This window comes from Dasypus novemcinctus, chromosome 12 (assembly GCF_030445035.2).
Source record: "Dasypus novemcinctus isolate mDasNov1 chromosome 12, mDasNov1.1.hap2, whole genome shotgun sequence".
NCBI lineage: Eukaryota > Metazoa > Chordata > Mammalia > Cingulata > Dasypodidae > Dasypus > Dasypus novemcinctus.
In genome coordinates, this window is record NC_080684.1 from 77,316,774 (window position 1) to 77,448,463 (window position 131,690).

The 131,690-nt window shown below is 39.6% G+C and overlaps 2 protein-coding genes and 1 long non-coding RNA gene across 6 annotated transcripts; 1 reads left to right on the forward strand and 2 right to left on the reverse strand.

The window, feature by feature from the left end:
* Positions 1-25,599: 25,599 nt before the first annotated feature.
* Positions 25,600-38,299, reverse strand: LOC131280631 (uncharacterized). Its single transcript, XR_009188300.1, has 3 exons — positions 35,753-38,299; positions 32,605-32,737; positions 25,600-27,675 (listed from the first exon to the last, which is right to left on the reverse strand). It is a non-coding gene; the product is annotated as an uncharacterized lncRNA (long non-coding RNA).
* Positions 38,300-38,320: 21 nt separating this feature from the next.
* Positions 38,321-57,506, forward strand: NUDT4 (nudix hydrolase 4). Of its 4 annotated transcripts, none has more exons than XM_004446746.5 (5): positions 38,321-38,857; positions 49,881-49,991; positions 51,190-51,234; positions 53,728-53,812; positions 54,692-57,506. In XM_004446746.5, the coding sequence occupies exons 1-5, from the start codon at positions 38,759-38,761 to the stop codon at positions 54,892-54,894; spliced, it is 543 nt and encodes a 180-aa protein (XP_004446803.1). In that variant the 5' UTR covers positions 38,321-38,758; the 3' UTR covers positions 54,895-57,506. The 4 variants fall into 4 exon arrangements, with proteins under 4 accessions (XP_004446803.1, XP_004446802.1, XP_058164518.1 ...); XM_004446745.4 differs by having other exon boundaries at positions 38,328-38,857; positions 53,725-53,812; XM_058308535.2 differs by having other exon boundaries at positions 38,389-38,493.
* Positions 57,507-60,556: 3,050 nt separating this feature from the next.
* Positions 60,557-107,171, reverse strand: UBE2N (ubiquitin conjugating enzyme E2 N). Its single transcript, XM_004446744.3, has 4 exons — positions 106,650-107,171; positions 65,533-65,779; positions 65,210-65,350; positions 60,557-64,116 (listed from the first exon to the last, which is right to left on the reverse strand). Exons 1-4 carry the CDS (start codon positions 106,677-106,679, stop codon positions 64,076-64,078), a joined length of 459 nt encoding a protein of 152 aa, XP_004446801.1. The 5' UTR covers positions 106,680-107,171; the 3' UTR covers positions 60,557-64,075.
* Between the last annotated feature and the right edge of the window lie 24,519 nt (positions 107,172-131,690).

Here is a 131,690-nt window from a genome sequence, read left to right on the forward strand (position 1 = left end):
TTGCTAACATTTATTGTATATACTTACTATAGGCTGGGTATTCTTCAAAGTGATTTATATATGTTAACTCAGTTAGCTGTCCTAATAACTCTATGAGAAGGCACTGTTATTATTTTTTCCATTTTATGGATGAAAAGTAAAAGAGGCATTGAGTGACTTGCTCAAGTAGCTGGCTAGTAAGAGGTGGAACCCACATTTGAACCCAGGGCTGGTTCCAGATTCTGGGCTATGTATACTATTTTTGGGTTGCTTTGATTTATACCTTTGCCCAGTATTTATCGAATACCTGTTAAGATGTACCAGGCACTTTCCTAGTAGGTCTGCTCTTTTGATCTTTTTATTTTATTTTATTTTATTTTATTTTAGGAGGTACCGAGGAAGGAACCTGAGACATTATACGTGGGAAGCAGGCACTAAACCCCTAAGCTTTACCTGCTCCCCTGCTATTTTGATCTTAAAGACACTGGGACTCTGTCTGAGCGCTTCTCAAACAATCTGAGGTGAAGGACCAATTTTGCTTTTTTTAATTTCCAATTTTTTTGTGAACAGTTACTTTTATTAAATATAATTTTTAAAATTACCAGAAAAAATGAAATAAAAAGTCAAAGATGTACAAAATGCAAACCTCATTTTTTTAATGATTAAATTCAGCAGGCATAAAACTACTCTATCACTTTTTAATAAAAACATCTAAGGTTTACTCTCAGTTCTGTACTTACCTCATTACAGACCATTATAGATGGTTGCAGACTGGCACCATCTAAGACCCATATTCAAAAAATCACACAGCTCTGTTTTGACCTTGTCATTAGCTCATATCTTTGTCAACTATATGGACAGTCAGTGTTCAGCACACCATGTGATTTGAAAGGTAAAGAGAAGTTGGATTGGCAATACAATAGATCGGGGATTGGCAAACTTCTGTAAACAGCCAGATGGTAAATATTTTAAGCTTTGTGGACCAGATGGTCTCTGTCACAACTACTCAACTCTGCTGTTTTAGTGTAAAAGCAGTCATAGAGGATATGTAAATGAATGAGTGTGGCTATGTGCCAATAAAACTTTATTTGTAGTCAATGAAATTTGAATTTTATATAATTTCCATGTGTCATGAAATAGAATTCTTCTTTTGATTTTTGCAACCATTTACAAATGCAAAAACATTCTTGGCAAGTAGGTCATACAAAAACAGGGCAGTGGACTGGATTTGGCCCATGGGTCACAATTTGTTGACCCCTGCAATTGACCAACTCTGGACAATGGAGATGTCCTAGAATATCCAATTTTCTTGAATTTGCTAAGAAACAAATACAAGCCATCATGTTTTTATATAATACATAGTGAATATAAGTGGAAGTATCAAAAAAATGGAAAACAAAACTGAAAATGACAAAACTACACATGGCAAATAATATTGCCTAAAAATCAACAGAAGATTAGAACTCTCAAACCTTGCTAGAGAGAAGGCAAAATGGTGCAGCTCCTTCGAAAAGTAGTTTGGCAGTTTCTCAAAAAGTTAAGCATGGACCACAGAAGTTTTGAACAACTAGCAAGAACTGGCAGGAATATCTTTCTCAGGGCTCCAGAAAATAGTGAAAGGATACAGTGACAAGGTGAAGGCAAAATCAAGAAAAAGGCTACTTGATAGCAGTAGGATCTCGTGGCACCCTGGCTCCTATCCCTCACTAACTAGGCGCAGTCAGACTGTGCTCTCAGTGCAGATCTCTGGTCCTGGTTCCAGAGGGAGCAGGATGGCCCTTGTAGACATGCTGGGAGCATGTCTGGGATGTCTGTCCCAACCTGTCTGTTGATGGCCTGAGGCACTCACCACCCCAGAACTTCCCCTGCCTGTAGAAGGCAGCTCGAAGAGCTGTCCTACAGAATGCTGGGGCACAACGGACAAGTTGTGCTTCCTGGGGCCAGAGACAGCTGGCTGTGGGACAGTGCCCGGGGCAGTGAGTAAATTGTTTCCTAGGGAAGAAGCCACATTTGTAACTGAGTGAATGGAGCAGGGAGGGGTCCTAGGGCCACAAGCATGTGCCCCAGACAACACACAAGCCCAGAAAGAATCAGGGAGGCTCCTACACTTTGGCTGGAGTTATTCTCAAACACATTGTGTGGATAAGTCCCGAAGGGGAACATTCCTACAGGTCAATCTGCAAGGACTAGGAAAAGCATTTTCTTTTTTTTTATCTTTTTGCATTCAAGAAAAACTGTCATCATACTCACTGGATACAAGTTTAAGGAACAGACACTGTAAAGTCTAAATTTCAGCAACAACACATTAAAATATCAAAATGTCCAGGTATCAACAAAACATACAAAGAAACAGGAGGCGATGGCCCAGGCAAAGGAGAAGATTAAAGCATTAGAAACCACCAATGAGGAGGACCAGACCTGGGACATATGAAACAGACTTTAAAAAAAAAAAAAAAAAGTCCTAATTTTGCTCAAAGAACTAAAGGGAATCATGGACAATGAATTAAAGGAAGTCAGGGACATGAAAGACAAGCACAAACAAAATATCTATAGAGAGATGGAAAGGATGAAAAGGAGCCAAACTGAGCTGAAGACCACAGTAACAGAAATTAATTCCCTAGTGGGGTTCACAACAGATTGGAGATGGCAGAAAAATCAGTGAATTTGAAATCATTCAGTCTGAGAAACAGAAAGAAGAAAGAATGGAGAAAGTGAGCGAAACCTGAGGAACCTGTGGGACATCATCAAGCATACCAACACATGAGTTATGGAAGTTGCAGAAGGTGAAGAAAGAGAGAAAGGGACAGAGAGAATATTCAAGGAAACAAAGGCTGAAAACTTGTGCAAGTTAAAGAAAGACAGGAGTATGCATATCAACTGTGCTCAACAAACTCCAAACAGGATAAATCCAAATGACCCCTGCCACAGCATATTACAATCAGATTGTGAAATGCCAAAGAGAGAGAATTCTAGAGCTACAAGAAACAAAGGAGCACCAATAAGATTAAGTGCTGATTTCTCATTGGAAGCCATGGAAGAAAGAGGGCAGTAGGATGACATAAAGTACTGAAAGCAAAAAATTGCCAACTGAGAATTCCATATCCAGCAAAACTGTCTTTCAAAAAATAAGGATGAGATTAAAGCATTCCCAGATAAACAAAAATGGTAGGAGTCCTTCACAATTAGACAAGAGATATTTAAGGGAGGTCTACAGGTTGAAATGTAAGGGCAATAGACAATAGACTGAAGATGCATGAAGAAATAAAGATCTCCAGTAAGAGTAATGACAAGGGTGGATATAAATGCCAGAACTATTGTATTTTTTGTTTGTAACCCCATTTTTTACTTCCTACAGGATCTAAAAGGCAAACGCACAAAATGTGAGATGAATCAGTGGTTTTGGACTCATAATATATAGACATATAGTTTGTGACAAGAACTACATAAAGGTGGAGGGATGAAGGGGTATAGGAAAATAGTTTGTGTATACAATTGAAGTTAAACTGCCATCAAAGCAAATGAGAATTTTATAGCTTTAGATATTAACTTTAAGTCCCATGGTTACCACAAAGAAAATATTGGAGAATATGCAAGCTCATAGAGACAGAAATTAGAGTACAGGTTGCCAGGGGTGGTGGCAAAGAGAATGGGGAGTTAATGCATAATGAGTGTCCGGTTTCTGTTTGAGGAGATGGGAAAGTTTTAGTAATGCAAGGCTGTGAGGCTGCCACAATATTGTGTTGTGATTAAACCCATTGAATGGCATATTTGGTAGTGATTGAAACAGGAAAGTTCATATTGTAAATATATTTCCACAATTTAAAAAAAAAAGAACATTTAAACAGACAATAACAACAAAATGCAATACACGATCCTGGATGGGATCTGGCAAGGGAAAAGAAAAGGCTTGCAGGGGACCTTGGGGGTCTGTGGAAAGATTTCAGGGGGTCCATGAGCTTGAATTGAAAAGAAATCAACTTAATATCTTTTTCTCTGACCTCTGATGTTGAATGTCATAAAACTATCTGCTGCTACATTCTGAGAAGGGGTCTGTGGTTTTCACCTGACTGGCAAAAGAGTCTGTGGAACAAAAAAGAACCACTGGCTTAGAGAAGAGGATGTTGTTCAAGCTGCTGGGTGCCTCCTTCCCACATTGGAGGTCCTGGGTATGGTTCCTGGTGCCTCCTAAAAAGAAGACAAGACGACACAGAGATCACAAAATGAACATACACAGAGAGTAGACAGCGAGTGCAAATAACAGGGGTGGGGGTAGGGGTGGGGTATATAAATCTTTAAAAAGAAAAGAACCCCTGGCTTAAAGGAACATTATTAGGACATATAAAGAATTGAATATAGACTGTAAGCTTATCTAAGTTAAGTTGTTTGAACATGATTAGTGTACTTACCATGGCTATATAAGTGAATACCCTTGTTCTTAAGAAACATACATTGGGAAGTGGACTTGGCCCAGTGGTTAGGGCATCCATCTACCACATGGGAGGTCTGCAGTTCAAACCCCGGGCCTCCTTGACTCGTGTGGAACTGGCCCACGCCCAGTGCTGATGCGCGCAAGGAGTGCCGTGCCACTCAGGGGTGTCCCCCGCATAGGGGAGCCCCACGCACAAGGAGTGCACCCCATAAGGAGAGCTGCCCAGTACAAAAGAAAGTGCAGCCTGCCCAGGAATGGCACTGCACACATGGAGAGTTGATGCAGCAAGATGATGCAACAAAAAGAAACACAGATTTCCATGCTGCTGACAAAAACAGAAGCAGACAAAAAGAACACACAGCAAATAGACACAGAGAACAGACAACTGGGGTTGGGGAGGGGAGAGAAATAAATAAAATAAATCTTTAAAAAAATAAAGAAACATACAGGGCAGTATTACATGTTCAAGGAGCAAGATGTATAAACCTACACTCAAATGTAGAGATAGACAGACAGGCAGAAGAACATGATATATGTAGCGAAAAGTTAAAAATGGTAGGTCAGGGTATTTGGAGGGAGCCAGAGGTATGTTGAAGTTCTCTATATGGGGTTTATATTATTTTTGTCACTCTCCAGTAAGTTTGAACACATTTCAAAACAAAAAGTTAAAAAAAATTTAAGCAGGGAAACGGATGTGACTCAACCACTTGTGCTCCCGTCTACCATATAGGAGGTCCAGGGTTTGATGCCCAGGAACTCCTGCTGAGGGCAAGCTGGCCCACATAATGAGCTGGCCCACATGGAGTGCCAGCCCACACGGAAATGCCACCCCACACTGGAGAGTCGCCCTGCATGGGAATTCTATTCCGTGCAGGAAAAGCCACACCGTGCAGGAGTACCGGCTGATGTGGAGAGCTGGCACAGTGAGATGATGCAACAAGAGACACAGAGAAGAGAAAGTAAGAAGACATAGCAGAACAGGGAGCTGAGGTGGTGCAAGAGAGTAATCGCCTCTTTCCCACTCCGGAAGGTCCTGGGATTGGCTTCCAGAGCCACCTAATGAGAATACAAACAGACACAGAAGAACACACAGCAAATGGACACAGAGAGCAGACAACGGGGCGGGGGGGGGGTGGGGGGGAGAGAAATAAAATAAATCTTAAAAAAAAAAGCTTAGCATAGAGTTACCATATGTCTTTTTTTTTCGAGATTTTTTTTTTTAATTTCTCTCCCCTTCCCCCCCACAGTTGTCTGTTCTCCGTGTCCATTTGCTGCGTGTTCTTCTTTTTGTCCACCTCTGTTGTTGTCAGCGGCACGGGAATCTGTGTCTCTTTGCTGTTGTGTCATTTTGCTGTATCAGGTCTCCGTGTGTGCGGTGCCATTCCTGGACAGGCTGCACTTTCTTTTGCGCTGGGCGGCTCTCCTTATGGGGCACACTCCTTGCGTGTGGGGCTCCCCTACACGGGGACACCCCTGTGTGGCACGGCACTCCTTGTGTGCATCAGCACTGCTCATGGGCCAGCTCCACATGGGTCAAGGAGGCCTGGGGTTTGAACCGCAGACCTCCCATGCAGTAGACAGACGCCCTATCCACTGGGCCAAGTCTGCTTCCCACTATATGTCTTAATATATCCACTCCTATGTATATATATCCAAGAATAGAATATACCCATTCCTATGTATATATCCCCAAGATGTATGAAAACATATGTCTCCACACAAAAACTTGTATATGAATGTTCAGAGCATTATTCCCAAATGCCCATCAACTGACATAAAAAACAATGAAGAACTGATACATGCTACAACATGGATGAACCATGAAAATATTATCCTGAGAGAAAGAAACCAGACACATAGGGCCACATATTGCATGATTCCATTTATACAAAATATCCAACATAGGAAAATCCATAGAGAGAGAAAGTAGATCAGTATTTGCACAGGCTAAGGAGAGAGTGGGCAGTGACTGCTATTGGGTTTCTCTGGGGTCTTGAAAATGTTCTGGAATATGATAGTGGTAATGGATGCATAACCCTGTGAATATACTAAAAAACCAGTGAATTGTATACTTTGAAAGGGTGAAATTTATGACATGTGTATTGTACCTCAACTTTAGACTGCTTTTTAAAAAATTGAAAGAATGTCACAATTGACCTGTGAAATATGACCTAGGAAATTTGACCTTGGTAAAATAATAGCTCCTGCTGAAACTTCATAAAAGCTGTAATTGATACAATCTTGTTTAAACAAACCATTGACTGATGAATCATATCCTAGTTGTTAATTAAATGTGGATAAAATTAATGCATTGACGGGAAACGGACTTTGGCCCAGTGGTTAGGGCGTCCGTCTACCACATGGGAGGTCCGCGGTTCAAACCCCGGGCCTCCTTGACCCATGTGGAGCTGGCCATGCGCAGTGCTGATGCGCGCAAGGGGTGCGGTGCCACGCAGGCGTGTCCCCCGCGTAGGGGAGCCCCACGCGCAAGGAGTGCGCCCGTGAGGAAACCCGCCCAGCGAAAAGAAAGAGCAGCCTGCCCAGAAATGGCGCCGCCCACACTTCTCGTGCCACTGACAACAACAGAAGCAGACAAAGAAACAAGATGCAGCAAATAGACACCAAGAACAGACAACCAGGGGAGGGGGGGAAATTAAATAAATAAATAAATCTTTAAAAAAAAAAAAATTAATGCATTGAAAACTATTGCAGTTAACAAAAATTAAAATAGTAGAAAACTAGAAATGTTTTAGCTGCTTTCTATAGAAAATGGGCTATGAAATTAAATAGGCTTAATGGCAACCAATTAAAAATTATTTCTTCACCAAAATTAATAAATATTGGTACTATTTTAATTAAAATGTTTGTATTAAAAATACAGAATAAAAGCACCCTTAGTCAAAATAGTATATATAACACATCATACATTATGATTCTAATATTGCTCTAATACTTGTAATCATTTGTTTATTAATAGTGTATGCATATAGTTTCTTCATGACTTCACAGGCTCACATTATACTAATAATTGGAAACCTCAGATGTCTCTTTGTAGAACTCCTACCTTCTCTCTTTCATAAAGAGGAACGAACGTGCCAAGAGGAAAAAGCATGTTTCTCCAACTCTCGAAGGCAAAATGCATTCTAGGATAGACTGTGTTCAAGGTGACAATTATCTCCTTTAATATTTGTTATCATGAGTACAGTCTGCTGTGACTAAGGAACTGCTCATTAAGAATCACAAAAAGCTGGTTTGCATAGTTTTGCAATGATGGAGGTTTACTTATGAAAATAAAATGAGAAATAGATAACATGTTTATAATCCCAAAGCTGGACCACACCCAGACTTTGCTTTAAAAAGTATGTCAGGATCAGGTTCACTTTATTTATTTTAACAGTTAATTTTATTTATTTTTGTCTTTTGTTGTTGTTGTCTTTTTATTTAAAGATAAATAGATCACACAAAATGTTACGTTAAAAAAAACATAAGAGGTTTCCATATTCCCCACTCCCCAACGCCCCGTCAAGTTCACTTTAGATCAACTAAGAGTCTTGCTTTAGAAGATTTAACTGTCTTCCAAAGCATCTCAGGTACTGTCTGATAACATGTATTTGGGGTCAGAGCTTGGAATTGTAGGGAGGAAAGCTTCAGAGGTCATCCCTGCTTGGTCCTTGGAGTCTCTTCTCTTAAATAGAGAAGGTTAGGGACCTGTTTAAGGTTCTGGAGGAGAATATATAAGAAAGCATCCATTTTTAATGAAATCTCAAAGACCCTGAGGCTTTCTTTAAAAATGGGCTGTCTAGGAGCAAGTATAAACAGCATTTATTCATTCATTCTTTAAAATGTCTCCTTCCATCAAATAGTTAATTGTCTATTAAGTGTCATTCATTGTGCTCGGTGATGGGTATCTAATTATGATTGCATGAAGGCTACAGTTGAGAGATAGGTCATTAAAATAAGCAGTTACCATGAAGTGTGATACGGGCTGTGATGGCAAAAACTACAGGGGGCTATAGGAACAGGGGCAAGGCGCCTGACCCAGGCAGAGCGGTGAGGTGAGCGTTCCCCAGAGATAGTGAGGGCAAAGCTGAGACCTGGAAGATGAACAGAAGTCAGCCAAGTGAAGAAGACGGGGAGGGAGAGAGCTCCAGGTGGAAGAAACACCACGTACAAGACCCGCAGGCAAGGGATGTGGATGGAACCGGGCATGCTCAATTTCGCTGGTGTAGAGAGTGTAGGGATGAGGAGAGAGATGAGGCTGGAAAACGTAAATGGGGTGAGAGTGGCAAGGCAGGTGTGTGGATGCAAGTCATAAATGGCCTTAAGAGATGGTGAAAGAAGAAAATTGTTCAAGAAGGAAAGTTACCAAACTCATTCTATGATGCCAATATCACTCTAATACCAAAGCTAATCAAATCCAGCAACACATTAAAGGAATTGCTATTTGGGAAAGAAAAAAAAAAAAAAGAAATGGTGAAAGAGATGATTCTTCTGAGAGCTCCACAATTTACCCCTGATCTGCCCATGATTCTGCGGTGTGCTGAGGGGGCTGTATTGTGTCCTAGTTAACATCATGGCCTTCAGGGCCAGAGGGGCTGGCTTTGAAGGTTCACTGAGCTGCTCCTAGCCTTGTTGTCTAAATGTGGCTAAAATAGTACCTGTCTCAAAGGGATGCTGTGAGAATGAAATAAGGTAATAAACACAGACTTCTCGAGAAGAATGTCTGCAACAAGTAAAAGTGTAGCTATTAATGAAGTCTTTAGTGCAAAACCCATCTCACCAAATACTAGTGTCCCCTTTGTTCCGGAATGAAATTACATTGTTTGGGATGTTAAAGATTTCCTGCCATTCACACCTTCAGTCCAGAGTTTCAAAATGATAGGCATTTGTTCTAATTGCATTATGACACATGCTTGGAATTTTGATCTCTTGACTGTTACGTGACAGCACTTTAAGTCAATTGCCCAGGATATTTATGAGCAGGTGAGTCACGGATACAAGTCACTGTTGGCCAGTGACTGCAGGAACTGGGACGGTCAGCCGTAGGGATGGGCACCCTCTGGACCAGAGTCCATGCAGATGCATGGCCATCCATACACTGCCAAAGTAGGTTTGAGGAAGTCAAGGTGTTCTTTGTGCCCTGGAAACCAAGGGGCAAAAGTTCCAAATGAACCTCTGGATTTGCAGCCTCTCAGTAGGAAGTTGAATTAATAACTTCTTTGTATTTTATTTTCATTTATTTTCCTGGGAAACACACAATAATTTCAAGAATTGGTGGTTATATATTGCCCTCTAGCCAATGAATTCATCTAGTCATTAACTTGGCAAGTATTGGCTGATGTACTAAGAACAGAATATAAGTATGACTAGTACGTTGTGCCGACTCATGTCTCCATGTCTTCTAATAATTACAGCAATTCCTAAATGAAAATATAGGCTATTTGAAAGGCCTAATGGATCACAGAGAAACAAACCCTAATCTTGCTTATGGAAATCAGGGGAAACTTCGCAGGATATTTGAGCTGGGTCTTAAAGGATAAGATGACTCTTGCATAAGAAGAGTCAATACAGAGTCGGGTGAAGGCATTCTAGGCAGAGGGAACTGTGACCACCAAGACATGGAGGCTTGTAGCAGCATGGGACTTTGGGGAAACTGTAAATCACTCCGTTTTCTAGAGCTCAGGATGTTTGGGAGGCATGGAGGGGCATGAGGATGGAAACGTAGGCAAATCATGAATGGCCTGTAAAGCAGATTGACTTTTATGGTGAATGTTGGTTATGGGGAATGGAGAGGCATGTTTACAAGAACTGGAGGTATAGTGGAAATTCAAGTGTGGAACTCAGGTAAGAAATGACAAGGGGTTGAATAAGGCAGTGATGGTATGGAAGAAGCAGAAAGGGCAGATCTGAGAGTTACTTAGGAGATAAAATTGATAGGACGTGATTGATTAGATCAGAGGTGGGGATAATGAGAGAAAGGATGGAGTAAAGGATGACACCTGTCTTCTGGCTTAGATTCATATATTACATGAGATGGTGCTATGACACATATATTACAGACCTAATAATATCAGATCAGATTATCTTGGACAACTTCCAAACAAGTTTAATTAACCAAGTACTCTAGAGGAACAAAACCACTACAAGAATAGCATCCTAGTGAGCGTCAAGAAAATGAGAGCTAGAACGTACCTGACAGATCCACAACTCTCATCAATTTCACTGTTAGATAAACTGAAGGTACATAATTTTCCCACTCAAGCTGGAGCCTTTGAATTTCAAGAGGCAACCTGAGCCTAAGGTAAAGAAGTTGGGATGCTAACTTATGGACTCATAACTTAGGTGATTGAGCATTCTCCCCTTACCTTTGTGATGACCATAGTATGGACTTACAAAATGTCCTAGAAATAAATGCAGTAGTTCCACCAGGGTACCATGATGAGCTTGATTTTCCTGGAGTCCCCTTCCTTCCTAATAAATTCCTGTGCATGATTCAAGGTTCATTTCACATCCTGCCTCAGGAACCTGCCCTGTATGATGTCAGCCTACATTTAGCTTCTTTGCCCCAACATTCCCTTGTAGCAATTTAGGCCTACAGACTACCTCAAATATCTTACTTGCATATTATTTGAGTCCCAAGACCTCATCATATTTACATGCTGTGGCTCTTTTGCAACTTCTGGTCTTTACTTTTGTATGTTGGTTACCTGCACTCTTGCAGGAGGCAACAAGGATTTACACATCACTTTTCCTTATAGCTGACTTGTGCCCATTCATTCATTCAATAAATGCTTATTCCCCATCCCTGCCCGCCCCCTCCCCCCCCGCCCCATTGTCTGTTCTCTGTGACCATTCGCTGTGTGTTCTTCTGTGTCCACTTGCATTCTTGTCAGGCGGTACCGGGAATCTGTGTCTCTTTTTGTTGCATCATCTTGCTGCGTCAGCTCTCCGTATGTGCCGTGCCACTCATTGGCAGGCTGTGCTTTTCCACACAGGGCGGCTCTCCTTATGGGGTGCACTCCTTGAGCATGGGGCACCCCTACGTAAGGGGCACCCCTCCATGGCACAGCACTCCTTGCACGCAGCAGCACTCTGTGTGGGCCAGCTCACCACATGGGCCAGGAGGTCCTGGGTATCGAATCCTGGACCTTCCATATGGTAGGCGAATGCTCTATCAGTTGAACTACATCCAGTTCCCACATTTTTTGAATCAATGTGCTAGGCAAATAGGCATCTAGCTGGAGTTTACTATCTTCTTACAGAAGACAGATAGTGAGTATGCATGTGTAATGAATATTACAATAAAACAGTGCATATAGAAGTATTATGTACTAGTCAGTGTTCTCTCTCGCTCGCTCACTCTTTCTCCCTCCCCACCCCTAATGGAAATTTATCTTTTTTTTTAAAGATTTATTTATTTATTTATTTATTTATTTATTTTCCCCCTACCCCTCCTCCTGCCCTGCTGTTTTTGCTGTTTATGTTATCTTCTCTTCTCATTTTCTCTCCTCTAGGATTCACTGGGATTCCATCCTGGAGACCGCTAATGGAGAGAGGGGTGCCCTGTCAATTGCACCACCTCAGTTCCTGGTCTCTGCTGCACTTCACCTTGACTCTCCCCTTGTCTCTCTTTTGATGTGTCATCATCTTGCTGCATGACTCACTTATGTGGGGCACTGGTTCACCACGTGAGCACTTGTGTGGGCACCCATGTGGGCACTGGTTCACCACACGGGCACTTGTGTGGGCACTGACTTGCCACACGAGCACTGGCTTGCCACGCTGCCATGCTGGCATGCTTTCTCTTCCTCTTTTTTACCAGGAGGCCCCAGGGATCAAACCCAGGTCCTCCCATATGGTGGGTGGAAGCTCTATCACTTGAGCCATATTTGCTTCCCAGAGATTTATCTTGAGATGAGATTTATTATAGGGCATAGGGATTGGCTTACATGATCATGAGGACTGGCAAGTCTTGATTCCACAGGGCAGACCACAAGCTGGGAACTTAGAAAATGGTGATTCTGATATCTGGTACGTCTGAATCCTGTAGGGCAGGACTCAAACTGAAAACTACAATGAAAGTAAAGTTAATTCCCCAGGAGAAACAGGCTGGTTGAAGAAGAGATAGAAATTCTTCTTTTTGACTTCTGAAACCCTCCATTCTGGTTTTAAGCTCTCCAATTGAATGGATGAAGGGAGTCCCCTTATAGCTGAGGGCAATCTTGTTTGTTGATTGTAAATGCAATCAGCTCTCAATGCAATCAACTGACTGATGATATAAATCTTTCTATGAAATATTCTCAAGGTAACAATCAGGTCAGTTCTTGCTTGATCAAACTACTGGACACCATAACCTAGCCAGGTAGATATACAAAGTTAACCATTCCATACAGTAACTGTTGAGGATTGGATTGATTGGATCATGTACACTGTGAAATACATGTTCAAGTCTTACTTCACATTCCTGTGGATGTGAACCCATTTGTAAATAGGACCTTTGAAGATGTTATCATTGGTTAAGGTATGGACTTGATCCATATGACTGAAGTCATTATAGGAAAAGAAACAGAGACAGAGACCGAGGACTGAGCAGGAGAAGAACTCAGAAGGAGAAGTCATGTGATGGAGGCAGAGTTGCAAGCCAAGGAACCCCAAGGACTGTGGCAAATCAGCACCAGAAAGCTATAGACTCAGGGAGAAAGTATGGCCTATTGAGATCTTGACTTTGAACTTGTAGTCTCCCAAACTGTGAGACAATAAATTCCTGTTGTTTAAGCCAACCCATTGTGTGGTATTTGTCTTAACAGCCCAGGCCAATTAAGACAGCAACTTACAACAAGGGAGCACAATTTAGACTGTGGGTTCAGGAGAACCAAGTGAAGTTTAGTGGAGACCTGAAGGATTTCACAGTCCTTTTTACCCACTGCCAAGCATGTCCCAGTTTTCTTGTGCTAAGGTATATCAACCCCCTTGACATTTTCACAGCTTGGCCACAATTCAGCATCTAGAAAAATGCCTGGTACATAGTCGACATTAAACAGTTGTTGAATGAACAAATGATTGAACATACAAATGAATGAACATACTTCTGTCATTAACATCTTGCTTATTCCATTCTTTCCCAAGGAATACTTTTTTCCTCCATATTGTTCTTGCTCATTTAACTGTGCTAGTAACAATTCCTTCTTCCCAATGTTTCACATGATTCTGGATAATGAGATTCAGAGACTGATGTTCTGAAACTGCCTTTTAAGTATTGCTTTTGTCCCCTGTGATTTCAGGTAGTAATCCCCAAGGTATGCAAATTAAAACAACCAATGAAGCTTAAAGACAAGCTGTACTGTTATCCACAACCATAGGTTTATGACTGAGCTCCATGCAAAACATTTTTCTTGTCTTTCCCTCAGATCCTTAAACTGCTATTTTATCTAATTTTTATATTTCCCCACTTACCCCCACACCCCAATTCCATGTACCATTCATCAAATGAAGAAATGATAAATGTTTGCTGCTTCAAAAAGGTGAATATTAACTTTTTCCCAAATTCATTTCTCCAAGGTTTGAACACTCAAACACTGAGAAAAAAAGACGGGAAGGGAAGTAGGTGTGACTCAAGCAGTTGGGCACCCACCTACCACATGGGAGGTCCCAGTTCGGTTCCTGGTGCCTCCTAAAGAAGACAAGCAAGACAGTAAGCTGGCATGAAGAGCTGACACAACAGGATAATGCATCAAAGAGACACAAAAAGGTAACACAATGAGAGAGGCACAACAAGCAGGAGCAGAGGTGTCTCAAGTGTTTGGGCACCCACCTTCCACATGGGAGCTACTGGGTTTGGTTCCCAGTGCCTCCTTAAAAGACGACGAGCTCACTGCGAATGGACACTGTGAACAGACACAGAGAGCAGACAGCAAGAGCAAACAGTGAGGTGGGGGGAGAGAAATAAAAAAATAAATTTTTAAAAAAGTGGGGGGGAACGGATGTGACTCAAGAGATTAGGTTCCCATCACTACTACACAGGAGGTCCCAGGTTTGGTTCCCAGGGCCTCCTGGTGAAGGCAAGCTGGCCCCGCATGGTGAGCTGACACAAAAAGGTGACACAACAAAAAAGAGACACAGAGGAAGACAATGAGAAACATAACAAACTAGGGAGCTGAGGTGGCTCAAGCGATTGAGTGCCTCTCTCCCACGTCAGAAGATCTTGGGATTGGCTCCCAGTGCCTCCTAACGAGAAGCCAAGAAGAAAAGACAAGCAGACAAAGGAATACACAGTGAATGGACACAGAGCAGACAGTGAGTGCAAGCAGTAAGTTGGGGAATAAATAAATAAAACAAATGTTTTAAAAAGGGGGAGAATGTAACATAATTGAAAATTGCATCTAATATTGTATTTATAATGTCTGGATGGCAGAGAGCTATATATCTGTTTCTGTGGTTTTGGAAACACAGCCTTAGGTAATGTGAAATACAATTATGCCTCCTGATTTCAATAAGGCTTGCTTGGCACCTGGCTAGAAATAAATTCAAGATGTGATTGAAAGCCAATTTTTGTTGTTTTTAAAAATATAACAGTTAATCAAATAGGAGTTCGGCTTCAAAAGAAATATCATTTGCCTTTTTTGAACCTCATAAAAACCACTAAAATAGACCACCTGGAGAATACTTAACAAGGACTAGGCTCTAAAGAAATTAAGGAATCTGTAGAAAATACAATGATGCACCTGAAAATAGTTTTCAGTCTCTCCTTTGTGAGAAATTCAATTACAGAGAAAGCAAACAAATGGAGCAAACAATGAAAATGGCACATGGGACTTTTTTTTCAATTACTATAAACTGCAGCCTCTAAAACAAAAAGACCATTTATGTAGCAATTTCATCTAATGATGTGCATTGTTCTCCTGTCAGGCTATTTCTGATTTAAAAGATGCTTTCTCATGGCACCTCATACCACTAAACCCAGCTATTAACTCCTTTATAATAAGAAATTATCTCTCCCCATAAATGTAAACTAAATAATTTTCTTAATCTTTCTGACAAGAACTTGAGAACTTTGACAATACAAAGACTCAATAAGGTATTTACACCTTCCTAGAAATTTTTCATTGAGCCTACTGCAGATATTCTAAAGCAGGAAATTTAAAAAGTATAAAATCTCATTGCTTTCCTTAACTACTACTAATACATTGATTTAGAATGTATACCCGAATTTAAATCTACCTGATTAATCTTCTAAAATATTGAAATACTAAAAATTCCTCTTTAGAACCCTTTAAATAGCATCTCTTCTTTTTTAAAAAAAAAAAATGTGATTCAAAAACCACTAAATTTTTGCTCCAAAAGACAAAAAAAAAAAAAAAAATTAGCACATCCCTGTGAATAACGTATATCCAGGAGAATAATACCATGAGTGATTTTATTAATTTTACAAGGGAAATATAAATTAGCAAAATTTGAGATAATTTCTACATCAAATGGCAATAGGATGTTATAACCTCACCCTTTTTTTTTTTAATAGCATATATTTGATATTTTGCTTTAAAGTGATGGCCAATGTATAAGGAAGGCATTCAGGAATTCTGCTGAGCTTATCTTTTTTGTTTACACCAGGTGGAGTTTGAGTTGCTATCAGAGTAGAAGGTTCAGTATCACAAATATGCATATTACTGCTGAAATGGATGCTTAGTGTGTAATGGAATTCTTATTAGAAAGAAAGGTTTAAGATTAAACTTGAGAGGGTAAAAGGGTAACTGAGAAAATTACGGTGCTCTAGGTCTCCATCTAAGAAGAGTGCTTTCAGGTTACCTGGTAGAGTTTCTCTTAACTCTTCTGCAAACTCTTTGTGCTCAAGGCTCAAACAAAATTCATGAAAACATTGAATTAACCCATAAAATGGTACCTTGGGGAGAACTCCTTTCTCTTTTTTCACTCTATGACCAGGGCATAATTCTTTGTATTAGGTCCACTCATCTTCCTTTTAACTGAACCTCATCCTTCCCAGCTTCCTGCGGATTTTTTTCCTTAACCTCGCTATCCAAACCTAGAGCTTTTGAATTTGTACTGATAAGATAAATAAGGTAACAAATCACTGCTGCAGATGGCCCACCCCTCACAATCCCTTAAGTCAAAAGAAACTTAAATACCAAGGACACTCTGTTGGTGATATTTGAGCTATTCTACCAAATTCAAAACAGGCTCCACTATCCACCTTCTCCTCCTAACCTTGTGACCTATTGATGAAAGCTCTGGAGTACCTGAGGGGTGGTACAACTTTCCAGAGACAATGGACAATGGTGGAAAGAGTGCTGGGCTCTGGAGTCAGACAGACCTGAAATCCACATCATTGACTGGCTTAACGATGAGAAAGTATTGTCTCACAGTTTTGGAGGCTACGAGTCCAAAATCAAGGTCTCGACAGGTCACATTTTCTTCCAGTCTGCGGCATTCTGGTGCTGGCTCTTCACAATCCCTGGCATTCCTTGTCTGGAGACCTGAAACAAAGGCCCTCCTTAGTCATCGTGTGCAGAGAATCAGAAGGGGAGTGATTTGAGAGGTGGCTGCATCTAGGCCACAAGGAGTTCTAGGTCTTCCTCCAGACCTACTGGGTCATCACAATGTCAAGGGCTTTAAAGACCATGAACTCAGGGAGCCAGTGTAGCTCAGTGGTTAGGTGCCGGCTTCCCACATATGAGATCCCAGGTTCAATCCCCAGCCCCAGTCCTTCGCCCCCGCCCCCCCCCCCCCCCAAAAAAAAAGGCTATCAGTTCCAGGAAAGAGAGAAGTTAGAAGAGATAATCTATAAGGGAGCAGGGAAAGTTTTCTATTGCTATATCCTCGCAGATGGGATGAGAAAAACCAAATTCATTGTATACTTGATAGAATAACTAGTCTAAAAATATCAAATGTAGATTAATGGATAATATTGATAGCTTCTTATGTCTGATTCTAAACATTCCTGATTGCGGTGATGATAATGATAACAGCTACCATCTACTGGATATTTCCTATATGTCAGGCCATTATCTAAGTGCCTTACATTTATTTTTTACAACAACCCTATGAGATAGACAGTGTTATTATAACCACTTTACAAATGAGGAAACTGAGAAACTGAAAGATTAGGTAGCAAGCTGAAGACTTCATAACTAGAAAGTAGGAAACGGACTTTGGCCCAGTGGTTAGGGCGTCCGTCTACCATATGGGAGGTCCGCGGTTCAAGCCCCGGGCCTCCTTGACCCGTGTGGAGCTGGCCATGCGCAGCGCTGATGCGCGCAAGGAGTGCCGTGCCACGCAAGGGTGTCCCCCGCGTGGGGGAGCCCCACGCGCAAGGAGTGCGCCCCTGAGGAAAGCCGCCCAGCGTGAAAAGAAAGAGCAGCCTGCCCAGGAATGGCGCTGCCCACACTTCCCGTGCCGCTGACGACAACAGAAGCGGACAAAGAAACAAGACGCAGCAAATAGACACCAAGAACAGACAACCAGGGGAGGGGGGGGGAATTAAATAAATAAATAAATCTTTAAAAAAATAAATAAATAAATAACTAGAAAGTAGTGGCATTGGGATTCAGCCTAGAACTGTCTATAACATCTGAATTCTTGCATTCTATACTACTTCCTAATGTGTGTTCAAACCTCTCAATGGCACTGTGGGCATTCCAAAAACAGGAACTTATCAAAGTACTATTTTCGCTAACATCTATTATAATAATTTTTAAAAATCACTAACATCTACTATAACAATTATACCTTTTTCTATTCCAAGTCTTAGGTCTCAAAGGGACCTTTGAGGTAAATTTAACCAACCCCCTCAATTCTACAAATAAGGCACTGAAGTATCTCAAGTTCAACTGCGCTATAACTAAAATGCCAGAAATTCTCTTTAAGCAAAATATACCTTATTATATGTATTTGTTTATGATAATAATAATTAGAGTTTGCAAAAAAGTGACAATTTACTAACAAGAGGGTAACAACCAAGATGGTTCAAACCTCACTTAATAACAACTTTGTTGATGGACAGCACGACAATAAGCAAGTGGCTACCTGGAAACTAAATTTCTAGTTCTCCTATAATTATTCTTAAACTGTCAACGGTAGGTCCTATTCAAAAGTATCCTTAGTGTATTAACTTTCATTTTTTTAAAAAACTGGTCATTGGGAAGCAGACGTGACTCAAGCAATTGGGCTCCTGCCTATCACATGGTAGGTCCATGGTTCAGTTCCAAGTGCCTCCTAAAGAAGGCAGCAAACTGGCACAACAGGCAGGCGTAGCAAGTCGATACAAGAAGATGACACAACAAGAGACTCAAGAGGAAGAATATAATGAGGGACACAACAAAGCAGGGAGAAGAGGTTCCCAGGGCCTCCTAAACAGGACAAGCAGGATGGCAAGCTGGTGTGACAGGCAAGCACAGCAAGCTCACGCAACAGGATGACACAATAAGAGAAGCAAGAGGAAAAACATAATGAGAGACACAACAAAGCAGGGAGCAGAGGTGGCTTAAGCAATTAGGTGCCTCTGCCCACATTGGAGGTCCCAGGTTTGGTTCCCATGTGCCTCCCAAAGAAACAAAGAAGATGAACAGACACAACAAGTACAAACAATGAGGGGGAAGGGAGAGATATATAAAAATAAATAAATCTTTTTTAAAAACCTGGTCATCCAAAACCATATTAATTTTTCTCCTCAAGCAGAAGCAAAACTTTTCTAAAAGTAATTGACAATAGCAATGCCTGAAAAGCAAAAATTAGTCAAAAATCAAGATTATATGCAGCTAGAAAGAGACCTTGAATAAAAGGGTCAACTAAGACCAGCAGAATATCTCAGCCTACATTTATGATCATGTGTTAAAACTGGCCTTTTGACCTTGAATAAAAGGGGGAAATGGCAAAGAGAAATAAGTTTATATGGCTAAGAGTCTTCAAAAAAGAGTCAGGAGGTCATCAGAGGGGTCGCACTTACCCGTGCCTCAGCAGGACCCCAGAATCAGCTTAAATAGATACAACCCCAGGTACGAGTTCTCCTGAAGGATATGGAGACCCTGTATGGTCATGGCAGATGGATTTTGAGTTCTGTGCCATGTTGATGGACCCTACTTTGGAATTTGTGCTCCTGAAAGTGATGGAGCTGGACTAAGATGTGACCTTTCTACACATGCTTCTTCTGTCACCTTTACTGAACCTGTGGTTGGTGCTACGGTTGGTGTATACTCAGGGGACTTAAGTCTCTGGACTGCCCATGGGCCAGCTGGGCCCTGAGCCTCAGCAGTGTTGAAACCCCTACTCTCTGGTTCGTTGAACTTACCCAGGTCAGCTAACAGGGAGGTAAAGATGGTCAACCACCACACCAGGGAGCCGAGTGTGCCTACAACTGTAAGCAAAGGAATTGCATCCATCATCCATGTGGAATCTAAGCCCTCTCTTGATCTAGAGGTGGAGAGGACATCACCATCCCAGGGTCCACAGAATGGAGGAATAAAGTATGGACTAGAGTGCACTTACTGATATTCTACTATAAAACTATTGTGATGAGTAATAGAAGAAATTGTACCACTGATGTGGAGAAAGTGGCCACAGTAGTTGCTGAGGGCAGGGAGAGGGAAGAAGAGATGTGATGAGGGGGCATTTTTGGGACTTTGGAATTGTCCTAAATGATATTGCAGGGCCAGATGCTGGACGTTTTATACCCTGCCATAACCCACTGAATGTACTGGGGGAGAGTGTGAACTACAGGGTAAACTATTATCCATGTAGTGCAGCAGTGCTCCAAAATGTGTTCACTGAGTGTGACGAGTGTGCCACAATGATGGGGGAGGTTGTTGGTGTGGGAGGAGTGGGGTGGGAGGATGGGGTGTATACAGGAACCTCTTATGTTTTTTATAAGTAACCTTTTTTGTGATGTATGTGTCTTCAAAAAATACAATTTACAAAAATGATGGGGGTGGGGGGTTGGGGGGTGGCTTATATAGGAACCTCTTATTTTTTTTTAAATATTTATTTATTTTATTTCTCTCACTTCCCCCTCCCTAGTTGTCTGCTCTCTGTGTCCATTCACTGTGTGTTCTTCTGTGCCTGCTTATATTCTTGTCAGTGGCACCAGGAATTTGTGTTTCTTTGTTGCATCATCTTGCATCAGCTCTCTGTGTGTACGGCACCACTCCTGGGCAGGCTGCATGTTTTTTGTGAGGGGTGGCTTTCCTTTCAGGGTGCACTCCTTGAGTGTGGGGCTCCCCTATGCAGGGGACACCCCTGCGTGGCACGACACTCCTTGTGCGCATCAGTACTGTGCGTGGGCCAGCTCACCACACAGGCCAGGAGACCCTGGATTTGAACTGTGGACCTCCCATGTGGTAGGCAGACGCTTTATCCATTGAGCTAAATCCACTTTCCTCTTAGGTTTTTAAATGTAACGTTCTATGTGGTCTATTAACTTTAATTTTAAAATGTGTTAATTAAAAATAAATTAATTAATTAAAAAATAATAAAGTGGGGAAGCGGACTTAGCCCAGTGGTTAGGGCATCCATCTACCACATGGGAGGTCCACGGTTCAAACCCCGGGCCTCCTTGACCCGTGTGGAGCTGGTCCATGCGCAGTGCTGATGCGCGCAAGGAGTGCCCTGCCACGCAGGGGTGTCCCCCGCATAGGGGAGCCCCATGCACAAGGAGTGTGCCCCGTAAGGAGAGCCGCCCAACATGAAAGAAAGTGCAGACTGCCCAGGACTGGCGCCGCACACGGAGAGCTGACACAACAAATGACACAACAGAAAGAGACACAGATTCCTGTGCCGCTGACAACAGAAGCGGACAAAGACGCAGCAAATAGACACAGAGAACAGACAACTGGGGCGGGGGGGGGGGGGGGAGGGGGGAGGGGAGATAAATAAATAAATAAATAAATCTTAAAAAAAACAACTGTGTTTGTACAGCATTTAAAAAATAATAATAAAGCATACAATTAAAAAAAAAAGAAGTAATTGACAATAGGAATGCGTGAAAAGCAAAAATTAGTCAAAAATCAAGATTATAGAATAAGGCCATTGGCTAAAAATAACAAAGTTCAACTTATGGTGTTTATTTTAATTGTTTTATCTTTTTATTTCAATTTTTAAATGAACAATCATGCACACCATACAGGATTCCCATATACCACCCCACCACCGAAATCTTTCATTGTTGTACACATTTACTATAAGTGATAAAAGAACATCATCACAATATTACTGCTATCTATAATCCATAGCTTAAATTGCTTTATTTTTTATCTTCCCATCCTTAAGAGGATCATTTTTTCCCTGTCCAGCTTATTGAACATTTATTTTTTAAAAGAAAATACCATTTATTTCTACTGTAAAGTGACAAAATGAAATTTTCCTCAGAAGAAAAAGTGTTCAATCTCTTTAATAAAATAAATACAGATTAAAATGAGATGCCACATTTAAACAACAAAAAAATAAAATCAAAGTCTTTCTTCCCAATTCTCAGTATTGATGAGATTGTGAGAAAACAAGCTTGCATGGTATTTCTTTAAATGTGCTCTTAAAATGTGCTTTTTTAAAAAACATTTCTTATTTGATATCACAATTCCATTTCTAGGAATGTATCCTAAAGAAACAATTATTCTCATATACAAAGACTTACCTATAATGATGTCAATTACAGGGATTTTTATAAGAACAAGAAAAGAAGGGAGGAAGGAAAGGACAGAGCGAGGATGGAAGGTATGGAAGGTAGGAAGCAAGGGAGAGAGAGAGGGAGGGAGAGAAAAGGGAGAGAAAAATTATAAGGTCCATCCATTGGGATTGGTTAAATAAACAAAATGGTGCAGTATATTCATAAAAAAGTGACATTATTCTTCCACTGAGAGTGATGTTGTGGGTGACTATTATGAAATGGAAACTGTTCACATGTTACTAGTTTGCATTGTTGTTTTAAGCAGATTGCAAACATCTATGTTACTGTATGCTTCCATTTATTTGAAGTTCAAGAACAGGCAAAACCAAACTTGTGATAACTGTGGGTTGAGCATGGGTGACGGGGAGAGGAGAGATTGCCTTGGACAGAGGCAAAGGAATTTTCTGTGGTGATGGAAATGTTCTATGTCTTGTGGTATGGCTTACGTGGTAGGGGGCAGTTAGGATGGGTTTGTGAAAACTTATCAAAATGCACACATTCCACTTTATGTAAATTATACCTCAATTTTAAAAAGAAACAAACCCTAAATGTGTAACAAGATCTCAATGTTTTAATTAAAAAAACGTTTGTGTATGTCCACATAGAAAAGGATTTGGAGGGGATTATTACGTTATGAACTTTTTTTCCTAACTTGTCTCAAGGTACAATACACAAAAGTTTCCAAATATGCTTTGTGAGCTTCTCTTTTCCTTAGTTCAGTTATTCCCTGGCACCACTTCAAAGGGTTGTGTGAGGTTTACCCAAACCCTCAGGAGCCTCCTCTGGGTTTCTCGTGCCCCACATTTCCCTGGAAGGAAACGGGGGTTCCACCCCTTGCAGAGGGCCATCGTGGTCAGCACTCGCTGGTCATTTGTTTCACTCAGATGGCTCCAAATGCCAAAGTTAAACCAAGAATTTGATCACTTTCAGATAAACTTCAAGTAGATTTTATTTATAGAGCTAAAACCCCTTTCAGATCCAGAAGGCAAGCTTCAAATTTCTGAAGGCAATACCCGGTTTTATGGCCCCAGAAGGAGCTGTTCCTTTGCCGGTGCCTTCCCAAGCTTTCCAAGAATGGTTTTGCCCAGAGTTCCAAGCTTGTGGGCAGCCCCTGAGAGGTCCCCTTCCGGCAGGCCTGTTCAGGATAAGTCAGGCGGTCTTCATGTGCTGGGGAAGCCTTTTGTGTCAGGTGTGCTCACAGCCACAATCAGGTATCTGCTGCTTGGTGCTGGGGGGTAGCTCATGCTCACATGAGGCCCACGAATTCCAGCAGGGGCTGCTGGGTGGTAAACCATGCAGGACGCAATTACCTAATAATGGTAACAGCATAAGCAACCAAGGGGTGTTTAGTTGAAGGGTGGGAGGGGAAGCAAATAGTCACAAGAAGATAAAACATAATTACATTCCTCCTCCTTAAAACCCCTGCAGAATGGATACAAATTGAGAACTGAGGTGGGTGGAAACATGTGAGAACAACCATCCAGCTCTTCCTTGAGATGCAGCCAAAGAAGCCCATGAACAAACAGTGCTAAGAGGAACTCGCCCTCAAACACCCTGCTTGGTTCTAGACCAAGGGGGAAGCCAAATGGCCACGGGATCCATACTGCTAGCCTACAGGACAACTTGCTGCAAATGTCCACAGAGTTGTCAGACTCTTATGGTCTCACACTGAATCCCACATCTCTTCCCTGCCCGCCCCCACTTCTTTTGCAAAGACCCGGTCCCAGTGAATTACACTGCAATCTACCCCTTCGCCAGAGCAAGAACCTAGGAATTATTTTAGACCTCCTCCTTCATCTTCCTCACCCCAACAATTACCAAATCCTGTGGATCTTTCTTGTAAATATACATATCTGATCAGCCCCTCCCTCTTGTTTGTGGTGCCAATTGTCATGAAACCTATTTTCCACCTTACTGCCAGGATGACCTTTCTAAAATGCAAAGCCGATCATCCACCAGCCCATTTCCAGTCTTTCCCATGGCTCTCCATTTTCTACCCAGAGGTTTCCTGAGATAAACTCAAATACCTTCACTACCAGGCAGTTAAACGGGTGAAGCCATGGGGTTTAAAAACATAGCAAAGGTGGCAGCTATATGAAACGAGAGAAGACCTGTTCCACCTAAAGGCATTCAAGTCTAAAACAATATAAAAACGGCTGCATTGACCCAGTAAAACTGTTTTAGAGGTCCGTTTGATATGCTTGGTCCAGAAAATTAAAGTCCAAACTCCTTAGCCTGCATCTAAGTTTCTGACCTCATCTTTGGCTCTTCTCTAAAAGCAGCTTTCATTTAACTGAGTCATAGTTGTGCCTTTGAACATGACCTTCCCTTAGTCAGGGACCTTCTCTTCCTTTCTCTACCTTGCCTGGTCTTTTAAGATTTCCTCCGCCTGCCTTCTCAAAAGCCCCAGGGAGAGCTATACTCTGGAAATACACCTGTTATTGCCCTTTTCCAGCTTGCAAATATTTATTTTCCTTCCTTATACTAGCACTTAGGGATCTTGTCTTATAGTTGTACAAATGGTATGTTGCAAAATAAACAGTAAAAGCAAAGTTTCCTAGAGACACTTTTCCTCCCCAAACACTCTAAATAAGGTTGAGAAAATATTGATTGTCCTATATATATACATATATATATATATATATTTTTTTAATGTGGTTGCCCTTGGGGAACTGATGAAGATTTGTGGGGGGAGGAGTTCGAATATCCACTGCCTTGGATCCTTAATCAGCCTTTGCCCACTAAATTTTTATTGAATATGATATTACAACCATCTAATGCCTAAAGAGCTGCTTTAAGCCTTTTCAAACAGTAGAAAGAAACTATTACATGCTCCAGTGCCTTTTTTTTAAGTCACATTAAATAAAACAGGAGCTCAAGTCCACTCTCACCACTGGGTCACAGGCTTCACTCATTAAAGTAGTCGAGTACTCAGTCACATGAAAAAGTTCTTTTTCTCAGAACTTGTCCTCAGGGATCTCTCTTGCCTTCAGAGACAGAACTGAAAAAAAAGAAAGCTTTTGCATGCCTGCAAATCTGATCCCACATCACTTTTTTTCTTCCTCCATTCTTCTCCATTGATTTAACCTTAGAGAGATACAGAAATAGAATGAGAAATTGGGAAGGGAAGAGACAAGGAAGGGGAGTGCATAAGGAATATTTTCAAGATATCTGTAACTGTAGTAGCCAAGGTTAAATGAAGTTGACCACAAAACTAGAATCACCCTCCCCGCTTTCGATGTTACACAATGGCAGACTGAGTTACAGGTTTAATTTAAGGTTGAATGATCTGGGGTGAACTCATCCTATATACAACAGTTTCTTCCAGGATATAATTTTTTATCATTCTTATTGGGACTATCAATGGTTTTATTCTTATTAGCCAATGTGAAAGAAATTTACTTAATATGTGGGTGAAGAAAAAAACACAAAGTCTCTATTCTATTAGAAAAATGATCATGTGCGTAATAGAAAATTTGAAAAATATAGGAAAGTATAAAAGAAAAAATCTAAAATCTTTCTACTCAAAGCTAAATATTGAGTATTTTATTCACTTCTTGGATAGGTTCTTTACATAGTTATTACTCTATTGTATTTACAACTTTTTACACTTAAACTTTGTAACAAGTTTTTACCTTGTTTTTAGAAATTACTTAAGCATTTTTAAATTTTATTTTATTTATTTTTAATATACTTAAAAATTTTTTAAATATTCTTAGATTACATAAATGTTACATAAAAAATGTAGGGGATTCCCATATGCCCCACTCCCTATACCTCCCACACTTTTCCACATTAACAGCATCCTTCATTAGTGTGGTACATTTGTTACAATTGATGAACACATATTGGAACATTGCCACTAAGCGGGATTATAGTTTACATTATAGTTTAATCTCTCTCCCGCATAATTTTGTAAATTATGACAAGATATGTAATGACCTGCATCTGTCATTGCAACGTCATTCAGGACAATTCCAGTGTCCTGAAAATGCCCCCATATTACACCTATTTTTCCCTCTCCCTCCCTCAGAACTTCTGGTGGCCACTGCCTCCACATTAATGATAAAAGTTCTTCCATTACTACAATAACAATAAGTCTATAGTAGAATATCAGCAAGTCTACTCTAGTCCTTCATTCTTTCTCCAATCCTGAGCATTCTGGGATGGTGATGCCCACTGTGCCTCTAATTGAGACAGGACTTAGATCCCATGAGGCACAGGGACAGGACTCTCTTGCTTGCAGTTGTAGACTCTCTCTGTTCCTTGGGATGGTCGTTAAGCATTGCTTTTGAAACGGATATATTGTAATTTATATAACTATTTCTCTACTACTAGGCATTTAGTTTTTATCAAGTTTGACGATATCCTATTTTGTAAATATATATCTGATCAGCCCTTCCCTCTTGTTTGTGCTATGATTGGAATGATAATATGGATTTCCGCCTTTTAAAAGCTCTCAAAACCAACAATGAGTAAGTGTGAGCTCATCAAAGAAAGCAAAGGCAGCAGTAGGAGAAAAGTCTAGGAAGCATTTTAATCCTGGTTTCCTTATGGAAAAAGGCAGGAAATACCCTGAAATTTCCTCAAGAATAAGCCTGTTTTGACTTGAAGGTTAAACCTGTTCTAGGAAGGCTTTGGGGAAGAGAAGAATCTGGAATAAGGAGAACCAATATGCAAGAATAAGAGACGAACAGTGAACTAAACACATGAAGTTGGAAAAAAAGAAAAAACACAGACTTTCATCATGTAACAACTAGTGGAGCTGCCCTCACACCACTGGTTTTGATGGTGTTTGGAGCATGCAACTGATCCTTAAACTTTTGATAGAACACTTTCTTAAACAAAGAACTTTAACAACCATCTGCCAATAGTAACATCCAACTTACCCTAACAGTCTTTTTACCAAAGCAATTCTTCATCTTTTTCTATGCTCTTTATTTTTTTTAACTGTATTTTGCATATTTAGTAATTGAAAATATAAACAATTCAAAACTAAAAAAAAAACAGTTGAATAAAAACATACATTTCTCATTTAAATGTACTGGATACATATAAATGTTTTTTTGAATCATACAATATGTTACACAATATATTTAGGTCATAGTAACTCAGTCACATAGTATTTTTCCTTTTGTGTCTGGCTTGCTTCACTCAACACAATGTCCTCCAGGTTCATCCATGTTGTCATGTTTTATGACTTCATTTATTCTTACAGCCACATACTATTCCATCATGTGAATAGACCACAGTTTGTTTATCCATTCATCTGTTATTTCCAACTTTTGACAATCATAAATAATGTTGCTATGAACATTAGTGTGCAGATGTCTATTTGTGTCACTGCTCTCAGCTCTTCTGGGTATATACACAGTAGTGGTATTGCAGGGTCACAGGGCAAGTCTATATTCAACTTCTTTAGGAGTTGCCAAACAGTCCTTGCAGTGGTCCATGCTCTTCAGTCTTCACCAGCAACAAAGTAGCAGCCAGATAACATTTCATGGAATCAAAGTGACTGGAACCAACACCTGTGGGGATCCTTGAAAAGTGATATAGAATCTAGAGTCTTCCTGACCCAGCTTCCCTGGGCCTTTGTGGCAATCTGGGGGAAACAAAAAGCTCTATTATTATGTTTCCATTTGAATTTCACTTAAATCAGCATTTTTTTCTTAGAAACTTGTCTTGAAATTTTGAATTTGTTCTTGAAATTCTGAATTTGTGCACAAAGCGTTTACAATATTTATTATCACAGTTTGCCTTCACAAAACTCTCAGAGTTGGGTAGGGCAGGTGTTATTCCCTTCATTTCAGAGATAAGAAAACAGATGAAGAGAGTAAAGATGCTGTCACCAAAACCCAGATGTACTATCTTTTGACCTTCCCCTAACCAGACTAGACTATCACAATGGCTTTGGCAGATGGCTTGCACTTCTGTGATCAGTTATCTCAAAACAGTTTTGTATTTCGGCTTCATATTTGGCATATAAACCCTGAATATTTCCTCAAGCATATTTTGAAGTTTTCTGTATTAAAGCATCTCCAAGTTGGTTCAAATGTAGATTTTACCATTTTCTTAATCTAAGTAACCCCACATCAATATAGGAACCATATTTAAAAGGAATAAATATTAATCTTTAAGTAACATATTTGTAAAACTGTGGTTGAGATTTGAAAGGCAAATGAAATTAGGAAATGTAAATGTGTCTTTCTCCTAAATGCAGTAAAAGTGACACTTTGTGCAGTTTAAATTAAATAAGTCAATATTTATCTATCTCTATCAAATAAGGTGAATAATCCATTTTTGAAAGAAAAAAAATAATTAGGTATGCAAAGGCTTGGTCTGTAAAAATCATGGATAAAAAATGCTTCTATGTATGGATATTTCCCTTTTTAAATAATGTGACTTTTCAATAAAGAATGAAGGTAGAAGGGGAAGTGGATGTGGCTCAAGTGATAGAGCTTCCGCCTACCATATGGGAGGACCTGGGTTCAATCCCCGGGGCCTCCTGGTGAAAAAGAAGGAGAGAAAGTGTGCCCACATGGCAAGCCAGTGCCCATGCCACTGCCTGTGTGGTGAGCCAGTGCCCCACGCAAGTGAGTCACACAACAAGATGATGATGCATCAAGAGAGACAAGGGGAGACTATGCATTAATCCATATTGGGAACTATTTTCCTTTGGGGTGTGGGAGAGGGGGCTGAGTGTGTGTGCATGTGTACTGTTGTTGAAGAACAATTTTCAAAACCTCAACTAACCCAGAGTGTGATTACAATTTGGTACTTGCCATATTTGGTTTAAAACTTTATTCTATACTGCTATATTGCCATGTGTTGTTTCATTTTTTTCCCAAAATGACTGCAAGTGTCTCGAGGTTAAAAACAGTCTTGTATTTCTTTTGTATTTTCCATAGCACTTGCCATGATATTTGCATTGAATTTAAATAAATTCATCCAATGTTCCATGAGAACCAGTCCCATTTACCAGCCAATAAATAAACTGAAATAAATTGTTATTATTCTCTGGACTGTAAAACTGAATGTTAATATTATTACTTTGTGGAACATCTTGACCTTACAATAACCTGCCTGCAATAATATGATTGCAAGTCTTATTATGATATGAAAATAATGGATTTTTGTGATTATTTCCTGAATATTTTAAAGACTAGGACATGATTTTAGAAATGTAGTCAACAGAAGGAATAGGGAAGTGGACTTGGCCCGGTGGTTAGGGCGTCCATCTAACACATGGGAGGTCAGCGGTTCAAGCCCCAGGCCTCCTTGACCCGTGTGGAGCTGGCCCATGCGCAGTGCTGATGCACACAAGGAGTGCCCTGCCACTCAGGGGTGTCCCCGGTGTAGGGGAGCCCCACACACAAGGAGTGTGCCCCATAAGGAGAGCCGCCTAGCGCGAAAGAAAGTGCAGCCTGCCCAGGAATGGCGCCGCCCACACAGAGAGCTGACAGAACAAGATGACGCAACAAAAAGAAACACAGATCCCCATGCCGCTGACAACAGCAGAAGCAGACAAAGAAGAACACACAACAAAGAGACACAGAGAGCAGACAACTGGGGTGGGAGGAGGGGAGAGAAATAAATAAATAAATCTTAAAAAAAAAAAACAGAAGGAATAAGTGAGTAAATAGAAAGTAGAGATTCTATCATTCCAAATCTCTTATAGCTTGTGTGTAAAGGTGTTGGAAACCTTTCAGGGAGAAAAGTTGGAGTTATCCTGTCCTTACGGTTCTCTGGAAGATCAGACATATTCACTCATATTGGAAAACATTATTTTTGGAAAACTTCTTGTCTTACTTAAGTCTAAACTCAATTCCTTTTCAAGCAACAGGTATTTACTGGAATTACCTTTGTTGTGTTCTTTCTGTTCCTCCTCTGCGTCTGGACATTGTTTCTGTTCTTACATGGATTCTGACTTACAAGCTATGTCCCACTCATGATTATCATACTTTAATGTTAGACTCTGCACCTGTACCATCTGAGTGTCACAGTGTCACTTGATTGCAACTTTGATTCTTTCTAACAACAGATGCAGATGGCTATTGTCCTTGTTTGGGATTTATAGGTGAGTCCATTTAAGGTAGTGGTTCTTAATCCTTTTGAGGTGTTTCTTGACAATGTTCAAGTTATAAATCCATCCCCTCCAAAAATTGCATATATTTAATAGGTACATGTAGTAGATTGGATTATGTAACCCAGCAAAAGGCATATCCATAATCTTAATCCATGTTCCTGTGGGTTTACACCAATTTGTAAATAGGACCTTTTGAAGATGTTATTATTGGTTAAGGTGTGGTCAACTAAATCAGGGTGGGTCTTAAACTGGAGCTTTAAAAAGAGGAACCAGGAGCCCAGAAGTCATTGGAAATTGGAAGAGAGAGATTACTATGTGACAGGAGGCAGAAATACAAGCCAAGAAAATCTAAAGATTGTGGCAAGTCAGCACCAGAACACTACAGACTTTGGGGTAAAAACCCTGCCAATACCTTGATGTTGGACTTCCAATCACGAGCCAAAAAATTTCTGTTGCCCGTCCAACCATTGTATGGTATTTGTCAGAGCAGCCTAGCAAACTAAGACAGTGCACAAATATACGAAATTTTGCATACAATTTCAAGAGGTTCGTAATTCCTTAGAGGCCCTTTTTAAGGAATTCTGCTGGTAGTAACCTATAGTATAAAAAAATAAATTTTTTTTAAAAAGACAATGCAGATCTATATAACATAGGATCAGTTTCCATACCTGCCAGTAAATGAGACCAAGAATCTGTGTCTCTTTCTGTTGTATCATCTTGTTGCATCAGGTCTCCGTGTGTGTGGCACCACTCCTGGGCGGGCTGTGTTTTTGGCGCAGAGCAGCTCTCCTTGAGTGGGGTGGCTCTCCTTGTGTGGGGGCCACTCTTTGCACAGGGGGTACCCCTACACAGGCGTGGGATGGCACTCCTTGTGCACTGCAGCACTGTGCATGGGCCAACTCACCACAAGGGCCAGGAGCCCTGGGTACTGAACCCTGAACCTCCTATATGGTAGGCAGATGCTCTATCAGTTGAGCCACATGCGCTTTCCAAGTCAAATTTTTTTTGACAATGACTATGTGCCAGGCACTACACTTGGCCCTGGATACAGCAGAGGCCTCTGCCTTTTAAATATCTGGAGTCCCTTGGGAGGAACAAACACACATGCACGAAGAGTTTTTACAATACCAAGTAATAAGTGCTACGAGGAAGGAAGTGCAGGGTACCTAAAAGATGGTGTGGTGGGTTGAAGCTGTATGTACCCCAGAAAAACATGTTCTTAAATCTAATCAATTCCTGTGAGTATGAACCTATTGTTAAGTAGGACCTTTTGAAGGAGTTACTTCAGTTAAGGTTTGGCCCACCTTGTTCAGGATGAGTCTTGATCCTATTACTGGAGTCCTTTATAAATGTAATGAATACAGAGAGAGAGAGAAAGCATGCAAGCCATGGAAACCAGAAGCTGAAAGAATGAAACCAGCAGATGCTGCCATGTGCCTTGCCATGTGGTAAAGGAGCCAAGGATCACTAGCAATAGGACTTCAGGAAGAAAGCATCACCTTGATGATACCTTGATTTGCATTTTCCCATCCTCAAAGCTGTAAGCTAATAAATCCCCATTGTTTAAACCAACCCATTTCATAGTACTTGCTAGAACAGCCTAGGAAACTAAAACAGGGGGGTCTGTGGATCAGACCTTGGAGTGGGAGGAAGGTAATGCCTCCTAGAGGAAAAAACTCCAAATTGAGTTCTAAAGCAGGAATTAGCCAAAAATGGATCAGAGTCAGAAAGAGAAAAATTATATTCACAAAATAAGGTATTTAACCATGATCTCTATGGTCTCTTAAAGTCTTAAACTTCAAAAGTTGAAGGACTTTGCTTTCTACATAACTTGTGAAATCCATCTGATCCTTCCAGTCATGACCATCCTTGGTGAAGGAAGACCCTGCCAAATGCCATTAAGGAGGAGGCAGCACAAAGGGTAGCTGTGGGGGAAGCATCAGCCCTACTAGTGCTCGTTAAAGCAGCCACAGCTCTTTCTTTTATATGTATAATTGATATTTGCTCAGTGTTGTGTCAAATGCTATACAAACTGAGTTTCGAAGAAGTCTCCTCTTTGAACCAGATTACCAGCTCAAAGTCCCATCTAAAGAGAATTCTGGCATCCTTTCTGTAGTTATCCCTCCCCACTAACCCTAAACCCTGACCAACATGTCATTGTGACAGTCCTTTCACCCAATAAGTAAAATGAGTTTAGTTATTCCCTGTAGATTCTGTTTTCTTGCTAATTAAATTGGCTTTCTCTCTCCTTGGTGAAGGATTCCCAAATAGAATGGGGGGTGGGGGAGAGGAAGAAATTCATATCCAAATAAAAAGGGAGAATAATTCAACCATTCCTAAATATTGAAGTTCCTGTTATAAGAAGAATCCAACCTTTCTTGCAACAGCAGTAAACATTACTCAATGCATCACTTATTCAGCGTTAGAATAAGGATTCACACCAACCTTTTGCTTTCCAGATGTGGCCTAGGAGGATTTTTTTGCTTCTACTTTCAAAAATGAAATAGGCCCTTATGCAGGAGTAGAGTAGGTAAATGCTCCCTGCTGGAGACGAAGTTATCAGTTAGAAGCAACCAGTCTGATGGACACAAAGAAACATGGATGAATTGTATAAGTAGAATCCTTTTGAGAAACATAAAAGAATAAGATATATATAATGTAATTATCATTCACAGAAATTAAAAATGCATCTACATAAACAGCAATATATATTTTTCAAGAATATATTAGAACCAAAAATATATACACATTTCCCCATGAGAAGAGCTGTCATTGGGGTGAGGAGGTTGGAAGTGGGGCATGAGGATAAAGGGACATACATAAATGGAGCCTTGGAAGACCAATCATGATAACGTCTGACCTAGGAAAATGATCAACACATCCCGGGCACCTGAGCTTCCAAAACCAAAAAACCAAATACCCAAAAATCAAGGAGAGAGAGAAAAAGTGAGCATAAATAGTAACAAAACTAAACAAAACACACACACAAATGGGAAAAGCTTCTCTGTGAAACAGAAATTGTGCTAGCATTTGAGGAAAATGGTACATGATATAGTTACTATGTCATGGGAGGAAATCCAGCAACACCTATCTATGGACAGCCCTGACAACCTAGAACTGGGTGGGAACACAAAAATATTACCCTTCTCTCTGGTCTTCTAGGGTTTTTATTCTAGCTATAAGAATGAAATTTGTTTTACTAAGCAGGAATGCACCCTGATATTAAATCTATTATCATTAATTTTTCATATAAAAATGGCTGCTAAGAGATGTTCAATACAGGGAATACCATCAGCAAAAACTGTATTTTAACCACACATAAGTAAGTAATTTTTATATGTCATAATTATAAAAGCATTGTATAATTCATAAACTGCATTTTTGGTTATTCTAACCATTCTAGATGCTTATATCTAATCATTTATATTCTAATAGTGTGAAAATTCATTTCCATGCTTACATGAAAAAGAACCTTTATTGAACATTCCTTTCCTCTTCTTTTCTCCTCCGTCTCTCTCCAATTTTTCTAATAGTTTATAGCTTAATTTTTAAGCACTTTTTTAATAGCAAATTTCAAAAATGTGCAAAATATGATGAATCCCTATGCATCCAACAATCCAGATTATTTTGAAGCAAATCCCAGACATCATATCACTTCAGTTGTCAATAGTTTCATACATATCTCTAAAAGATGACTCTTTCTTAAAACATAGTTGTAATACCATCATTGCACCCTCAAAAGCAATAACAATTGCTTAATGTCATCAAATAGCCAGTCTCATTCCCTGATTGTCCTACAAATGTCCTTTGTTTTCAGTGTGTTTGTTTGAATCAATTGATTATCATGTCTGTTATGAAGCACTCTTTTTTTTTTTTTTTTTAGCTTTTATTCTCAAACAAAAATGCTGTTTTATTATGTAGCAAAACAAACATTTCTGAAAGAAGCAGGAGTTCAAAATACTGGCCTGAAGATGACAAGTCATTGCCTTGCTGAGGAGATAACCACCTGGCTTATACCTTTCCCTGAACTGATAAAGACAGAAAGGAGGAACTGTATTTCCCAGTAAACATTTTCACTAGTCACACAGAACTGCATATAAACATGATGCTCCTGAAACAAAATGCTCTGAAAAAAATAGGAATTAAGGAAATAGAAAATGATTTGTAAACCTAAAAATCATTTCTTCATCTCAGTGAAAGAGAAGTTTATAAGCAGTCAAACCCAGACATCTCCTGTTCAAGTTCTGCAAATGCTGGTTGGATTGAGTAATCAAGTCTTTCTAATTTTTAAACATTGTTTTTCTCCATTCTAGTCTGAGGTCTTTATAAAATGAAAAAAATTTTTTCACTTTAAATTAAATGAAAATGTAATCAAGACTGCTATTCCCACCTTAAGAGCTTCTCTCCCAGATTCCACCTTAAACAAAGTTCCTTATTCATTTTAAATGTTAGACTATAACGCGTACAAAACAACTCCTATGTAATAGAAGCAGTGGGACAAGCTCACAGTAATGTAGTGCAGGAGATAATAACATGTGCTGCAAAGACAGATGGTTGCCCTGGGGTTTTTTTTGTGTTTTTTTTGTTGTTGTTGCTGCTGTTGTTTTTTAGGAGGTACTGGGGATTGAACCCAGGACCTCATACATGGGAAGTAGGCGCTCCACGTACATCCATTCCTACCCTGTTTCTTCACCTGTAAAATGGGGCAGTAAATAGTAGCTGCCTAGTTAATCAGGCTGAGATCATTCTAATGAGATCATGTAAAGCACCCAACCCTGGCTAACACTTCAAAAAAGACTGGCAAGTGTTATCATTAGAAAGACACACAAGAAGGCATCATTTGTCACAACCATAGTTTTCCAGCAAGAGAAAAAAATTCACTTTGTGAGTCACAAGAGAAGTCAGCAAGTGCCCTGCACTACACCCAGATCACGTTCCCTCCAAAATATTCTGCTCCATTGTTGAAAGGACCTAGGGGAAGGAAAGTACCTCTACAGGCAAGGTTCAACTGCTTCTGTCCCTGAAAGTTCGAAATACTTGAAAATAGTGCAAGAAATGGCTCTGTGTATAATCAATTCTAGGTAAGACAATACTGTAGTAAGTGGACTAAACGGAGATTAATCTGAAATTGGACTCTGATCCCCAAGTGAGCCAGCTGGTGTAGCCCAGTCCTTACTGGCCTCATGGAGGAAAAACAAGCCTGCATCTATCTCAACTGTGATCTGTTTGGATATGATCTAAGCTCTGTGCCTCGGTGCATTTCAAACGCATAACCCACATCAAACAGTGCTAAACAGTTTTCGACTGGGGCGTACACCCTGATCCCCAGGAAACAGCCTAGGAAAATGAAGACCTAATCTTGTAATCTGCCTTTCTCTTACTGTCTTTTCGTCACAGGCAAGTTCCCTTTTATGTTACGGCTTTCTCAAATAATTGAGAAAACCTGATAAATAAGCAAACTTAAGAAGTAGGGGAGAGCTGATTATTCATGTTATCAAAGATTATTCATGTTATCAATTCATTACAGCATTCCTTTTTTCTTTTAAAGATTTATTTTATTTATTCCCCCCCCCTCCCCATTTTTTGTACTCACTGTCCACTCTGTATGCATTCACTGTGGGTTCTCTGTGTCTGCTCATCTTTTCTTTAGGAGGCATCAGGAACTGAACCTGGAACTTGCATGTAGGAGGAAGGGGCTCAGTCACTTGAGACACCTCTGCTCCTGGCCTTGTTGTATCTCTCATTGTGTTTCCTCTTTGTGTCTCTGTGTTGCATTATCTTGTTGCACCAGCCTATTGGGTCAGCTTGCTGTCTTGCTTGTCTTCTCTAGGAGGATCAAACCCTGGGCCTCCCGTATGGTAGGAAGGAACCCAAATGCTTGAGCCACATCTCCTTCCCTACAGCATTCCTTTTGAATTAAATTAAGATCGTTCCCTCCACAGTGTCAAAATCCTTAGCCCTCTCCAAGCATGTGGCTCTCTCCATTACTCCTAGACTCCTTGAGAAATAGGGAGAGAACAGAGATTTTTCCATTTAAAATGTCCTTTCTAATATCTGAGGTTTCTCCAAATGCTTTACAGTTTCAAAGCAATCTCAGACTCTCTGATATCTTATTCAAATCTTATTTATACTGTGGTGTCTTATTTGACCCATGTGCAAGATGGTGTGAGTTATATTATACCCATTTTAGAGATGAAAAAAGCTGAGGCTTAGAGACAAAGCAAACACATACGGTAAGTAGCATATAGGAGCCTTAACCCAAGATTTTTCAGCCAAAACCAGTGGCCTGGAACCTGAGGCCAGTTTCTGTACTGCTGTTTACTCCCTCCTGGGAATTATTTCCAGGAACTTCCCCTCCCTCCTCAGTTAATTCTGATTAATTTAAGGTAAAGACTAAAAGAAACAACATTCAATCAACTACTATTTATTAAGCACCTACTAGGAGCCACATCTTTGAGCGGTTTTAAGCAGTTGGAAACTTAATCTTTGTCATTAAAACTACAATAAAATTCATCACTTTATATCAATTTTAACCAATTATCTAAAAATTTTAGATTATTTTGAATTTAATTGAGACTCCATTCTGGAGTTCCTAGCTAGATGTGTTCTGTACATGTTTGTAATTCTGGAAATAAACTTCAAGAGGCTTCAGTAAGAAGACTAAGGTTTAGAAAACACTTCTGCACAGACTTGATAAGATCTCCAGTTGTGCCAGGGTAAAGTCAGAGTAAAGTTCCTTAAACCCCTTAACTCATGCTACAAATTTGCATCACCAGCCCCTGAGGGTGAAAGGATGTTAGGTGCAGTAGTTGCAAATCTAAGGGAAGTCATAATTTAGAAATGGGAGAACAGTGCTCTCCTCTGAACACTCTCAAGAGCTCCCAGGCTTTGAAAGGTCAGGCCTCAGGCCCCTCCCGGCTGGAGGTGAAGCCCAACTCCCCTCCCCTTCTGCAGCCACAGTCACCTTTTTCTTCTTTTCTTCTATTCTCCTAGGCCCCTCCCTCACTGGGCTTTGCATAAATCCCAGTTCCCTCAGCCTTAGTCCTTGAGGCTCTGGCCAGTGTAACTCCTCTTTGTTCAGCCCTCATATTTTAGGAAGCCTTTTCTTGCTTGTAGAACTGGTCGAATCTCCCTATTAAAACCCTTTACCACCTTAAGCCTTACGACATTTACGATTTTACTTAAACTGGTGTGATTAATAGGTGACTGTCTGCTCTCAGGTGTAAGATCCCGGAGGACAGGGACTGGCCGGATTTGTTAGATGCCAGAGCCTGGCGCGCAACAGGCGCTCCCGGAATGAAAAACACGATCTACCCAGACGCCGAGCCGCCCTGGGGCCTTGTGAAGGGGCCAGGATGGACTGGGTTAGGGGTCCCCTGAGCTTGCTTCACGAAACCCAGTCCTCCTGACCCTTGTCTTAGCCCTTACATGACACTCTGAAATATAAAGGTTGTTTGTCCTCAGTCCCAGAGATAGTTCCCGGAGGGAAGACGTTCCACTATATTCACTGTGGTAGCCAAAGCAGTTAATTGTGCACGTTACTAGCATGGGATGGGATGAAAAACATTTTGTCGATATCAGCAATTGCCAGTATCCTGAGCAAACTCTGGAAGGGGAGACCAAGTGGGGAATGCTATGGAAGGTTTCAACGAAAGGTTTAAGCTTGGGCTGACTTTTGAAAGAATACAAGTGACACTCTCTCCATGCCCGCCACAACCAAAGATCTTTTTTCTTTCATGTAAATTCGCCCTCTCCCCTCCCCCCCGGGGTGGGCAATCTTCTACCAAAGCCCTAACCTCTCTAGGCCTCCACCCTCCTCTCTCCCCCGCGGTCCACGCGCCAGTTCTGGACGGGTCTACTCGGCGGACGCGGAGTCTCCCACCGCTGCCACGCCTTCTGGCAGTTCCTGACCGGGTGTAACTCTGATAAGGATATATGTCGCCTCTCGTGGCGAACGTATTTAGAGTCCTTGTAGGAAAGTCGCGGAATTTATAAACAAGGAGAAAGGGACGTTTGCTTCTTTGCCTTTCGCGGGCATTTTCCCGGGTTACGGCACCCACACCCGACTCGGGCCGAGCCCCCCCACCCCGCGGAACCCGAGCGGCGAGCGCACGGCCCCGCCCGCGCCCCCTCCGCAACTGTCCCGGCGCGCAGGCGCGGTGGTGCGCGCAGCGCCGCGCGCGCAGGGGGCGGGGCGAGCGCGGGCTCCACTTAAACCGGGCTGAAGGGGCGGTGCGCAGCCGGTGCGGCGTTGCTGTCAGTCGGGGCGAGTTCCCGCAACTGTCCCCGCCTGGCGCGAGCTTCGCGCCTGGCTCTTCCCAGGCGGCGGCCGAGGTAGAGTAGCTGCGAGCGGGCGGCGGGCTCCATGGAGAGAGGCGGCAGCCCAGGCAGAGGCGGCGCTCCCACCCCGGCCCCCGGGCTCCAGTGACCCGCGCTCGCGTCCTGCACCGCGTCGGGGCGGCCGCCGCCTCCCGGACTGCCCGGCCTCGCCGCCCTCCCCGCGCCGCCGCCGCCGCCGCCTCGCCTCCGGCGCCCCTGCGTCCCGACTCGCCCTCGCCCCTACTCCCCGGCGGGGCGGCTGCGGCCAGAGCCCGCCTCTATGATGAAGTTCAAGCCCAACCAGACGCGGACCTACGACCGCGAGGGCTTCAAGAAGCGGGCGGCGTGCCTATGCTTCCGCAGCGAGCGGGAGGACGAGGTGAGGCGGCGGGCGCCCGCGCTGGCAGGGCGGGCGGGAGGGGTTCGCGCCCCCCCTTCCCCGGGTCGACTGAAGGGAGACAAAGGGGCTCGCCCAGCCCCACGTCCTCCGTCGGGCCCCGGGGAGCGTGCGCTCGCGCCCAGCGGGAGTCACCATCTTACTTGCGAGTCGAGCGGAAAGCCGGGTGAACCTCGAGTGCGGAGCGAGGAGGTGGAAATGGCGAGAACGTGGTCGCCCGAGCCCCGCTGCCTCTTGCTCTTTCCTTCCATGTTTCAGCGACTTACGGTCGCGGATTAAACTCTCGGCGTGCCTAAGGGATAGCCAAACAGTCCCCGTGCTTTACGATACACACTCATTCGGTCTGGTTTTGGCAGTTCACTGGGCACAGTTATCCCTGTTAAGAAGACGGCTCCCTCTTCTAAAGTTTTCCGATTGTAGGAAGATGGCTAGTTAAAAATGGGAAATAACACCAAGAGGCTGGAGATGGGCAAAGTTGCCATTTTCAGACGGTAATCTCTAGCTCACGACATATTTATCAAGGCTCCTTTACTTTGCTGTTTGGCTTGACAACGGGGGAGAGGAGCAGTTTTTCTCGTTCGGAGAGCAAGCAGTGCAGCTTCTATAATTTACCCAGCTGGGTTGGGTTGATAGTGAGGCCCTTGAGGTTTCCCTGGAGAGCAGTTTCCCCCTTCTTTGTTAACCTTTATTTAATATAAAAGGCTCACTATTGTAAATTTGTTGAGGGCGATAAGGGTCAGTCCGTAGCCGATCAAAATCATTTAGCATGGCCACTCCTAAAATGATTAGACAAGGAAAAAAATTAACGTTCTAGGTTGTTTCCATACCTATCCAATAAAATGTCAGGTTCACGCTAGAAAGGGGAATTTTTGTCTTCCCTACTACTGGTGCCTGTGGTTAAGAGATGGGTATGACATAGTGTACACTCATTCAGTGGCTTAGTTGCTCTTGCTATGTTGACAAAAATCTCGTGCTTTAAACTGTACTCTTGAAACCCTTGTTTTTGTCTTTATTTTTTTTTAGAAGAAAGCAACCCCCCTAGTGCTGATCTGATGCTCAGTTTTAGCCTTTCAGTGGAACCTAAATTCTGAAGGAGTTTCCAGAGATTTTGATTTGAGATGTCTCTGCTTCAGGGAGGTAGAAACTAGAAGGGGAAAAAGTTTTTAACAATTGCAAATAACAAAGTCAACAAGCTTTAAGTGCCCTCCAGAAATGAAGATTAGAAGGGGCGTTGAGGGAAGGAGCACGTTCAGGCAAAGCAAATTTTTAATAAAAAGGAACATAATAGCCAGGAGTGACACAGGTCAAGATTTTGCCTGACTTGCTTACCATTGTGTTGTTACATCCTTGGGTACTTACAATGCAGTAGGCCAGAGGTTCTTAACAAAGGCCCATGAGCTTGAATTGAAATTTAAAAAAAAAAAACATTCTTGTGGGGTCGTGTTGGTGCGTGTGTGGATATATTTATTAAATAATACACAATATAGTGTGGACTTAGTAAGGGGTCCATTGTTTTCACGTGACTGGCAAAGGGGTCCTTGGAAGAAAAAAGTTTAGTCCTTGGAACTAGCCACTGTGGGAAGACCTTTTTGTTGGTTACATTTAATCTGCATGACACTGGTTACTTATATTTTATAGGTGAGGAGCCACAATGAATAAGTAAGAGTAAAGTAAGGATTTAGCCAAATCCCGACTTCTGACACTGCATTCTTGGCACAGGGACGGGGCCCATGGCAATTTGGTGTTCACTATTTGTTGAATGAGTGAGGTTTTATGAGGCTGGGCTTGAAAGTCTTTCTGAAAATAGTGAGTTTGAAGTATTGCCATAACTTGAACTTGGAATTCAAGCTTTGTAAAAAGGAAGGAAACATATGGGAGGTGGGAGGAAATTCAAATGATCTATATTGTGCAGATGGTAAAGCAAAGTCTTCAAGCTTCAGAGATTACTTTAGCAGATAAGTGCATTCTTTTTGTGCTTGGAAATTATATGTACTGTAATAAATACTAGATTCCTTGCTCCCAGTATGGTCAACGTACTACTGCTTTTAGATGGAATGAAAGAGCAAGATTTGGCAAATTTGGAGAAATCCGTTGTATAAAAAATGTGCAAATAGGATAACCTACAGGCCAGAAACTAAGTGAATCAGCTTGTTACAAAATATACTCTGGGGGAAGGCCCTGGAATTCTCTAAAATGCACAGCTGATTTTAACCCCTGGTTTCGCTCTGAAGAATCTGTATTTGTGTTTATGTATAGTTCAGGGTATGGGTAAATAGACCGTCTCCCTGTTTATGGGATAACTAAAGAATAAATCCTATTAAACTTTCTTTGACATCTTAGCGTTTTGATATAAATTTGTTTCTACTCTTTTAAAATTGTGTTGCAAGTCTGCCAAGCATAGGCTTCAAAACCAGCCTGAGCCCAACACTCTTCAGCTAATAGGTGAGAAATGTTTCTCCCTACTGGGTTAAAAACACCTTGATCTGGTTGGGAAATTCAGTTGTATATTTTATTTTTAGGATGAAATGTTGATAGTGTAAAGTGAAATAAAAGAGTAATTGCTCTTTGACCTCAAAAAGCTACGCAATGGTCAGATCTTGCTCTCCCTCTACTGGAGTTCACAGTAACCTTTAACCTTCTAGAAAAGATTATTCTAGCAGTGTATATACTCTTTGGGGCATAATTTTTTATATTTTCCAATTTTATCTTTTCCTGCCCTGTGAGATAATTAATAAGTATTACCATTTACTTTATATAGAAACAAATTGGGTGGCAGAAGTAACTTGTCCTAACAAGATACTTCTTACCTGGGTCTTTTTGAGCCCAGGTCCTTTGTTTCTAAATCAAACATTCATTTGATCACATTGCCTCTTCAACTAGTTATTACTGTGAGAATCCATCTCTGTTTTGACAGTTAGACTTCCAGACAAGCCTATAAATAATTGTCCCATAGAATAGCTAGGCTATTGTGCTTGTTCTTTGAAAAGATGATGATACCTTTGCAAATAAGTAGCCAAAAACAGATTTTGCTGAACACATTTGAGTGTATGATAGTTTAAACAGGGGTGCAAGGACAAAAGCTGTCTGCTACTAAGAAACATATTCTGTAGTGAGAGGTTAGACAAATGACTGATACAAAGAGGAGAAAATGTAAGGTTAAGATCCAGTGTGAGTCCTTTGGAGTACGGCTTCACTGAGAGGGAAAGGGGGCACTAAGCATTCCAAACAGAGCAAGATTTAGGAGTTGCTTGGGATTTTGGTGCTAAGTTGTCTCTAGTTGGGCTGCAGCTCGGAATAGCATAGAACAAATAATTGAGAAACCTAGCGCACCTTAAATGTGAGGCTGAGGAGTTTGATAGGGAGGAAAGGAACTCTTAGTTTTGAACAAGGAACTTTTGGATTTGGGATGTGTTAAAGCTTGGGAGTGATCTTAGCAAAACGGGATAATCTATGGAGAAAGAGGTAAAGGACTAATCCAGGGTGGTATCAGGCACTGCTGCAAGCAAAGAGGTCTTGATAAATCGGTCTTAAAAACTGACAACTATGCTCTGGACTTCTTGCTCTGGTTTTTTGTTTTTGGGTTGTTGTTTTTTTGAGACCCCCCTACCCTACTACAAGGTCTTATAGATGTTTCCCTACATTATCTTCTAGGACTTTATGGTTCTGGCTTTCATGTTTAGGTCTTTGATACATTTTAAGTGGATTTTAAGTGACATAGGGGTCTTCTTTCATTCTTCAGCATGGGGAAATGTCCCCGGCCTCTTCATCTGCACCTGCAGCTCTCCCAGATACTTTAACCTAGTAGAAAATTAAGGGCTAAATCAGCTACTTTTTTCAAGGGAAGGCACTTCTGTAGAATTTTTTTTAAAGGGACTTGGTATATCTTCAAGGCTTTCTTTCATTGTGAAAAAGCATACTCCATCACTTAAAGATACTAACATACTGGGGGAAAAGTCATAAAATCATGGGGAAAAGAAATAAAATCATCCTGACTCAACATTCTTGCCATACTTCTTTCTACTACTCCCATATAAATAAAATTTTAGCAAAATATGGGTTATTTCTGATCCTCCTAATAGCACTGTATTTCTGTAGTCCAAACAATTCTACTTATTTGCTTAATAATAGCAGTAGGTAGCTGACTAGTGTATGTAATAACTATTGTTATAACCTTTGATCTTTTAAACTGTGCTTAGTGGGTGTTCTTAATATGCTGCTGGCCTAATTTTGGCTAAGTTCCTATGAAACAAATATAGTAGAGGTGGGTTGACTAGTGGTTTTAACTGTTCTTGATAATACTGATTCATGATAATGTGGGGAAGAAGGAACACACAAAATTTCTAAATAGCTAAGATTCACTAGATAAAACTGTTCATTCTTAGATTCAGGGATCACTTGAGGGATAGCTTTGATTTTTCTGCGACAGAAGTGGAAATCAGTAGTGGCTAGTTACTCCCATAGGCAGGCCATAACCAATAGCAACTGTGAGGGAGAAAGCCAAACAAATGGCAGTCTGGGGCCCCTTGGTTTTAGGTAGGTATCTAGGAAAAAACATGTGTGAGAAATCACTTTTCAACAGGTGAGTAGTGTTCTCATATTCTGATAATCATCCAACAGAGGGAAAGGGGAGGGGATTGCTTAAGGTCTAATAGTCCAAGAGGAGGAGTGCTTATGTGAAGGTAGGTCAGATTGAATCAGGTAGGAAGTGTTTTCACTTTTCACCACTGTAATAAATGTAACTTTAGGGGTTGAAGGTAATTCAAGTCTGTTTCTGCAACCTGGTATGATGATTAGCTTCCTTTTTAAAATCCTTTGGTTTTAATCTTGGCTTACCTGAAAAGTTGAATGTCTACTATCATCTGTCATCTTGTCACTAATGCAACAGATTGCCTTCCTGATGAATACACAGAATCTATTTTAAGTAATAACATTTTTAAAGTATTAATAATGCTAGCTATATTATAGATCTAATAGATCTGGGAATGTTCTAAAAATATATAGGTGGCTGTAGTATGCCTTTGGGAAGATGTTGAAAAATAATGCTTTGCAATATGTTTCTGTGTGTTTAGATTCTTAAAGTTTTTGTAGGAGGGGTTTAGGAGCGGCTACCTGTTCATTACCTAAAATAGATTTAACTTTAAGAAGAGCATTATTTTTGCTGTTACTGGGATTCAGTAAATGGCTTTAACAAAACAAAAACCAGAAATAACTTACACAGTAAATTATGCTGAGGCTTGAATTTTAGATTTTTGCATGTTTACAAGGTATTAACTGTTCATTTTGCCTACAGACTTTAGTAGAAAAGGTATAATGAAGCTGTAGTCCAGAAAAATCTAGATTAATGTTTTTGGTTTTCAGTTAACTAACAAGCACCTTCAACAGAAAACAGTCTTAATTCATTTTGTCCTAGGCTTTTTGACTTGGTGAATCTCTGGAAAGAGAAATGGTCATATAGCTATAACATAACTGACTACTCTAAAAATGCTGATATAAAATAGGCTTTCATATATGTATATAACAAGCCTCTGAAAATAGAACAGACATTGGATATATGTAGTAGATGCTTGTAAAATAGCTGAGAGATTCATGCTCTGGGTCTATCTTAACCTTCAAACCCCTGCCTAAAATTAGTCATTTTGTTCTCCATTGTCTGCCTAACTAAAATATAAACATCCTCCAAAATGATACCATCTTTTCATTCTTTGTATTATTCTAGTTCTGGGATGGTTTGTGTGCTGCTGCTTTTTCATGCCCTTGACATAGACCATAGTTAACCACTGGATTTCCTTGCTGTTGCTCTAACTAGGTAGGGAAATCCATTTTAATTGACTTTATCTCTATTCATGCTATTTGGATTCATTTCTTCTACCTTTGCAGCTCTTTCTTAATCACCTACTTCCCGTATTCCCCCAAACCCCACACCCAGTGGCTTTAAGCTTATTCTAACTCCTGAGTAAGCAACTTGAGATGAGTAGGCAAAGTACTTCATGAAACATGGTTTTCAAATCTGTATCATCACCAAACGATGGATATTATCAAATCTTTTATAAGCTAGTAGTTAGATGCCAATCATTTCTATACCACAGATATTCATTATTCATTTTTAAATTGATCATTCTTTGTAAAGATACCATTAGAGTTAATGGTTTGAGCAGTTACTCTGTTTGGAATGTCAAGGGACTCTTGCATGATAAATTCTTGGATTAGGCTGTTTCACTTGCCCCAAATCTACATTGACCTATTGTCTTTAAGCTTTCTAAAAAGTAATTATGAAAGGGAGATACTGAGCCATATACCTGAATTTAGAAAGAAATGTTTACTCATGTGTTAATGTTGTCCTGAGATAAAGATTTGGATTTAAATCCAAAACTTCAAAAAAGCAGATACAGACTATCTATATTAATGGGTTTTTCAACATTACTTTTTTTAATCTTTATTTTTAATGTTACATTCAAAAAATATGAGGTCCCCTTCCCCCCCACACCCCACTCCTCCCACAACAGCAACCTCCTCCAACATTATTAACCTTATGTAATTTAGCTCTTAAAGAATATTTTAGACAGTTGGAAGCAGTAATCAATGAGTAGACATCTGGCATTTTAAATTTAATTTTTTTAATGCACCAAATGTAAGATATAGGCTATAGTTAGTAGCAATATTTTGATGATGTTCTTTCTTAATTTGTTACGAATATTTCACAACAATGCAAGGTATTTGTGGTGGGATGATATATGGGAGCCCTGTAAGATATTATGCATGTTTGTTTTGTAAGTTCACAATTTTTACTATGCACTTATTGTTTATGTATGTTCATGTATGAATGATATACTTCAATAAAAATTTTTAATGAAAAAATTCATTTTTTCAGGACTCAAACATTTTGAAGATTGAAGGTTTTAAAATTGTCCCCTAGTTACTAAATAAGGATATACTTTTCTAGTAGCTAGCCATCTGGACCTGACCTGTCTCATTATCTAGATAATCAAGGGAGTTGCTTAGAGAGCATAGAATTATGTAGTAAGAATTTCAACTAGGCACTACAAAACAGATTATCCATATCTACACCTAGTAACCAGAAAAAGGCCTCCATCTCTGCTATGAGGACCAATAGTTACAGTTTACCCATTTTCCCTTGACACAAGATATAATGCTTTGTACCTTAAGCATTTTTATTTTAACTAAAACCTTATATTCAGGGAGCATATGCGGCTCAAGCAGTTGAATGTCCACCTCCTACATGGGAGGTCCCAGGTTCAGTTCCTGGTGCCTCCTAAGGAAAAACAGACAGACAATGAGCAAAAATAACAAGCAGACAATAAGCAAAAAATACTAAGAAAAACATTGAATTGTACACTTTAAAATGTGTGAATTATAAGGTTTGTGAACTTTATGTCAATAAAATTATTTTTTTTTAAACTTATATTCATTTGCCAGTCTTGATGTAGGGCCAAATCCTTTGAATACCCCAGATCCTTTAATATGCCACATTTTTTAATAACATACAAAGACAAACTCTGATTTTCACTTTGTATTTAAAGAAGAATTTGAACTTAGAGACACTTGCAGAATCCTCCTGGATTTTCTTTATTTCCCTTTCCAGTCTTTTTCAGTAGTTTCATCCACACTGAATTTAATAGCAATTTTTAAATAACCCTTTAATGAATAGCTTTTTAAATAACCTTTAATGAATCTTTGCAAACCTTTCCTTTTTTTTTAGAAGGTACAGGTGATTGAACCTAGGACCTTGTACATGGAAGCAGGCACTCAACCACTTGAGCTACATCTGTTCCCCTCACTTTGTTTTTTTGAAACACTCCTTTCTGCCCTCATTTCATCCATTAAATCTCATTAATTGTAAAACAAGTACAACTGGCATAATTTGGGGACAAGCCTAATTTTGGGTAAGCTGATTCAGCTCAATTGTTGGAAGAGCAGAAGAACTAGTAGTGGCTGGGTACTTGTGCCAGGACTTTAAGGTGTTTACATTATTTATTTATTTGTTTTTAAGGAGGCACTGGGAACCAAACCTGGGACCTCCCACGTCAGAAGCAGGTACTCAACCACTTGAGCCACATCTGCTCCTGGTGTTTACATTTAATACCCATTAACACAACATTCCTTAGGAGGATTGTTACCTTTTTTTTTTTTTCTGGTGGTACCAGGGCCAGGGATTAAACCTGAGACTTGTATGTGGGAAGGGAAGCAGGTGTTCAAGCACTGAGTCACCTTGGCTTCCCTAAGTTGTTTTCTTGTTGTTTTGTTTGTTTTTATCTGTTAATTTTATTTTGACATATTTTCAAACTTACAGGACAATTACAAAAATAATACAAACCCTATATAGAGACTCTAACATATCCTTATCCTAACCCCTAGATACCCAGATCCACCAACCGCAACATGGGCTGTATCATTCTATAAATCCACTTTCCGAACACTTGAGTGTAGGTTGTGTGCGTCATGTACCTTGAATTAAACTGCCATGGACACGTCCTAAAAGCAAGGGTATTCACTTATGTAACCACCTTATGTGCAGGTATCAAGTTCAAGAAACCTAACATGGATATAAAAGCTTACAGTCTATATTCCAGTCTTTTCGTGTGTCCCAGTAATATCCCATTGAGCCTTTTCTACTACTCCCTTGCTAAAGCCCACTCATGATCATGTGTTGCTTTTAATTTTCATTGTCTCTTTAGTTGCACCTGTCTTATTTCCTCCCTCCCTTCCTCCCTTCCTTGTGGAAACATATATAACATAAATTTTCCCATCTCGATCATTCCAAAGCGTTTCATTCAGTGGGTTTAAATCATATTCATAATGTGGTACACTCACTACCTTCTGTTACTAAAATTTTCTCTTCTCCACAAACAAACCCTAAACCCTTTATGCATTAAGGAGTCCCATCCCTGGCAAATTGTACTCTAATTTTGTCTGGATGAGCTTGAATATTTTCTGCTATTTTCTTTGTGTAGTAAACAGGAGGCTTAAATCTTTAGCAGTCTTAGTTTGCTTTGATACCAGCTCAATTTCCATCATATGTACACACTGTGTTCCTAGACCCCTCAACCTGAGGTGATTTTTTTCATTTGATTGTTGCTTGCTTTTTTGTTTTTAGGAGGCACTGGGAACCAAACCTGGTACCTCCCATGTGGGAAGCATGTGTTCCCCACCTTCTTTTTTATAGACCAGGAAACTAGGTCAATGAAAGGTAGCTAATTAGCCCACCATTGTGTACATCAAGGAATGGAACATACCTTCATTCTGATCTTCTGTATAGTTTCAAGTATTTTCAGTTAAAGTCTTACTCTAAATACTTGCTAGATTTGCTAACTCTGTAGTTTTAAGTTTTGATATTTAAGCCCTTTTTGATCAGCTTAAGAAAGCTTAAATCTAGGACTTTAATTTTACCAAAGTTGCTGTATTTCAACTTGGTGATATCCTCAAAGTCAGCCATCAGTATTTAGCTAAGGCTTTGTCACCTGTTGTGCTTTATAGTGCTTTCTGTGGAATGATGTTGGTGGAAGCAATAGAGTACTGTTGAGATAAAAAAATGAAAAAAACAATGCTCAGACCCCTGAACATTGATTGATTACTGCTCTGAGGTGATTTTGGTTTGTCTGTAGGCAAAGGAGTGCTGTTTTTCTCGCAGATTGAGGGAATTTCATGCCTGGGTCAGTATTCCTTTACCTTCCAACTCAAAGTTTTAGGGAAATTTGGGGAAAGGTAGGAGCTGCTGAATTTGTGTCAGCCTGGAACTTTCTAGTTGAGTCTTGGCAGCTGACTCAAGTAGGGGAATCTACTTGAATACATGTCAAAGAAAACCAGTACCCATTCTGAGGATTAAGACTTTGCTCTAACCATGATGCATTCTCTGGCAAAAATTGTTTAAAGCTACTTGAAGGTAATCGTGTGATTTTTCAAGTGGTTGAGATACCTGCATAAACATCATTTAGTTATTTATCCTAGCCTTTTTTTTTTTTTTTAACTTGGTAAATTCCAACCCAACTTAGCCCACAAATTTTCATTTGTAAGATGGATGTATAATACCTACTTCAGGTACTGTTAGAATTAGTTAACTTTTAGGCTGTTTGTTGAACACATAGTTTTACCTTTAAAAGCATTTGCACACTTCAGGCTTAATGTTCTAGACCAGGGGCCATAATGTTTGCGTTTGGGGCCATAATGTCTCTGTTGCAGCCTACTCAACTCTGTCATTGTAGCACAGAAGACAAATTGGGAAAGGAATGAGCATGTCTGTATTTTTAAAAATTTTGTTTATGGATACTGAAATTTGGATTTCATGAGTGAAAGCTGTTCTTAGCTTACAGGCTCTACAAAACAGGGGGGCTGTAGTTCGCCAACCCTTGTTCTAGATCACAAATTCTAGCTCTTGTTTGGAGTGACTTTTGTTCATTTATATAGATTTGGAATATGACAGTCCTTTTTTCATAGCACCCTGTGTGCCAAGCATTGGCCTTACATGCATTTCCCTCCTTTCTCACAGCATCTGTTATCTTTGAAGTATTCTTACCATTTCATAGGGGAGGGTGACATGCTTATTTATGGTCATACATCCTTAAATTTAGAAGAATCGTTAATGAAGGATTCTGTAGCAAGAAGAGTAACTTACGTGACCACAAACTTTAGCGCCTACAAGTCTGGAGCCAATAAACCCAGTCTCTGCTTTTATCTTTTGTTACTAACCAAGAAAAATTAATTTGGTATGACTTTACCATGTACAGAATGATTTAATGATGTGATTTTGGTATTGTCAAATTCTAATTTCAGAAAAACATTGTTTACAAAGGCCAGCAATCGCATTTTTGTGGTATAACGTGTGCCCCTAATTTTAATGAAAGGGGGGGGAAAGATTAATGTACAATAGATTTACAACCTTGAGAATTATGGGATTGAATTTATGAGAAAGTTGTTTATAGCCCAGAGCACTTCTCAGTTCAGGCTGGAAGCATACAGTTAGCCCAGGAATATGTACCGCTTGGTCTTGCAGGTGCTGTTGGTGAGCAGCAGTCGGTATCCAGACCAGTGGATTGTCCCAGGTGGAGGGATGGAGCCGGAGGAGGAACCCGGTGGTGCTGCCGTAAGGGAGGTTTATGAAGAGGTGAGGGGGATAGCAGTTTGTTCTCCCTTCTCACAAACTGCTTGGAGGATTTTACAGGAGAGTCTTCTGTTTGAAGTTTACAAATAAGGTATTTTGCTACCCACCACTGAGGAGAAGGCAAAAAAGATGGACAGGTCATACCAGTCCTTTTGTGTTGTCTTGGGCAACATTTTTTAAGCATGTGATTATAGCTGCCATTTTCCTAAACATGTATATTTTTTCTGCTTGATAAATGGGCCAGAACTAATGTGGAAGTTCCCCAGAATTGTAGAACATAATGGCTTTGCCCCAGAGCAAAGTTAGTACTACCCTGAGCAAGAATGCACAGACACAGTGATCATGTACTATAATTGATTCTTACTCAGATGAGTGAGAAACAAATTGCTTCTTAAAGTTCCATAAAATGTAACACACACACACACACACACAAATCCACATGTGGCCTGTATCCTTATAATTGATAAGTAATGCTAGAACCTGCTTTTACTCATAGGCAAAACAGAACATTAAACGAATAGTGGTTATGGTGTAAATGGAAATGGAATGCTTAAATTCTCTCATTGGCTTTGATGTGCAATAAGAAAGGTTTCATAGATATGGGTCTTGAAGGAGGAAGAGCTTCCTGAAGGAAGAACCTGTTCCAAACAGTGAGGAAAAGCATGCACCATTTTATTAGTTTGCAGTAATGGATTTGTACAGGAAACATACTGTAGTTCCAGTCTAATACAGTACTACGTGTGAGTAATGAAGACTTTGCAATAGAAGGATAGCATATACAAAAAAGAATTGCACCTCCTGAGCCACAGGAAAAGAAGGAAAGAGAAAGGCCTTTAAGAAGAGGAAAGAGACTGTTTTCATACAGAAAGGTCTGTTTCATTCAGGAAGTTTGTCCCAAATTGGTAGTGTCTAATTTTGATAGTCCTTTTTGCCCTTGTAAAACTAAATGACAATAAATCTGATCAAAGGGAACAGGAAGCTGCATGTGAAACTAATTATGCCATGTTTCTAGCAAACCACAGGTTGTGAAGCTGGACAAAGCAAAAAAACTTCACAGAAGCAGGAAGATAGTGGCCTTGGTGTGGGAAGGCTATTGCATTTAGATTCAATTACCTAATTAACCAGGATATAATTTTTATATAAACTTTGGTTATTATGAAGAGCTAAAAATTTATTTTACATTTCATTGCTTTTTTAATAGGCTGGAGTCAAAGGAAAATTAGGCAGACTCCTGGGCATATTTGAGGTGAGTTACAAAAGTAATCCTGCACCAGACATTCTTCTAAAACTATCAGTAGACAATTCAGTTGTAAGGATTAGGAGGGAGGTAAGTAAAAGCTCCGGAGGCTTTTTAGGAGGTGTACAATACCTTTAGTATCACTAAGAGCTTAGGTCTTTGGTGGATGATGTCTGGAAATATGTACATTCCCTTCAGGACTTAACATGATTTATGTAATGACTTTATCCTTAAAAGGACTGTGTGAGGATACAAAACTCAGATTCATGGAATAGAGGCTAACAAATAGAACTATTACTGAGGGCACAATGGAATTCATGAGAGTGAATTGGAAGTAATAGATAGTCTGTGGAAGTTAGGAGAAATGGAAGTCAGGCCATAAGACCCAGCTATTCGCAAATGTTTTTTTCCCAAGATTCAGACCTAGATGCATGGTGCACTGGAAACATGATTTTTAAAGGTTTCTTTTTCTTCTTTTCAAGATGTTGTTTAAAGGTTAGTTTAGTTCTTCTAGTAGAACCACGTAAATACTATTTTTAAGCCTTTTTGCAAGGAATTCAGAAAAAAATCCTGAAATACAGCATTTGGTAGAATGGATGAGTACCATTGGAATAGAGTAATTGGGAGTAAAGTCCTTAAGGTACTTTACAACCTTTTCCAGAGCCTGGTTACTCAGTTAAATAGCACCATCTTCTGGTTAAACGGAAAACATTGAGGGTTTTCTGTGATAGAGTAACTATAGTACAAAAGTATGTTTTATCAATATGCTGACAAAGTTGTTTCTTTCATTATTATTTATGTATGTATTTTTAGTGAAATTGTTGGTTTGCAGAAAATAGAGTTCCCATATAACAGCCCCCACATGCACACAAACACACACACATACATACTGTGCCTAATTAACACCTTGCATTAGTATGATAGTTTTGTACAGGTGATGAAATAATAGTTATTAATAACAATGCTATTAACTGTAGTCCATACTTTACATTAGGGTTCACTTTCTGTGTTGTGCTGTTGTATAGTTTTTTAAGATTTTTATTCTGGTAACATACACAACCTAAAATTTCCCATATTAACCACTTTCACATATTCAGTGGTGTTAATTGCATTCACAGTCTTACGCTACCATCCCCATCCATCACCAAAACTCTTCCATCACCCCAAACAGAAACTCTGTGCCAATTAAGCATGAACTCTCTTATCTCTGTCCTACCCTGGCCCCTGGTAACTGGTATCCTAGTTTCTGAATATGAATTTGCATATCGTAGTTACTTTGTATAAGTGAAATCATACAATATTTGTCCCTGACAAGGTTTTTGAAGAAAACTTCTCATACTGTAAAGCTTATATAACATAGGGAAGGTGATAATATTAACTATTTTATAAATGCAACCTAAATGCCATAGAATTTGAACAGGAAAGGCGTACCTTTCCCTTTACAAAATATTAGGGGAAATTAGAAATGCCATGCCCACTCACTTGGTAAATTCAATGAATTTGTGAAAATAGCATAATAAATGTATTGATTTTTCAAGAATAGCAATAAGATTAACTGGTTCTTCAAAATGGGAGATGAGATCCCTATAATTTATTATTATTCCTTCTCAAAGACATAATAATCCTGTTTGAGTGGATTAACTCAGGTTATTTATGGTAGAAAAAATTAGGATAGTTATCTGAAGTCTTAGACTACTACAGCAAACACGTTTGCTAAATCTAATAAACACAAGTCCTTTCACCTCATCTTAAATCCAACTTCATTTTGAACTTACAGACAAGACTCGATTACAATTTTAATATGGGCAAAAATTTGGTTTGTAGCTCAAAAAAATTAAAAGTAATATTCCAGAATTGGACTGACCCAAGTATTCTTAACCCTGGTAGTACATTGTGTTCAGCAGAGGAGCCTTTTAAAAACCAATACTTAGGTCTCATCTCAGACCAGTTGAACCGGTGTTTTTAAAAAATCATTCACCCCTGGGTCATCTATTACACAGCCCCAGTCTACATTAGGAGGGCTGTACTTTGTGTGCATCTTGATAAACTTCCTAAAGGAATGAATTTTTTAAAGGAACTGGGGCTATTTGCTCTACAGATGTCCAGAAGGGAATGTTCCATATTGTTGAATGGCTGTCTGATTAGCCCTCGGGGATGGGATCGAAGATAAGAATGGCTAGGAATGCAGTTCTTCCTTAATAAAGATTCTCTTCAAATCCTAAGATTTTCCTTATAAAATAACTTGCTGAATGGACAGAGATCAAATTACTGAAAGCTCAGTATTGAGGGCTAGTATCACCATTGGTGGTGGTGAAGCCCCAATTCCTTCCAGTCTGTTTTTTTTTTAACTTTTAAATGTTTTGTTTTACATAAGCTTGCTGCTTTGCTGGTACCTAACACTGTGCTAATTTAGCAGTAAGCCACACCAATTTTTTTCCTTTGAATGTGTGTACAGGGCTAGCTCCTGTAGATTAAAATGCTTTTCTTTTTATATTCAAGCAGAACCAAGACCGAAAGCACAGAACATATGTTTATGTTCTTACAGTCACTGAAATATTAGAAGATTGGGAAGATTCTGTTAATATAGGTAAGTCGTCTATCTTTTAGCTATCTAAATTCGAATTCAAAATACAATATAACCCCATCACAATTTGCATCTTAAATTATTTTGGTTTACCTTTCTTTTGGAGATGGAAAGATCAGTATATCTCGACATAAAGTAATCTTAAAAATTCTTCCCCAATGTATTATTTACATGTCCTATACTTAGAGCTATGAGGTTACCTAATATTACTGCTGAAAAGACTGGTATTTAAGTCGCTTGGACTACTACTACTTTGGTTGATTCAGAGAATTACAGGTATTTCATTATTAGAAACTTAAGTGTATTTCAGTCGATGTGCTTTTTTTTTTAAACAATCAAATTGAAGGATCCTATACAACTTCTACCTTAGAACACCTTAAGGCATGCTGTCTATCTTTTCCCCTACCTACCCCTAAACTACGCATTTGCTCTTCCCTCTACACCAAGTTTACACTCACTGACTGCCCCTGATATATTGAGGTAGTGATATTGAAGCAAACTCTTCAAAATCTTGTCTTTTACTTTGATCAGATCTTGCTTTAACTGTTAACCATTATCCCAAACCCAGGCACAGCCTCTCTATCCAGTAATGCCTTAAGGCAAAGGCAAGAATGTGTCTTGTCAATTTTCATTGAAATGTTACTTCCTCCTGATGCTCCCCTTGTTAGATGTAATTGTGGCACAACACCTAACAGTGTTCTTGCACAATTACATTTTCAACTTACTTATTTAAAATATTATTTCTTTCCTTCCAGTGAACAGGGGAAAGGTAATTAAGTACTGGGAATACGAAGTTATTATGAGGGGCACTGTTAATGGAGTTACAGCTTACTTTTAAAAATTGACTATATTATATAGTTACTAATGTCATATATTTTCTAGGAAGGAAGAGAGAGTGGTTCAAAGTAGAAGATGCAATCAAAGTTCTCCAGTGTCATAAACCTGTACATGCAGAGTATCTGGAAAAACTGAAGCTGGGTTGTTCCCCAACCAATGGAAATTCTACAGTCCCTTCCCTTCCAGATAATAATGCCTTGTTTGTAACCACTGCACAGACCTCCGGGTTGCCATCTAGTATAAGATAGAGAATCAGGAGGACCTCTGCCACCAAATGCTATCTCATGGAGAGAAAGGCTTCTCTGTTTTCCTTGGCAAACATACATCTGAATGACGCTTGCAAACTGTCTGAATTTGCCATACAGGGTTTTCAAACAATTTGCATGTTTTTCAGATGCTTTCCTTTTTTTTTTTAAGTGTAAAATATTTTCATAAGCCAAAGCCATGAGGAGTTTTTTTAAGATGCCTTAACTGTGGCCCCCACCCGCCACCTCTGTGTTATTTTTGGTTGTCAATTTTTTTTCACAGCCCTTAAGTTTTTTGTCCATTTGACTCAGTCTGATTTTTTTGTCAAGTTTTCTTACTTGTGGGTATATTTTCCCCCTAAATTGTTTTTCTCATTCCACAGCATTAATGTACTCAACAAATCCTTCTGTGGTGAGAACTGGTTAAAGTATTTCTTGGTATTGAAGAAAATTGTACATCCATTCCAAAATTTGTTTCGTAGGATCACAATCTTAATTGATAAAATTCCACATTGAGCTATTTCTGTGTTGTGCAATAACAATTTTGACAAAGGATTTACTTTGCTCATTTTAGAAATCCATCTACTCATTTGTCTTAATTTTCATAACTGGTATTATATAAGCTACCTGATAGAGCTATTTCCCCCCTTAACTCAAGAGTAGTTTACATGAAGCGTAACTAAAGTTGTTGGTTTTCAGGGAGGTGTATTGTTATCAAAATGCAGGGAATAAATACATCTTATCATGAAAACTAGATTCATGGAATTTTAGTATGCTCTGTGGCCAGCTCCCTTTATCCACCTCTCTACACATACCTTAGGAACCATATTTCTTTCAAGATAAATTGCTTTTAAAACATTTTGTCAATATAGTGACACCTCTTTGTTTAAACTTCCATGTCTGCTAATGACCACAGGATTGGAGTCTAACCTTAAATGCTCAGGCAGCAATGACTGCGTCTTAGTTGAGTAAAACGGCTTTTTTGTTCTGCTGTTACAGACTTATATTGTTAGGGCACCTTAGAATGTCTCATCTTTTATAGATTGTCAGTAGGTACTATTTATAACTAAACTGGGGCACTGTAACATACCCTGAATTAAGAATTGTTTTGTCTTATACTTGCCTTATACTCAACTCAAAATCAAGAATTCCATCTGAAACACAGGTACCTTTTCTGAAACTCCTGCAGTCCCTCCAAGTAGTCGGAAATGAAATGGGAAGAAAAGCCTTTAAGACATCATCTGGGGGAGTATAAAAGATCATTCTATATGTAGACTTAATTTAAGCCTTTTGTAAATATTGTAACTGGTGAGCATAAATTAGAAAATAGAGCATTTTCTTCCACAAATTGTTAACCTTTAAAAAATACAATTGCTGCTAAAAAATAGAGTGCTGTTACACTTAAGGAAAGTTGATGTGCTTTAAAAACGAGATCTTGTGCCATAAAGGCAGCTGAATGAAACATAAACTTTAGTTCACAAATTAATGCTGTAAGGGAATGAGTACAGTAGAAAATAACCAATGACATAATTTCATTCTAAATTATGTAGTGTGATCAAACACGATCATCCAGAATTTTATATTTTTCTTTGTACAGAGGTTATGTATTCTGGGTGTTTTCTAAAAAGGAAACATTTAAAATTCCACAGTTGACACCTTCTATCGGTCTTCAATGGGCTAGACTTTTTTCCAGTAATCTCTTAAATTTCTTTATACACTTAACACAGCAGAGAAACTGGATTGTTTTTGTATATAAGACTTCTTCCACTTGAAATGCTATCACAAGTTACTTGAGGGGATTTCTCTTGTATATGATATTCTTAGAGGTAATAATGCATGATCTTATTTTGTAAACTCTTGAACTATGTATTTGACATGTAAAATATGTACAGTGTTGATATCAACCATCTTTTTAAAAAAAGTTAGCATATAAATATTGTTGTATCATTTTCTTTGGTCAGGAACATTTGGAATAAGTAGTACACTGGGGTCAGGATTTTCTTCAGTGCCATTTAGTGAACAATTGTCTTTAGCAAATTTCCCAGATCTTCTGTTTGTATAACGGAACAGAATACTTTGGTTTTCACACTTTAAATTCATGGAGGGTTCTTCTGGAACCCAGTCAGGCAAAATTAGGGAAACACCCTAAGGAAATTTATTTCTCTTGAGAAAAAGCCAACATCTTCGAGCTAAACAGCTAAATCTACTACAGATAATGTCTACTATCTCAACTCTCCAAAGTTTGCAGTGTTGGGACTGTCATTTGTGCTTTGTGTGGTAGATAAAATTGTGTAGCTAAATTTTTCAGCCCCATGTGCCTCCCAAATAAACAGAAAAGCACTGGTTATTGTAAAGACTTGCAGACATGAGGTAAAAACTGTCCTGCGTGTTTTGTTAAGCAGGTGACACTTTCCAACCAATCACATGCCATTCAGTTTTCTATTGATCACACTGTTGTATAAAACAGCAACACTGAAGGGGGGAAATGATTGTTGTACACACTTTGAATTGCTCTGCATGGTCTCATTTGAGATAATTGGTGTAAGAATCTTGACTTTTTATATTTGGAAACATCGAATAAAAATGGAAATAAATTGTTTTGTTTTGTTTTCTAACGGACTGGCACGTAATTGGCTTTCTAATACAAGCTTCTGACTTATGTGTTCTTCAAGGGTGTAAATACCTAGGGGAAACTACCTTTCAGTTCAGAATTTTTGTATTGAATGCACTGCTTCCTCAACCATGGGCTTATACAGTATTCAAATATTCACCCTAACCTTACTACTGTGGTCCCCTTGCTTGTTGGCTAGTTCACCTTTTAATGATTGTGTAAATTACTTTAATGGTTTTTAAAAACTCCACTTATTCTAGAAGTCCTTTGCTGTAATATGTTGCAAATACTTTCTGCACTCCCATCTTTTTAATTATTGCAGCATTATTAACATTTATAAAATATAAAAATGCTTGAAAGGGTAACCAAGCTAAATGTGCCCCCTTCCCAATTACATACCCAAAACATTGTTTACTCAAGACCAACTTTAAAATCCTATAAAAGTCTTATTCGTCTTTTTTTTTTGTAGTAGTAGTAGCAGCACTGTTAAATTTTGTAGAAGAGAAATTTTGACATTGTCCAATTTTTTCATGTTGCAGTATAGGAACTCTAGCTGGTGAGGTTAAGAATTTTGTGCGCAATCACACAGGACTAGTTAACACTCGTTCAATTTATTTCAAAGCATTAATGGTTTCTAGTGATTTGGTTACTGCTACAAGTTTTGTAGTTGATCTCAAATGAAAGGAGTTTCCAACCAGCATGATGATCAGTCCCTACATTATCAGCACTTGTTTTATGCCTGGCACTGGTGAAAGAGCACAGAAGCTTCCACCTACCCTTAGGGAACTTTGATCTAGTGGTGGGTGGGAGCAACTTATCCATTTATTTTTACATCAAAAGTTAAAAGGTCTTGAAAGGTCTTTACAGATGTACATATACTGTCTTCAAAAGCAATAAAATTTTATCTAAAAATATTTCCAAATATTTTACAACTTTAAAGTTGTAGAGTAAAAGTCAAAATCTTTTAGGGTTGAAGTAACCTTACTGCCAGTGTTCTCTCTGATTTTAATACTTTCCTGACCAGTGCAAATGGATGAATTCTAGCAGTTAGGATAAGCATATATTCTTAAGGCTTATCTCAGCAAGACAGCAAAGACCCAAATTTATGCAGACTATCTTTTTAAGAAACTAGTCTTAAATTCCTCTATGTTGATGTGATTTCAACAAACTGATCCATAAAATTACCCATTACTGCCAATGTCATTACTTCTCTAGACCTGATTCTTACTAAACATGTTAATAGAAGTATTCCAAGTTCTTCTGCATTTTTCAACTTTTACCCAAATTTATTCCTGACTCAAACTAGTGAAATAAGGATTTGGACATCACTGTGTATCAAGAACCTTACATCCTGATCAAGTAATTATACTAGGTCATTCGATCTACAGGAATGAGCGCAAAGATACACATACCAAGGCACATGGGTTGGTCAGAAATGGAAATAAAGTGCCCAGCAATAAAGAGGTAACTATCTGTAATGGAATATTATACACTTAAAATGACATTCAGATTAATGCTCTGTGTAAACTGATAGGGCCTTTTGGAGGGCAACTGGGTAGTGCTTAATTTAAAATCCATGTACCCTTTTACCGAACAATTCCTTTTCTGGGAATCAAGTCAACAGGAATTCTTGGACAAGTTGCACAATAAAATGTGGTCAGATGCATGCTGCAGAAATGTATGTAATTGGCATCAACCTAAATATTCAAATGGGGTTAAATTGTGGCATATCTATTCAATACATATTACATGTCTACTGAAGAGATGTGCTGCCAGATGGAGGAATTTTGAATAATGCCGAATGAGAAAAGTCATACACTAAACATTTAAGTCTCGGCCACATATTTGCATACACTGAAAGTTTTAGCAAAGTCAAAGGAAATTTTTAAAAGCCAATAGTTTTTTAAATGTTTTTAAATTCAGTGTGAAAATGTCCATTAATTGCTTATGTGGAAAAACTAGTGCTTGATACATGCTCAACCGGTACGTAACAAAGTATGTTTATGTTAACAGTGAAGGGGGAGCAGATGTGGTTCACGCGATTGAAAGCCAGCTTTCAACATGAGGTCCTGGGTTCAATCCCTGGCCCCCAGTACCTCAAAAATAATAATAAAGGGGAAAAGAAAATTAAAGGCCTCATAACACAAACTGTGTGGCCCAGAGCCTAAAATATTTAGTTTGAGAAGGGTTTAAAAAAAAAAAGGATTGATAACTTCATACTACTCCCTTGGTTACTCATCAGTCCTAAGGTTTCCTTCCAAAACTTCAGCAGCAGCAAGTTCAAATCTTGTCAGCCAACATCTAAGCTGCTTTTGCCAGGTATGAAGAAGTCTTTTGAGTAGTCTACTCTTGAACCTAAGCCAGAAAACTTTGTAAACATGCTAGGTTATGATGAAACTTAAGACTTACTAGCACTTCCTAAACTAGACATGGAACTACTTCAAAAGGAGTCACATGGTGGGTGAAAATGGGTCAGGAGTATTTAAAAAGGATGAAGGAAATAGGTGGTAGGAACATAAGGCTATTAATTTTTTCTGAGTTCACAGATACAAGAGGTTGGCAGAGGAGAAATATTCAAGTTACTTAATGAGTACCACAAAATGTATTTTTACAAGATACTAGGATTTCTGTTGGTGCTGTGCAAGGTCTGAAAACTCAAGCAGATACATGCTTTTAGCAGAATATATCAGAAACTGAAAAAAAAAGTCAATAGAGACCCCGTATTCATGTATTTAAAATGCAAATGCCATTATCAACAGGCACATATAGATGAAATAAGACCAGCTGAAGGGTGGCCAAGTGAAACGGGAAAAGGGAAGAAGCCAAACTCTTGTTCAGTTCCACACTAAGAGAAAAAACTTTAGTCCAGCTCCCAGTTTTGCAGCCAATAGGAACTTAGCCCAGTATGTAGCATAAAACTATAGTAAAGCCAGCTGCTAGAACAAACTCTCCCAATTTCCAACCTCAATGTAAGAAAATGGAAATTAATCTAGGGTGGGATAGGGGTGAGAGGAACATGAGAAAGTGAAGGAAAAACACAAAGTATCACCAGTCTTTGGGTGGTAGATGACAGATTTTTATTCTTTGTATTTCTTTAAAATAATTACATTCACCATGTTTTGCTTTTGTGATCATTAAGTCATTTAAATAAATCCCTAGCATAAGTCCTTAAGTTAGGCAGCATGCTAAATAGTAATGGTCACAAAATGTTGCCCCCAGCCCAAAGTACATTTTAATGAAATATGCATTTTCATTATGTAGATTGACAAATTAGGTATTATCAAGGCATTATCCTTTTTTTGCCATCTTTTCTAGAGGTTATATTTTTAAACCTTTGCTATTCCTGCTAACAAAAGTGACATGTGGTTAAAGTAGCCAAAAGGGATTCCTGAACCATCAAATAGAAAAATAAAAACAAGTTTCTTTAAGTGTCTATGTCTTATTGGATACCAGATATCCTTTCTCAAACGTTCCTTAAACACTGCTAAGCCATAGCACCTGTGGCTTTTATACATTGATTTGTATTTCATATTTCAAAAGGCTCCTGAAATTGTTCTACAAGTACATCATCAGTCTAAGGCAAAGTTTAAGTTCTATACATTTCAGATCTAAGAGACGACTTTGGAGACAAACAAGAATAACTAGTGTGGAAGCAAATCATAGCAAGTGCACAATAACAAAAAAATTTTTTTTAAAAACCCAAACTTCATATAAAAACATCTCAGGATTCCAGAAAAGCCCATGAACGGGCAGAATTGACTTAGAAGAAGTCACTTATTAATATATTCAGGTTTTCTTCCCCCAAGCCTTTGCACATGCTGTTCCCTCTGGGCTGGAGATGTTCATCTTGCTTGAACAGCAGCCTCTCCTTACCAATGGGTGCTTTCCTACCCATGCAAGAGCTGCAACTGCTGTGTGTCCATGTCCCCTCCCCCATTAGATTAAGGTCCACGAGTAAAGGCCCATGTCAATCTTACCCACCCAATCCTCCCGTTAGGCACATATTATGTCAAATAAATTGTTTCCTTTTAGCTCAGAAATTACAAAATCAAAGGCTTACAAGTAGACAGGATGACATAAAGGAGCAGGTGGGCTGGGAGGGGACTCTAGCCGACTGAGGAATAACTGGAGAAGAAAATGATAAGCTCTTCTTGGAGTTGCTCCTCTGCTCCTCCCAGTTGGTATCATGCAAAAAGGTGGCTCTACTGTTGACAGATCTTCAGATCATTCAAAAGATGCTAGAATTCTGAATTTTCATGTGAATCTCCTGGTTTTTAAAAATGTTGGCATCTAATTAAAATCTTTTAAACCACACTGCATGAGCCAAAGAAAACAGGTCCACAACTACTCATTTTCAACCTCTGCTTCCCAGAGCCAATCCTAAAGAAGATCAGTAAACACAGTCAGGCTTGTTTCATCCCCAAGCTCTGCTTATCAAAACAATAGGTACTCTTATCAAAATCACAATTTAAAAAAAAAAGTGGTGCCATAAAGTTAGAAATTAATGTATTTTAAACAAAAACAGTGATTTAATCCATTTCTGTACTTCTATAATTTCTCAAACTCAGCAGGTAATATCATTCCTGTTTTAGAAAGACATTTCTGTAGCGCAACACAATCAATCCAAGTAATTATGTGATACTAGCTATTATCAACTTGAGCTTATCTCTATTTAAATGAAGTCCTATAAAGTGCTCATTTGTTTGGGCCCTAGGATGAGATTCAGTTTCCTTAGGTAGAAAGATGCCCTCTAAACACCCCAAGAATTTTCTTAAGGGACTACTGTTGTTAATAGGTTTTGGATTTATAACATTAAGGGTATGAACAATTTTATTCTAAGTTAAACTAACATTTGCTACCAAGCAATGTATTCATTTGGAAGGATACCAGTTACCAGTCATCAAGAGCTTTTGTATGTTGAAAATGTAATTTTAATAGATAATTCTTCATCTTACATAGGAGCACAATAAAATACACCACATTCTGAAGAAACTCCAGAAGTTACGAGAATAAGAGTGGGGAAAATTCAAATGAGCTACAATATCCATTACCTTAAAATGCAAGAGACAAAGGTTCCAACCTGCAGGTTAACATTTATATATTTATGACTGACTACATTTATGACTTAAAAATAACAATAAGGAATCAGACACAGAGGGAGGTGGGAAAGTATGGTTTTATGGGGGGAGGGAGAAACTAAATGAAGAAAACAATCACTGAATATCAAAGAATAAAAAGAGCTCCCATAGCAAATACTGTAAGGATGAAAGCAAGAATCATTAACTGAGGATTTGATGTTCTCAAAAATTTGAAGAAACCTTTTTTAATGACACTTATGCAATTATGGAAGACTAATAAATGCCTCAGCAAACCCCAAATAATTATCACATTGGTATTTCTTAGTAACACACACTAGTGGTTACACATGAAGTTTCAGCCAAGAACTAAGAAAAACGGCATAACCCAAATGCCAGACACAAGTGTGGCCAACACGTGAAAAGTCCTACACATAGATCACAACTGCTTCTTTGATGTGACTCTCCTGTACAGTAATTTTCAAACATTGTGGCAAGACACCAATGATATTCTAACTAAGCATATAATAATGTAAGCACATTTACTTAAAATTTCTAGAAGGAAAGAAATATAGATACTGATGCATTATGCATGCTCAGGGCCAATTTATAAATACTCCATTCAGTAAATAGCTTAACACAAATTTGAACCAGTGAAAAGAAACTGGAAAAATCCACCTCTTGCCATTCGATCTGTCAGATGGTGAAGACCAAAACAGAATGTTCCATCAGAGTTGTAATTTTTAAATACGATTGTCACATTGGAAAAATGAAAATAAACAGAGTAAAGAAACTGTACAAAGGCAAAGTAGAATAACAAAAAATATTTTACTAAAACATAAGATTTACAGAAGTTTCCAGACAAGCCATACAAAAGTCACAAGATTTTTTTTTTTTTGAAGGGAGGAGTCTACACTTGACAGCAAAGTCACAATGTTATTAGTGATGGCTGTGATGTTTGTTTAATGTTCCCATTTTGGTTTAATCAAGCTTGTCCATCTACAGCTTCTAAAGTTAGACTTGGCTAGAGGGTATATTCTACAGAACTGGTTAGCTGCTTTTAACCAATGCATTTAATTAGATTACCATTAAAAGGGGGGGGGGGGGGCTCATAAAATTAAAATAAAACTACCTCCCTCCTCAAAAATAAAAATAAAATAAAAACACCCACACCCCTGCAGCTAACCCTGACAACTACCTTCATTCACAGTGCTTTTATACTTAAACCATGATGGGGGAACTGAATAAAAGCAGGAGAGGGGCCACTGCTTTTAAACGTTTTGCAACAATCCAGATGATACTTCTAGCCTCTGCTCATGCTTTACAACAGTGAATCAGGACAAGACATAGATTTGCTAATGTGCATTTAATCACCAAAGGACTGAAGATGTCTGGGCTTTTATTCTGTAATGTTTCTAAGACTGTGTCCATTAAATGCAAACAAAAAAGGAAGAAGTCTTGGCAGAACAGGAGATGCACACTTGATGATCAGATCGATTTAAATATTATTCATGGCATATAGCCTAGTCCATGCTCTAGCTGTAGACAAAAACAAACATACAATTATTATTTTACTTGGTTCAATATGTTACTTTCCAAACTCTAATAACAGCACACACTATTAAGTTAATTATGAGAATGCTATGCTGTAATTGCAGAAGCATGCCATTTTCTATAAACTGGATTAGGGCTGAAAGATTTTCCATGTGTCTAACCACCACAATGAAACTACAATGAAATTCAGGAGTTCTACAAAATTCAATACGATGAAGAGAGTTATCCCCTTATTTCTGGATATATAGTACACCCCACTAATTTTGTTAAAATCTATAGCAGGAAGAAGCTTGTTGATTCCAACCTCTTCAATTAAGTTACAAACTGATGCACACTTTAATGAAGTGGATCTTAAGAATTACAAAAACACCACAAGAGTTCAAGTTGAGTGTCTTTACATATTGCTAGACAAATGGCAGACACTCAGTATTTGTTAAATCAGGTGTAGTTATACAGAAGTCCAAGATGATCTAATTACAGGTTGTTATTTGGGGGTCTGGCAGAGGGTCATCAGATGAAACTTGAACATCTTTTGTTAAGAGGTATTTATTTCCATTTTATAAAGTGTCTAATCATTCAACAGCTGTATTTTTGTTTGCCAAACAGCTTGTAAAAAAGGCAATACGATTCTGTTTTTAAAAGTAGAATTGGGAAGCAGACTTGGCCCAGTGGTTAGGGCGTCCGTCTACCACATGGGAGGTCTGCGGTTCAAACCCCGGGCCTCCTTGACCCGTGTGCAGGTGGCCCATGTGCAGTGCTGATGCATGCGGGGAGTGCCATGCCGTGCAGGGGTGTCCCCTGCGTAGGGGAGCCCCACGCGCAAGGAGTGCGCCCCATAAGGAGAGCCGCCCAGCGCCAAAGAAAGTGCAGCCTGCCCAGGAATGGCGCCGCACACACGGAGAGCTGACACAACAAGATGATGCAACAAAAAAGAAACACAGATTCCCATGCCACTGACAACAACGGAAGCGGACAAAGAAGATAATGCAGCAAATAAACATAGAGAACAGGAGAAAATAAATAAAATCTTAAAAAAGAAAAAAAGGTAGAATTGCTGTGAAGAATTAATAGTAAATACCTGTTTCTATGGCTTGGGCTTCGTTGGTCTTCCACTGCTCCGCTACATCATTTGCTAATGGATCATCTGGATTGGGAGCACTTAACAAAGCCTGGATCGATAGCAGAACTGTGCGAATCTGCAGTGCTGGGGACCACTTATCTATGAAGGCAACAGGCTCAATGTGACAAGTATGAAAACTCAGTCCCAGAACTGCTGTGTTTCCCTCCCAAAGACCATTATGGTCTTTATATTAGGCAAGACTACAATGCTTTCATTCTAAATATGGAATGCTTAAGACAAAGAAGAAATCTTAATAGCAAAGTGACGAAGATAACACTTACCTTTCAAAATATCTAAACATATTCTTCCCAACTTGTCTACATTAGGGTGATAAATTTTGGTCATGAAACGTACTTTAGGGGCTGCCATTGGGTATTCTTCTGGAAGGAATAGTTCAAGTTTAAAAGTCCCTCCCTCAAAGGGGGAATCTTGGGGGCCAGCAATGACCACATGAAAATAACGGGCGTTGCTCTCATCTGGTTCTGCTTTAATACCGGGAACTGGTTCTGCCAGTAAACGCTGGGTTTCCTACAAACAGAAAAACAAATGCATCTGTAAAAAGAAATGTACGCTAGATACCAAAATTAAAATTAGTAAGTTTATCTCTTAGAATTGTACATAATAGAATCTCTCCAATCTCCTGATGTGTTTTTATTTAGCCTACAATATGTATTGTTCAAAGAAAAAAAAGATTTAAAAATAATCACAACCAGCTGAATACAACTGCAGGAGAATACTGATGAGAAATCATATGCATTTTAGCTTAAAATATCTATAAACATAGCAGTAACAAAAATCAGGCTAATGAAAACTTATTTTATTATCGAAGAAAGAAAGAACACCAGGATTACTACATAGATAAGGCAACTTGCTCTTTAAAGTCTACCAAAACCAAGCTGTTTAAAAAGTAAAATTTAATATGTGTTAAATCAGGTGATTTAAAAATCTCCCCTCTAAAAAATGGAATGAAGGGTGGAGATAAGAACAAGTGCCTAGGTATATGAACGGGGTTAGACTTAACTACAACCATGATGATTAGTCTCTAAAATTGAGGAATAACCTCAAATGAACTCGTAATGCTTCCCAACAATCATACCGCTATTTCTCTTTTCCATCAGTCCCCCTCTCTCCTAAATAATTTTATCACTTTTCCTCCTCTTCAAATTTCCAACATCGGCATTTGCATACCTATCTGCGCCTGTGCCCATATACCTCGGCCTCCTCTCCTGTTACTATGAATGAAATATGCTTCTGGTTAAGGTCAATATCTCCTCTTGATCACTACCATCTTATCTCCTTCCTACCTACACAAGGACATTGCCTTTAGCATCTCTCTCTTCTCCTGAATCATCAGTTTTCCCCTTTATTCCATTTTTCCCCAAGCCATACAAATCCACTATTTCTCCCAACAACAAAGAAGGAAAATGACCTTGACCCCATTCCTCCCACCAGCTTCTTCTGTTCCATCTCTTAGCTATTCTTTGAAAAAGTATACTTGTGTGTTTCCAATTTCTCTTCTCCCCTCCTATCTTGAACACAATCTCTAATAATCAGGCTCCAAAGACTAACCTGCTTGTTGTGGTCACCAATGATTCCCACACAGTTCATTCAAATGGCAAATGATTCATCTGTACCCAACATGACGTAAATGCAACATCTTACCCAACAGGCCTCTTTGCAAGGCTTCATCCAGCTTTCCAAGAGCCATGCTCTACTGGCTTTCCTCTCTACTTATCTAACAGCAACTTTTGGCTAGTTCCTCCCCATCTCACCAGCATTCAAATACCGAAGTGTGCCAGGGCTTTGTCCTATGGCCTCTTCACTATCTATACACTTTCATGGTGATCTCACCTAGTCCCAAGAATTTTAAATACTACAAACACTTTATATATGCTGAAGCCTCTCCAAATTCTGACTCATCCAAATCTCCTCCCTGATCATGCCACTTCTATCCAAATGCCTGCCAGACATCTCTTATTGACTGTCTAATAAGCATCCTAAACTTAACATGACGTCTTCTCCATGTCAGTTAACCACACATTCATCCCTACAACCGATGACCTCACACCTCACATCCAACCTGATCAGTAAATCCTACTGGCTCAACCTTCAAAGTGGACTGCTTCTCACCACTCCTCTGCTACACCTCTGATCCAAGCCACCACCAACTCTCATCTGACATACAGCAATAGCCACCTAACTTGCTTGCCCTAGTTCTGACCCTGCTCCCTTGTACTTCCTGGGTCTGTTTTCCACAGACCTTTCACAAACCAAAATCATTAAAATGCCCAACCTACCACCCCAGGCTCTATATGATCCCCTCATTCCACTTACCTTTCTAACTCATCTTTGGTTATGCTTCCCTCACCACTTTTGTTTTAGCTACATTACCTTCCTTGTAGTTCTTCAACCTGCCAAGCACACACCAACCACAGGGGCTTTGCACGTGTTCTCCCCCCATATTTCTAAATACTTGGCTTCCTCAGCTCCTGGGAACTTCACTCAAAAGTTGTCTTTTAAGTGAGGAATTCAAAATTGAAACTACAAACTTCATCCCACCCTACTCCACAGACTTCTTTTCCTTGACCCCTTATACTTCATCCCCATAGCACTAGCACTACTAATATACTATATATGTTGCTTATTTTGTTCATAATGGAAACTCCACCAGAGGAGGAACTTAAGTCTTCATCATTTGGGACAGTACCTGACTCCATAATGTATGTTCAATAAATAGTGGCTGAACTATGAATTTGATGTTATCAAGAATGGGAAATTATCTGAATTCCATTAGCAGAAGTCTGCGAGGATTGCGGGAAGATGGCGATGGACTAACAGGCAGAGCTAAATGCTCTCACAAAAACAACAGAGAAAGCGACAAAAGCTGTCTGAGGGACATGCTATGGGGATCAGCAGATGAGGACAGTGCTACACAACTCCCAAGAGGAAGAGGCACAGAGAGATGGAGAAGTTGAAACGAGAAACATGAGTTACCAAGGCCCCATGGCAGCCAGGAAGGGCTCCCCTCCCCAACCCTCAAGATATTAAGCTAGGGTAAAACCTCTGGTTCGCTACAGCCAACTGAGGGAAACAGACATTTTCCTTTCAGTCAGCTGCTTCAAGGGAAAATGAAGGAGAGGTGAGAGTGCTTTTCTTCAGTGAATTCAGCCAGCAGCGCCCACTCTGAATCTCTGCTCTGGAGATTCAACACAGGAACATGGGAAAGCCGAGACTGAAACACCACAGTGGAAAGGTGTACTAACTAGCACAAACTGCTGGCAAGTCTGGAAATTGCATGGACACAAACTGTGCTCTCTGTAACCAATTCCTAGGAGAAAATCTGTACCCCACTAGTGAGTCCGTGGCCTGATTTTGAAAACTTAAGCAGGATAATTTTAAAGATTGAGAATAAATTGAACCAAATATCAGAGAAAAGCTGGGGGCAGGGGTAGGCAAGAGAGAGGAACTGGCCATCAGAGTAAATTCACCAACATATTTCAGATACCTAAACATCAGCAAAAAATTACCAGCTAGTCTAGGAAACAGGAAGAGATGGCCCAGCCGAAAGAACAAACCAAATATCCTGAAGACATACAGGATTTAAGATAATGAATCAGTGATAATCACACAACTCTCCTAAATCACTTCAAAGAATTTATAGAAAATATGACTAATGACGTAAAGAATATTAAGAAGCATATAGAACAATACGAAAACCTGCAAAGAAAAATAACAGACTGGGAAGCGGACTTGGCCCAATGGATAGGGCGTCCACCTACCACATTGGGAGGTCCACAGTTCAAACCCCAGGCCTCCTCGACCAATATGGAACTGGCCCACGCACAGTGCTGGTGTGCACAAGGAGTGCCCTGCCACGCAGGGGTGCCCCCCGTGAAAGCAGTGCGCCCCATAAGGAGAGCCACCCAGCACGAAAGAATGTGCAGCCTGCCCAAGAATGGCGCTGCACACACAGAGAGCTGACACAGCAAGATGATGCAACAGCAAAAAAAAAAACACAGATTCCCAGTGCCGCTGATAAGGATAGAAATGGTCATAGAAGAACACACAGCAAATGGACACAGAGAGCAGACAACTGAGGGGGGGGGGGATAAATAAAAATCTTAAAAAAAGAAAAAGAAAAATAACAGACTGGTGGGAATGAAAGACAGGACAGATAAGATTAAAAATACATTAGTGGCACAAAGGAGCAGTTCTGAATTGCTTGAAGACAGAATTAGTGACTCTGAAGGCAGAACACCTGAATTAGAAAAGACAGGAGGACAGAAAGAGAAGAGGAATAGAAAAAATGAAACACACTCTCAAGGAAGTGAATGACAAGAGAAATGCACATTTGCATTATTGGTGTCCCAGAGGAGAAGAGAATGGAAAAAGGGCCAAAAGAATATCTGAGGAAATAATGACTTAAAACTTCCCAACCATTATGAAGGACATAAATATCAACATCCAAGAAGGACAACGAACCACAAACAGAATAAAGCCAAACAGACCTACCCCAAGATACCTACTATTCAGAAAGACAAATATCAGAGATAAAGAGAGGATTCTGAAAGCAGCAAGAGAAAAGCAAAGTATCACATAATAGAGAAACTCGATAAGATTAACTGCAGACCTCTAATGAGAAACCATGGAAGAGAGAAGAAAGTGGTGTGATGCACTTAAGGTACTGAAGGAGAAAAACTGCCAGCCAAGAATTCTGTATCTGGCAAAGCTGTCCTTCAAAAATGAGGGAGAGTTCAAAGTCCTCACAGACAAACAAAAACTGATAGAATACATTACCAAAACAGATTTATAAGAGATAACAAAGGAGGGTGCTGCAGCTAAAAGGGAAAAAAAAGGGTGCGAAATATGGAGAAGAGTTTAGAAATGAAGAGTATTAAGAAGGGTAAACTAAATGATAAGAAGACAGACAATAGAATGGTATGACAACAGAGAACCAAAGGGAAAAATGGATGAGTCAGTAATGCCTTTACAATAATAACACTGTTAATGGATTGGGCTCCCCAATCAAAAGAGATAGACTGGGACAACAAGCAAGATAGCTACCGAGTAAGGAGCTCCTACAGTTAAGTGCCTGCTACAGGGCAGTTATAGTAAACACCTGGAGCTATCTGAGGCACCTATTTGGGGGTTCCAGGGACCAGAAGAGCATCCTGCAACATATTTGAAGGAATGGAAGGAGGAGACTGCTCATCCACAGAGAAGACTCATAAGTAGAACGTTTCACGCCACAGAGGCCAGTGCCCATCCTCCACTGGAAGCACAAGCCACCTCAGGAGCTGTTCTGCGGATAGAATTGAAAGCTCCAATTCCCAAAAACAGAGGAGGAAGAGACAGTTGGGCACCAACTTCAGTTACTGATGAGCAAATTAGGCAGGCGAAAGTATAGTCCTAAGAACAGCTAAAGTTTGAACCTGTCCAAGTCAAAAATAGGCCAGGAACTGCCATCTTAACTCCACACCTCACACCAGGGGAAATGGGGCAAACTGAAAATCACACTGCTGGTGGAGATTGGCTTTTTTCCATCCAGGTCAGACTGTGGCGGTCACCTGGGCCCCAGTCCATCTCTGGCAGGAAGGAACCTGGGGGGACCTGAGCCAGCCTCTCCATGAAATTACCGGCAAAGCTGTAGAGGCTGGCAATTATTTAACTCTGGTGGCACAAGCCACCCCAGGAGCTATTCTGTGGCTGGAATTGGAAGCTCCACTTCCCAAAAACAGGGGAGGAGGAGACAGTAGGCCATCCGCTTTCAGCTACTGATTAGTAGACTCAGCTAAGTTACAACCCTAGGAACAGCTAGAGTGTGCATCTGTCCAAGTCAGAAAGATGTCGGTGGCCACCCATTTTGAATTCGCCCCCAGCATGAGGGGAAGTTGGGCTGACCAAAAATCACAGTGATGGTAGGAACTGATTTCTTTCATCCAGATCGGCCTCTGCAGCCCTAGCCTAGGCTTCAGTCCCACCTCTGGCAGGGAAAAAGCTGGTGGGCCCTGCACCAGCCTATCCAGGTAACTACAGGTACCTTTGGCTGGCATAGACTGAATATCAGAAGTCTACTGGGGCAAGTGCGGTCATTTTGGAACAGCACTGCACAGATTGCTGCCCACACCTGCAGCTCCATCCCCACCTCAGGAAAGGGAGAAAGGGAGAAAGGGAGAAAGGGAGAAAGGGAGAAAGGGGCGTGAAGCTTCATCAGTCCCTCTGGGCAACTACAGTCTAGGCCTGTAGGACGTGATTATTCTACATAGCTGTGACTCTGTCCTACCTCTGGCAAAGGAAGAAGTTGGGAGATGCTTCATCAGTCCCTGGGGCAAGGAGGGCAGCTTAAGCCTCCACAGCTTAGAGCACCAACTACATCCTTGGCTCCTGCTGCACAACCAGCAAGGGAGAAAGGGCAGGAAGCCCTAAACTAAAGAGAAAAATTGCACACACCCAGAATAAATACTCTAGCAAGCCAGATGCCAAGACACCAACAAAAAATTACAATCCATACCAAGAAACAGAAGACATGGCCCAGTTAAAGGAAAAAGATAAGCCTTCAGATGACATATAGGAGTTGAGACAACTAATTATAGATGTTCAGACAAATCTCCTTAGTAAATTCAATATGATGGCTAAAGAGATTAAGGATATTAAGAAAACAATGGATGAGCACAAAGAAGAATTTGAAAGCATACATAGAAAAATAGCAGATCTTATGGGATGAAAGGTACAATAAATTAAATTTTAAGAACATTGGAATCATGAGAAGAAAGGATTGGTGAGCTTGAAGAAATGGCCTCTGAAAGTTAAACAAAATAACAGATGAAGAAAAAACTGAACAAGATCTCAGGTAACTAAATGATAGCAAAAGGCGTGCAAACACATATCATGGGTGTCCCAGAAGGAGAAGAGAAGAGAAAAGGGGCAGAAGGAATATTTGAAGATATGATGGTAGAAAATTTCCCAACCCTTTTGAAAGACATAGATATACATGTCCAAGAAGCACACCGTACTCCTATCTGAAAAAATCTGGAAAGACCGACTCCAAGACAAACTATTCGGAGTGTCAAATGCCAAAGACAAAGAGAATTCTGAGAACAGAAAGAGAAAAGCAATGCATAACATATAAGGGATACCCAATAAGATTAAGTGCTGATTTCTTACCAGAAACCACGGAGGCAAGAAGATAGTGGTCCAATATATTTAAGATATTGCAAAAGAAAAACTTCCAGCCAAGAATCTTATATCCAGCAAGACTGTCTTTCAAAAATGAGGGCAAGATTAGAATATTCTCAGATAAACAGAAACTGACAGTATTTCTAAGCAAGAGACCAGATTTTCAGGACATACTAAAGGGTATGCTAGAGCCTAAAAAGAAAAGACAGGAGAGAGAGGCCTGGAAGAGAGTCTAGAAATGAAGATTATATCAATAAAAAAGAGTGGTGGAAATAAAATATGACAGCTAAAACTCAAATAGAATTAAACTTAACCAACAATGTAAAAGCACTTACATTCAGAAAACTGCAACTCAATGTTAAACGAAATCAAAAAAGTCCTAAATAACTAGAAGAACATTCCATGCTCATGGATTGAAAGATTAAATATCATTAAGATGTCAATTCTACTCAAATTGATATACAGATTCAATACAATCCCGATAAAATTTCCACCAACATTTAAAAAAAAAAATTTAAAACACGGTTATCAAATTTATTTGGAAGGGTAAGGGGTCCTGAAGAGCCAGAAATAACATAAAAAGGAAAAGCGAACTCTTGTCTCCAGACTTTAAATCATATCACCTAGTTATAGTGGTAAAAACAGCATGGTACTGGCATACAGACACATAGACCAATGGAACCAATTGATGGTTCAGAAACAGACCTTCACATGTATGGTCAAGTAATTTTTGACTAGCCTGTCAAACCCACATAGCTCGGGCAAAGAACAGTTCACTCAACAAATGGTGCTGAAAGAACTGGATATCCATAGCCAAAAGAAGGAAAGAGGACCCCTATATCTCACACCTTATCCAAAAATTAACACAACATGCATCAAAAACCTAGAAATAAAAGAACCACAAAGCTTCTAGAAGAAATTGTACAAAAATATCTTCAAGACCTGGTGGTAGGTGGTAGATTTTTAAAGGAGATAAGAGGAGGACTGAAGTGGACTACTGATGTTTAACGTATGTAGAAGCTTTAATTAGCTTTACTGTAAAAATGTGGAAATGTATAGAGTGGATGTTAACAAATAGTAAGAGCTAGTTTTTAAATGGGGATGTGGCTGAAAATGGTAGTCTAGGGATGTAAATGCCAATTGACAAAATGCTAGAGAATAATCTAGGAACTGAACAGCACAGTAAACCAAGAAGTGGATGAGAACTGGTTGATGATAGAGGTGCAAGAGTGTCCTTTGTTGAGCTACAGCAAATGTACATCACTACTGCAGGGTGGTGGGAATGTGGAGAAAGCATGGGAAAAATGCAACTAGAGTGACCTATGGACTGTGGTTAGCAGTGATAATATAATATTCTTGCATCTATGCCAGAGATGTACTGTGTTGATAATGGGGCAGTAAGGAAAATGTGAGCCCAATGTATACTATGGACATGGAAACAATCAGATGATATTATCTTACCTGTAACAAATGCTCTACCAGTGTGGTGTGTTGATAGACGGATTCTGCACATGTGCACGATTGTTTTATAAGTTTACAACTTCTGTCATAAAAAATATATTTAAAAAATAATAATAGGGTAGGTTGGGGGGAAAACATACCAAATATAATAAGGACTATAATTAATAATAGTACTTTGACAATATTCTTTCATAATTTGTAACAAACATTTCACAACAATGCAAGGTGTTGGTAGAGGGTTGATATATGGGACTGCTATACAATGTTATGCATGTCTGCTTTGTAAGTTTGTAACTTTTCCTATATACACTTACTGTTTATGTATGCTCATATATAAATGATATAAAGATAATCATTGGGTGGGTTGGGGAAAATACTTTAGTTATTAGTAATATTTTGACAATGCTCTTTAATCATTAGTTAAAAAGGTTTAACAAAATGCAAGGTATGGGTGGTAGGGTGAATTAAGAGAGTCCTGTATGATGTTATATATGATTGTTTTATAAGTTCACAACTATTACTATACACTTATTGCTTAGTATGTTTATGTATGAGTGATATACTTGAATAAACTTTTAAAAATAAAAAAAAAAAGATAGAATGAAGAAACGGATTTAAAAAATAGGTTTTTGGATTAAAAAAATGTTGTCCACAAGAGACCCACCACAGAAGTAAGTATACAACCAGATTAAAAGTGAAAGGTTGGAAAAAGGTATTCCATGAAAATAGTACCAAAAAAGAGCTGGAGTAGACCAGAAAGTGTAAAATATAACACTATTATAGTATATGAACAATAATGCTCAGTACAACAGAATCCTGTGATCAGTATTCTGTAAGTTTCTTCATACAAAATAACACTTGCTTTTAATTGAGGAGGACTGGAGAAGAGATATATTTTTGGATACTTCATTCATTTTTCTTTAACCCTTTCTTATATATACTCAATTAAAATCCATCTGGATCAATAATGATTTAGCATGACTACTGACGAAAAAGATTTTGAGTTTTTCTGCCTCATAAAATTATGAGTTGGCATTGTTATATGTGGTAATTCATTCCAATAAGATGTGAAGAATTTCCAAATATGAATTTGATTATCCAGAAAGAATTGTGGCCTAAATGGAAATTAAATAAGCCAATAGTTCATTTCATTCTTAGAGATTATTACGTCCAATAGTTACAGCTGCAATTTAAAAATCAGAATTGTTATAATTAATTTCTATTATAGAGTTATTATTTACATTTATAAACGTTTGTTGCTATGCTATCTATTTCTTATAATTGATTATAATAAATCTAACCTGGCCTTGCACTCTCTTTTCTCTCTTTTAAAGTTTGTCCTTTCTTTCAATCTATTTCTTTATTTTACAATTTCACAATAAATGTCTTTTTTTAAGCTTTCTTTCTTTTCTATCTGGTTGCATCATTGTCTTTTGGTGCATCGCTTTGCTGTGTGGGGGGACCTGCGCCTCTCCATGCCACGCAGGTCTGGGACATTTTTTTTTTTTTAACCAGGAGATCCCAGGGATTGAACCCAGGTCCTCCATGTAGTAAACGCAAGCTCAATTGCTTGAGCCATAGCCACTTCTCTAAACGTCTTTTTAACAGCTTAAAAAAGAAAAAGGCATTGATTATACACTTTGGATAGATCATATGGTATGTGAATATATCTCAATAAAACTACTTAATAAATAATTGTGCAAGAATAGCAAGAAACAGCAACTAAGTACAGCAGGGGAAAAAGAGAAATTGAGAGGGAAGAATTTCCTTGTCTGTTTCTTAAACACTATGGATAAACTATATGCTTTATTAATATGTATCAGTAAAATTGATTTGTTTAAAACAAAATAGGGTGGGTTGGGGGGAAAATACACCAAATGTAGGATAGGGACCATATTTAGTAGTAATATTTTGATGATGCTCTTGAAATAGTTTGTAACAAATGTATCACAACAACGCAAAGTGTTGGTGGAGGGATGATGTATGGGAGCCCTGTATAATGTCACACATGTTTATTTTTTAAGTCCACAACTTTTACTATACACTTATTGTTTATGTATGTTAATTTATGAATGACATACTTCAATAAAAATTTTAAAAATTTCCTTAGTATCATCAAAAAGCAGGATTATTCAAAGTAGAATGCACAAAGCAGGGAAGAAAATAGGATCCATTTGGGTGTGAGGAAAAATCATCTAACTTCTATTAATATTTACCTTTAGCCAGAAAAATGTTAATATTTAATTTTTTTTTTTATTGACTTTGTAATAATATTACATTAAAAATGTAATATTACCCACCCCCCCTCTCCCCCCCCAACAACACTCGTTCCCATCATCATGACACATCCATTGGATTTGGTAAGTACATCTTTGGGCACCTCTGCACCTCATAGACAATGGTCCACATCATGGCCCATAATTATTTAATATTTAAACTAGTAATATGTGTAATGTATATATTAGCACTGCATGTTCAAGATTTTAAATAGGCACATGCAGTCAAAAATAATTTAAAACACAGCTATATCCAAGCTTTTACGTATGAAAAGCAATGAATGAGATTGTATTTACACTACCTTCACGTAAAGGAAAAGTATATACCTATACCATTCATTCTAAAACCTACAATGTACATACTAAAAAAAGATTTCTATCTCGGCCCAGTCATATACTGAAACAGTCCTAAGATGCAGACACAAAATCAAATTCTTCCCCAAAATGTATTAAGCCCACGGCCATTTAGAGTAATATTCTGTGGTACTACTAAATCAAGATTATTTTGTTTTAATCATGGCAATGCAAAGGCAAATGACAAACTGAAATGCTCTGAACTGCTTTTAGCAAAATGTTTTTCAGGCTCAAAGTTAAAATATTTTTAGAGCATTAATAATCTAAAGAGGCAATAATGAAGCCTCCCATTTTGGGAAGTCCTCCAACATATGACTAGAACCAAAAAGGCCTGTCTTCATTTTTCAGAAAAATAAGAATGAATGGTAGGAGTAGAAGAAGGGAAGAACTAAACAGTAAAATTCCTTGAATTGTAATCTCCTTTCACCTCTGTTCTGCTTTTGTTTTGCCCAGGTCTTTATACTTTTAGAAAGCCATAAAATAAAGAGCCAATCTGGAAAAAAAGAGGAAGCTAAGAAACGAGCCCCGAAACACCACTCCCTAGTTACACAAAATAGTAGCAGCTCTATTTAAAGCTATGAAAAGCTACCAGAAGGGCCTCTAAGATCATATCCCAAAATAGCTTCAAAATCAACTCTCAGTACATACTGGCAGCAAGATAGATACGGCATTCATTTTCTCATCTTCAGTTCATTCCCAAAATCAGGATATTCTTTCTACAGAATGCATATTAAACACACTGCATGACCTCATCAATTATATGCAATAGATAAGTATTATAGATTAAGTGTGGAAAGCATTTTGGAATAGTTTCTATAAACTCTTTAAATTCTAATGGAGTTTGACACAATGAACAGACCAATAAGATTTGGCTAAACAATGTTATTTCTCAAACAAACCCAAAGCATAAATTATAGGAAGAAAAAGGAATGATCTCCAAACCAAATGAGACAAGTCCACATGCTAGGATCTCAACGTCTTACCCACAGAAGCTGATGACATTTTTTTCCCTAAAAAGGCAAAAGTGGGGCAGAAAATAAAATTCTTCCTGCTACTAATATTCACACAGTTACTGTGAATCATCTATTTTTATACTATTTTTTGAGAGAAAGACTGTGAGGTACATGTGATTTATCTCTAAAAGTAAAGCGTTCAAATTCCTACCACTTCACTTATTCAACTATATTTTGAACAATACATCTCTTTGAGCCTGTTTCCTTGCCTATATAGTTAATGCTGCCATTCATACAGAGTTGCAGAGATTGAGATAACTATAGTAAAAGGATTGACAAATGAGACTGCACAAAAAGACCACATAAGCAACTCAAAAAAGAATGTAGGGCAAGAATATGGCATCATAACCAAAAAGATTTATTAAATAAGAATGTTTGTTTTTAATTACAACCCTTGGTTATATTTTTGTGATCCTACTTCGTTTAGGAGTAAGCCAGAATTGAATCCCATGTAGAACTGGGCTTAGGGCTGTGCATAATAGGACTGAAGACTGTTTAGGAGCTTAGCTAATAAAAAGTAAGAAACAGGGCAGCGGACTTGGCCCAGTGATTAGGGCGTCCGTCTACCACATGGGAGGTCCGCGGTTCAAACCCCAGGACTCCTTGACCCGTGTGGAGCTGGCCATGCGCAGTGCTGATGCGCGCAAGGAGTGCCTTGCCACGCAGGGGTGTCCCCCGCGTAGGGGAGCCCCACGCGCAAGGAGCGCGCCCCATAAGGAGAGCCGCCGAGCGGGAAAGAAAGTGCAGCCTGCCCAGGAATGGCGCCGCCCACACTTCCCGTGCCGCTGATGACAACAGAAGCGGACAAAGAAACAAGACAGCAGCAAATAGCCAAAGAGAACAGACAACCGGGGTAGGGGGTGTGGGGAGAAGAGAGAAATAAATAAATAAATAAATCTTAAAAAAAAGAAAGAAAGTAGGAAACAAGGAGCAGATGTGCCTCAAGCACTGAGTGCCTACTGCCCACATGAGAAGTCCCAGTCCCTGGTGCCTCCTAAAAACAACAACAACAAACAACAACAAGCAAACAAATGAAAAAAACCAACGCAGGGAAGTCTACGTGACTCAGTGATTGAGCACCAGCTTCTCAAGTACACAGCCTGGGGTTCAATCCTAGCCCTGGTACCTCAAAAAAAAAAAAAAAAAAAAAAGTAGGAAACAACTTTACACATTCTCCTTTCACATGCTTAAGTTCAATGAGAATTTGTGCTCACAATGATTACTATGAAGCAAAGTAAGATCTTATGGTATGTCCTGTGAGGCAATGATTAAATTATGTACAGTAAAAATTTTAGATAACTGCAATGTAAGACTAATAACTGCCAACTGAGGATCTTTTTTAGCTCCCCTTACCACAAGAGTTATCTGACTAAAATGACACTATCAATTTCAGTACAACAAAAATAAGTCTTATAAAATTAACAGTTTCTTCAGTGATGCCTACTCTGCCTACTGCAACCTTGTCACTACATCTCTGTGTGTTCTAAAATACTGGAAAAACAGGATCATTTGGGGGAATTAATAATTAAGCAAAGGTCAATTCTTCATTATATACAGCACAAGTTGGGTCACAAACCAAGTCTCAAACTTAAAAAGACTGAAATCATACAAAAGCATCTTCTCTGACCATACTGGAATGAAGCTGGAAATCAATAACAGGCACAGAACCGGAAAATCCACAAATATATGGAAGTAAAATAACACTCTCGTAATCAGTAGGTCAAAGAAGAAATTGCAAGGGAAATCAGTAAATATATTGAGAGGAATGAAAATATATCAAAATTTACGGGATGCAGTGAAGGTAGTGCTGAGAGGGAACTTTATACCCCTAAAAGCTTACATGAAAAAAATCAAAGACCGAACTGTATATATGGAGGAAGTAGAAAAAGAAGAGCAAATGAATTCCAAAATAAGCAGAAGGAAATAAAGATTAGGGCAGAAATAAATGATATCAATAATTTAAAAAATAGAATTTCTTAACAAAACAAAAAGTTGGTTCTTTGAAAAGATCAATGAAATTGGCAAACCAATCAGTTGGCTAGACTGACCAAGGGAAAAAGAAGGTACAAATAAAATCAGAAATGAGAGAGGGGACATTACTACTGATCCCAAAGAAATAAAAAGGATCATAAGAAGGAAGTGGATGTGGCTCAAATGACAGAGCTTCCGCCTACCATATGGGAGGACCTGGGTTCAATCTCTGGGTCCTTCTGGTGAAAAAGAAGAAGAGAAAGCATGCCCCTGTGGCGAACCAGTGCCCACGTGGTGAGCCAGTGCCCACGAGTGCCTGCCAAAGTGCCTGTGTGATGACGCATCAAAAGAGAGACAAGGGGATAGTCCAGGTGAAGTGCAGCAGAAACCAGGAACCAAGGTGGCACAACTGACAGGGAACCTCTCTCCCCATCAGAGGTCTCCAGGATCGAATCCCAGTGAATTCTAGAGGAGAGAAAATAAGAAGAGAAGAAAATACAGACAGCAAAAACAGCAGGGCAGGAGGAGGGGGGGAATAAAATCTTAAGGGGAAAAAAAGAATCATAAGAGGATACTATGAACAACTGTATGTCAGCAAATTAAATAACCTAGATCAAATGGACAATTTCCTAGAAACACATGAGCAACCTACACTGAATCTACAGGAAACAGAAGACCTCAACAGAATGATTACAAGCAATCGTTCTGACTTTGAATCAGGCATAAAAAACCTCCCAACAAAAAAAGCACAGACCGGATGGCTTCACAGATGAATTCTACCAATCAGGCAAAGAATACCAATCCTGTTTTGCTCACTCTTCAAAAAAAAACTTCTATAAGGCTAACATCACCCTAATTCCAAAGCCAGATAAAGATACTACAAAAAAAAGAAAATTACAGATCAATTTCCCTTACGAATATAGATGCAAAAATTCCCAACAAAATACTCTCAAATTGAATCCAACTCATATCAAAAGAATTATACACCATGATTAATTGGATTTTATCCTAGGTATGCAAGGGTGGTTCAAAAAAGAAAATTCAATCAATTTAATAAAACAAAGGGAAAAAAGCCATGACATTTCAAGTGATGCCAAAAAGACTTGACAAAATATAGCATCCTTTTTTGATAAAAACAGAAAAACAGGAATAGAAGGTATCTTCCTCAACATGATAAAGGGTATATTATGAAAAACACACAGCTATCATCATACTCAATAGGCAAAGTTTGAAAGCTTTCCCTTTAAAATCTGGAACAAGACAAGGATATCCACTGTGACCAGTGTTACTCTCAACACAGTACTGGAAGTTCTAACCAAAGCAATTAGGAAAGAAAAAGAAATAAAAGGCATCCAAACTGGAAGGTAAGAAGTAAAGTTTTCACTATTTGCAGATGACATGTTCCTATAATTAGAAAGTCCTGAAAATTCTACAACAAAACTACTAGAATAAACAAGATCAACAAAGTTGCAGGTACAAAGTCAACACATGCAAAAATCACTAGTGTTTCTATGTACTAGTAATGAGCAATCTGAGGAGGATATCAAGGGGGAAAACTCCATTTACAACAGCGACTAAAAGACTCAAATACCTAAGAACAAAATCAACCAAGGATGTGAAGGACCTATACACAGAAAACTAGAAAACAATGCTAAAAGAAATCAAAAGAAAACCTAAATAAATGGGCAGTCCATATTGAGAGACTGGAAGGCTAAATATCATTAAGATGGCAATTCTTTTCATAATGATTTACAGATTCAATGCAATCGCAATCAAAATTTGAAAAGCCTTCTTTGGAAAAATGGAAAAGCCAATTATCAAATTTATTTGGAAGGAAAAGGTCCCCGAATAGCCAAAAACATCGTGAAAAAGAACAAAATTGAAGGACTCATACTTCCCGGCTTTAAAGCATATTACAAAGCTTTCAGTGGTCAAACAACATGGTACTGGCATAAAAACGGATATACTGGTCAATGGAATCAGATTTAGAATTCAGAAATAGACCCTCACACATCTATGGTTTTGACAAGACTACAAAGTCCACTCAACTGGAACAGAACAGTCTCTTCAAACAAATGGTGCTGGGAGAAGTGGGTATCCATAATAGAAGAATGAAAGAGGACCCTATCTCACACCCTAAATAAAAATTAACTCAAAATGGATCAAAGAGAGAAGAGGAGGTGGCTCAAGTGATTGGGCTTCTGCTTACCATATGGGAGGACCCAGGCTCAAACCCCAAGGCTTCCTCGTAAAAAAAAAAAAAAAAAGCGTGCAGTAACCCACACGGCGAGCCATGCAGTAAGATGATGATGCAGCAAAAAGAGAGACGAGGTAAGCAAATTTGGCTCAACTGATAGAACATTCACCTACCATATGGAAGGCCCAGGGTTCAAACCCAGGACCTCCTGACCTGTGTGGGTAGCTGGCCCACGCACAATGCTGATGTGCGCAAGGAGTGCCCTGCCACACAGGAGTGTCCCCTGTGTAGGGGAGCCCCACGTGCAAGGAGTGTGTCCCCCCGCACACACAGAGAGCTGATGCAGCAAGGTGACGCAACAAAGACATAGATTCCCAGTGCCACTGACAAGAATGCAAGCGGACACAGAAGAACACATAGTGAATAGACAGAGAGCAGACAACGGGGGGGGGGGGGGGGGGGGATAAGTTAAATAAATACTAAAAAAAGAAAGAAAAAGAGATGAAGGGAGAGTCACAGCGAGATGCAACAGAAACCAGGAACTAAGGTGGCATCAAGTGACAGGGAACCTCTCTCCACATCAGAGGTCCCTAGGATCGAGTCCTGGTGAATCTCAGAGGAGAAAACGAAGAGAAGACAAAGAAAAACAGATGCAGAAGATCACACAGTGAATGGACACAGACAGCAAAAACAGCAGGGGGAGGGAGAGGGGAGAGGGGAGAGGAAAAAAAAAATGGATCAAAGACCTAAATATAAGAGCCAGGACCATAAAATGCCTAGAAGAAAATGTAGGGAAGCATCTTCAAGATCTTGTAGGAGGGAAGCGGACTCAGCCCAATGGATAGGGCGTCCGCCTACCACATGGGAGGTCCACAGTTCAAACCCAGGACCTCCTTGACCCGTGTAGAGCTGGCCCATTTGCAGTGCTGATGCGCACAAGGAGTGCCGTGCCACGCAGGCAGGGGTGTCCCCCACGTAGGGGAGCCCCACATGCAAGGAGTGCACCCCATAAGGAGAGCCGCCCAGCAAGAAAGAAAGTGCAGCCTGCCCAGGAATGGCGCCGCACACACGGAGAGCTGATACAAGATGACGCAACAAAAAGAGACACAGATTCCCATGCCACTGATAAAGATAGAAGTGGTCACAGAAGAACACACAGCAAATGCAGAGAGAGAGCAGACAGCTGGGGGGGGGAGGGGAGAGAAGTAAATAAAAAATAAATCTTTAACAAATAAATAAGTAAAAAATAAAATATCTTGTAGTAGGTGGTGAGTTCTTAAAGACTTTACACCCAAAGCATTAACAAAGAAAGTAAAAATAGATAAATGTGATCTCCTCAAAATTGAATATCTGTGCTTCAAAAGATTTTGTGAAGAAGGTTAAAAGGCAGCCTATTCAATAGAAAATATTTGGAAACCACATATTCAATTCTGATAAGGTTTTATTTTGTTTTTGTTTTTAGGAGGTACCAGGGATTGAATCCAGGTACATGTGAAGCACACGTTCAACCACTGAGCTCCACCCACTCCACCTGATAAAGAGTTTATTATCCAGAATATAAAAAGAAATCCTACAACTCAACAATAAAAAGCCAAACAACCCAATTAAGAAATGGGCAAGACTTCAATAGGCACTTTTCCAAAGAAAATGTACAAATAGCTAAAAAGCATATGAAAAGATAATCAAAATTACTGTTAGCAAAATGCAAATCAAAATAATGAGGAGCAGATGTGGCTCAAGCAGTTGGTGCCCACCTCCCATACGGGAGGTCCCAGGTTGGGTTCTCAGTATGTTCTAGAAGATGAACAGACACAGAGAGCACACTATGAACAGACAGAACAGACAGCAAGCGCAAACAGGGCATGTGCACGGAGAAATAAATAAATAACTCTTTTTAAAAAAAAAAAACCTACAACGAGATATTTCATTCACTAGTATGGCCACAGCTTTTTTTTTTTTAGTTAAAAGTGAAGAGTATGTGGAGAAATAGGAACACTCATTTATCGCTTGCTAGTGGCAATGTAAAATGGCTTAGCCACTTTGGAAGACAGTTGGGCAGTTCCTCAGAAAGCTAAGTATAAAATTACCACATGACCTGGCAATCCAGGTATATACGCAGAAGAACCGAAGGCAGGGACTCAATAGATATTTGCACATGAATGTTCATAGCAGCATTACTAATAATTACTAAGAGTCAGAAGCACCTCAAGTGTCCATCAACCAGTGAATGGATAAACAAAATGTGGTATTTGCATAGAATAGATTATTCAGTTGTAAAAAGAATGAAGTCCTGATGCATACAACAATATAGATGAACCTTGGGACATTAGGCTTAAGTAACAAAAGCCAGACACAAAAGAACAAACATCATACAATCTTACTCATATGAACTAATAATAAACTAAAAGAGTTAGAATCTAGAACACAGATTACCAGGGGATAGAATGGGGAGCTGATGCTTAATTTGTACATAATTTCTATATAGGTTGATTGTAAAGGTTTGGAAATGGATGGTGGTAATGGTCATGCATTATTGTAAAATTAACAGCACTGAATTATGTATGTGAATGTAGTTGAAAGGGGAAGTTTTGGGTCATATATATTACTAGAAGGAAGTTAGATGAAACTGTGTAACAATGATTCCTGTTGTGGACAATGGGCTGGGGTTAGCAGCACAAGTATAAGAAACTTCTTTCATAAACTATAACATGTACAACACTATCACAAGGTGTTAATAATATGGTGGTTATGACAGTTTGAAATTTATGAATCCCAAAAAGAAAAAAATTGTGATTGTAAACTAATCTATTCCTCTGGGTGTGATATCCTTTGACTGTATTAAATTCAGTGAGGGGCCTCTGATTAACTGTACTTGATAAACCAATTTAGGACTTCTGATTGGGCTATGTCAGTAAGGTGTAACTCAGGTTGGGGGCAGCAGACACTAACTCAAGAGGAGACACAAGAAGAAACACAGAGGACAGAACTGTCATTTTTATCATGCCATGAAACAGAAAGGAGAGGCTCAAACTGCTAAAGCCCTGGGAATATGGACAATTTGCCTGACAGCTTACAGCTGATCTTGGGAAGAGATTAGACTGATAGAAAGATGCCCAGAGGGGAAAGCTGAAACCCAGCAGAGATGGCCATCTTGCTTCAGCATATGGCATCTGATTTTGGTGAGAAAATACCTCTTTGGTACCTTGAGTTGGACTTTTCACAGCCTTGGGACTGTAAGCTTTACCCCCAGATAAATACCCTTTATAAAGGCCAACAGATTTCTGGTACTTTGCATGGGCTCCCCTTTGGCAGACTAATACAGTGGTACACAGGAAAAAATACACCTGATGTAAAATATGGACTATAGTTAATAGTACTCTTTCAATATTCTTTCATCAATTGTAACAAAGATAGCACAACTAAAGCAATATGTCAACAATGGGGGGACATATGGGAACACTATTTTTTACATGATTCTTCTGTAAACCTACAACTGCTCCAATTAAATGAAATAACTTAAAAAAAAGAAATAGGTAGGCAAACACGAAAACTATAGCCAACCGAGCCAGTCATGCAAGAAAGCACAAAATACACACCTCAAATGTCAACGAGCGACACTCATCTATACTTAGTGTTCTAACAAGTCCTTCACCCACTTCCACTCAAGAGCTGGAACTCTTCCCATACCAACATCCACAAGCAAACTCTAGGTCTTTTCCAACACAAGCTGCCATTTTTGGTAGAGTGTGCATATTAATCAGTTTACATGTGTTAAAATTGTGCAACCATTTTTATTAGTTTCCTATTTTTTTTAATGTAATCAACAATGTTTTTGATTGTCACTGCCCCAACCCCATTTTTTCCCATAAGCCCTATGGGACTTATTGCACTATTTTGCATAGTACAGTGATTTTTTAGGAACTCCTATGTCTCCATATTGTAGAACTGTCAAGGTGGGATGAGAAACCAAATAGATTTCCTTAATTTCCTCCTCACATTGCTTCCTCATAAATCACAGAACCAGTTACATGTATACTAAAGTAAAAACTGCCAATGAGTGCTTTTCTCTTACAGCAAGGCTCTCCAAGAGAAACATAACACAAGCCACATTTATAATCTTAAATTTTCTAGTAGCCACATTGAAAAGTGAAAAGAAACAGGAAAAGTTCATTTTAATAGTATATTTCATTTATTCCAATATATAAAATTATCATTCCAACACGTAATTGATATAAAAAATTAAAGAGATGCATTATATTCTTTTTTTCATCCTAACTCTTCAAAATCCACTGTATACTTAATAGCAAACAGAAATCTGAAATAGTCACATTTCAATAACTCACTAGCCACACAGGCAGTGCAGGTATAGATAACACAAAGTGATGCAAGAGGAAAATTACATTATAAAAATGTTATGGACAGGTCATTAAGGATGTTAATTCTTTTTATATAGTGGGTAAAACTTGGCAGAGAAACATTCAAAACATCACTATTTTTTGCTGGAAAAATTCTACACCAAAAGTAATGTCAGAATATCTGGAATCACTAATAACAGGAATATGTGATTGTGCGCTACAATCACGAGATTGTGTTTGAAAATGATTTGTAGCAATTTTTAAAAGACATTAAAAGGACAAGTTAACTCAAGGCAACTGCATGATGAAAATAAAGGTTAACAGCAGAGGAATTTTAATTTTTACAGTCCACACTACCCCCTAGTGGACATAAGTCATCATCTACTTATTTCAATCCCTTTCCCTTTAAAAGGAAAAAAACTCACTCATAAAAGTTAATCGTTTTGCCCATGGTCATGCAGTAAGCTTTTAATTATCCCCATATGATCCCACCTGCAGAACCAAAACAAAGCACCAATTTGAACATGCCCCTGAAAAAGGCCTATCCCCACCCAAAGACTCCAAAAGTCAATAGAGAAAGGACTTGAGACAATCATTATAAGCAAACGAAGCAAAAACTAAGATAATTCTTTATTTCCTTCCTGCTTTCTCCTCCCCTGCCAGTCATGCTACTGAGGGCTTACATCTTCCAGACAGGCTTTCAGGGGCACGAGTATTTCCAGAAACTGTTTATCTTAAAGTCAGATGAGAATGATTCTCAAGGACACCCACCCCCACAATTTCTTAGATAGCAGATTCAGAGAAGGAAAATATGAAAGGTACTTCAAAAGGCATTGGGTACCGAAGACTAAAGCTTAGATTTTTAGACCAGGACAAAGTGCTAAGTAACAAGAAGGAAAGTACTCTGTACTTGGAGTAATAACCAAGAGATGAGGGCGGGATGACTGTGGGCTAGACATCTCCATGTTCTCATTTTTCCCCTCAACCTAAAACCAGATCAATACTTCTGTGAAGTTCAGTGGAAAATGAACAGACTTAGAGTCAGAGGTATTCCTGAAAGGCTAAGTATATGTGACCAGGTTGTTTCTCAGACCTAAATCAGCCTGGAAGCCTCTCCCTGTACTTCCAATTTCCCATGTTAACACTGTTCCACGTTCTATAACTTGATCTTACAGTAACTGTTGGTTTACTTGTCAGACCCTAAACTGAAGGCAGGGGCTACAGCTAGCCAAAGTCAGTTAGTGTTAAATGAATGTTTAGTGAATAAATGCATGTGCATTTAGGTTGCACATAGAATTGATGAGAAGGATTATTACATCTACTTTGTTAACTGGTTAACTTCCACCTCAGGAACAGCATGATTACTCCAATAGCTGACATTATACAATAATCAGAAGTGGGTGTAGCTCAGTGATAATCTAAAAATCCTACAACAAACTGTTAGGTTGAATTCCTTGATTTCCTTTTCTACTATCCCCCAATTCTCTTGCTCCACTGAACAAAACAAAACCACGGTTTTACTGTTTATTTTTATCCCCTCCCCCTACAGTTTGCAAGCTCCATAAGGGCAGTGAGAACTATCTTTGATTATTAAGCACAATTATAAGATATGCAGAGAATTGATAAAGGCTTGTAAAAAATAACAGATATAATTCACGCAGTTGGATTCTAATCAGTCTAACTTCAGAGTCTATTTTCTTAATCTCAATGGCATAAAGATAATTAACAATATGAGCAATAAATGTCAAATGTTGGGCAGGGACAGTATATAGCACAATAGCTAAGGAAGGGCTATTTTCAGCAGGGATTTAAAAAACATACTTTATGAAATTTAAGCCATAAAGTCACTTTTTGGACTACAACCAAACAAGAATACAGTCTTATCCAGATAAATAAGGTAGAAAAAATCTGCTTGGTTGAAAATTAAGATATGATATACCATAAAGACCCAGAATTATCTATTATATGGTAAACTACTTTACCTATCTTTGATACTACATGAAACCATTATGTGAAATGTTCATTAATTACTGATTTTGTATGTGGCATTGTATTATTAACTATTTAACTTAATGTAAACCAGGGTTCCTTGCCCTTAATTTATGATTAAATTGTGAGTGTAAAGTAGCCTTTTTTTTTTTTAAGGAGGTACCAGGGAATGAACCCAGGACTTCATACATGGGAAGCAGATACTCAACCACTTGAGCTACCCTGCTTCCCAGTAACCGATCTTTAAAAGATGCAATTTATACTAGGTATGTCAAGGTCTTTGAGAACTTACAGGAAGAATAAGTTAGGGATACTCTGAACAGCAGGACTAGATCAAGGACCTTGTTGCCCTTCTTTATTTCTAATGACATTTTTTTCTGGAAAGAACTTTAATTCTCCCTCTTTTTTTTTTCACTGTTCAAGATTTCCAAATACTGGCATCAGAGTTAAAGATGGTGTCAACCACTCCTTCATAAAACATTCGTGAAATTCTTGGTTGCAAAATACCCTTCAAATACCCAGTGCTATAATTAATAGACTCATGGTACCCTATGCTTCTCCATCTTCTCTTGGTTCTCAATATGATGGATAATGCAACACTTCACTGCCTGGACTTTTCTTTAGCACCAGCTCACAAAATAAAAATAAGATTTTAGTGATTTGAGAATAATTTGGGTGAATTTGTCTTAATGAACAAGTTGAAGTTGATGTCTTAGAACCCTAAATGATAAGAGAGGACCAAGCATTTTACTGTGACTACTAAATGCCATTGAGACACTGAGATTATTTATGAACCCCAGAAAAGATAAGGATTATGTTTGTAAACTGGTCTGTTCCTCTGGGAATGATACTATTTGACTTTCCTCAAAAGAAGCTATTTTTACAGCCTGACACTTGTGCAACTAAACATATGATGACCTAGGCTCAGTCAAAAACACGCACCAGTGAAGAGGCTGTGGCTCAATCAGTTGGGTTCCCATCTACCATATGGGAGGCCCTGGGTTTGCATCCCAGGGCCTCCTTGTGAAGGCAAACTGGCCCGCGCTTGTGCGCACACCACAATGACCTAACGCAGCAAGATGACATAGCAGGGAGACAAGCAGACACAGAAAAAAAATGCATAGCAAATGGACACAGAGAACAGGCTACAAAAAACAAGCCTCAAGGGGGGTAATCAATCAATGGGCAATCACTGGACACTGTAAATCCTCACAAGGCCCACTGGATGGAATCAATCAATAATCTTTAAAAAAACAAACATACGCACCAGAACCTAAGATGTAAAATGTCCCTGGTATTAAATGGGGTCAAAGGAGGAGGGTAGTCATTGATGTTTAAAAGAACTTCTACCTAGGGAAGCAGCTGTGGCTCAATCAGCTGGGCTCCTGTCTACCATATGGGAAGCCCTGGGTTCGAGTCCCGGGGTTGCCTTGTGAAAGCAAGCTCACCCACACGCTGTGGTGAGCCAACACAGCAAGGTGACACAACAAAAACGGAGACAAGCAAAAACGCAGAAGAGCACACAGCGAATGGACATAGAGAACAGACAGCATGGCAAAAAAAAAAAAAAAAAAGCTGCAAAGGGGGCGGGGATTAAAAAAAAAAAAGGAACTTCTACCTAGTTTATGAGCCTTTAATAAGGGAGATAATCTCATAACAAAGAGCTAAATCCAGTTAGGCAGCCTGGTATACCTAATAGGAAAAAGCTCAGAGCTAGAACATTTCAATGTGATACCAACTTTAATTGTACCAATTTGCTATGCAACCATACTCAAGTCATTTACCTCTCCAGCCTTCTAAAATTTACTTCTGTAAATGTTTCAAAGGTTCCCTATAGCACTAAAACTGACTAAACAATTTATTACTATTAGAAGGGGTTAATTTTGATATGCTTCTTTTACTAGAAGGTCCCACTTTGTAATATTGTTTAGGATTGTAATTATTGTCCAGTATTTAGTCTACCTGCTAAGGGGATGAATTATCTATAACTCCAGCCTTTTTCAAATGATCAATATCTGAACACAGAAGGAATTTGTGCTAATGGCACCTGCTTTTTTCCCAAGGTTTTTTTAAGGTGCTCATTAAGAAAAGAAATTAACTAGAATTAAATCAAATTAACCGTTTTAACACCCCAAATCCAACCAACATTCTAGTGTATCTTTTTCTTCCGATAAAGTTAAAGGCTTAAGAAAGTTTAATATGTTTACAATTTTTTACTGAGTCACTGCTGCCTTCCTTTCTCAAGGCCGGTTACTTTATAGGTAAATTGAGCAGCATTCCTTGCAAAGCATATGGGATAAACAGGTTCTTCCCCTGCCCTATGAGCTAATGGTTACATTTCACAGGGACCATACATAGATTACTCAAGGCTTTTCCTTAATCACAAGTTACTTTGGGTTTCAAATGAAGTAATTACAACAAAATTTAAGTGCTAAATGCCCAAGGATCTCTCATTAATAGGGAAGGCCCTTGCTCATAATACTAGACAATGACAGATGGAATTAAAGCGGTTAAAAATTTCAATGAGGCAAACAAAATTAAGCTACAGCTGGTCTAGATTCAGTCTCAACCAACTGTGCCACTGACACACTGACACAATTCTTTCCAAAGTCCAAACTGCCAGGAAAGAAATATAAAACAGAATATTTTCTTCACACTCCACAAGCTAACTCTGAGATAAACAAGGAAGCAATTAGATATAAGGGGTTCTGTCCCACCAAAAGTAAACATCCTTAGCTGCGCTGTCACGGTGCACAACTCCAAGAGAGCATCATTCACACTGTGGTCTGCATGGATGGCATCCCATGAAGTTGCGCAGTGCATCCATGGAGGCCTAACAGTAATTCCATACACTCTCCATAAGGAAGAACCTACAGAAGTGAAAGACCATTAAGGGTTTTGAATTAAAGTATTCAACTCCAGCTTAGCAGTTATAAAAATCAACTCTATGATGTCTAGCCCATGGAAAATTGATTGTACATGACGATTTTAATAAAATAAAAATATACTATTTACCCAAAACATCCCATTTCCCTAGCCACTGTTGAGAAACGATCTTTCACTGTATTTTAACAATCTATGCCTACTTCACAGGGTTATATTTCATGTTATCTACTCTGTTGGACTAAAATAAATAATGAACAATTTTTCCACCCTGGGAGGAGATTCATTCTTTTTGGATTTACAGCAGCAGCATCTATGCAAAATCAGAGAACAGTAATAGTCAACACTATAAAGGTTTACTATTACGTTAGGCTCTGTACTATGCACTCTATACATATTAATCCTCCCAACCACCCTAGAGCAAGGTTAGGCTATTAAGCTCACTTTGCAGGTAAGGAAGCAGAGCGGTCAAGTGAGGTTGTCCAAAATAATATTTGGCAAAGGTAGAAGTCTGGTCCCAGATCATGTGCTCTTACCGTATGTAACCACACATTCCCAGATTCCCTAAATCCCAGTTTTGTCATGAAGAATTAAAAGGTACAGCTAAACTATTTGAGCCATAAAACACTTTTGGCCACAAAGAAACAGTGATACTTTATTATAATCCTTCAGCAGTTGTTTACCATTTTGAAAGTCAACTCTCAGTTAAGACGTAGGCAAGTAACTAAATGATACTGAATATTGTTTGAAAGCAGAGTGCGCCTTCTCTTGAAAGCCATCCCTTAACCTCTTTGTCATCTTACTGTTTCCCCAACTAGACTAAACCGGTTAAGGCCCAGATCTAATATTTCCAGTCCCAATGATGAGCTCACAGTGAGTCTCATACAGTAAGCACTCCACACCAGTTGAAAGAAAAAAATCTAACAACTACTGAGATTAAGAACCCAAGAACTTCTAAAAATGGTAGGTTTAAAGTGTTAAAAGCCAGAAGGTGGCTGTAATGGGAGTATGCAGAAGAAATGGACTCTAAAAATTCGAAACACAATCTTCACAAACTTTCTCACACCTTTGCTCAAAAGTCTTGGCCCTTAACACCTTCCCTACAGGTCATGCACTCAAATAATAAGCACCAGAGATATCAATTTTGAATTTCTTCTGCCTTTTTAGTAGCTCTGATAATAGCCATTTTTTTCCAACTGCAACAATAATAATAGTAATAACCTACTAGCTGATTTATTAAAGATTCTTTCCTCTCCCTTAAGATTTTTAGAAAAATTTGAAATGAAACTGGTCAAGAAACCAAATTAAACAGAATGTTAGAGACTTTTAAATATTTCATAGATTACCAATTTGGTCTGGAAGTTGAACAGTCTTAAGAGATCCAGCTGGAGTAAATAAATCTGATTTTTTAAATTCTTCTGCGATTTCAAATTATTTTGTCCTGTGCTTCTGAACCAGAAGAGGAAATGACCCAGGTAATTCAGATTTTAATACAACCGAAATAAGCACAGGTTAGATACTGGGGTAGATGTATGACATGACAGCACACCTCTGTGCAACAATGCTGGGTCAAATTCATCCACTTATGTGGATAGCTTGATCTCTGAAACAATGCAGCAATATGTGAGTTTTATATAAGTCAGGACCAACCCTACACCAACTTAGATCTACTGTTCCTCACCCTTCAAACCAGTGGACCTCAGATAGATGCTCTGCAGAGCACAACCTTATAATCTGTTTAAGACCAGCATACCAAAGCGTGAATGACTCAAAACAGAATAGGAAGCTATTTGGGACAGATGAGTATCTTAACCAACTTCTCCCAACTGCTTCTCCAGAGCTACTGATAGAAGATTAAGTGCCCAGCAAATTTTGCATTCAGCTTAGGCAATACTTCAATATAACACCTGCACATAAATGGGAGTCAAATGAATATAAAGGATAACCTATAATTTCAAGATTAAAAAAGGGGACAATCTCCATGGTCTTCTTGCCAGAGAATATAAATATCCATTTCTCAATCTTCCTTATGTCTATTATAAAGCCTTTTCAATAGAAAACTGATAATAACAATAAGACCTTTGATACTGAGCAACAATTCTGTTGTTCCCAATTACTCATATTTTTCCAAGACATGTTTTCCAACAGAAGTTGTGGGATTAACTCTGTGACCTAAAGAATCAACAGCATAATAATGTAAAACACCTACAATTTAAAAATGATATATTTTTGTACTCAATACATTTGCTTGAGGCTTTAAAAAAAAATCCCATTTTTTGCTTAAAATAACGTTAGTGTTTTCCACAGCATCCTTCTTGCACCAGCCAGGCATTTTTCTAAGTACTAAAATCTACTGTTTGAATTAAATCATTCTCAGACTACATGCTGGCTAATAGCATTAATGAGTTGGTTAAAATATATTCAGCAAAAAGAAACAAGATATTTTTTTCTTACTTTGACATAAATAAGAGGAAACTGCCTACAATCAATACAAGGAATATATTAGATATTTAACATACTCAGTACTCAAATCACTTAAAGGGTAATGTTTAAAAGATTAACATAGATTTGTCATAATTTCCTTGGACCTATGATCCCACTCAAGAAATGCACTAAGGAATAAAGAAATGTGTGTGCATTCTCACAATATTAACAAAATTGAAGTTACTTAGTTACTGTGACATTTTCATGTTTTATTTTCTATTTTTTTCATTGATAGTATTATTTAAATACCTGCATTTCTAATATATATACCTGTTGAATACACGAAACAAAAACTTGCTCATGGAACATTGGGTTCTTTGCTGTCCGCCCGGAAACACAGGGCACAGTCAGGGAAGGTCATGTTGCAGTCAACTATGGGAGAACCTGCTGGGCAATCCCTACAACTATAGGGGATGAAGAGTTCTCCACCAGCAGGCCCAATTATAACTAAGCCAATATTACTTCACCAATCAAGCGAAAGAAAACAAAAGACTTGTGTGTATGTGTTAACGAGAGGGGGGTTATTAAAAAGTATAGGCTTATTTAAAAAGTATATAACCGGGGAAATAGATGTAGCTCAACAATTCTGGCACCCACCTACCACATGGGCTTATTTAAAAAGTATATAACTGGGGAAACAGATGTAGCTCAACAATTCTGGCGCCCACCTACCACATGGGACATCCTGGGTTCCAGGTCCTGGGGCCTCCTGAAGAAGGCAAGCTAGACTCTCCACCTGCCACAACAAGCTAGACACCGCACTGCTGCAACAAGCAGACACCTAAACGAGAAGATGCTACAAGCCAGCAGATGCCACAGTCCGCGGGGAGCAGAAGCAGCTCAGGCCGCTGGACACTCATCTCCCATGTGGGAGGGTCCCAGGTTCAGTTCCCGGTGCCTCCTGGAGAAAGCACTCAGAGAATGAACAGACAGACGAGAGAGCCATCTGGGGGAGGGAGGGAAATAAATAAAAAATTATAATAATAAAGTATATAAATCTTTTCTTAAAAAGTATATATCTGGGAGTGGATGTGGCTCAAGTGGTTGAGCACCTGCTTCCCACATGGGAGGTCCTGGGTTTGGTTCCTGATGCCTCCTAAAAACAAACAACAAGGAACAAACAAAAAAAACCAACTCAGGGGAGCCGATATGGCTCAGTGGTTGAGCACCGGCTTCCCACATAAGAAGTTCTAGGTTTGACCCCCAGCCTGGTACCTTAAAAAATAAAAAAGGGGGAGCTGATGTAGTTCAGTGGTTGAGCAGCAGCTTCCCATGTACGAGGTCCTGGGTTCAATCCCCAATACTTCCTCCTCAAAATAAAAAGTACATATGGTACTCAAAACCTTGAATCTGGGGCTTGTCAAATACTTTATTTTTCCAATGGTTAAAAAAAGCAAATTAAAAGATCTTCCACTGAAATTAATGACTCATTTAAAATAGGACCAACATTTGCTTCCCAGAAGTGTCTTAATAGGATACCTAAAAATAAAGCAGGGAAGCGGATGTGGCTCAACTGATAGAGCACCCAGGAGGAGGATCCAGGGTTTGATACCCAGGGCGTCCTGACCCATGTGGAGCTGGCCCACACAGAGCTGCCATGCGCAAGGAGTGCTGTGCCATGCAGGGGCGTCCCCGCATTCCCCACACGCAAGTAGTGCGCCCTGCAAGGAGAGCTGCCCCGCATGAAAAAAGTGCAGCCCGCCCAGGAGTGGCACCGCAAACACAGAGAGCTGACGCAGCAAGATGACGCAACAAAAAAAAAAGAGACGCAGTTTCCCGGTGCCACCGAGGGTGCGCACAGACACAGAAGAACACCCAGTGAGTGGACACAGAGAGCAAACAATGGGGGTGGGGGTGGGGGTGAGGGAAGGGGAGAGAAATAAATAAAATAAATCTTAAAAAAAAAAATAAAGTCAATTACTTAAGTTATTGCTTAATTCACAAGATGAAAATTCGCTATTTTGACTGGGAGGTTGTATGGGAAATATACACAAGGAAGGAGGTGTCCATGAAATGAATAAGATAAAAGGGTCAAGTTATGAAACAGTCTTATATGCCAGATTAAGGAGTTTGAACTTGATCCTATATACCCTAGGAGAGCCATATTGGTCATATCTGTGTTTCCAGAATGGGGACATGGAAGATGAAAATGTGTATGTGTATGTGTGTGTGTATGTGTGTAAGTTAAGACAGGAAGATGAATTCTGAGATTAGTACAAAAAACTCGAGAGGGAAGAGATGTGGCTCAGGCAGTTGGGTGCTCACCTCCCACATGGGAGGTCCCAGGTTTGGTTCCCATGCCTCCTAAGGAAGACAGACAGACAGACATGCAAAATCAACGAGCAGACAATGAGCAGAAAACAGTGAGCAGATAAGAGGGAACAGCAAGCAAAAACAAAACAAGCAGGGAATGGAAATGGCTCAGGCAGTTGGGTACCCACTTTCCACATGGGAGATCCTAGGTTCAGTTACAGGTGCCTCCTAAAGTAGAAATGAGCAGAAATTGAGCAAAAAACAACAATCAGAAACAGCAAGCAAACAATGAGCAAGAAATGCAGTGAGCAGACAGATGGGGACACCATCTGAGGGTGAGGGGGAATTCAGGAGAGGATAAAAGCCCACATACAAAAAGAATTGGGAGGAGGAGAATAGGGAATGGCTAAGAGGCAGAGTAATTTCTGAGGATGAATCATTGGGCTTAGAAACAAACTGAATGTGGAACATGGAAGAGAAAGAGAAGGGGAAAGAGGAGTCCATCAGGCCAGTAGGTTAATGTTGATTTAACTATTAAAAAGACGGAACTCTAGAGGTGCTGATGCATGTTTGAGCAAAATAAACACCCCACTGTAAAGTTTAATTTAAAATGTCTACAAGACACTAAATGGAAATTTATAAAAGGAGACAATTGGGGAGACCTGAAATTCAGTGTTAGATTTTAGAATCAGTGATCAATGAGGACCAAAGGCAGGTAAGCATTCAGGAACACAGAAAATGAGAAAAGGTCCAGAGTCTGAACCCCAGAACACCCATGTTTAAAGGCTTAAAAACTATTATAATAGATATGATATAGGCCTTCATTAAACATACTGAAAAGCTATATATTTATTCCAGAATATTGCTACTGTTCAGAGGATTTGCACAATTTTGGAGCTGCCTAAGAGCCAGTTTAAAAGACCAGGGAAAAATCAATCCTACGAGTATATGACAATAGCTTCTGCCTAACTGGACCAAAGAATCATCAAGTTTTAAAATAGGAATTAGAAATAACTGAGGCTCAGGGAAAACAAGTGACTTGGCCTAGGTCGAAAAGCCTCTTAATCCCAGAGGTAAGAACAAAACCCAAATCTGATTTCTACCCATTATTCACCAGAATTGGCTCAGGAATTACTTCTTATACTGTCCAGTCTAATCTTTAAAGATAAATATTGGTGACCATTGAAGTTTTTTTCTGTTTTTTAACTGACTCTCAAAACCTGAAGGATAATCTTTAAATGTTACAAGCAATGCAGGCTTCAAATGTGAGTAATTTTATGGGAGCCAACATATATGGTATATCTCCTAAATTTCCTGCCTTACTTCATTCAGCACTGTCATTTCTTGAGTTTTTATTTAGACAAAACTTAAGCTAAAAATTTTAGAAGAGAATGAAGTACTGATTCATGCTACCATATGGATGAACCTTGAAAGCATTATGCAGTGAAAAGAAGCGAGACACAAGAGGCCACATACTGTACTCCAGTCAAAAGAAATGTCCAGAATAGGCAAATCCATAGAAGCAGAAAGTGGTTGCCAGGTTGGGTGGAGAGGATGGAGTTGGGTGGCTGTAAATAGAAAGAGGCTGCTAATGAATCCGGGGTTTCTTTTTGGGGTCATGAAAATGTTCTTGAATTAGATGGTAGTGATGGTTGCACAACTTTGTGAATATACTAAAAAGCAACAAAATACACTTTAAATGAGTGAATTTTATGGCATGTGAATTAGGGTATCAATACACAATTAAGTTTTTTTCTCTGTATTATCTATTTTTTAGTATATAAGAGCTTTAGCCTATTAACTGAATTTTTAATGATTAACATGAATTCATGAACTACGCATGTGAAGTGTAAGAAAACTTCAAATTACAAGATTGCATCCATGGTTCCAGCAAAGAAGTACCCATTCATGTTAGTTTTAACACTGCTCAAATATCTCCCCAGAGTTAGATATCCTTAACCCAAAAAGACATTCTACAAACCCACCCCACTTTTCTACTTATCCTTCAAAGTTCAATTCAGATGCACCAGTCAAAATTTTCCCTAAACCAATCTTGAGGGTTACCGACCCAGATTTTAACTTCTTTGGTGTTCCCATTTGATGCCTTTATATTCTACATATGAGAAGGCACTGGCTGCATGACTTTATCTGTATCCCCCACCCCCACTCTATCCATCTCTGCACTGAATCAAGCACACAAAAACCCAGTGTTTCTGCAAGGTGCACACTAAAATCACTTGAATATTTTAAAACAAAAATACAATAAAATAAAAATGAATAAGGGGAAGGCAGGGGCTAACAACTACTAAATTTACAACCACCCGAAAATTCAGTGTTTACAGAAAATATCTTATCATTCCTATGTATCAACAGCTCTCCAAATAAACTGAGAGAAGATCCTGATAAGCAATAGGCATCTTCTTCCTTTCTGATCTGCCATCTGTGGTAGGGCTATCGCCAAGATGCAGATTTTCCTAAAACCTGGAAGAGAAAGACTATCACTCCTAAAGGTGAACCTTCAGATAAACTAGAAAATTAAAGCCAAGGTCCAAGATAAGGAAGGAATTCCTCCTGATTAGCAGAGACTGATCTTTGTTGGCAAACAACTAGAGGATGGACGTTCCCTGCCTGACTACAATATTCAAAAGGAGTCCACTCTTCATCTTGTGCCGAGACTTTGCCATGGTGTTAAGAAAAGGAAGACATCTTACACTACTCCCAAAAAGAATGAGCATCAGAGAAAGGAGGTTATACTGGCTGTCCTGAAATACATAAGGTGGACGAGAATGGCAAAATAAGTCCCCTACCTCAGGAATGCCCTTCAGATGAATGTGGTGCTGGAGTTTTTATGTTTTATGGCCAGCCACTTGGACAGATACTATATGGAAAGTATTGTCTGACTTACTGCTTCAACAAAGAAGACAAGTAATATTGTGTACAGAATAAAACATAAAAATAAAAAAAATTAAAAACCCACAAACAACAACACAAAAAGGCAAAAAGAAATAGGACTTGGCTATTTAGAATATTTCCTGCTAAATCATAACCAGTGACAGATACCTTGAATGCAGTCTGTCCTACTTTTAGTTTAACCCTTATCTGAACTACAATAAGGCCACGTCTTTTATTCAATACTTTATTCAAAATACTGTTACTTAATGGAAATAGCTCTTTTACAGCTAAAGGTAAGAAACTTAAAGCTTTATAGCTGTAAATCACTGTGCTTCCAACTATGAAAAGAAATGATTTTGGAAAGTCAAAGCAAAAATTAAAATATGTGCAAGTATAAGGGGAATTATATTGAGAAAGCACTTTTCCTTATTTTCTTCTCTCCAAATAAAAGCAAGGAAATTAAGTCAGGAACTGTCAAATACCCTCCCCCTCAGTATGAAAACACAAAATTGAATTTAATATATAAATGAATGTTGAAAATGGGAGGATTGCATCCAGCATCCAGGTGGAATCTGAGCCTCCTCTTGACATAAAGGTGCAATGGACACAACCAATCCAGTGTCCACATAGAAGAGGTGGCATTGGATTGGGAAAAGTGGACATAATGGACAAAGGGTATGGGGAAAGGCAGGAAGAGATGAGAGGTGGAGGCGTCTTCGGGACATGGAGCTGCCCTGGATGGTGCTTCAGAGGTAATCACCGGACATTGTAAATCCTCACAGGGCCTACATGATGGAATAGAGGAGAGTATGGGCCATGATGTGAACCAATGTATATGAGGTGCAGAGGTGCCCAAAGATGTACTTACCAAATCCAATGGATGTGTCAGGATGATGGGAACGAGTGTTGTTGGGGGGGGGGAGAGGGGGGGTGGGGGGTGGGGTTGAATGGGACCTCACATATATATTTTTAATGTAATATTATTACAAAGTCAATAAAAAATAAAAAAATTAAAAAAAAAATAAATAAATGAATGTAAGATCATTTTAATCTGTTTTTAAACTTAACTGAGTATTTTTTTAAAAGTCCTGTTTAAAGTTAGTACTAGAATATTTTAGGGTGTGATCCAGTAGTGTCTCAAATTTATTTTGCTTCTAAGAAATAGCAGGAAAGAGAGAAATAGCTGCTCTCCTGCCCCCTCACACCAGAATCCCAAACTTCCTCAAATCCAGAGATCTAGGGGGACAGGAGAGGAAGTGTGCCACCCTCACGCTAGAGTCATTCCACCCCCAATATTTTCTTAGGAGGCCTTCTATGCCTAGGTTGTAAAGACTTTAAAAATACAAATGATTTGCCCAAAACAGACCAAATGATAGACTTATAATGTAATGGCATAGAAACGAAAGGTGTATGAAAATCTGAAGAGTTTTAATAAGACAATTACTAAAAAGAAAAAGGAAAAAGAAAAGCACATTGTGTCAATACCAGATTCTGAAACCAATGTTTAAAATTACTTTAAATTACAGCCACATCCCAATTACTTAGAAGGAGCTGAGCTACAAGTCAATTCATGAATTATAAAAATTATTATGCCTAAACACCCTTAGGGGATTTTAGAATAACTTCATCCAGAATTTTAACAAATACACAATGACCCAAACAATGTGGCGTAGCTAATGGAAAAATGGATAAGAAAGAATTCTTTTGGCTCTGTGGGCTCCTACTAATTTATTCAGTTCTTCCAACCATGAAATAAGTTTTTTGCCACCAGAAAACCCTTGAGTTAAAGTTCTCAATTTCTGGGACTACCATCATCCTACATCTTATCCAAGCTACAAATTAAGGATGACTGTATTTAATATTTCTCCCCCCAAAATTCTTCACTTGGGAAGTATTTTCAAAAGTTGCTAAGATTGTAATTGAATTTAGCTGGTGATCCGATACATCTGCAAATAACTTGGAACAATAATCATCAGTCCAACCCAATTTTATCTTTCATACAAAATAAGAACTATTATTTCTTGACATATTACTATACATTCTATGCCTTCAAATGTATTGTTTTTAGAAATATTGCATAAATTTTAATAAACTTATGCAATATAAATACTGCATAAAGCAGTAATAATTAAGCACCTACACCAGAACTATAACTGTATTGTAATTTCCAAAGCCCATGATGGTTGCTGTCCTCGTTTTCTTGTTTCTGTATCTATTTCTGTAATCCACATACATCAGTAACTCATAAGATATTTAAATTTAAGTCGAAAATCGAAACTACCTGAATATCTAGGGCAAGCTATTTTTTTTAAATCCATTTTATACAGGTAAATGATCTTACAAGGTATAGGAGGGGAAGAAAAGGTACTGAATTCCAAATCAGGAATCCTGATCTTGCAACTTTTTGACCTACACATACCTTATTCGAACAAAGAATGGATGGAAAAGTTCTTAATGTGTAAGAATTCCATGACTGTCTGAACAGCAAACAGCTCAGGCCCCCCTCACATTATGAAGGGGGAGGAGGAAAGACTTTTAAAAGGCCTGATCTGGGGCCCTAGCAGACATCTCACTCTGCAGCATGCCCATGGTCCATGCCTTGCACCATGTACTTTTCTCATTTTCTTGTTTCTTAATAAACTCTTTACTCCCTTGCCTATTCTAATAATAATAATTTTTTAAATTCCATGACTGTAGAAAGAGTGGTAACAGTGTAGAAAAAGCAATGCATAACATTTCTGAAGTCATCGTCACTCACATACTGGATCTAAGAAGTGCTTGATGATTTGATAAAACTCAATTTCTACTACGTGGGAATCCATGAATTGCAGCCATAAGGACGATCCTTTACAGTGCTTGACACAGAGAAGCTTAAAAAATAATACTCAAATGACTGCTATTTTTAACTTGCTTTCAATTATACTCACATTTCATAATAAAAACATTGGGTATAATATTAAATAGTAACCTTATAGCCTAAAAGTTTAATCACTATCAAAGGTAGTTCAGGGATTCTTACCCTGGAGTTCATGGAGCCCTAAGGGATCCACAAAGAAGCCTGACAAAAAACTTTATCCCCAGAAAACATTTTTTTTTTTTAAGTTTATTTACTTGAAAAAGTCTAGATCTTTCAGAAAATTCTTAAATGGGACCAAACAAAAGTTAAGAACCACAATATTTTCTAATCAAAATTTTATGATAATAGTTTGTTTCCAAAGAAGAATTTTAATTACAATTTACAACTTAAATCTCTCCATCATTGTAAGTTTTCATACATTTTAACAGGAAAAAAATATTATCAGCTAAAGATTTTTATGGCTACAAATAAGGGTCAGGGAAGTGGCTGTGGCTCAAACAAATGGGCTCCCACCTACCACATGGGAGGTCTATGGTTCAGTTCCCAGTTCCTCCTAAAGATGACACCAAGCTGGTGCAACAGGCAGGTGCGGTGAGCTGACACAACAAGATGATGCAACAAGAGACACAAGAAGAAAAACATGGTGAGAGACTCAACAAAGCAGAGAGCAGAGGTTCCCAGTGCCTCCTAAAGGCGGATGAGCAGGATGGTGAGCTGGCGCAACAGGCAGGCAAGGCAAGCTGACACAACAAGATGACACAAGAGACACAAGAGGAAAAACAGAATGAGAGACAACAAAGCAGGGAGCAGTGGCTTAAGCAATGAGTTGCCTCCCTCCCACATCAGAGGCCCCCGGTTCAGTCCCCAGTCCCTCCTAAAAAAAAAAGACAGATACAGCAAGTATAAACAATGAGGAGATAGGGAACAATAAATCTTAAAAAAAAAAAAAGGGTCAGCTTTTCGAATCACTTTTTTTACTAAAAAGAGTACCTTACTAGAATACAGATCAAATGAGTGGCTTGTAAATGTGATAGGAAAAGTGATGCCTAGATTTTCACAAGTTATAATTACTGAACAGGAAACATAGAATGCAAGTCTCAATGCAAAGTTAGATTCTATCAAATTTTTAAAAATCTGAAACTAAATCACAACAAATAGAAAAGTAAAAATTTTAGAAAACACTGGCAAAACTCTAATCATAGCAAACTGACTAGCTAAGTTTTAATCAAATAAATATGCCCCTTGAGTAAGTTAACTTATGTTTCCTAAGGTTCTATTTTATTATTTTCCTGATTACTTTTATGGGGGAGGGGGGAAATAGGTCTAATTGTTTAAGTGCACTGACTTCCCAAAAGGATACCTAATAAACAGGTAATACCAAGCAGAAAGCTGGCCCATGCTAAGTGCTGGCCTGAGAGGCAAGCTGGCCCGAGCAGAGAGCTGGCACAGCAAGATGATGCAAGAGAAAGAGACACAGAGGAGAGATAATAAGAGATGCAGCAGACCAGGGAGCTGATGTGGCACAAGAGATGGAACACCTCTCTCCCACTCTGGAAGGTCACAGGATCGGTTCCTGTCCCACCTAAAAAGAAGACAAGCAGACACAGAAGAACACACAGCAAATGGACACAGAGAGCACACAACAAGGGAAGGGAGAAATAAATAAATAAACAAATCTTTTTAAAAAAGTAATAGTGGTTATGGGAAGGGAAACTGTAACCCTGAAAGACAGATGAGGGACACCTTTTTCTCTATGCACCCTTTAGAACCTTTCAAATCCTGTGCTGTACGTAGATATTTCTTAGTCAACAAGAAAGAAACTGGTTTGTTTTTTAATGAACTTATTGGTGGAATGAAAAACTAACTTTTCAGACACTGGTGTTAACTCCAACCGTTCAGATGTAATCTCCTCAACAGTACCAATAACAAATCATTACACAGAATAAGAACTAAAATTTTCCTCCAAAGAGAATCATGCATTCACTCAATTAATATTCAGTACCTACTATGTGCCAGGAGTTGTGGCAATATCCAAGTCACCTGAAAGTCCCTACCTTTATGGAGCTTTAGTGGGGAGAGAGATAAACAGATAAGTAACTTCTGAGTAGTGATAAGGTATTATAAAGAAAACCTATGGGGGTTAGGAGAGCTTCTCCGTTTTAGACAGGGCAGTCTGGGTAGACCTGAGGAGATGACATGTGAGCCAAGAACTGAATGAAATGACAAAGCAAGCAATGCAAAAAAAAAAAAACAGGAGAAAACCCCCATGACATGAACAAGCTTAACCACTTAAATTATTCAGCGTACAGCAAATTAACAGTATGGCTGAAATGGACTGTGCCAAGGAGATGGCAGGAAATGCGCTAGTGGGTAGGAAGATCCCAGATTCATGTAGGACTTTGTGGAAGGAGAAAAAAAGAATCAGAATTTTATTTAAATATAATGGGGAACATGTGTACAGTTCTGAGCAGGAGAGTGACATGATCTATATTTTAAAACTATAACAGTAGCTGCTGCTCAGGAGGCCAATACTGTAGGCCAGGCAACAGATGGTGGTAGCACTGGATGACAGTGGTCTAAGAAAGAAGGAGAAATGTGTAGTCTTCAGAATTTGCTACTGGATTGGATATGGGAATTTGAGTGAGATAACTGAGTGAACAGCGATTCAAAAAATTATTTTGTACTTGTATGGTTATTTCAAAGGTCAAGTTACTTTCATATATATTATCTCATTTGATAATAACAAGAGGCAGGGGAAGGTCACACTGAGTCAAGATTCAAGTTCTTTTGCCTCTTACCTAAAGCCATTTTAACTGGTTTTAGGCTATAAAATGTGCTGCCTTTTCACAAGTTTTCTGCAAGGATCAAATGTGTGTAAAAACTTTGAAAATGTAAATAATGACCATTACGAGGTAGAAAGCATCATATTAATAGCTGTCAAAATCAAATATTAATATTTCCACTAGATAAGAAAACACTGACACTGTAATTGACACTAAATTTCATCCTTTTGACAAAGGTAATCAAGAAATAAATTAACAGTCCAATGAAAAATGGTATGTTTTCCACACCTCAGAAGAGAGCTATCTCCCTCACCATTATATTCCACCAGAGAACCTTATATAGTTGATGAGAAGAGGCAAATTTAAAATAAACTGATATAAAAACTAAAACATTTTCACTTAATATGGAACAACCAATGTAATGAAAACACAGGCACCAGAAAAATAACAATATAATCTTTTAATCCTTTCGAGAGATTGGGAAAAAACAGCCCTTCAAAGCTATAAATGACGTTACACCATTTAATACTAATTTTTATTACATAAAACCCAAATCAAAGCACCACTCATTAGAGATGCTTTTAAGACACTGTAAAATTAAGACGATATAATACAGCATGAGTTATCACTGTCTTGGTTTAAAAACTAAAATACAAATGTCTAATGTAAACTAAATTGTGTGCCAAACATTGAACCATGAGAACTTAAACTTACCACATTCAATCATTTCTGTAAGTTTATTAAACAAAGTCCCACAGAATTTATTTTCTATCCAAAGCTTTTAATTTACTCTTGCAGGGTATCTCCAGAATCAAGCAAAAATGGAAAAATATGTATTTTGGAGAATTATCTTGAATGTCAGCTTATATATTTTAAAATTGACTAACAGTAAATACAAACGTAAGAATATGTGGTATAGAGATCTATCATCAACCCCTGCCCCTCATTTTTAAGCTGGGGCATCAATAACGATCTTCGGGACTGAGAGAATGCATTATAACTAAAATCACATTTTAAAAACCTTCAACGCATAGGGCAATTAAACGTGCTTGGACAGAGTCCAAGACAAATCCATAACACAACAAATTTCTCACTATGAAGGTTCACATTACTAGGCTTCAGCGTAGTTCGAAAGAAGGTATAGAAACAAGCTGTTCTACTCTCCCTAATATTCAAGAACATTTTCCTTATAAAAATAGTCGTGCACGAGTCTTATTTCTCTATAAATCAAGCAGCTTTAGGCCGGAGACACCCTTCACTCTCAGGTATACTTAATTGTAACTGCACGAAGCACATCAACATTTAAAGGCTGACAAAGTCTTTAGAAAAATGAACTAGACTAAATACAGGTCCATAGGGTTAGATCAGATAAAATAATGCTGCAATATGGTCACTTTACGTAGCATACTGAGCAACGCCTATGTTGAACGAATGGCTAAAAACTGACAAAAATTCCAAGGTTACGTTTCGTGGATTACAAGAAACAATTCACATCTGAAGACTCGAGGACATATTACGGAAAGATTTTCACAAACAAGAAAATGCCGAATTTTTCATAATGCCGTTACTTGTCAAAGTACAGTATTCATAAAAGAGCGGAAAACAATTTAGTAATTTAAGTGCACAAAATAGTCAAAGATTTCACAAAGTCCCCAATAACTGCGGCCCTCCTCTAATCTCCTGCTCAACTATTTCCTCTGAACAGAAATAGCTGAAAGACTTTGCCAACCAAAGTAAAATCACTTCTCTGAGATAACGAACGGAAACGTATTTAAACGAGAGGCGACCGCGGAAGTAAGAGCAACAGGGACCAAAGCCCCGCTCCCCGCCCGCCGGACGCCCCCCACATCCCCGGGCTCCCGCGGCCGCAGCGGCCAGAGGCAAACATGTGCGGACAGTTGTAGGACGCGCGGTCCGCCCCAAGCCGCCTCCCGGGACGCCGGGCGCGCCAGGCCTTATTACACTCCCGACTCATTCATTCTGAACCCCGAGCTGCCGCACGCCAGCGCTCCCACCCTGAAGGAGCTAGGGTTCCGGGGTCAAGGGGCCGTGTCGGGCCACAACCCCCGCCCCCCGTCCGGGCCTCGCCGCAATTCCCGCGCTCCCGCGGCCTCCGCCCGGAGGTGGTCTGAGAGGCCGCGGAGGCCCGCGACCTACACCAGAATCCCGCAGCCCCACCCTCGGACCCGGCGCGGACCAGGCCTCCCCGCCCACAGGGCGGCCGCCTGGAAGCCCCTAGCCCCCGCCGCCCAGCTGCCCCACGGCGGCCGGAAGTCTCCCCGGCGCCCCCTCCTCAGCGCCCGACTTTCCTCGCAGCCGCAATCAGACCCTCTCAGGGCTACCTCGGCCCTCCCACCATGGGCCGCGGGCAGTAGGAAACGAGCAGCCGCGCTGCCCGCTCCGCAAAGTGGACAAGAGCTGAGCGAGAAGCCAGGGACCAGCCTGGGCGGTTACCTTGATAATCCTGCGGGGCAGCCCGGCCATCTTGTCAGATCCCGAGTTCGGCCTCTGGTCTCGTCTCCAGCTCCGCTCGCCTCACGCACGAGTGGAAGTCCTGGGCTCCACTTCCGGGGGACGTTGCCGCGCCCGCCGCCGCCGCCGCCGAGGCCCCTCGGGAAATGTAGTCCCTGCTAGGGCGCGAGCTCGGGTTCGGGCTCCGGCTCGGGCTCGGGCTCGGGCGGCCTTCTCTCGGACTGGGCCCCCTCCCCCGTACTCCCCGCCCCAGCCCCGGCCTGGAGGTGGCGGAAGTGACGCGCCGCGGCGGGGCAGGGACGCGGGGGGGGGCGGCTCAGGGCGGTGCGGAGCTTCGGCGCTCGTGGCCGGGCCTGCCGCGCGGTAGTGGGACTAGGTCGCCCGCGCCCCGCAGGTCTCTTTTCCGCGGCCGCTCCTGCGCGGGTCGAAGTCGTAACAGAGGCCCAGCAGCCGCCGTCGCCCATTCATTCATTCTATGTGCCTGTATTGCGCGCCGCCCCGCCTAGCGCTGCAGGCAAGCACTGCGGTCAACCTGACCTCACTGGACGCGCTCCTTCCTAAAAGGGATAGGAAGACTGAAACTCAATCGCAAACGTTTTGACAGTGGTTCCTGCTTTTTATCCTGGAAAACCGTCGCCAGAGAGTTTTGATGTTTAAATTTCTCATAACTAAAGGAAAAGGGGTTAAAACGAGTTGGGGGCGGGGAAGAAGAATGGCTTCTGAACGCCTGGACCTAGTGGTTGGAACATGCAATTGCTCTCTGAACATGTGAACGTTGAAGAGGATTAGAATGCCCAGAGTAATCTCTGAAAGAGGCATGACCCAGAGAGTCGTGGGACCCTAAAAGAGAAACGCGGTGGGGATGCCCGAAAATGGGATTGTTGAGGCATTTCGTGACATCTTTGATCACTTGCTTTGTGATGGGATTTTTACAGGCATTGTTTTACTTACTTCTCATGGTAGTCTTAAACCGCTTTACAAATGAGGCTCGGAGACATTAACTAATTTTGCCCAAGGTTATACATGAGAAAGCCTGGTTGTTTTGTACCCAGGTAGGTATGCCAAAACATGAGCCCTTAACTACCAGCAGTGTTTCCAAGCACAGTAGCACAGACAGTAAGTGGTGAGTGAGTGAAAATGTTCCAGGTGCTATGTTAGGGAAGAAAATACAAATAATAAAAAGCTGACCCGCCGTCCAGGAACTTAAAAGTCCAGTGGAGTAGAGAGACAAGACAATCAATTGCAAATTCTATGTGTTAAGAGCTACGGTACAGTTTCATCCAAGGTGCTGTTTCATCACAGAGGGGCATTAACTGCTTGAGAACTCAGGGAAGTCTTCCCAAGGGAGAAGTGGAGTCCTAAAGGATGAGTAAGAGCCTGACAGACCTGGTGGGAAGAGCATACCAGGCATAGGAAATAGCCTGTTACATGCCATTGAGCTATGGGGAGAAAATAATGCATTAAATAAATTGGAAATGTGAATGCAACAAACCCAGTGAGATAATAAGAGAAACTATCTACTGGACCAATGCCAAATGATTAAGTGGATTATTTTATTCAATTACAAAGCATATGAGATAGGCTTTATTAGTACCAGTCCTTTTGCGAGAAACCAGCTTCAAAGGCAAGAAGGAAATCCCCTGACTGTAATGAAGGGTTTGGACTTGGGAAACAGTGACAGCAGGTAGCAGTGCAATATTTTGATCACGAGAATTTGATAATGATAACTTCAAATAACCAAAAGTCTGAAATGGGTGTTCTGTGATTAGAAGAATCTGGGTTTTTAATATAACGTTTTGTGTAATCTATTAACTTTAAAAAAAGATAATTAAAAAATAAAAAAATTTTTAAAAGAAGAGCTTGGTAAAATAAACGACATTGGACAAACATTTACTCTCAAAATATTTTAAAGAGGGTCCAGGAGAATTCACCCTGGTAGGATGTAAGGCAGAGTAAATAATGGGTTAGAAGGGTACTTACTGTTCTAGCTATCCGTAGTTGCACTACAAACCAGCTCACACTTAGTGCTTAAAACAATTATTTATTTAGCTCTCAAATCTTCAATTTGGACAGGGTTTGGCAGAGAAGTTACATCTCTGCTCCCTGCTGTGTTAGCCGTGGCAGTTTGATTTTAGCTGAAAGAGCCACTTCCAAGATGGCTCACATGACTGGCAAGTTGGTGCTAGGCTTCAAGTGGTCCTCTCCCTGGGGCAACTTCGACTTCCTAGAATGAGTGTTTAGCAACCAAAAGGGGAAGCTGAATTGCCTTCTGTGATCTAGCCTGTGAAGTCACATAGCATCATTCCTGTCATAATCAATTGATCAGTCATAAAATCCTACCTAGTTTCGAGAGTAGGAGCATGGACTCCATCTCTTGAAAGGGAAGTTGCAAGATTCTAGGGCATACCTGATGGAAGATATTGCTGTGGCCAACATTGGAAAACACAAAATGCCACAGGTACAACTTTTCTCAGAGTATGCTAACTAACCACCTGCGGTGCTGGTTAAAGCAAGCATTACTTCAGCCCTCTCCCCAGAGATAATTCTCCAGGTCTGTGTTCTGAAACCTGGGAATGTGCATTTTAACACCAAGAGTAGCAATTTGATCCTAAAATTTGAGAACAAAGATTTTGAATTTAAAAAAAAGAAACATACAAAAATTGTTGCTGTGCACCTTCTTTTGGCTGTTCTCCATCAGAATAGACAATGAGTATCATGCAGATGAAGAGTGTGGACTCTGAAGCACAGCTGAATTGAGAACTTCAACATTTCAGCCGTTCCCTTAACTTCTCTGTACTTCATCTACTTTATATATAAAGTGTACTTCACAGGGGTAGTTGTGAAGTTTAAATGATATATATATAAAGTATTTAGGACAGTGAGTTGCACTTAGTAATTGTAATTTTTGTAAATTTTATAGAACCAAATATAGTTTTCTTTTGAAAACCAGATTTTTAAAACTTGACAGTATAACCTTGTTTGGCAGTGTTTGACGGCATGAAATTCTGCTAGAGTATTAACACTTTAAAATATATATTTTTTATTTATCTTCTGTTTCTCCTCTTTTTCCCTTTTAAGAACAGCTTACTCTATACTTTCCTGGAAAATAAAATCTGAGCTTTTGATTCATGTAAATCCTGTAGAACAGGATATATTCTATAAGGCCAGATTGCCAGATGGCTCAGATGAGGTTTATTCTAAAGCTAGAAGGTTTAGCTAGAAGAATTCTAAAACTACATGCATAAAATACAGATAAAGATCACATAACTTATGCATCAGTTGGGCATTTGGAGAACATTGGGCAGTTGGAGAACAGGGTAAAAGGGAGACATTTTACTATATACTTTTGTTTTCTAAATCATGTGAATGTGTTATTCAAATCATAAAATAAAAATCCTATCAACTAATTTCAAAGTTCTAATCTAACAGGGATTCAAAACTTCCTAATACTTGGAAATGCTGATTCAGAATGGTATCGAACATTTAAAACTCAATAAGAAGGTGAGTATTGAATACTGGTATTGAATAAATGATTACAGTGGCTAAATAACTTCACAGACTGAACAGTCTAGGCAGAATTCTTGGTTAATTAATCTTTTCAGTTCTTCACAAGGTCTCACTCTCTTCCATTTTCTTTCCACAATCTCTGACCCTATTTTAAGTGTACAGTTCAGTTGTATTAATTACATGTACAATGTTCTGCTACCATCACTGCCACCCATTACCAAAACTGTTTTTTCACCCCAAACAGAAAATCTGTACCCATAAACAATAACCCCATTTCCCCTTTCCCAGGGCCCCTGGAAACTCCTCTGACTACTTTCTTTCTCTATGAACATGCTTATTCTATATATTTCACATAAATAGAATCTGACATCCATTTGTGTTGGCCTTATTTCACTTAGCATAATATTTGCAAGGTTCGTCCATGTAGTAGCATGTATCAGAACTTCATTCCTTTTTTTGGCTAAATAGCATTCCGTTGTATGTAAATACCACATTTTGTTTATCCACTCATCTGTTGATAGACTCTGGAATGGTTTACCTCTATTAGCTATTGTGAATAATGCTGCTCTGAACACTGATGTACAGGTATCTCTTTGCGTTCCTATTTTCATTCTTTGGAATATATTCGTAGGAGTGGAATTTCCATATTACATGGTAATGTTATGTTTAACTTTTTAAGAAACCAACAAACTGTTTTCCACAATAGCTGCACCATTTTACAGTCCAACCAGCAATGTACAAATGGTCCCCATTTCTCCACATCCTCACCAACACTTGATATTTTGTTTTTTTGATAATAGCCACCATAGTAAGTGTGAAGTGGTATCTCATTGTGGTTTTGATTGCATTTTCCCAATGATTAATGTTGAGTATCTTTTCATGTGCTTGTTGGCCATTTGTACATCTTTGGAAATGCTTCTAATTGCTTTATCCATTTTTTTGTCTTCATTTTGTTGAGTTGTAGGATTTCTTCATATATTCTGGATATTAAACCCTTATCAGATAAATGGTTTCCAAATATTTTCTCCTATTCTGTATGTTGTCTTTTTACTTTTCTAGAGAATGTCCTTTGCACAGATGTTTTTAATTTTGATGAAGCTCTATTTATTTTTTCTTTTGTTGCATGTGCTTTTGGTCATATTTAAGAATCCCTTGCCAAATCCAAGGTCATAAAGATTTTCCCCTATGTTATTTTCTAAGAATTTATACTTTTATCTTTTATATTTTGGTGATTGATCCATTTTGAGTTAAGTTTTACATATGGTATGAGGTAGGGATCCAGCCTCATTCTTTTGTATGTGGGAATCAAGTTTTCCCAGCACCATTTTTTTTAAGAGACTATTCCTTCCCCATTGCAAGGACTAACACCCTGTAAAAAATCAGTTGGCCAGAGGTAAGTGGGTTTATTTCTAAACTCTCAATTGATTCAATTGGTCTATATGCTTATCCTTATACCAGTACCACACTACTTTTTTGTTTTGTGTTTTTTTTTAGGAGGTATTGGGGATCAAACCTGGGACTTCGTATATGGGAAGCAGGTACTCAACCACTTGAGCTACATCCACTCCCCCAAAGCTTTTTTTTTGTAACGATTTCTTTATTTATTTTATTTCTCTCCCTTTCCCCTCCCCACCCCAGTTGTCTGTTCTCTGTGTCTATTTGCTGTGTGGTCTTCTTTGATTGCTTCTGCTGTTGTCAGCGGCACGGGAAACTGAGTTTCTTTTTGTTGCATCATCTAGTTGTGTCAGCTCTCGGTGTGTGCGGTGCCATTCCTGGGCAGGCTGAACTTTCTTTCGCGCTGGGTGGCTTCCCTTACAGGGTGCATTCCTTGCGCGTGGGGCTCCCTTATGCAGGGACACCCCTGCGTGGCATCAGCACTGCGCAGGGGCCAGTTCCACACCGGTCAAGGAGGCCCAGGGTTTGAACCACGGATCTCCCATGTGGTAGAGGGACTCCCTAACCACTGGGCCAAGTCCGTTCCCCCCCACCCCCCCACCCCCACAGCTTTTGATTACTGTAACTTTGTGTTAAGTTTTGAAACCAGGAAATAGAAATCCACTAATTTTGTTATTTTTCAAGATTGTTTTGGCTGTTTGGGGACTGTGAAAATGTTTTTCATCCTAGAACTCTATTTTACTGTCTCCTGCTCCTTCTCTCTGCCCCCCTACCTCCCAATGAAGATTCCAGGTCTGCCTTTTTAGACCTGTAGTGCTTATCTAAATCCTCATGGCTTTGTCCAAATATGACCTAGATTATGCCTTTCATTGGAAACAATATCTAGTCTGTATAGGCAGTACCAGATGCGTAAAAGTACTATTTACCCTGCAGCCAATAAGTTAGGGTGTTTATACATAGGGTGTTTATACATAAATCAGGGATCTCAGCCATCTTGCTCACCACTCTATCCCTGGGACCTAGCATAGGGTCTGTTATATGTAGGCTCTCAAAAAATATCTGTCAAGTGAATGAATAAATGAATGCAAGCTGAAAATAGACACCTGTTCAAGAATGGTTGACATAGATTTATGATCCATAAGGGAACACTTACAGAAAACATGGGATGTTCATGTTCATCCCTAAGCTTTTCAACTTGGCTTCCTGGAGAGCAACAGAACTTCCCCACAAGCTGTCTTGTGCTTTGCAGAGACAAAATAGAGTAGATCAATTTGGAAAATAGTATATCAATCACCTTTTCTTTTTTTTTAAGATTTGTCTTTTTATTTATTTCTCTTCCCTTCCCTCCCCCCCGCCCCCCCATTGTCTGCTCTCTTGTGTCCATTCGCTGTGTGTTCTTCTGTGTCCACTTGCATTCTCAGCGACGCTGGGAATCTGTGTCTCTTTTTGTTGTGTCATCTTGCCGCGTCAGCTCTCCGTGTGTGCAGAACCACTCCTGGGCTGGCTGCACTTTTTACGCAAGGGGCGGCTCTCCTTGTGGGGTGCACTCCATGCGCGTGGGGCTCCCTATGCAGGGGAACCCGTGCACGGCACAGCACTCCTTGCGCGCAGCAGCACTGCACGTGGGCCAGCTCACCACATGGGCCAGGAAGCCCTGGGTTTGAACCCTGGACCTCCTATATGGTAGGCGGACACTCTATCAGTTGAGCCACGCCCACTTCCCCATCAATCGCCTTTAATAAAGGCCCTATTTCAATTCATGAGCAATAGCTGACCGGCAGAAGTATTTGTTTGCAAGCTCCCTCATTGTTTCTTGCAGCATAGGGAAACTTTCGTGGGCAATCAAGACAGAAGTCTTGACAGGAGGATTCATGAACACTGACTCAGAAGGAGAATTCATGAACACTGACTCAGGTGGGTGGGGGGGAAGTAAAGGCTGCCCACTAATTTAAAAAAGAAAGAAAAATCACCTGCTGGTTCATATTCATGCTTCAACATAAATAGCTGAGCACTCACAAACTGTTAACACAATGCCAGCCTTTCTCTCCCCTAAAAGGGACCCAACCAGGGTTGGAGGCTTCTCGGTGCCCAAGAAATATCTTAGGGAGAAAGGCCTGGAGAATATGAGGCCCAGGAGAATCACAATAATAAGGTTCACACTTGTTTAGAGTTTTATGCTTTACAAAGCATTTTGAATGTATCTCACCTAGGGAGAGCCTTGAAGTGTATTTCCCACAGGAGTGATTCTATAGAGCCCTATACATTGGTTCTGTGATGTTTCTTTCAGGGTAGATAGAATGCTTAGTCCACACACATTTGTCCCCTTTCTCTGGGTCAGTTCCCAAGGGAAACAGGATTCCAGAGGATGGTGACTCAAGACGTTTGGCCAGAAGCCTGACTGGAACAGGAACTCTGAAAGCCAGCTTCTTTCCCCTGTTCCTGTGTGCCACCCTTTCAGGTTCCCAGGAGAACTGTTGGCATGCCATGTCCTTAGACTTCAGTTGCTGCAATTGCGTACTCAACCTGCCCAGCCTAGACTGTTCTTCCTCCTACTTGATGTGCCCCACCCAAGTTTCTTTTCAGAGCACTCCCATCTCCTTTTTTCTTCCCCCACCATTACCTGTCTGTCTCAAGTCCTATCAGGTTCTCATGTGCTTCTCAGATGTGTCATTTGCTTTATGCAAAAACTGCCCACCTGGTTCTAATATGATTACAAATGTTTTGAAATCTTTGTTTTCCTTCTCTGTTCAATGATTTGGGATCAGATTACTCCAGGGCACAAGTGTTCAGAGTTTGGAGTGTTTAATCACCTGAGATGCTGGCTAAAACATACAGATGTAGGGGCCCACCCAAGATCTTCTGGGTGTGAGTCATGTATCTGTGAGGCATCTGTTTATTAAGCAAGTTTCCCCATGTCCTGCTTCCTATCTGTTCAAAAAAAACAAAACAGTTGCTACAGCAACCTCGATTTACACCTTACTTGTTCCTCTTTATCTAAACTCTTCTGACCTAATTCCCATGTCTGGGAAGGGGACTTTGGCCCAATGGATAGAGCGTCCGCCTACCACAGGGGAGGTCGGCGGTTCAAACCCCGGGCCTCCTTGACCCGTGTGGAGCTGGCCCATGCGCAGTGCTGATGTGCTCAAGGAGTGCCTTGCCACGCAGGGTGTCCCCCGTGTAGGGGAGCCCCATGCACAAGGAGTGCACCCCGTAAGGAGAGCCACCCAGCGCAAAAGAAAGTGCAGCCTGCCCAAGAATGGCGCCACACACACGGAGAACTGACACAGCAAGATGACGCAACAAAAAGAAACACAGATTCCCAGTGCCGCTGATGAGAATGGAAGCGGGCACAGAACACCCAGCAAGTGGACACAGAGAACAGACAACCTGGGGGGGAAGGAGAGAGAAATAAATTTTTAAAAAAATTCCCATGTCTTTCCTCCTACTTATTCTAATTCTCTTGTTCCAAGTGCTAGAAATTCCAGACTTTTGAAATTTGGGTTCCCCGAAGTGTTAGGTACTTCAGATTGTTGGGGTTTGGGAGAGATCTATAATAATAACATCCTTTTTCCCTCCTGAAATCACAACCAATTGAAAGATCCATGCAGGATTCATCAGACAGAGATGAAAACATCTCCTTCGTTGCTAATAAAGCTGATAGGAGAATGTAGCTTTCAATCTACAGCCATTTGGCTTGCTGATATTCTACCTGAACCCTCCAATTGCAGGCACACTCAGCTCTCTAGTCACTTAGCACAGCCAGACAACCACAAGCCCTTAAACCAAGACAGAGTAGATGGGAATGCTTGAGGGCAGAAGGCAGGATACTGAAAAAGGAAGGAAGAAAGAGAGAAAGAAAGGAGGAAAGAGGAAATTAAAAGAGAAGGAGGAGAGGAAAGGGAAGAAAAGGGGATTGGAGAAAGATTGGAAGGAGAGACAGGGAGGAGATTGAGAGCATCCTTCTAAATCCACCAATCAGAAAACTTACTTCTCTTCCCTTCTGATCACAAAACCACTTAGACTTTTGTCTATGAAAGATTCATTCCCTTAACCTACTGCTTACTTTGTGTCACAACTCCCCAAAGGCACCGCATTCCACAGTTGGGTGGAGAGGTGTTACCATGGCTTTGAATGTTCTGTGATAGATCATCCTTGCACTCTCCCTAACACCATAATTTTCACACCTCGTTGCCTTTCCACACACTGTTCCCACTCCATCTGCCTGCTGGTCTCGCACCTTCCTCTGTGAAGTCTCCCCGCCTCTCCAAAACTTGTATGTTATGTTCTAACATGTTCACTTACAGAAGCTGTTACTTATTTCCCTCACTGTACTGTATGCCCCTTAAAGGCAGGGACCACCATATTCTTTGCTGTGTGTCCAGCAGTAACAAACTGCCTGGCACACGTTCCCGCTTTCCTGCCTGCCTGCCTTCATTCTCTGCCTAATAGGTATGAGACCCTCTCTAGGAAATAAATTTTAAAAGTGAATAAAGTAGGAATTCTGATCTTGAACTTACATTCTAATAGAGGAAACAGACATTTAAACAAATTAATACAACTTGATATGGTAAGTCCTGCAATTGAGATACATAAGATAGATTGGTGAATATATATAAGAAACGGAGAAGGCTTCTCATTCAGTCAGTTAAACATTTATTGAGTACTCACTAAGTGCCCAGTTCTATGCAGAACTCTGCAGGTATGATGAGCAAAATCAGACGTGGAAACTACCCTCATGGATAGTGGATAGAGACACATAGTAATGGGATTATCACAAAACCAGTGTGAAATATTATTTTAGTCCAGGTTCTTGATTGCAATCATGGAAACTTGTCTTGGTGCAACCTGAGGCTTAACTTCTCTCTGCTCTCTGCAAAGTAGATACCATTCCTTTGTCTACTGACTTCTATTTTCGTTCTCATTGTTTGGGTGTGATTTTGGGATAAGAGGGCAAAAACATCTTTACTTTGATGTATTTCAGTGTCTTTGAGGCAGCTTTTGTGCACAAGGAAATAATTCAGGGATTAGTGTGTTTTCCTAAAATGAACATTCACTTTTTTGAAGTAACAGTAAAGTCTAATTTTTCCTTAAGTTTTCAAGTCCAACCTACAAGTCCTATTAATCAATTTATAAAACTAGCATTTAAAATAAAACCCTTTTAAGGGAGCCTTTTATAAAAGCAAATTAAAATACATTTAGGGAAGCAGACGTGGCTCAGCTGATAGAGCATCCATCTACCATATGGAGAATTCAGGGTTTGATCCTCACGGCTTCCTGACCCATGTGGTAAACTGGCCCACGTGCAGTGCTGCCATGCGCAAGGGGTACCGTGCCACACAGGGGCATGCCTGTGTAGGAATGCCCCACATGCAAGGAGTGCACCCTGCAAGGAGAGCCGCCCCACGTGAAAAAAGCGCAGCCCGCCCAGGAGTGGTGCCGCATATACAGAGCTGATGCAGCAAGATGATACAACAAAAAAGAGATGTAGTTTCCCTGTGCCACCAGATAATGCAAGTGGATGCAGAAGAACACACAGGGAATTGGCACAGAGAGCAGACAATGGGGGGAAAGGAATAAAATAAATCTTAAAAAAAGAAAATTTTAAAAAATACATTTAAACATTCTAAATTGCATTTGTAAATTTAACATATTCAGTTAATCAGTTTTTTTCTGACAAATATTCTCAAGTACTGAAATAATTCTTAAGTATTCTAATACTGCCGCCAAACCTAATAGAGTTCTTTCACACCTTTCAATTCTCAATGACTTTTTTGTTGTTGCTTTTTTAATGAGGTACTGGAGATTGAACCTGGGACCTTGTACATGAGAAGCAGGTGCTCAAGTCACTGAGCTATACCCACTCCCATCCTTACAACTTAAAATTGCAAGACTAAATCAGTTAATAACAAGTTTAAAATGGAATCACAATTTATAGGAAAGATGAGGGGCTTGGCAACATGCTAAAGTATGCCATAGGGATGCACTCAGCAAATTCCAGATTGTGAGACCCTCTAAAAGACAACTCAGTTTCTTTTCTTGTTATTATTTGCTATTCTTTAATAAGTAAATGCAAGAAAAAAAGGGGAGAAATGGAGGGACATCCTATAACTTAAAAGATATTTAAGAGTCTTATTAAGCAATTGAAATGTGTGGATCTAATTGGATCCTCATTCAAAAAAGCAAACTAAATAGAAATTAGGACATTTATGAGCCATTTGGAGAGTTTACACATTTGATTATTAGTCATTTTCAATATATTTTAGTGGTGTAAAGATAATTGTAGTTATATTAGAAAAAAGAGGAGTCCTTTTGGCGTTTCTTATTGATGATATATTTATAGATAGATTATAGACTACCTGGGATTTGTTTCAGAATAATATAGGTGAAGGGACATGGTAGGAGGATAGGTGAAATAAAATTGGCCATGAGTTAATAATTGTTGAAGCTGAATGAAGAGTACAGGGTGGTTTATTATACTATTCTAATTCTGTATAGATTTGACATTTTTTATATTCAAAGTTTTTAAAAATTGCAATCACAAAGCTAATCTAATAGGCCACAAGGTTAATCTAATAGTCTAAATTTTATTATACATTCTAAGCACTTAAATATAAACATACATTATATGTATATATGTTCTCGAACCTAAATGTGAAATAGTGATACAGTGGGATTGGTTTACTTCATCATTTCTACACTTGATTCCAAATCTTTGTGGAGCTAAAGGTATTACAACCAAGGAAACAATTAGGCAACACCAAGTAATCTGAGGTTACCACACAAGCAAATTGGGGATGCTTTCTCCATTGTAGGGGTGAGATCTGAGCTGCTAACAGCTAGAGTCATTTTCTGCATAACCTTGAGGAAGAAATAGAGCTCTTTTCTATGGTTACTATGCCAGTAAGAATTCCAAGTCTATGCCCTCCAAGTAGGGGGTCTCACAATCCATGTCACCTGAGTTCAGGTTATATATCTCACCTAATTCCTTAGAGTGATTTGAATCTTTAACCCCCTACCCAGGCTGTTTTCATTATTCAATTCTCCAACAGATTCAGCTGCATTATTTACTGCTTGAAGCTATTTGGAATTCTTTGCAGATCCTGTCTGTATAAAAGGGCCATTTTTCTTATATTTAAATAGCATCTAATTGGATTCTGTACCTATCTCTCTGGCTTTAGGGCCACTGTAGCAAAGACCTGCTAATAATACTTCCTTCTGGCCTGTGCCAATTAATTTCCCTTTTGCCCCGCTATTTTCAAATAGATGGGCTCTCCTAGAAGCCCTGTTTAAGTGTTACCTGGTGAGAAACAATTCTCAGAAACTTAAAATAGATTTGTCTTTATCACCAGCCTAAATATTTCTTTTGCTAGCACCCTGCATTCTAGTCACATTGGCCTTATTTTTGTTTCTAGAAAGAACCACACCACTTCCTATCTTAAGGCCTCCACACAGGCTGTTTCCTCAGCTTAACAGGCTCATCCTTGCCTCTTCCTCTGCCTAACTACTACCCTTCCTTCAGATTTCTGCTTAAAAGTCATGTCCTCAGGGAAGGCTTTCCCAACCCCAAGAGACTAGTCAGGAGGCCCTATTATATGCTCCATGACATTCTATCCTCTGAGGCGCTCATCACAATTCCAATAAAATAACTAACTCAATAAATAATAGATTTAATATCTGTCATCTGCATTAGTATGTATAATCCACAAAGGCAGAAACTGCAGTTCCAGTGACTGGTATATGTAACAGCTTCTCAATAAATACTTGTTGAATGGTAAATGAATTACAATGAATTTAAAAATTAGAAACTACAGAGAACCACTTAATAATGAAATACTTTTCGGGTAAAAACTTTATTGCAAGGATATTTAAGAGTCTAAATAAATCCTGATATCTCTAGGAAACTTGCAGTTCTAAACTAATATATTTAGGGGATCCCTAGGAAATATGCTCATGACATACTGTTAAGGGGGGAAAAATAGATAATATATTACATATACATATAGTTCTTAAAAAGAATGAAAGAAAACCTAAATATAATGTACTTATATGAAAGGGAGATGGAGGGAGAAGCAGGCTTTCTGGTTTACATCTTAGTCCCATTGCTTACTGACCATATGGCCTTGGAATAGTACCGAACACAAAATTAGTGTCCGATAAAAGCTAGCTATTAATATTATAATAATTTAGATAGATGCAGAGACAAAAGTGAAAGGTTGTATACCAAAATGTTAGGAGTAATTATCTCTTGGGTTTTGTTTTTTAAATATGAATTAGTTTTTGTTGTTGTTGTTTAATCTAGATTTTCTCTTTTGAAATGAGCCTGGCCCTGTATACATAGCACAGTAAGCTCATGGGTCCTAGTATCAGTACTTCCAGATTCATAATACGTTCTACCACTTGTATCTTGCAGGACTTTGAACAAGTTATTTAACTTCTCTGTGCCACAATTACTTCATTTGTATAATGAGTCTTGGTGATTATACCCATCTCTTAGGCCTATCAGAAGGAATAAATAAAAACAATACTTGCAAAGTGTTTGGAGGACAGTGCCTGGCATATTGGTGCAAAACTAGCCCATTTTACTTATGTAATACAAATAAACAAAACGTTTTTTAGAAAGACTATCCCTAATGGTTTGGCAGTAGATTTCTCTGGAGTCTTTGAGCTCTGATTTATATAAAGAGTGACTTTATTCTGGGAAGTTGGAGAAAAAGAAAAAACAATCCCCTTTAAAATCAAAGCTATTTAAAATCAATCCTGGGAAGTGGATGTGCCTTAAGTGATTGGGCTCCTGTCTACCCTACGAAAGATTGAGGGTTTGATTCCTGGGGCTTCCTGTTAAAGTCAAGCTAGCACACATGGAGAGCTGGCCTATGCTGGAGTGCTGGCCCGTGCAGAATGCTCACTCATCAGAGAGTAGCACAGCAAGATGATGCAAGAAAAAGAGACACAGAGGAGAAACAATAAAAGGCACAGCAGACCAGGGAGCTGAAGTGGTGCAAGAGATTGAATATCTCTCTCCCACTCCTGAAAGAACCAGGATCAGTTCCCAGTGTTGCCTAAAGAGAAGACAAGCAGGGAAGTGGATTTGGTTCAACTGATAGAGCATCCGCCTACCATATGGAATGGTCCAGGGTTCAAACCCAGGGGCTTCAGACCCATGTGGTGAACTGGCCCACACGCAGTGCTGATGCGCGCAAAGAGTGCATACCTCATGCAGGGGCATACCCAACGTAGGGGAGCCCCACATGCAAGGAGTGCGCCCTTCAAGGAGAGCCACCCTACGCGAAAAAAGCACAGCCTGCCCAGGAGTGGCACTGCACACACGGAGAGCTGACAAAGCAAGATGAGGCAACAAAAAGAGACACAGATTCTTCGTGCCGCTGACAAGAATGTAAGTGGACACAGAAGAACACACAGTGAATGGACACAGCAGACAATGGTGGGGGGGAGAAATAAATATATAATAAATCTTTAAAAAAAATAAAGAGAAGACAAGCAGACACAGAAGAACACATAGAGAATGGACACAGAGAGCAGACAGCAAGTGTAAAACAGCAGGGGGGTGGGGGGCAGGGGAAATAAATAAATCTTTAAAATACAAATAAATAGATAAAGCCAATCCCCATGCACTACAATTTTGTTTGTTTTGTCATTTTACTAGCATGAATTTAAACTGCTTTTATGTATGCCAATGTAAGTTATTAGCTGGTATATTTCAAGTTTATATTTTTGGAAATTATAGTATTCAACTTGCTGACACTGAACTCCGAAATTATAGACCACATCATGACATGCCTGTCTTAGCTATTCTCACATGCATAGGCTCTTGGTTTTCTTTCTCTCTTTTTTTTTTAAAGATTTATTTTATTTCTCTCCCATCCTCCCCCCTGCCCCCGTTGTCTACTTCCTCTGTCCATTCGCTATGTGTTCTTCTCTGTCCACCTGCTTTCTTGTCATGCAGCACAAGGAAACTGTCGCTATTTTTGTTGCGTCATCTTGCTGCGTCAGCTCTCCATGTGTGTGGCACCACTCCTGGGCAGGCTGCACTTTTTTTTTTTGCGCGGGGCAGTTCTGGGCTCCCCTTTGCAGGGGACACCCCTGCGTGGCACGGCACTCCTTGCATGCATCAGCACTGCGCATGGGCCAACTCATCACATGGGTCAGGAGGCCCTGGGTATTGAACCCTGGACTCTCCATATGGTGGGCGGACACTCTATCAATTGAGCTACAGCTGCCTCCCTCTTGGTTTCCTTTTTCTTTTCTTTTTTAAAGATTGTATTTTTTATTTATTTCTCTCCCTTCCACTCCCCCCCCCCCAATTGTCTGCTCTCTGTGTCCATTTGCTGTGTGTTCTTCTGTGACTGCCTCTATCCTTATCAGTGGCACTGGGAATCTGTGTTTCTTTTTGTTGTGTCATCTTGCTGTGTCAGCTCTCCGTGTGTGCGGCGCCATTCTTGGGCAGACTGCACTTTCTTTCGCACTGGGCAGCTCTCCTTGCAGGGCACACTCCTTGCACGTGGGAATCCCCTATGCGGGGGACTCCCCTTGCGTGGCAGGGCACTCCTTGTGTGCATCAACACTGCGCATGGGCCAGCTCCACGTGGATCAAGTAGGCCCGGGGTTTGAACTGTGGACCTCCCATGTGGTAGGCGGACACCCTATCCATTGGGCCAAGTCCGCTTCCCAGCCTCTTGGTTTTCTTTCGCCTCTCTCTCTGAAGCTTTGCAAAGGCCCTTGCTGGCTATCTTCTGCAACCTGACCTCTAAATTTTGAAATTTCCTGAGGCTAGGTGTTGGGCCATTTTTTTTTCTTTTTCTATACTTTTTTTCTGCATGAATGTAGTGTTCTCATGGTTTTAACTCTATCTCTAGCCCCATCTCGACTCTCCAGGTATACCTCTCCAGCTACCTGCCTTACTTTATGTATCTTCACTGGGACATCTCAGATATAACCCAAACTCTTTAGACCCCCAATCCTGCTCCTTTTTCAGCCCTTTCTATCTCATCAACAGCACCATTATCAAGTATACCATCAAAGAGGCATCTGAAGTGCCTCTCTCCCTCAACTCCCACATGCAATCAATCCATCAAATTCAGTCATCATTTCTACCTTTTTTTTTTCTACCTTTTTTTTATTGCAGTATATCATTCATACATGAACACACACATAAACAATAAGTGTATAGTAAAGATTGCGAACTTACAAAATAAACATACATAATATCACACAGGGGTCTCATACATCACCTCTCCACCAACTCTTTGCATTGGTGTGAAATATTTGTTACAAACTACGCAAGAGCATTGTCAAAATTTTACTACCAATTATATTCCTTATCTTACATTTGGTGTATTTTCCCCCCAACCCATACAATTTTTTTTTTATGTATTTTTGTTACAGATATTGTGAACTTGCAAAACAATCATACAGATGTGTAGATTTCCTATAAAACTCCACACCCTGGTGGAACATTTGTTACAGATTATGAGATAATATCATCAGGCTATTACCACCAATCATGGTCCATAGCATACATTTGGCACACTCTTCCCATACACCTCCATTATCAACACAGTATAGATTGGCATTAATGCAAGAATATTATAGTATTGCTGTTAACCACAGTCTATAGGTCACACCAATTGTAGTTTTCCCATGTTTCCCCATATTCCCATCACCTTGCAATAGTGATGTTCATCTGCTCTAGCTCACAGAAGGACTCTCTTGCATTTGTACCCTTAACCACAATTCTCAACTGCCTCTGGGGTCACTGTGTTATTCAGTCCCTAGATTATTCTTTAGCTTTCTTTCTGTTGATATTTTCTTCCCCAGACTACCTTTTTCAGTCACAAATCCCATTTAAACCAGTTATTACTCACTATAATGTGTTACTACCAACTCTATCTTCACATTTTTACAGTGAAGTTAATTAAAACTTTTATGTACATTAAGCATTCATAGTTCTTCTCAACCCTCCTCTTATCTCATTAAAACCTATACTCTAGGTTTTAATTTCATGTGTTTATTATTTGTATTTAGTTCATATTAATGAGACCATGCAATATTTGTCCCTTTGTGTCTGGCTTACTTTGCTTAATATAATGTCTTCAAGACTCATCCATGTTATCACATATGTCCCAATTTCATTTCTTCTTATTGCAGCATTGGATTCCATTGTATGTATATACCACATTTTGTTTATCCTTTCATTGGTGGATGGACACTTGGATTGTTTCCATCTTTTGGCAATTACGAACAATGCTGCTATGAACATTGGTGTGCAGATGTCTGTTCATGTCATAGATTTTAGTTCTTCTGGATATATTCCTAGTAGAGGAATTGCAGTTCTATATTTAGCTTCCTGAGGAACCACCAAACTGTCTTCCACAGAGGCTGCACCATTTTACACTCCCAAGAAGAGTGAAGGAGTGTTCCTATTTCTCCACATCCTCTCCAGCACTTATTGTTGTCTGTTTTTTTAAATAATACATTTATTTATTATGTAGTGTTAGGTGATATCTCATTGTTGTTTTAATTTGAATTTCCCTAATAGCTAGTGATATGGAACATTTTTTCATGTGCATTTTGGTCAATTTGTATTTCTTCTTTGCAGAAATGTCTATTTAAATCTTTTGCCCATTTTTTAATTGGATTGCTTGCTCTTTTACTGTTGAGTTATATGATCTCTTTATATAGAATGGAAATCAAACCTTATCAGATATTTCCAAATATCTGATATATATTTCCAAATATCAGATATTCCAAATATTTTCTCCCATCAACTGGGTTACCTTTTCACCTTCTTGATGAAGTCCTTTGAATCACAGAAATGTTTAAGTTTGAGTAAATCCCATTTATCCATGTTTTCTTTTGTTGCTTGTGCTTTTGGTGCAAAGTTTAAGATTCCACCACCTACCATCAGGTCTTGAAGATGTTCCCCTACATTTTCTTCTAGGAGCTTTATTGTACTTCCTTTGATAGTTAGGTTTTTGATCCATTTTTAGTTAATTTTTATATAAGGTGTGAGGTAGGGGTCTTCTTTCTTTCTTTTAGCTATGGATATCCATTTCTCACAACACCATTTGTTGAATAAACTGTACTGCCCCAACTGGGAGGGCTTGACAGGCTTGTCAAAAATCACTTGGCTGTAGATGTGAGGGTCTGTTTCTGAACCATCAATTCAGTTCCATTGGTCTATGTGTCTATCTTTATGCCAATCCCATGCTGTTTTTACTACCATCATTTCTACTTTTAAAATATATCCTGAGTCTGTTGCCTTCTTTCCATCTCCACTGTCACCACCATTCACCACTTTATCATCATCTCTTGACTGGAGTTCTGCAATATCTTCCAATTAGACTGACTTGCAGTTTTGCCCCTTTCCAAAATACTCCTTACAAAGCAGCCAGAGTAACCTTTTAAAAACACAAACCTTAGCATGTCACTCCTTTCATATTAAAATCCTTAGTGGCTCCCTACTGCATTTAGGATAAAATCTACACATATGGCCCATGTCCTAATTCCATGTTATTACCACCCAAGGCCTATAAAGCCTAACATGACCTGACTCTTACCTACCTCATCTCATCACCTGCCACTCTTCTCTACATCATCACAATACTCCAGCATATAGTAGGCTATTGCCACCTTCTCTGGCTTTTGTTCAAACTGTTCCTTCAGCCTAAAGCTGTCCCTCTTCTCTGAACCCACATGGTTGGTTTTTTCTCTGGTCTCAGCTTTGTAAGACCATCCCTGACTCCAATAAGTAAGCCTCCCTGTAGGACAGTGGATCCCATCTGCTCACAGCTATCAAGACTTCATCTCGGGAAGCAGATGTGGCTCAACTGATAGAGCATCTGCCTACCATATGGGAGGTCCAGGGTTCAAACCCAGGGCCTCCTGGCCTGTGTGGTAAACTGGCCTATGCACAGTGCTGCCATGCATACGGAGTGCTGTGCCACGCAGGGGTGTCCCCTGCATATGGGAGCCCCATGTGCAAGGAGTGCACTCTGCAAGGAGAGCTGCCCCTTATGAAAAAAGTGCAGTCTGCCCAGGAGTGGTACCGCACACATGGAGAGCTGACGCAGCAAGATGATGCAACAAAAAAAGAGTCAGATTCCCGGTGCTGCTGAGAATGTAAGCAGACACAGAAGAACACACAGCAAATGGACACTGAGCAGACAATGGCAGGGGGAGGGAAGGGGAGAGAAATAAATAAAAATAAATCTATAAAAAAAAAGACTTCATTTCTGGAATCATCTTCGATTCACTTTCTTCCCTCTTGCATAGTGTATGTTCAACAAATCCAGTTGATTGTACATTCAAATCTGTTTATCTTTTTTGTGCCTTCCAACAGCATAGTCCAGAAAGAATCACAGGGTGGCTTGGAAGGATAGATCAGTTTAGAAAGGAGTGAGATGGACCCTCTAGATGGATTTCTACATGAGCAGAGATTCGCAGCAAGAACAAGCCTGATATTCTGTGAGGCAATGAGGAGACACAATACAGAACCCCTATTTTTCTTATTCTGAATTTATGTTCATTTATTTTTCTTACTGTTTTAGTTTGCTAACGGCCCCTAATATAATATCCCAGAAATGGGTTGGCTTTAATAATAGGAATTAGGGTAAAGACTTACAGTTCTGAGGCTGTGAAAATGTCCAAATCAAGGCATCATCAGAGATGCTGTCCCACTGAATTGCAGCCGAGGCTGTTCAAGCACACGGCAGGGCATAATGTGGTCTGCTTGTCTCTCCCTGGGCCTTGTCTCTTTCAGCTTCTAGCTGCTCTGTGGACCTAGCCTCTTGGGAGGCCTCATTGCTTTAGCTTTGGCTGCTCTGCTGATTCCAGTCTGTGGCTTCTCTCAGCCTCTTGGGGTTTCTCTGTCTTTCTGCACCTGTAGGCGATCCTGAAGTCCTCTCTCACCCAGCAGGGTAAAAATGGCAGCTCTCTTCTGTGTGTCTTTGAATGTTTCTCGTATTTATAAAAAATTCCAGCAAGAAGGCCAAGACCCACCTTGGGTCATGCCTTACTGAAGTACTCCAATCAAAGCCCCCAACTAAATTCAATCTAATCAAAGGGTCCCACATCCACAGGAATGGATTAGCTCCAAGAACATGATCTTTTCTGGGATTCACAAAAGCTTCAAACTGTCACAATTACCATTCCAACTTTTCAGGACTATGGTCCCTAGCTTTTTTTTTTTTTAATAAGGCCAGGTTAGATTTAATATAATCCATGATAAGAAATACTGTTGCAATAAACATTTAAAAATGTAAATAGTAATTCTAATATAATAGAAACTAATTATAACTTAATTCTAATGTTTATATTACAGCTCTATTAGACAATCGCTAAGAATGAAATAAATTATTGCTTTAGTTATTTAATTTCCATTTAGGCCATAATTCTTTCTGGATAATCAAATTCATATTTGGAAATTCTTTACATCTTATTGGAATTAATTACCATAGATAACACTATGCCAACTCATAATTTTAAGAGGCAGAAAAATTCAAAATGTTTTTCAGCAGTAGTCATGCTAAATCATTACTGATCCAGATGGATTATTTTTTTTTTTATTGACTTTGTAATAATATTACATTAAAAATATATATGTGAGGTCCCATTCAACCCCACCCCCCCACCCCCCCTCTCCCCCCCCCCAACAACACTCGTTCCCATCATCATGACACATCCATTGGATTTGGTAAGTACATCTTTGGGCACCTCTGCACCTCATATACATTGGTTCACATCATGGCCCATACTCTCCTCTATTCCATCATGTAGGCCCTGTGAGGATTTACAATGTCCGGTGATTACCTCTGAAGCACCATCCAGGGCAGCTCCATGTCCCGAAGACGCCTCCACCTCTCATCTCTTCCTGCCTTTCCCCATACCCTTTGTCCATTATGTCCACTTTTCCCAATCCAATGCCACCTCTTCTATGTGGACACTGGATTGGTTGTGTCCATTGCACCTTTATGTCAAGAGGAGGCTCAGATTCCACCTGGATGCTGGATGCAATCCTCCCATTTTCAGTTGTAATCACTCTAGGCTCCATGGTGTGGTGGTTGTCCTTCTTCACCTCCATCTTAGCTGAGTGTGGTAAGTCCAATAAATCAGATTGTAGGTGCTGGAGTCTGTTGAGGCTCAGGATCTGGCTATCACATTGTCAGTCCAGAGATTCAAATCCCCTAAATATATCTTAAACCCCAACATTAACTGCACCTCCAGCACATTAGCATGAAAGTCTTATGAAGGGAGATCCCATCTGAGTCAGATGGATTATTTTAATTGAATATATATAAGAAAGGGTAAAAGAAAAATGAAGTACCCAAAAATATTTCTCTTCTGTGGTCAATTAAAAGCAAGTGTTTATTTTGTATGCAGTAACTTATAGAATATTGATCACAAGAACAATTTGCTAGTTGCACTGAGTAATTATTGTTCTATTGTACTATTGTACTATTACATTGTTATTTTACATTTTCCTGGTCTACTCAGCTCTTTTTTGGTTACTATTTGCATGGAATACCTTTTTCCAACCTTTCACTTTTAACCTGGTTGTGTCCTTACATCTGAGGTGGCTATCTTGTAGACAACATATAGATGGCTCCTATTTTTTTTATCCATTCTATCAGTCTAAGTCTTTTGATTGGGGAGTTCAATCCATTAACATTCAGTGTTATTACTGTAAAGGCTTTATTTCTTCTTCCATTTTGTCCTCTGCTTTTCTGTTGTTGTACCATTCTATTGTCTGTTTTCTTACCCTTTAGTTACCTTTCCTAATAATCTTCATTACTAAACTCTTCTCCAAATCTCTCACCCTTATTTTCCCTCTCAGCTGCAGCACCCCCCTTTAGTATCTCTTGTGAATTTGGTCTTTTGGTAACATATTCTATCAGTTTTTGTTTGTCTGTGAGGACTTTGAACTTTCTCTCATTTTTGAAGGACAGCTTTGCTAGATACAGAATTTTTGGCTGGCAGTTTTTCTCTTTCAGTACTTCAGCAGTTTGATGTAGTTATGAATTCCAAAAATAGATATTGGATTATGTTTGTAAACTGTTCTGTACCTGGCATGATTAAATTATGATTAGAGGAAAGCAGACTTGGCTCAATGGATAGAGTATCCGCCTACCACATGGGAGGTCCACAGTTCAAACCCAGGGCCTCCTTGACCCGTGTGGAGCTGGCCCATGTGCAGTGCTGATGCGGGCAAGGAGTGCCGTGCCATGCAGGGGTGTCCACCACATCGGGGAGCCCCACACACAAGAAGTGCACCCTGTAAGGAGAGCCGCCCAGCGTGAAAGAAAGTTCAGCCTGCCCAGGAGTGGCGTGGCACACACGGGGAGCTGATACAGCAAGATGATGCAACAAAAAGAGATACAGATTCCCAGTGCCACTGATAAAAATAGAAGTGGACACAGAAGAACACACAGTCAATGGACACAGAGAACAGACAACTGGGGAGGGGGGTGGGGAAGGGGAGAGAAATAAATACAAAAATAAATAAATAAAATCTAAAAATTATGAGTAGTGCTTTGATTGGGCCATATCAGTAGGATATTGAGTCCTTGGTGGGTGGGGATTCACAGATAAAAGGCATGGCAAAGGACAGAGTTGGAGGGTTCTTTAACGTTGGAGTTTGATGCTGATGTCTTAAGCTGGAGCCCCTGGAAGTAAGCACACAGAGGAAAGAGAAGCAAGTCCCAGGAAGAGAGGAACCCTGAGCTCAGAGAGAAAAAAGACCTGGGAAGAGAGGAACCCAGGAAACCTGAGCCCTGATAGATGTTGACAGCCTTCTTGCTTCATCATGTGGAATTAGACTTTGGTGTAGAAAGTAACATATGCTTTATGGCCTGGTATTTGTAAGCTCCTTCCCCAAATAAATACCCTTTATAAAAAACAACTGATTTCTGGTATTTTGTATCAGCACCCCTTTGGCTGACTAATGCAAGTAACTTAAATGCATCACACCACTTTCTTCTCTCCTCCATGGTTTCTGATGAGGTCTGCACTTAATCTTACTGAATTTCACTTGTATGTGATGCTTTGCTTTTCTCTTGCTGCTTTCAGAATCTTCTTTTTATCTCTGATATTTGTCATTCTGAATAGTAGGTGTACTGGGGTAGTTCTATTCAGGTTTATTCTCTTTGGGGTACATTGTCCTTCTTGGATGCTGATATTTATGTCCTTCAAAAGGGTTGGGAAGTTTACAGTCATTATTTCCTCAGATATTCTTTTGGCTCCTTTTCCATTCTTTTCTCCTTCTGGGACACCAATAAAGCAAATGTTTGTGAGACCCTGAGACCCTGTTCATTTTTTCCAAGTTCTTCTCTTTCTGTTTTCCTGTCTTTTTCAGTTCAGATGTTCTACCTTCGAAGTCACTAATTCTGCCTTCAAGCAATTCATATCTGCTCCTATATGCCGCTAATGTATTTTTAATCTTATCCTTTGTGTCTTTCCTATTAGATCTGTAACTTTTCTTTGCAGACATTCAAATTGTTCTTTATGCTCTCCCAGTGTCTTCTTAATATCCTTTACTTCTTCAGCCATATTTTCTATAAATTCTTTGAAGTGATTTAGGAGAGTTGTGTGATTATCATTTCTTGTTTTCAATCCTGTATCTTTTCAGGATATTTGGTTTGTTTTTTTGGCTGGGCCATCTCTTCCTGTTTCCTAGTATAGCTTGTAATTTTTTGCTAATGTCTAGGCATCTGAATTATGTTGGTGAATGTACTCTGATGGCTAATTTCTCTTTCTTGCCTATTTTTTTTTCACAGCTTTTCTTTGATATTTGGTTCAACTTATTCTCAGTCTTTAAAATTGCCCAACTTAAGTTTTCAAAATTGGGCCAGGGACTCACTAGTGGGGTGTAGATTTTCTCCCATGGGTTGTATACAGAGAGCATGAACAATTTTTTCCATGTAATTTCCAGACTGGCCAGAAGATGGCAAACCTCTGTGCACCTTTCCATGGAGGTGTCTCAGTCTCGACTTTCCTGTGTTCCTGTGTTGAATCTTCAGAGTGGAGATTCAAAGCAGGCTCTGCTTGCCAAATTCACTGAAGAAAAGCACTCCGACTTCCCTCTCTTTTCCCTTGAAACAGCTGACAGGAAGGAAGATGTCTGTTATCCTCTCAGTTGGCGGCAGCCACTCAGGGGTTTACCCTAGCTTAGTGTTTTGGGAGTGGGGGAGGGGAACCCTTGCCAGCTGCCACGGGGCTTGGTAACTCACGTTTGTCCTTTCAGCTTCTTTGTCCCTCTGTCTGTCAGCCTCTTGGGAGTTGTGTAGCACTGTCCTGGTCTACTGAAGCCCAAAAGAAGGTCTCTTGCACAGCTTTTGGTTCTTTTTCCATTGTTTTTGTGAGAGCCATCATTAGTGCATCGCCATCTTCCCACAATCCTCTGCTGTTTAGCTTTGTGATGGGTTTGTTGACCTCCCTTGAATATGTGATAGAAGCTATGGATCCTTTTCTTGAAAAATGCACATGTACACAATTTTGCAAATCATGGGGGAAGAGAACTCTCAGGCCAAGCTTCTGTTTTAGCAGTTAATTACCTATTGTCTCGGATACATGCAATGTTAACAAATTCTATCTTCACTGGACAAATAGTTATTGAAGGTCTACAATGAGCCAAACACAGACTAGATGTCAAAACTGTACAGAGGGGGTTTCTCACTCTGCAGCACACCTGCAATCCATGTCTAGAACTGTGTATTCTTTTCTTGTTTCTTAATAAACCCTTTGCTCCCTTGTGTATGCTACGGTGTGTCCTTAAATTCTTTTATGCCACATGAGCAAAGAACCTAGAAGCCCAGAACCCAGAGCCTTCTACTAGCATATTTGGCAAGCCAAGCTAGGAGATAAGAAGGCAAGTAATGCTCCCCGACACCAGCATGAACTAGAGCCAATCCATATCCATTCAATCCATGCCATACTCAAGGAAATTAAGGTCTCTACATGAAAGGAAAAGTATCAAAGAAATTGTGGGCATATGTTAAAATCATCACGCTAATTGATGGATATTTTAGCAGAGATGTGAGATTATGTATATACCCCATCCCATAATTTTGCATTTTCCATAATTCCCTGTAGATTAAATCATATAAT

Excerpts from the sequence above, each read along its gene's own strand:
- UBE2N (XM_004446744.3), bottom strand. The coding sequence starts at position 106,679 with ATGGCCGGGCTGCCCCGCAGGATTATCAAG. Across the intron at positions 65,351-65,532 it reads ATGTTTAGATATTTTGAAAG|ATAAGTGGTCCCCAGCACTG; the intron begins GTAAGTGTTATC and ends TTGCCTTCATAG. Across the intron at positions 64,117-65,209 it reads AGCCCAAGCCATAGAAACAG|CTAGAGCATGGACTAGGCTA; the intron begins GTATTTACTATT and ends TTTTGTCTACAG.
- NUDT4 (XM_004446745.4), top strand. The coding sequence starts at position 38,759 with ATGATGAAGTTCAAGCCCAACCAGACGCGGACCTACGACCGCGAGGGC. Across the intron at positions 38,858-49,880 it reads GCAGCGAGCGGGAGGACGAG|GTGCTGTTGGTGAGCAGCAG; the intron begins GTGAGGCGGCGG and ends TTGGTCTTGCAG. Across the intron at positions 49,992-51,189 it reads TAAGGGAGGTTTATGAAGAG|GCTGGAGTCAAAGGAAAATT; the intron begins GTGAGGGGGATA and ends CTTTTTTAATAG.